Source organism: Catharus ustulatus, chromosome 30, assembly GCF_009819885.2.
Source record: "Catharus ustulatus isolate bCatUst1 chromosome 30, bCatUst1.pri.v2, whole genome shotgun sequence".
In the NCBI taxonomy this organism is placed as follows: Eukaryota; Metazoa; Chordata; class Aves; order Passeriformes; family Turdidae; genus Catharus; species Catharus ustulatus.
In genome coordinates this window covers 3,148,618-3,281,003 of record NC_046250.1, presented here as the reverse complement: position 1 = coordinate 3,281,003, position 132,386 = coordinate 3,148,618, and the positions used below count along the sequence as shown (strand labels likewise).

The following is a 132,386-nucleotide window of genomic DNA, read 5'->3' as shown; positions in this document are numbered from 1 at the left end:
TTTTTCCAAAGTGAAAAATCCCTGGAAATAATTTATTGTTTGGGTCTATTTCAAAATCACATTTTTAGGCCATTTTTATTTGCATTATTTTATTTATATTTTTTAAAATTATTCAATTTGACCAAACTTCGACAAACTCCTAAATTGCAGAAAGAAATGGGGATCCTTCTCCGTGTAAGACTGGAAATAGATTTGAATAAAACCTTACATCAATGACTTAAATGAACTTTAAAGCAGGTGGAAATCTCAAAAAAGAAACCCACAAAAAAACCCAACCAACCAACCAAAAAAAAAACCCAAAACTCAAAAACCCCTAAATTATTTCAAGCAGAAATAACGATGTTTGAAATCTCCAGGTTTATTTTAAGATATTTGAAATCCCCAGGCATGTTCTATAAACTCAATTTTTTTGCAGAGCCAGCCCAAGCAAGGCAAACTCAAAAATTCTCCTCGATGTTTGTTCTCTCTTAGACCGAAAACGCTCAGGGGTTCCCCACCAGGAGAATTACAAAAAATCCCAGAAACCCCCCGAATTCTGAACGCATTTAATGAAAATTCTCCTTCGTTTTGCTGAGATGTTTAATTTAATTTAATTCACCTAATGAAGGTGAATAATGGCCAGGGTTCCTCGGTGACCTTCACCTCCAAACGCTGTTTTGCTGTTTACTCCCATCCCATAATGACAGGCAGCACCTCGGAGGTTCTGGGCCTTTCTCTACATTTGGAATATCCAGGCCTTCATTAAGATTTATTAAATATTTTTGGGCACAGAGAGATTTATTATTTCAGCATGAGTACCATGTTACGATGCCTGGTTCTTATGTAACACCCAAAAAACCTCCAAAAAAAAAAAAAAAAGGGATTTGGGTATCCTGTTTGCTGCCTTTATTAAAGTTTATAATTTATAGTTTGGCAATTGGATCTCCAGGAGGGTTTTTGTTGTTGTTTTTTATTTTTTTTTCCCCTTCTAAAAATACATCCAGGACATTCCACGTCAATGCTCACTGGGCAATTTTCTGGTTGAATCAATAATCAAATCAAAGAGTGGCTCTGTGTTATTCAGAATTAGGAAATTCATAAAATGTAAAGGTTGTGCATCCTTCCCTCGTGTTATTCAGAATTTTTCGGGTTTTATGTCCCTTCCCCTCGTGTTATTCAGAATTTTTCAGGTTTTGAATCTCTTCCCTCTGTGTTATTCAGAATTAGGAAATTCGTAAAATGCAGAGGTTTTATATCCCTTCCCTGTTTATTATTCAGAATTAGGAAATTCATAAAACGCAAAGGTTGTGCATCCTTCCCCCAGTGTTTATCAGAATTTTTCAGGTTTTGCATCCCTTCCCCTCGTGTTATTCAGAATTTTTCATGTTTTGTGTCCCTTCCCCTCGCGTTATTCAGAATTAGGAAATCCATAAAATGTGGAGGGTTTGTGTCGTGTTATTCGGAATTAGGAAATTCATAAAATGCAGAAATTGTGCGTCCCTTCCCCTCCTGTTATTCAGAATTAGGAAATCCATAAAATGCAGAGGTTTTGTCTTGTGTTATTCGGAATTAGGAAATTCATAAAATTAAAATGCAGAGTTTGTGCATCCTTCCTTCTGTGTTATTCAGAATTTTTCAGGTTTTGTGTCCCTTCCCATCGTGTTATTCAGAATTAGGAAATTTATAAATGCAGAGGTTTTGTGTCCCTTCCCCTCGTATTATTCAGAATTTTTCAGGTTTTTTGTCCCTTCCCTGTGTGTTATTCAGAATTAGGATGCAGAGGTTTTGTCTTGTGTTATTCGGAATTAGGAAATTCATAAAATTAAAATGCAGAGTTTGTGCATCCTTCCTTCTGTGTTATTCAGAATTTTTCAGGTTTTGTGTCCCTTCCTCTTGTGTTATTCAGAATTTTTCAGGTTTTGCGTGCCTTTTCCCCCCTGTTATTTAGAATTAGGAAATCCATAAAATGCAGAAATTGTGCGTCCCTTCCGCGGCTGTTCCGGGTGGTAAAAAAAAATTAAAAAAAAATAAAAAATAAAAATCCCAAGCAAGCAGAATCGCAGACCGGCCACCCTTCCGGACCTGCCGCGTTGGGAATTCCGCCCTTTGCTGATCCCGAGGAGTCGCCGCTGTCCCGAAGCGCAAATTCAGCGCGATGATCGTGACTTTAATTGGCCGGAGTGATTCGGGGATGAGAGGGACGCGGCGGGTGGAGCCTCCCCGGTCAGGGACGGGGATCAGGGGGGAAAAAGGGGCCGGGAATTGGGGCTGACCCAAACCCGCGTCCCGTGTGCGGGGCGGGACCCGGAGCTCCATAAAAACCCCGCATCCCTGCCGAGGATCCATCCAATTCTCCTGCTTCTGCTCCTGGCGCACCAGGGTAAGTGGGGGCGGGTTTGGGGAATCCGAGGGATGGATTCGAGGATGCTCACCCTCTTTTTTGATTTTTTTTTCTCATTTTATTTCCTTTTTAAAATTTTTTTTCCCCTCTCAAAAAATTTTTCCCCTTCCCCTTTTTTATCTTTTTCCTTCTTTTCCCCGGTTTTTTTCCCCTTTTCCCCCCGTTTTTTTCCCCCTTTTCCCCCCTTTTATTTATTTTTTTTTTCTTTCTGCTAATCCACAACTGCTGCAGCCAAAGGGGAATTGAGGTTATGACTTTGGAGCTATCCCTGTCCAAAAGAAAAAAAAAAAAGAAAATCCTTCCTCGCTGGATTTTTAATATTTGAGTGTTTGAAACACCCTCAGTCCTGCTCGGGTCACCTCTTCCCTTCAAATTTTTGGCTCAGCGCAACTCTGAGGATTTCCTAGCCCTGCTTGGACTCAGAGGCTCATTTTTGGACTCATTTTTGGACTCATTTTTGGACTAATTGTTCAGCGGGGCTTTGTGGGGAAGCTCAGGGTGGAGGATTAGGAAGAACTGGCCCTAAACTTGGGGTGGAGGATTAAGGGGAAGAACTGGTTCTAAACTCAGAATGAAGGATTAGGGAGAACTAACCCTAAACTCGGGATGGAGGATTAGGGAGAAGAGCTGGCCCTAAACTCGGGATGGAGGATTAGGGGGGAAACTAGCCCTAAATTTAGGATGAAGGATTAGGAGGAAGAACTGTCCCTAAGATCAGAACGGACGATTTAGGAAGAATTGTCCCTAAACTCGGGATGGAGGATTTAGGAAGAAGGACTGTCCCTAAACTCGGGATGGAGGATTAAGGAGAAGAACTGTCCCTAAACTCAGGATGGAGGATTTAGGAAGAAGAACTGTCCCTAAACTCGGGATGGAAGATTAGGGGGAAGAACTGTCCCTAAACTCGAGATGGAGGATTTAGGAAGAAGAGCTGTCCCTAAACTCGGGGTGGAGCTATGGATGAGCGCACTGGGATGAACGCGCTGTCTCTCCCTTCCCCGCGGGGTTTACTCCGGCTTTACTCGATCTTTACTCGCTGTCAGGACGCTCCTCACTGTTTTCCTCCCCCTCCCTCTTTCACAGCCCCTGCACAGCCCCAAGATGACTTTCTGCTACCAGCGGCAGTGTGAGGATTCCTGCTACTCGCCCTGTGGCTACGGGACCGTGTTCAGCTCCCGCAGCTACGACTGCGGCAGACCCTGCGGCTACCAGGGCTACTACGGGAGGTTCGCGGGCTACCGCGACTGCTACCCGGCCTTCAGCTCCCGCTACTGCTCGCCCTGCTCGTCCCGCTATGTGCAGAGATTCTCCTACGGCAGCTGCTCCCCCTGCTACCAGTGCTGAGCCCGGCTTTGCCACCAGGAAAAGCCCAAAAACCGCGCTAGAGTATCCCGGCTGGACTTAGGTCCGGCTCAACTCCCGGCTTTTGGGATCTCTGCTGTCGCTCTGGTTCATTCGCTGTTTTCGCTGCTCGCTCTCGGTGTTTCGGGATGAGGTTGTTGTGTGCTCGGAGGTGTAGCTGCACGGAGGAGCTGCAGCACCAGCTTTACTCCGCAGAGCTCTGCTCTGAGGTGTAGCTACTCCTCGGTGTATGGTGCTGTGAACCTCTGGCTGCTCCCGCGCTACTCCAAGCTGTAACTTCTTCTTACCCTCATTAAAATCCGCGGGGAATTAACGGGAATTAATTCCCGCAGCTCCGAGATGTGGGCTCCTCTAAAATTCCCAAAATCGCTTTATTTTCCTTTTTTTCTCTGCTCTTCTCATCTCTCCCTGGTTTTGGCTATGTAAATGAAACAGGGTTTAATATTTATTAACAATTCGCTCATTTTTAGCTCTTTCCCGGCTCCCTTTAGTGAAACCTGTCCTAGGGGTGAATTTCCGACTTAACTGCCTTTGAAACTCCCTTCAAAAAACCCCAAAACCATCCAAAATCATCCAAACATCTTCGTTTCTTTGGACTGGAAAAAAGTGGAAAAAATCTGAAAATGGAAGATATCCACAACCCGAACTGTACCAGTGGAACCGGGAGATTTTCCACTCCTTTAAATTCGCATAAATTCACATAAAATTAATGTCCTGCCCATTCTTTCTGCTCTCTGTGCTAGTTTAGATTGTGACCGCGAGCTTTACTCTCATTAAAAACATTTCAGCATCACAAAATCGTCCTGGTTTGGTTTTTTTCCTGGTTTTCTGCTTTTTCCGGACCCGGATTTTTGTGAAAATCAATTCCAATTCTGGAATTCCCGAGGAAATATTTGGAAATATTCATTTGAATTTGGATTTCGCACCCCATTGGGTGTGCAGGAACTGGACACAACAGCATCTGCAAATCACCAAGGCACTAATTAATTCAGATTTGGGGGGATAACACCAAAAATTGGGAGAAAACCCCTCTTTCTCCCGTGCTTTTGTGTCGGGGATTTTCCCGATTTGTTAAAGAGCAGAAAAATCTCATTTTCCAGAGCAGAAAATTTCACTTTCCAGAGCAGAATCACGGAATTCCCCGAATTTTGGGTGGGAAGGGACCGCTGGAACCCCCTCAAGGAAACAGAGCTGCGTTGGGCTCAGCCCAAAATATGTGCTCAAAATTCATGGAAAAATTCAATAAAACTGGGGGCTGTATTTCCAGCAAATTCCAGGCTGGAGCTTTCCCAAGGCTGCTGATGAATTTTGATGGATTAATCCGAATTTTGATGGATTAACCCGAATTTTGATTAATTTATCCATTCAAGTTGTATCCTGGTCTTTAATTTAGCTGCAACTAAATAATAATAATTTCAATCTTTTCCCTAACTAACTCTGACCAATAAAATCCAGGGAGTTAGGGACAAATTCCCAAATAAAAACTGGAAAGCTCTGCACAAGTAAAACCACGTGAGAATAAATTAAATTCTTCCCTCAGACTGATTTAACTCCTTTAACAGGGGTCCAACTAAAGAAAGAGTTAAAATTAATGGGATTTTAACAGATATTTTGCTCACCCCAGGAAATCTAAATCTAAAACACGAAATAAATCCAGATTTGGAGGATGACGAGGCAAAGAAATTCTGGTTGTGCCTCTCGTGGCTCATTTGAATGAAAAGTTTGAAAGGTTTAAAATAAATTCTGACTAAAGCAAACCTCGAACTGCCTCAACTCGCACCTTTGAAGCGACTCTTTTTCAATAATGGAGCAGCAGAGAAATTAATTAAGCTTTGAATAGACTAATAACAGCTTATAAATTATTAAAATAGTTACGGGCGTCTCCGAGGTGCTTTGAACTGCTAAAATTATCGACAGTGGGAAAAAAATGGAGACATTGGAACTTTTTGTTGAAGGAACAGAAAGGAATAAATAAATTAATTTATATTTTTGCCTCCAAACCTGTCACTTGGATAGGGATAATGATTAATTTTCATTTTTTGGGCGCTGGAGCTCGAAGGGGTGTGAGCTGCCGGACCTCTCAGCTGCCGTGCTCTGCATCATGAATTATTCATTCATGATAAATGTCGAGGTTTGAGAAGAATTTCACCCTGAGGAGGACTGGAAGGGGCTGCCCAGGGAGGTTTGGAGTGGCCAGCACTGGAATTATCCAAGGAAAAGCAGGACTCAGAGCTCTGGATCGGTCAAAAATGGGATGAGGATTTTGGAGGCGTTCCCAACCTGGATGATTTTGGGATCCTGACAACAAAATCCACTGAAAATCAGAGCAGCAAACCCATAAAAAACCAACCAAAAACCAAGGGATTGCAGCGACGCAGATTCTTTATCGTGGGTGTAAAAGACCAGAGGCAGTGAAAGACAAAAAAACAACAACGCGCTGGAAACACAAAAATCCAGAGGGGTTTAGATGGGATTTTGGGTCCTGGTCCTGATCCTGATCCTGGTCCTGGTCCTGAATCTGATCCTGATCCTGATCCTGATCCTGACCTGATCCTGATCCTGGTCCTGAATCTGATCTTGACCCTAGTCCTGATCCTGGTCCTCATCCTCATCCTGACCCTGATCCTGGTCCTGGATCCCAGCCCAGGGAGGAGCTGGAGCTGCTGCAGAGAGCCCGGAGGAGGCTCCAGGATGGGATCCCAGGGATGCAGGAAAGGCTGGCAGGAAAGGCTGGGATTGTTCAGCCTCCAGAAGCTCTGGGCTGAGCTCGCTGTGGCCTGGCAGGAGCTGAAGGGGCTCCCAGGAACACGGGGAGAGACAATTCCCAAGGGATGGAGGGCCAGGATGAAGGGGAGTGGGCTCAGACTGACAGGTGGGATTTTGGGGATAAATTCCTCCCTGGGAGGGGTCATTCCATGGATTCCCCATCCCTGGCAGTGCCCAAGGCCAGGCTGGACAGGACTTGGAGCACCCTCGGACACTGCCAGTGTCCCTGCCCACGGCTGCGGTGGAACCGGACGAGTTTTAAGGTCCCTTCCCACCCAAACCGTGCTGCGACTCCCCGACCGCACATTTCACACCGCCGCTCACTCAGACACTCATTCTCGGGCAGGAAGAAGAAACCCAGAAGAGAACAAATCCTTGATGCAACGCAGATTCTTTATTGCGGGTGCCAAAGGCCGCGGGCAGCGGCAGCGAGGGACGGAGCAGCGCAGCAACAACGCGCTGGGAACACAAAACCGCGGAGGCAGCAGCGAGCCCCAGGGCAAGGCGGCAGCGCAGAGATCCCCCCGGGCCGGGGCGGGCTGGGGGCTCGCAGCTGGGCACAGCAGGGCACAGCCTCAGCCCGAGGGCAGCACAGAGGGGGCACAGAGGGGAGGCAGCGCTGGGGAGCCCCGAGGCGGCGGGCGAGGCTCGCCAGGGTCACCCCGGCAGGGTCCCAGCGAGCCCGCAGCTCCCGGGGCCGCGGGGCCAGCGCGGAGCAGCGGCTGCAGCTTCATCCTGCCCCGGGCGGCCAAGCACGGCTTTGGGGGCTGCGGGGGGAGCCGCGGGCAGAGGCAGCGCCGAGCTCCAGCGGGTTTTGGGGTTTAGCAGGGCCCGCAGGAGCCCCCGAAGGACCTGGAACCGCCGCAGCTGCCGCCGAAGCCTCCATAACCCCCAAATCCTCCATAGCCCCCGGAGCCCCCAAAGCCCCCATAGCCCCCACGGCGTCCAGAGGAGCCGCCGAAGCCGCCTCCGACGTAGGGAGCTCCTGCCGAGCCCACGGCGCTCTGCTGCGGGAAGGAGCTGAGGATGGGCCCGGGGAAGGTGACCACCGAGGCCGGGGGCTGGATCACCACCGTGGAGTCGGGGCACTGCCGCACGCAGGGCTCGTTGCAGGTGTCAGCCAGAGGGGCCGGGGTGGCCACCCCGCAGCTGGGCACGCACAGGCTGGAGCAGGACATCCTTAGGTTCGGCTGGGGAAGCTGCGGGACAAGGCAGAGCCAACGCTCAGGTCAGGGACTCATCCCAAATCTTCTCTCCCACCTGGAACCTTTGTCCTGCCTGGATCATCTCAGGCGGTGCCAGCACAGCCCCTGGCACAGCTGCAGTGGCTCCTGCGAGCCCTCCTGCCCTCGCCAGCCCCGGCTCTTGCCTGCCCGTGGCCATGAAGAAAATCTCCCACATCCCCATGGCCAGGCTCGCACAGGACTGGAGCCCACGGGGAGAAGCCCAACATCCCAAATCTGCTCTGGGAGAGCTGCTGGGGCCAAGATTCCTGGGTAAATCCAAACCCCAGCATCCCAAATCTGCTCTGGGAGAGCTGCTGGGGCCAAGATTCCTGGGCAAACCCCAACCCCAGCATCCCAAATCTGCTCTGGGAGAGCTGTTGGGGCCAAGATTCCTGGGGAAATCCAGAGATTCCCTGGGAAAGGCTCGGATGGGGAAGGGAGGATGGAGGGAAGACTCGGACTCACCACAACGATCAAGGAGCAGGTTGAAGCACAGGGAGCTGGATGGAGCCCTGTGGAGCTCTCGGCCCTTTTATCCATCCCAGAGTGCCCGGGGCAGTGTCCAGGGGTGGGGACAGGAGCCCCCGCGATTCATAATTTTATGCTGACAAGTGAAATGACACAGGTAATGATGGGGGACAAACATTTGTCATTCCCTTATTGGTGATATTGGTGCAGAAACATGTCCTGGACCATGACAGGCGTGGGAGGGAGAGCCCATCATTAATTACAGACAGACACGGCGCTGTCAGAGCTGAGCTCGCAGCCCCAATAAACCCCGCTCTGGCCCTAATCCCTCACTTTGCTTACAAAGAATCCCGAGCATCCTTTGGGATGTGGCCGTGCCCAGCCCCGCTGAGAGCAGCAGTGCCTGTGAAAACCCAAAACATCCCTCTGGCTTCTCTGGATGGCTCAAAACCCAGGCAGGGGGCTCAGGAGCCTGGGCACAGTGCCCAAAACCCCTGTGCCTTCGACTTCTCTCTCTGGGAAAAACTATCACCCTTACATGAAGAATTACAAGTGACAAAAAATAAGTAGAGTGTAAATTAAATTATTATAAAGTTGAAAAGTAGGTTTTTAAGATTGTTTATAATCAGGATCTGGGGTCAAGATGGGGGAACCTCGGTGTGTTGTGTCCTTCTTTCTCCTTCCTCCTAGCATCCATCTTTTGGGTGATGTTGGCACTTTTGGATTGGTCTACAGCAGAACCAGACTGTACAATAAGTGATAGGTATTGGAAGATAATTGTAAATAATGTTTATGTAGTTTTAAGTATAAAAAGATCATGCCATCCCAGGGGTGGGCTGACCTGCTCGGCCAACCCTGGGATCTGCCCCCTCTGCTCTTTGCAGGGGGAAACCAGAACGTGCAAACCCCAAAGTCCTCCTGAACTTCCAGATGGGACATTCACAGCCGTGTCAGGGACACCAAAACCTTGGGCTGAGCATCTTCTGCTGGCCCTGGGAGCCGGTGGGGTTGGGGAGACACCCCGAGAGTGGCTCCTGCTCCTGCCCCAGCCTCGGCTGCCTCTGTTTACCAGCCCGTAAAAGGGAGCTAATGACAGGGGGGATGGCTGGGGCAGCGCCTCAAAGAGCTGCTGCAAGATGCCAGGAATTGTTCTCTGTAAGCAAAGCGAGGGATTAGGGCCAGAGCGGGGTTTATTGGGGCTGCTCAGCTCTGACAGTGCCGTGTCTGTCATGTCATTAATCATGGCCAGGCCTGGCCCCACAAACGCCTCTCTCCCCCCTTCATTTCCACACTGATGTCCACAATGGGGGGGGGGTGACAGAATTTTCCTGCGTCCCTTCACTTTATGAAGCGTGGATTCCTAATTACCGGGGGTGAGGGGGGCTGCACCCACCCCTGGACACTGCCCCAGGCTCTCCGGGCTGTATAAAAGAGCCGAGCTCCTTGCACAGCTCCATCCACACTCCTCCACTCGACTCCTCTCTTCACCCAGGTGAGTGCAGCTCCCCAAAAACCTCTCGGCGATCTCTCTCTGCCTCCTTCCATGCCATTCCTTTCTCACACCTTTCCTTCTCCTCGGGGATGTTTTCCAGAAGCCTTCACCTGTCTCAAGGATGTCCTGCTCCAGCCTGTGCGTCCCCAGCTGCGGGGTGGCCACCCCGGCCCCTCTGGCTGACACCTGCAACGAGCCCTGCGTGCGGCAGTGCCCCGACTCCACGGTGGTGATCCAGCCCCCGGCCTCGGTGGTCACCTTCCCCGGGCCCATCCTCAGCTCCTTCCCGCAGCAGAGCGCCGTGGGCTCGGCAGGAGCTCCCTACGTCGGAGGCGGCTTCGGCGGCTCCTCTGGACGCCGTGGGGGCTCCGGGGGCTACGGAGGATTTGGGGGTTATGGAGGCTTCGGAGGTTATGGAGGCTTCGGGGGCAGCTGCGGCGGTTCCAGGTCCTTCGGGGGCTCCTGCGGGCCCTGCTAAGCCCCAGCCCGAACGCGACCCCAGCCCCAGCAGAGCTCCAGCAGCGCCCCCGGCACATCCCCGCACGCCCCCGCCTGAAGGAAGCGAATCCCTCGGGCCGGGCCCACCCCAGGAGCCCGCCCGGGGTCACCCCGCTCTGCCCCGCTCCTGCCGCGCTCCGAGCCCCACAGCCGTCGCTGCCCGCTCCCCGCACGGCCCCGCCTCGGCTCCGGCCCCCGCGCCTCGGCCCGGGCTCCGCCGGGCTCTGCCCACGGCCGGGACACGCGGGGAGCGCTCGCCCGGGGCCCCGCTGCTCTGCCGGCCGCCCCCCGGCCCCGCACGGCAATAAAAGCTGGCTTGCATTGCAATGTTCACCTGCTCCCGTCTGCTCCGTGCTGCGCGCCCCGCACCGACAGCGGGGGTTCGGGGGGTTCGGGGGGTTCGGGAGGGTTTGGGACGGTTCTGGGGGGCTTCGGGAGGGTTCGGGGATTCGGGAGGTTCTGGGGATTCTGATGGGCTCCGGGAGGGTTCAGGAGGTTCCAGAGGGGTTCTGGGAGGGTTCTGAATGGGTTCCGGGGGTTCGGGAGGTTCTGGGGGATTCTGAGGGGTTCCAGGAGGGTTCGGGACGTTCCAGAGGGGTTCCGGAGGGGTTCTGGGAGAGTTCTGATGGGGTTCCAGAGGGTTCTGGGGTGTTTCAGGTTCCGGAATGTTCCAGGTGGTTCAGAGGGGTTCTGGGAGGGTTCTTGGAGGGTTCTGGGATGTTCCGAGGGGTTCCGGACAACCCCGCTCGGACAAGGCTCAGCACAAGCCCTGCGAGCTCCAGGACTCCTCCTGCCCGTCCTTGGCCACCGCAGCCCGAGCAGCAGAGTCCCCCCGGCCGGACCCTGCCCAGCTCCTGCCTCGGAGCCTCTCGCTCCGGCCCTGGCCGCCTCCTGCCCACCCTGGGCTCCTGCTCTGCAGCCCCACGAGAGCCCCGGGCCCCAGGGCCAGCTCCCTTCCCACTCGGGCCATTCCCCAGGGCCCGCCTGGAGCGCCCGGCCCGTGGCGATTGGGGGGCGAGGGGAGTCCCCCCAGGGACCTGGCCCAGCTCGGGGGCTCTGGGGAGGCTCTGGTTGGGGAGGGCAGAGGGACAAGAGCCCCCAACAGTGCCCCCACTCCTTGCCCTGAGCCCCTCACACATTCCCGCAGCCTGGCACCCCTTCCTGCCCCGCTTCTCCCGGGCATTGCGCGGCTCCTTGGAGAACTGCTGGCTCTGCGTCAACCCCAGTGTGGGTTCAGGAGCCTTTCCTGGGATTCCACCAAACCCTTCCTGGGATCACCAGTGTCACCCTGCCTTTCCTCGGGTCCTCAATGTCACCCAGTCCTTCCTGGGATCCCTAATGTCACCAAACCCTACCTGGGATCCCCAGTGTCACCCAACCCTACCTGGGATCCCCAGTGTCACCCAACCCTTCCTCGGGTCCCTGCTGTCACCCATCCCTTCCTCGTGTCCCTGGTGTCACGCAGCCCTTCCTGGCTTCCCCAATGTGAGCAAACCCTTCCTGGTGTCCCCGGTGTCACCAAACCCTTCCTGGTGTCACCGGTGTCACTCGGCTCTTCCCAGCAGAGCTTCCCCCAGCCCCGTGCTCAGGCCCAGACCCTGCTGGCCCTTGGATGCCCCTGCTCACTCTGATCCATAAATAAAAAAGGAGAATAAAATGTTATTTCTTATATTCCGAATATTGGATACAGTTGAATTGTTGCTTTAATGTGAATCAAGTATGAAATAATATTGTCTAAAACTGATCTATATGAACTCACAAATAAATATAAAATCCCAAACCCAGGCAGTTTTGGTGTTAATTTGATCTCTGGAAGGAATTTCCAGACACATCCTCAGACCAAGGAAGGGACCTCAGTGGGTGGGAGCTCCCAGCTCCTGCTCCAAGCGCTTTGTGCTCCCTGGGACCGAGCCCTGCGCTCATCCCATGGCGTGCAGAGGACACCGGGCAAGTCCTGCTTGGGGCCATCTCCCCCCTTGGCCTGTAGCCACCACCCCCAGCTGGCCAGACCGGGCAACCTGGGCCATGCAGCGGGGATCGCTGCCATTCCCTGCCCCTTCCACGGCCCCGAGGAGCGCCAGCCCAGCCCAGTAGCTGATGTGGGCTTGGCTGCTGCGGCTGAGGATGGAGAAGAGTTTCTGCAGGAACCTCGTGATCCCTTCCCCGTGGCCAGCGAGGCTCTGGGCATGTCCCGCGGTCCCTGTGCCGGCAGAGCACGGCCAGCCGGGCGGGATGTGGTGCCCAGAGCCCGCGGGATCGCACATCCTCGGCTGGAACACACGGAGCCCAGGGTGCCCGGCCCCAGGGGCACTGCCCGGGGCATTGCAGAGCCCGGTGCGCACCCGGGAGATCGGGGCAGCGGGGAAAAGGGAGGCTGAAGGAAAACCAGGAGTCAACATTGCAATGCAAGACAGCTTTTATTGCAGGGGGAGGGCAGCAGGGGCTCGGCAGGACAGCGGGGCCATGGCAAAGGGCTGGCCCTGGCTGTGCTGGCCCAGCGGGAGCAGCAGCAGCAGTCCCGGGTGAGGGGAGGCTCAGGCAGGGCAGGGACGAGGCAGAGGTGGCTCCCAAGCTGGCACGGGGCTGCCGAGGAGCAGAACCGAGCCATGCTCAAGGGCTTTTCTTTCACACAGCGTCGGGTCGGGATGTGCCGGGGCTTCTCCTGCAGCTCTCTGTGCTCGGAGGCCGCGCTCGGCCTTAGCAGGGCCCGCAGTTGCCATTGAGGTAGCGGTGGCCACTGCTCCAGCCCCCGGTGCCACAGCTGCCATAGCCCCCATAGCCTCCATAGCCTCCATAGCCTCCACAGCCCCATCCACCGTAGCCCCCACGGCCTCCATAGCCCCAACCCCCGTAGCCACCAAATCCTCCGTAGCCACCAAATCCTCCGTAGCCACCAAATCCTCCATAGCCTCCGTAGCCACCGCGGCTTCCGAAGGCGCCACCGGAGCCGGCTCCCACGTAGGGAGCTCCTGCCGAGCCCACGGCGCTCTGCTGCGGGAAGGAGCTGAGGATGGGCCCGGGGAAGGTGACCACCGAGGCCGGGGGCTGGATCACCACCGTGGAGTCGGGGCACTGTCGCACGCAGGGCTCGTTGCAGGTGTCAGCCAGAGGGGCCGGGGTGGCCACCCCGCAGCTGGGCACGCACAGGCTGGAGCAGGACATCCTTGAGACAGGTGAAGGCTTCTGGAAAACATCCCCGAGGAGAAGGAAAGGTGTGAGAAAGGAATGGCATGGAAGGAAGGACAGAGAGATCCCCAACAGGTTTTTGGGGAGCTGCACTCACCTGGGTGTAGAGAGGAGTCGAGTGGAGAAGTGTGGATGGAGCTGTGCAAGGAGCTCGGCTCTTTTATACAGCCCAGAGAGCCTGGGGCTTTAGGAAATGGGGTGTTGTCAAAAACAAAAAATCCTAGTAATTAGGAATTTACGCTGACAAGCCTCATCAGAGAGATAATGTCGCAAGATAATTCCATGGCATCCCCTCATTGGGGACACAGGTGTGAAAACGTGCCCTGGACCAGGAGGAGGTGATGGGAGCGACACCCGTGGCCGATGATTAATGACATGACAGAGGGAGCTGAGCTCGCAGCCCCAATAAACCCCGCTCTGGCCCTAATCCCTCGCTTTGCTTACAGAGAACAATTCCTGGCATCTTGCAGCAGCTCTTTGAGGCGCTGCCCCAGCCATCCCCCCTGTCATTAGCTCCCTTTTACGGGCTGGTAAACAGAGGCAGCCGAGGCTGGGGCAGGAGCAGGAGCCGCTCTCGGGGTGTCTCCCCAACCCCACCGGCTCCCAGGGCCAGCAGAAGATGCTCAGCCCAAGGTTTTGGTGTCCCTGACACGACTGTGAATGTCCCATCTGGAAGTTCAGGAGGACTTTGGGGTTTCCCCCTGCAAAGAGCAGAGGGGGCAGATCCCAGTGGTGGCCGAGCCCCCCAGAGCCAGGCTGGCCCTGTCCGTGAGCCCAGGCCAGGCTCAGCTGGGCACTGTGGCCGGTGGTGTCTCTGTTGAACCTGAGCCGACCACTTGTGTGTGTTTTAGAGTCTCTGCGTTCCAGCCCGAGCACCGGAGAAAGAGTCAGGAGACTCTTCTGTTGTTTCCAGAGGTGTTTATTTTATCTCATCTCAAAGTTCTTTCCCTGCTCAGCCCAGGTCTGTTCAAGCAGGTCAGCCCACCCCTGGGATGGCATTATCTCTTTATACTAAATACTTCATAAAGATTATTTACAATTATCTTCCAACACCTATCACTTATTGTACAGTCTGGTTCTACTCTAGACCAATCCAAAATTGCCAACATCACCCAAAAGATGGATGCAGGAAGAAGGAGAAAGAAGGACAGAACACGCCCAAATCCCCCCATCTTGACCCCAGATCCTGATTATAAACAATCTTAAAAACCTACTTTTCAACTTTATAATAATTTAATTTACACTCTACTTATTTTTTTTTACTTGTAATTCTTCACGCAAGGGTTTTAGTTTTTCCCAGGGAGAGAATTCGAAGGCGCAGGGGTTTTGGGCACTGTGCCCAGGTTCCTGAGCCCCCTGCCTGGGTTTTGAGCCATCCAGCGAAGCCAGAGGGATGTTTTGGGTTTTCACAGGCACTGTTGCTCTCAGCGGGGCTGGGCACAGCCACATCCCAAAGGATGCTCGGGATTCTTTGTAAGCAAAGCGAGGGATTAGGGCCAGAGCTGGGTTTATTGGGGCTGCGAGCTCAGCTCTGACAGCGCCGTGTCTGTCTGTAATTAACGATGGACCAGGACATTTCCACACCAATCTCCCTGATGTCGAGGTGTATAATTGTATTGCAACATTATCTTTTTGATGAAGCTTGTCAGCTGGAATTCCTAATTAGGTGTTATTTTTCTGCCACCGCTCCCTTTTCCTGATGCCCCGGGCCCTTTGGGAGATGTATAAAAGGCCCAAAGTTTTCACAGAGCTCTATCCATCTTCCACTGCTTGACTCGCCTTATCACCTTGGTAAGTCCAAGCCTTCCTTCCTCTGTCCTCCTTTATCTTTGTCAAGGAATCCTTGGGGTTTTCTCAAGGAATCTTTGGGGCTTTGTCAAGGAATCTTTGGGGTTTTTCTCAAGGAATCTTTGGTGTTTTTCTCAAGGACTCTTTGGGGTTTTCTCAAGGAATATTTGGGGCTTTGTCAAGGAATCCTTGGGGTTTTCTCAAGATTCTTTGGGGTTTTCTCAAGAATCTTTGGGGTTTTTCTGAAGGAATCTTTGGGGTTTTTCTGAAAGAATCTTTGGTGTTTTTCTCAAGGAGTCTTTCTCAATGAACTCTTGCCTGTGTGTTCCCCTGGTTCTCCTAGTGCAGAGTTAGAAAGGATTTTGTTAAACTGATGGGCTAAGGGCTTATGGAAGCTTGAATATTTTCGGTCTTTTGGATGTCAAAGTTTCCTTAGTTTCTATGGGCAAGCAAGACTCAGGGATGGCGAGGGGAAAAAGGGATCTGAGCAGGATTTTTCATGGGATGGGGCCATGTTCAGGACGCCTGAGATGATCCAGGCAGGACAAAGGCTGCAGGTGGGAGAAAAGATTTGGGATGAATCCCTGACCTGAGCCAGGCTCTGCCTTGTCCCGCAGCTTCTCTAGCCGAACCTAAGGATGTCCTGCTCCAGCCTGTGCGTCCCCAGCTGCGGGGTGGCCACCCCGGCCCCTCTGGCTGACACCTGCAACGAGCCCTGCGTGCGGCAGTGCCCCGACTCCACGGTGGTGATCCAGCCCCCGGCCTCGGTGGTCACCTTCCCCGGGCCCATCCTCAGCTCCTTCCCGCAGCAGAGCGCCGTGGGCTCGGCAGGAGCTCCCTACGTGGGAGCCGGCTCCGGTGGCGCCTTTGGAAGCCGTGCTGGCTACGGAGGATTTGGTGGCTACGGAGGATTCGGAGGCTACGGGGGTTATGGAAGCCGTTATGGTTACGGGGGTTGGGGCTATGGAGGCCGTGGGGGCTACGGGGGATGGGGCTGTGGAGGCTACGGAGGCTATGGAGGCTATGGGGGCTATGGCAGCTGTGGCACCGGGGGCTGGAGCAGTGGCCACCGCTACCTCAATGGCAACTGCGGGCCCTGCTAAGCCCGAGCGCGGCCTCCGAGCACAGAGAGCTGCAGGAGAAGCCCCGGCACATCCCGACCCGACGCTGTGTGAAAGAAAAGCCCTTGAGCATGGCTCGGTTCTGCTCCTCGGCAGCCCCGTGCCAGCTTGGGAGCCACCTCTGCCTCGTCCCTGCCCCGCCTGAGCCTCCCCTCACCCGGGGTTGCTGCTGCTCCCCCGGGGCCAGCACAGCCAGGGCCAACCCTTGGCCATGGCCCCGCTGTCCTGCCGAGCCCCTGCTGCCCTCCCCCTGCAATAAAAGCTGTCTTGCATTGCAATGTTGACTCCTGGTTTTCCTTCAGCCTCCCTTTTCCCCCTGCCCCGATCTCCCGGGTGCGCTCTGGGCTCTGCAATGCCCCGGGCAGTGCCCCTGGGGTCGGGCACGCTGGGCTCCGTGTGTTCCAGCCGACGATGGGCGAGCCCGCGGGCTCTGGGCACCACATCCCGCCCGGTTTGCCGTGCTCTGCCGGCACAGGGACAGCGGGACATGCCCAGAGCCTCGCTGGCAACGGGGAAGGGATCACGAGGTTCCTGCAAAAACTCTTTTCCATCCTCAGCCGCAGCAGCCAAGCCCACATCAGCTCCTGGGCTGGGCTGGCGCTCCTCGGGGCCGTGGAAGGGACAGGGAATGGCAGCGATCCCGGCTGCATGGCCCGGGTTGCCCGGCCTGGTCAGCTGGGGGTGGTGGCTACAGACCAAGGGAGGAGATGGCCCCAAGCAGGAATTGCCCGGTGTTCTCTGCACGCCGTGGGATGAGCGCAGGGCTCGGTCCCGTGGAGCACAAAGCGCTTGGAGCAGGAGCTGGGAGCTCCCACCCGCTGAGGTCCCTTCCTTGGTCTATGGATGCATCTGGAAATTCCTTCCAGAGATCAAATTAACACCAAAACTGCCTGGGTTTGGGATTTTATATTTATTTGTGAGTTCATAAACATCAGTTTTAGACAAAAATATTTAATACTCTATTCATATTATCGCAACAGTTCCGCTGTATCCAATTTTCGGAATATAAGAAATAACATTTTATTCTTCTTATTTATTTATGGATCAGAGTGAGCAGGGGCAGCCAAGTGTCAGCAGGGTCTGGGCCTGAGCACGGGGCTGGGGGAAGTTCTGCTGGTCAGAGCCGAGTGTTGGTGGGGGTGGGTGACACCGGTGACACCAGCAAGGGTTTGGTGACATTGGGGACACGAGGAAGGGATGGGTGACAGCAGGGACCCGAGGAAGGGTTGGGTGGCACTGGGGATCCCAGGTAGGGTTTGGTGACATCAGGGATCCCATGAAGGGTTGGGTGACATCGAGGAGCCCAGGAAGGGTTTGGTGAGATTGGGTTCCCAGGAAGGGTTTGGTGACATTGGGGACACCGGGGAGGGATGGGTGACACTAGGGATCACAGGAAAGGCTCCTGAACCCGCAGTGGGGATGAAGCAGAACCAACAGCGCTCCCAGGAGCCGCGCAATGCCCGGGAGAAGCAGGGCAGGAGGGGGTGCCAGGCTGCGGGAATGTGTGAGGGGTGCAGGACAAGGAGTGGGGGCACTGTTGGGGGCTCTTGCCCCTCTGCCCTCCCCAGCCAGCGCCTCCCCAGAGCCCCCGAGCTGGGCCAGGTCCCTGGGGGGACTCCCCTCGCCCCCCAATCGCCACGGGCCGGGCGCTCCAGGCGGCCCCTGGGGAATGGCCCGAGTGGGAAGGGAGCTGGCCCTGGGGCCCGGGGCTCTCGTGGGGCTGCAGAGCAGGAGCCCAGGGTGGGCAGGAGCCGGCCAGGGCCGGAGCGAGAGGCTCCGAGGCAGGAGTTGGGCAGGGTCCGGCCGGGGGGACTCTGCTGCTCGAGCTGCGGTGGCCAAGGACGGGCAGGAGGAGTCCTGGAGCTCGCAGGGCTTGGGCTGAGCCTTGTCCGAGCGGGGCTGCCCGGAACCCCTCGGAACATCCCAGAACCCTCCAAGAACCCTCCCAGAACCCCTCCGAACCACCTGGAACATCCTGGAACCCGAAACACCCCAGAATCCTCCAGAACCCCCTCAGAACTCTCCCAGAACCCCTCCGGAACCCCTCTGGAACGTCCTGAACCCTCCCGGAGCCCATCAGAATTCCCCAGAACCTCCAGAACCCCCAGAACCCCTTCAGAACCCTCTCGGAACCCCTCCAGAACCTCCCGAACCCTCCCGAACCCCCCGAACTCCCCCAGAATCCTCCCGAACCCCCCGAACCCCCGCTGTCGGTGCGGGGCGCGCAGCACGGAGCAGACGGGAGCAGGTGAACATTGCAATGCAAGCCAGCTTTTATTGCCGTGCGGGGCCGGGGGGCGGCCGGCAGAGCAGCGGGGCCCCGGGCGAGCGCTCCCCGCGTGTCCCGGCCGTGGGCAGAGCCCGGCGGAGCCCGGGCCGAGGCGCGGGGGCCGGAGCCGAGGCGGGGCCGTGCGGGGAGCGGGCAGCGATGGCTGCGGGGCTCGGAGCGCGGCAGGAGCGGGGCAGAGCGGAGTGACCCCGGGCGGGCTCCTGGGGCGGGCAGGGCCCGAGGGATTCGCTTCCTTCAGGCGGGGGCGTGCGGGGATGTGCCGGGGGCGCTGCTGGAGCTCTGCTGGGGCTGGGGTCGCGCTGGGGCTGGGGCTTAGCAGGGCCCGCAGCCTCTGGAGCCGCCGCAGCTGCCGCCGAAGCCTCCAAATCCTCCGTAACCTCCATAGCCCCCGGAGCCCCCAAAGCCCCCGGAGCCCCCACGGCGTCCAGAGGAGCCGCCGAAGCCGCCTCCGACGTAGGGAGCTCCTGCCGAGCCCACGGCGCTCTGCTGCGGGAAGGAGCTGAGGATGGGCCCGGGGAAGGTGACCACCGAGGCCGGGGGCTGGATCACCACCGTGGAGTCGGGGCACTGCCGCACGCAGGGCTCGTTGCAGGTGTCAGCCAGAGGGGCCGGGGTGGCCACCCCGCAGCTGGGCACGCACAGGCTGGAGCAGGACATCCTTGACAGGTGAAGGCTTCTGGAAAACATCCCCGAGGAGAAGGAAAGGTGTGAGAAAGGAATGGCATGGAAGGAGGTAGAGAGAGATCACCAAGAGGTTTTGGGGAGCTGCACTCACCTGGGTGAAGAGAGGAGTCGAGTGGAGGAGTGTGGATGGAGCTGTGCAAGGAGCTCGGCTCTTTTATACAGCCCGGAGAGCCTGGGGCAGTGTCCAGGGGTGAGGGCAGCCCCCCTCACCCCCGGTAATTAGGAATCCACGCTTCATAAAGTGAAGGGACGCAGGAAAATTCTGTCACCCCCCCCCCCATTGTGGACATCAGTGTGGAAATGAAGGGAGAGAGAGAGGCGTTTGTGGGGCCAGGCCTGGCCTATGATTGATGACACGACAGACAGAGCTGAGCTTGCAGCCCCAATAAACCCAGCTCTGGCCCTAATCCCTCGCTTTGCTTACAGAGAACAATCCAGGGCATCCTTTGGGATGCGGCCGTGCCCAGCCCTGCCACGCTGAACCCAACCTGGTCGTGTCCTGAGCAGCAGTGCCCGGCTGGGTCTGGGGCTGATGACCAAGGCTGATGTCCCTGTCCCTCTCCTGGTATCTCCTGATGTCCCTCTCCTGATGTCCCTGACCCAGGATTTATGACCCAGGGCTGATGTCCCTGTGCTGGTGTCCCAGGGCTCATGTCCCTGTCCCTCTGCTGATGTCCCTGACCTGGGACTGATGTCTCTGACCCTCTCTTGATGTCCCTGTCCCTCTCTTGATGACCTTGATCCTCTCCCGATGACCCAGGGCTGATGTCCCTGACCCTCTGCTGATGTCCCTGTGCTGATGACCCGGGGTTGATGTCCCTGTCCCTCTCCTGATGTCTCTGTCCCTCTCCTGATGTCCCTGACCTGAGGCTGATGTCCTTGTCCCTCTCCTGATGTCTCTGTCCCTCTCCTGATGACCTTGACCCTCTCCTGATGTCCCTGACCGTCTCCTGATGTCCCTGACCCGGGTCTGATGTCCTTGTCCCTCTCCTGATGTCCCTGACCTGGGGCTGATGTCCCTGTCCCTCTCCTGATGTCCCTGACCCGGGTCTGATGTCCTTGTCCCTCTCCTGATGTCCCTGACCTGGGGCTGATGTCCCTGTCCCTCTCCTGATGTCCCTGACCTGGGGCTGATGTCCTTGACCCTCTCCTGATGACCTTGAGCCTCTCCTGATGTCCTTGTCCCTCTCCTGATGTCCCTGACCCGAGTCTGATGTCCCTGTCCCTCTCCTGATGTCCCTGACCTGGGGCTGATGTCCGTGACCCTCTCCAAATGACCTTGACCCTCTCCTAATGTCCCTGACCCTCTCCAAATGACCTTGACCCTCCCCTGATGACCCTGCCCCTCTCCCGATGACCCTCTCCTGATGTCCCCCTGCGGTCCCTTCCATCCCGCCCTCTCTGTGACTCTGCCACGTTTGGTGTTTGGGATGAGCCCGGAGTGGGTGGGATGGCTTCTTCCTCCCGGCGTCCCTATTTAGCAGCCCGTAAAAAAGGGATTAATGGCATGTGCTGGCTGTGCCCGGCGTTCCGAAGCTCCTGAGTGATGCCCAAAACTCTCGTGCATAAGCAAAGAGGGGGATTAGGGACACGTCGGGGTTTGTTGGGGCTCTGAGTACAACAAATCATCGTTCACGCAGCGCTTGGTCACGGGCAGTCCCTGGGGGCTCTCCAGGGCACATTTACTCCCCCCTAGCCCCAATTAGGATGGGTTTAATTGCCCCACGATTGTGTCATGATGTTTGTCCGCTTGGTTCCATGGTCAGCTGGGGCTCCTGTCCCCACCCCTGGACACTGCCCCGGGCACTCTGGGATGGATAAAAGGGCCGAGAGCTCCACAGGGCTCCATCCAGCTCCCTGTGCTTCAATCTGCTCCTTGATCGTTGTGGTGAGTCCGAGTCTTCCCTCCATCCTCCCTTCCCCATCCGAGCCTTTCCCAGGGAATCTCTGGATTTCCCCAGGAATCTTGGCCCCAGCAGCTCTCCCAGAGCAGAGGTGGGATGTTGGGGGTTGGATTTGCCCAGGAATCTTGGCCCCAGCTGCTCTCCCAGAGCAGATTTGGGATGTTGGGGTTTGGATTTGCCCAGGAATCTCGGCCCCAGCAGCTTTCCCAGAGCAGATTTGGAATGTTGGGCTTCTCCCCGTGGGCTCCAGTCCTGTGCGAGCCTGGCCATGGGGATGTGGGAGATTTTCTTCATGGCCACGGGCAGGCAAGAGCCGGGGCTGGCGAGGGCAGGAGGGCTCGCAGGAACCACTGCAGCTGTGCCAGGGGCTGCGCTGGCACCGCCTGAGATGATCCAGGCAGGACAAAGGCTCCAGGTGGGAGAGAAGATCAGGGATGAGTCCCTGACCTGAGCCAGGCTCTGCCTTGTCCCGCAGCTTCCCGAGCCGAACCTAAGGATGTCCTGCTCCAGCCTGTGCGTGCCCAGCTGCGGGGTGGCCACCCCGGCCCCTCTGGCTGACACCTGCAACGAGCCCTGCGTGCGGCAGTGCCCCGACTCCACGGTGGTGATCCAGCCCCCGGCCTCGGTGGTCACCTTCCCCGGGCCCATCCTCAGCTCCTTCCCGCAGCAGAGCATCGTGGGCTCGGCAGGAGCTCCCTACGTCGGAGGCGGCTTCGGCGGCTCCTCTGGACGCCGTGGGGGCTATGGGGGCTTTGGGGGCTCCGGGGGCTATGGGGGCTATGGAGGATTTGGGGGTTATGGAGGCTTCGGGGGCAGCTGCGGCGGTTCCAGGTCCTTCGGGGGCTCCTGCGGGCCCTGCTAAAGCCCAAAACCCGCTGGAGCTCGGCGCTGCCTCTGCCCGCGGCTCCCCCCGCAGCCCCCAAAGCCGTGCTTGGCCGCCCGGGGCAGGATGAAGCTGCAGCCGCTGCTCCGCGCTGGCCCCGCGGCCCCGGGAGCTGCGGGCTCGCTGGGACCCTGCCGGGGTGACCCTGGCGAGCCTCGCCCGCCGCCTCGGGGCTCCCCAGCGCTGCCTCCCCTCTGCGCCCCCTCTGTGCTGCCCCCGGGCTGAGGCTGTGCCCTGCTGTGCCCAGCTGCGAGCCCCCAGCCCGCCCCGGCCCGGGGGGATCTCTGCGCTGCCGCCCTGCCCTGGGGCTCGCTGCTGCCTCCGCGGTTTTGTGTTCCCAGCGCGTTGTTGCTGCGCTGCTCCGTCCCTCGCTGCCGCTGCCCGCGGCCTTTGGCACCCGCAATAAAGAATCTGCGTTGCATCAAGGATTTGTTCTCTTCTGGGTTTCTTCCTCCTGCCCGAGAATGAGTGTCTGAGTGAGCGGTGGTGTGAAATGTGCGGTCGGGGAATCGCAGCACGGTTTGGGTGGGAAGGGAGCTTAAAACTCGTCCGGTTCCACCCCAGCCGTGGGCAGGGACACTGGCAGTGTCCGAGGGTGCTCCAAGTCCTGTCCAACCTGGCCTTGGCACTGCCAGGGATGGAGAATCCATGGAATGACCCCTCCCAGGGAGGAATTTATCCCCAAAATTCCCTCTGAACTCCTCCCTGTCAGTCTGAGCCTCATCCTGGCCCTCCATCCCTTGGGAATTGTCTCTCCCTGTGTTCCTGGGAGCCCTTCAGCTCCTGCCAGGCCACAGCGAGCTCAGCCCAGAGCTTCTGGAGGCTGAACAATCCCAGCCTTTCCTGCCAGCCTTTCCTGCATCCCTGGGATCCCATCCTGGAGCCTCCTCCGGGCTCTCTGCAGCAGCTCCAGCTCCTCCCTGGGCTGGGATCCAGGACCAGGATCAGGGTCAGGATGAGGATGAGGATCAGGGTCAGGACTAGGGTCAGAATCAGATTCAGGACCAGGATCAGGATAAGGATCAGGATCAGGATCAGAGTCAGGATCAGGATCAGAGTCAGGATCAGGATCAGGATCAGATTCAGGACCAGGATCAGGATCGGGATCAGGACCAGGATCAGGATCAGGATCAGGATCAGGATCAGGATCAGGACCAGGATCAGAGTCAGGATCAGGATCTGGATCAGTGTCAGGTCCAGAAACTGGACCAGGACCAGGACCAGGACCAGGATCAGGATCAGGACCAATGTTAAACACAAATTCAATGTAAAAAAAAAAAAAAAAAAAAATAAATCCCTGAGGTTTTGTGGCGTTTGATCCCCAAGAATAAACACAGAATATCTGTAAATGAGGATAAACAATGATGTAGGTTCAATTAAAAATAGAGTAACAGGGAAAGTGTTACCATAGAGTGAAGGAATTTATTGTCATGGAATTAGGAAATATCCTGAGCTGGAAGGGACCTGCAAGAATCATCTAAATCCAACCCCTGGCCCTGCAGAGACTTCCCAAAATCCAAAATATCCTGGAGGGAGAGTTTTGGCAGCCTCTGGGGCAAGAATTTGCCTGATATCCCACCCAAGCCTCCCTCTTTTTTTTTATTTTAAATTTTTTTAATATGATAAAGGACAACAGAAAACGCATTTGGGTACAGAAAATTTATTTGGAAAGAGAAGCTTTCCTACAATCGTGGAACAAAACTGTACAGGATACAAAGAGCATCATTCTTGGAGTTCTGTTAAAAAAGGAAATTTCCCTTTTCCCGTGCAATTCCGAGCATTTCAAGTCACCTTTCTAAGCTCAGTGGCAGTAAAAAAAAAAAAATCAGGGGAAAAGCCAAAGCACGGCAGAAAGCCAGGACTGTACTGGAAAGCTGCGGGAAAATCGTTCTAAACTGCAGGGAAAAAAAATAAAAATAAAAATTAGGAATTGCGACTCGAGCCTGGCTCTGGCGGGGCTGAGTTCCCTGGGGGGAGCCGGGGCAGCAGCCGGAATTTCAGCAGCTGGAATTTTCATTTCAACAGCTGGAAATTTCATTTCAGCAGCTGGAAATTCATCCCAGTAGCTGGAAATTCATTTCAACAGCTGGATTTTCATGTCAGCAGTTGGAAATTCATTCCAGCAAATGGGATTTTCATTCCAGCAACTGGGTTTCATTTCTGCATGTGGGATTTTAATTTCTGCAGCTGGAATTTCATTCCAGCATCTGGGACTTTCATTCCAGATCTGGAAATTAATTTCAGTAGCTGAAATTTTCATTTGAGCAAATGGGATTTTCATTCCAGCAGCTGGAAATTCATTTAATCAGTAGGAATTTCATTCCAGTATCTGGAAATTCATTCCAGCAGCTGGGATTTCATTTCAGCATCTGAGATTTTCATTTCAGCAGCTGGAATTTCCTTTCAGCAGTTGGGATTTCATTTCAGCAGCTGGGATTTTCATTTCAGCAGCTGGAATTTCCTTTCAGCAGTTGGGATTTCATTTCAGCAGCTGGGATTTTCATTCCAGCAGCTGGAATTTCATTTCAACAGCTGGATTTTAATTTCAGCAGCTGGATTTCCATTCCAGCAGCTGGAATTTCCTTTCAGCAGTTGGGATTTCATTTCAGCAGCTGGGATTTTCATTCCAGCAGCTGGAATTTCATTTCAACAGCTGAATTCTAATTTCAGCAGCTGGATTTTCATTCCAGCATCTGGGACTTTCATTTCAGCAGCTGGAAATTCGTTTCAGCAGCTGGGATTTTCACTTCAGCAGCTGGAAATACATTTCAGGATCTGGAATTTAATTTCAGCATCTGGAATTTTCATTCCAGCAGTCGGGATTTCCCCGCTCAGCAGTTCCAGCGCTTCCCGGCGCGGGAGGCGTTGCAGGGATGAGTCCATTGCGAGGAGTAGCTGTAGGAATATTTGGGGGCGCAGCGAGGCTCGGCTCGGGCCAGCACCGGCGCGGCCACTTTGTCCTCCAGCCTGGTCGCCACCTCCGCGGGCAGCGGCGCCGGGGGCTCGCCCGGGGCCACCTCCGAGGGCTCCGAGGCTCCCACCACGGTCTGTTGCGGGTACGTGGTGAGGATGGGCCCCGGGAAGGTGACCACCACGGGAGGGGGGTAGATGATGACCCGAGAGTCGCCGCAGGTCACCACGCAGGGCTCGTTGGTGCTGCTGGCCAGCGGCTGCGGACACTTGGGCTCGCAGGGCGGCGCGCAGGCAAGCTGGGTGGAAGCCATCGCCTGGGATGAAAAAACACGAATAAATGTTTAAACCCGGAGAAAAAGTGCTCCCAGCTCTTGGTTATTAATATTTGGCTCTAAGGGATTGTTAGAGAGACTGCAAAGCATTCGAGGGGTTAAAAAATATAAATAAATATTCAAACCGGGAGGAAAACTCCTCCTAGATCTTGGTTATTGAGATTTGGATCTAAGGTAGTGATAATTGGGGTAGAGACAGAAATTGAGCTCTTGGTTACTGATATTTGGATCTAAGGGATTGTTAGAGAGACTGCAAGGCATTCGAGGGGTTAAAAAATACAAATAAAAATCCAAACCCGCAGAAAAAACTGATCCCAGCTCTTGGCTATTGAGATTTGGGTCTAAGTGTTTGTTGGAGAGCCTGCAAGGCGTTCGAGGGGTTAAAAAATACAAATAAATATTTAAACCCGGAGAAAAACCGCTCCCAGTTTTTGGTTATTAATATTTGAATCTAAGGTAGTGATAATTGGGGTTGAGACAGAATTTGAGCTCTTGGTTATGGATATTTGTCTTTAAGTTAGAGATAATTGATAAAAAGAGATATAATCGATATAGAGAAATATAATTGATATAAAGATATGTAATTGATATAAAGAAATGTAATAGATATAAAGATACATAATAGATATAAATATACCTATTTTATATAAAGAAATATAACTGATATAAAGAAATATAATTGACATAAAGGTGTATATTTGATATAAAGAAATATAATTGATATAAAAAGATATAATTGATACAAAGAAATATAATAGATATAAAGACATATAATTGATATAAAGATATGTAACTGATATTTCCTTTTAGGATCTTGTCAGGGATAATTTTGATAAAGACAAAAATAGATTTTTTGGATTTTTGACCTTTCCTTTTAGGATCTTGTCGGAAATAATTTAAATAAAGACAAAAATTGATTTTTTGGATTTTTGACCTTTCCTTTTAGGATCTTGTCGGCAATAATTTAAATAAACACAAAATTTGATCTTTTAAAAATTTTTGACCTTTCCTTTTAGGATCTTGTCAGGGATAATTTAAACAAAGACAAGAATTGATCTTTTTGATTATTGAAATTTGGCTTTGGGGGACCCTCAGAGAGAATTTGGATGCGGTTTTGTCTCGCACCTTTCACTTCCCCGCCCCGATTTGTTCTGAATTCCTGCCGGGAATTCAAATTTCTCCTTTTTCTCCTCCTCTTTCCTTCCCAGCCCCGAGCGCTCCCGGCGCTTTGGAGGAATTCCCGAGGACGCGCTGGGACTCGTTCCCGCCGCGCCTCTGTTCCTCCCACGCGGGGAAAATCAAAACAAAACAAAACAAAATTCCAGATTTTCCACCTGTTTCAGAATTTAGCACCCTGCCTGATTTTTGTGTTATTTTCCTTGCAGATTCCCGTTTTCAGGAAAATATTCTGTTAAAACATAGGGGAAAAAAACCCAAAAAGCTGAGAATAAATGGGAGTGTTAAGTGCTGGTTTAATAAATGAAACGTATAATTAAAATATTTCTATTGTATAATGTACGTTAAAATATTTCTGCAGTGATATACACAAGCCAAATGAGAAAATTACATTTTCACCTGGGGGAAATTTATTCAATGATGTTTATTTCTTCAGGTTAAATCCTCACATAAAAGCCTGGTGTAGCATCAGAGTGGTTTTTAAAGCTTGCAAATCAAATTTATCCTTCTGATAATTAAAAAATAAAATAAAATAAAGTAAAATAAAATAAAATAAAATAAAATAAAATAAAATAAAATAAAATAAAATAAAATAAAATAAAATAAAATAAAATAAAAAGTGCAGGGTATTTTCTTCCAGATTCCCTCAGGTTAGAACGCAGCACTGACCTGCAGGAATGCCGAATTTGATCTCTGAAAAGCGATTTAGGATTTTGGATCGGTTGGAACGGTTAGAAATGAAAGTTATTACGAGAATAGTTTAGTTAATAATCAGTAATCATCGCTCGATGTGGCTCCAATTAAATCAAGAACGATGCGAACGCGTCTGGAGCTGCCCCGAACTCTCTTCCAAGCAGAATTCCCAAATTTTTCCATGAATTCTCCCCACCCCAAACCTTCCCCCGATCACGTCAAACATAAATTTAAAAATTTAAATCCCAAAACTTCCCCCAATATAAACACACACACACACACACACACACACATATATATATATATATATATATTTTTTTTTTTTTTTTTTTCAGAATTAAGAGGCGGATTCCCTCCTTGTCCCCCGAATTCCAAAGCCCTGGAAAAGTCCCCGCTTTGATTTTTGCACCTTTTCCCCAGCACGGAAACCGCTCCTAAATCCCTCAGAACCGGAATATTTCTGCAGAATAACTCAGCCCCGATTTTGAGGAGAAATCCACGCAAAAAATTAAATTTTTTTCGAGCAGGGGGAATCAAAACTTACTCGGAGAAGCGGAGAGAAGGAACCGGGAGAGGCAGCGAGAAAATCGCGGTGAGGACGGGGAGGTTTTTATATCCTGCCCTGGATGCCCGGGGGCGGCTGAGCCACCCAAAAAAAAAATAATTTTAATGACTCGGGAGCCGAGCCCGGTGCAGGGATCGCTCCTGGAGCCGCAGGAATTGTTTTGCTGGCTGTTTGTGATTATCTAAATCCGCGTTGGGCAACAACCTCCCAACCAAAAAAAAAAAAAAAAGAAAAAAAAAATTAAAACAAGAAAAAAATTGCAGAACCCGCCAGCTCTTTTCATGCCGGAATTTCCTGCTTTTCCCCTCCTGGTTTCATTAAGAGGTGAAAAGGCAGAGTGAATTAATGAGGTTTTTAAAGCTTATCTTGGCTAAAAAAAAAAAAAAAATGAAGTGTGCAGGGAGGCTTGGAGCGCCGAGATGATTTTCCTGATTTTCCTTATGGAAGCAAAAACCCAGCGCTGGGAATTGTGTCCGTGCCTCGTTTAAAAGCTGGAAAAATCAGGAATTCTTTCCCAAAATATCGCTGGGATTTACGGATGTGCTTCCAAATCCAGGGAGGATCTGGCGCAAATCTAAAGAGCAAAGCTCGGGGTTATCTTTGGAATAAAAACGAAGCCGACCATGAATTATGGAGTTTAAAACGAGGGGTATGATGGAACACTTTCCATAATTTATTCTTTGTGAGGTCAGATCCTCTAGGATGTCATTACCGTGATTACCATGGAATGATTTCCCTGCATGACGAGGTTTTGAGATCCTCTTTGAAAATGAAAATCTCATTTTTCTGATGTCTCCCGAATATTCCCGATAAGCGCCAAAGCCCTGCGGGGTCTCTGGAGGTGCCTCATAAAATCCGAATAATTCCTGGGGTGTCTAAAACCCCGGGATGGTTTTACCTCGTCTCAGTGCGGGAATTTCCATGCGCCAAAATTTCCTTCCCTAGGGAAGGGGGAGTGGAAAGGGAAAAAAGGGGAAAAAAGGAAAAAAAATGGGTGCAGAGCGCCAGGATCGCCCAAAATCCCAAACTCTTTGGGAAGATTTGGGGCCATGTGGGTCCTGTTGGGATCCCTTTTGGGATCTCGTCCACGGCAGAGGAATATTTTATTTTATTTTATTTTTTAATTTTTATTTTTTTCCCCCGCAGGATTTAATCCTAACGAGGTTGGATGTTCGTTGTCTACGAGGAGGAGCCCAAAATTCTGCCCCCAAATCCTCCGTTTTCTTCTCCTCCTGAATTTTTCCATGTCTCTGTTATTCACCCTTTGGAATTTCTCGCTCCAGCACCTCTCCCCCTTCCAAAGATGCCTCTCAAAATTTCTGTTCCAAACCAGGAACGTGGAGAAAGTGGTGAAATTCATCCCAAATGTTAAATTCACCCCTCCGGAATTATTTTGTGCGTGTGTGCAGTGCCCGCAGTTGGTCCCTCAGGAATTCTGGGGCCGGGGGTGGATTCAGCCCGAGCTTTGGGTGGGAATTTGGGAAGGAATTTTTTTCCCTGGGAGGGTGTGGACAGCTTTCCCAGGGGGATTTTTGGGAAAATCAATTCTCAAAACTCTCCGGAATAGTTTTTCTTCCAGAATTAAGAGACCGAAATCCTCCCATCTCCCATAAACTCAAAAACTCTGGCAAAGCCCCCCTTTAATTTTCGCACCCTTTACCCCGCACACAAAGCAGGACCGCGCTCCTAAATCCCTCAGAGTCGGAATATTTAGGCCGAGCTCAGCCCCGATTTTGAGGAAAAATCCAGCAAAACGAGGAAAGCGTCCGAGGCCGGGCTGGAAGGAGCCGGGAGCGCGGCAGGGGCGGAACCGGGCGAGTTTTTAGTCCCGTTCCAGCCCAAACCATCCCGTGAGTAACAAAGGGAATAAAGGGCGAGCTCAGACTGCAAACCCCACAACACAGCGCTTTAATATGGTCAGGGCCCCATTCATCATAAATTGCTCCCAAAATTACACCCTGCACAGGGCAGGGGCCGCTTTAATGACGCTTAATTGGGTTTTGGTGCCCGAACCGGTTCGGCAGAGCCGCGGGCGTAGCTGAGTCAGGATTATTCCCCACGAAGGAATAATCAAAGGGGAGGATTTTGGGGTGGGAGCCTCTCAGCCCTCGCTTCAAAGGATTTTGTGCGCGCTGACATCAGCGGCACAAAGCTGGCATCAGCAGCAGCTCCCGGAGGAGCTGGCACAGCGCAATTAGCGGCAATTAACGCGTCACTGCCGATTCTGCGCTGTCGGGAACTCGGGTTTGGCATCAGTGAAAGGTGGAGGATCCTGGAAGATGGAGGATCCTGAAATCTGGAGGATCCTGAAATCTGGAGGATCCTAAAATCTAGGGAATCCTGAAATCTGGAGGATCCTGAAAGATGGAGAATCCCAAAAGGTGCAGAATCCTGAAAGATGGAGAATCCTAAAATCTGGAGAACCCTGAAATCTGGAGGATCCTGAAATCTGGAGGATCCTAAAATCTAGAGAATCCTGAAATCTAGAAAATGCTAAAATCTAGAGAATCTGGAAATTTGGATGATCCTGAAATCTGGAGAATCCTAAAATCTAGGGAATCATTAAATCTGGAGGATCCTGAAATCGGGAGAGTCCTGAAATCTGGAGAATCCCGAAATCTAGAAAATGCTAAAATCTAGAGAATCCTAAAATCCAGAGAATCCGGAAATTTGGAGAATCCAGAAAGATGGAGAATCCTAAAATCTGGAGAACCCTGAAATCTGGACGATCCTGAAATCAGAAGGATCCTGAAATCTGGAGGATCCTAAAATCTAGAGAATCCAGAAATCTAGAAAATGTTAAAATCTAGAGAATCCGGAAATTTGGAGGATCCTGAAATCTAGAGGAATCCTGAAATCCGGAGGATCCTGAAAGATGGAGAATCCTAAAGTCTGGAGAGTCCTAAATTCTAGAGAATCCCGAAAGCTGGAGAATCCAAAAAAGCTGGAGGATCCAGAAAGATGGAGAATCCCAAAAGCTTCAGAATCTTGAAATCTGCAGAACCCCCAAAATCCACAGAATCCCCAAACTCGATTTCAGTTCCATTTTGCTCGCTTTTAGCTGGGGGCTGAAAGCGTTACAAAACTCAAATAAATAACTAAATAAATAAAAATTCAAACAAATAAAATAACAAGAATAGAATAGAATAGAATAGAATAGAATAGAATAGAATAGAATAATAAACTATTAAGCAAAACTATTAAATAAGATTTAATAAACGACCAAGTCCCAGTGAGAAATTCGCCTCCTTCTCATTTTTAATCCCAGCTCCGAGGGAAGGCAGAAGAAAATGAAGAAGAACCATTAATTAGGGGTGCAATTAAAGCAGCACAGGCGGGGACAAATCCCCAAATTCCTGCAGGATCGGGAGGAGCCACATTTCATGGAACCTCTTCTCCAAAAAATGTGCCGGGTCAGGAGAGCTAAAAAAGGGAATTATTCCTCCTGGGTTTTAGAATTATTCCCGAAGTGATTTGGAATTATTTCCAAAGTTCTTTGGAATTATTCGCAAAGTTCTTTGGAATTATTCCCCCATAGTTTTGGAATTATTCCCCCTGGATTTTCATTCCCACATAGTTTTGGAATTATTCCCCCTGGGCTTTGGAATTATTCCCAAAGTTATATGGAATTATTCCCAGAGTTACTTGGACTTATTCCCACTTGTAGTTGGAATTATTCCCAAAGTTATTTAGAATTATTCCCACTCACCTCTGGACGTTTTCCCACTCGGTTCTGGACTTTTCCCACCCAGTTCTGGAATTTTTCCCACTCGAATTTGGAATTTTTCCCACTCGATTCTGGACTTTTTCCCACCTTTTTTCCCTTTCCTCCGGGGGCGATCCCACGTTTTCCGGAGGGTTCGGGGCAGGGAAATCCGGAATGGTTTAATGGGAACAACCACAGGAATGCAAACACCCCACGGGGAGCAGGAGCTGAGGATTTTTAGGAACCTCTGGGTGTGGCTCGGAGTCACCCTGGTCCTCCCGGGGTGGCCCCAGGGTGACAAATTCCGGCCACCAACCTGAATTTGATGGGAATCCAAACCCCCGGGGACTGGAGTATCAGTGAAGCGACATTAATGAAGTTTTTGTGCTTAATTAAGGGATTTTATCGCCTGAAATTTGAATATTTGGAGTCTGATAAGGCGCGGTTTGAGATGAGAATTTGGAATTTTTGTTTCTTCCAAATCCCGGTGAACATTCCTGCCAGGAGAGGGCAAAGCAAAAACTTGTGAAGAGAATAAAAGAAGCTGCAGGTTTAGGAAGTGAGGGAAGAATCAGAATGTGATTAATTGGACTCTGTGATTAATTGGATTCTGTGATTAATTGGATTCTGTGATTAATTGGATTCTGTGATTAATTGGAGTGGCTGCTGCTCTCTGGGAGTGGAGAGGGAAGGGCAGGGATGTCAGGGGAGGATTTGGGATGGAGATTTTGGCTCCTGGGAGTTTCCTTTGCACATCCCAGGGCTGGATCAGCTCCATCCCATCCCAAAATCCCATCCCATTGATCCCATTGATCCCGTTGATCCCACTGATCCCCTCCCAAAATCCCATCCCATTGGATCCCATTGATCCCATTGATCCCATTGATCCCATCCCATTGGATCCCATTGATCCCATCCCATCCCATCCCATCCCATCCCATCCCATCCCATCCCATCCCATCCCATCCCATCCCATCCCATCCCATCCCATCCCATCCCATCCCATCCCATCGATCCCATTCCAAAATCCCATCCCAAAATCCCATCCCATCCCAACAAAAACCAAAACCACAAAAACACAAAACTAAACAACCAAACCCCCCCCCAAAAACCCCAAAACAAACCCAAAAAAACGCCCCTAAAAGAGTTACTGCCCTCATCCACCCCCGCGTTCCCACGTGCAGCTGTTGCCCAACATCTGGATGTGCCAATCGTGCACAGCGCTAATTAACGCGATAATTAATGCTCACGGAGCGCATCAGGGGAAGGATGACAGAGGATTTTTGGAAAAGCAGATTTGTGCAGGGTGGCAGGAATTAATTCCTCGTTAATTCTCGGGTTAATCGCTCATTAATTGCAGCTGTTGCCAGATGTTGGCCAATGCAAATATTAGATAATATTGCATTTATTTCTTTCATGTTTTAGGCTGCACGTCCCCATGGTGCAGGTTTTCCTTGCCTAGAATATATAAAATATAAAATGTAAAAAATGTATAAAGTGGATAAAATGTGTAAAGTGTATAAAATGTGATTTATATTTATATTTATATTTATATTTATATTTATATTCATTTCTTTCAGGTTGAAAACTGTCCTTGCCTATAAAATATAAAAGACAAAAAATATAATATACAATATAAAATAGATACTATTTCTATTTCTATTTCTATTTCTATTTCTATTTCTATTTCTATTTCTATTTCTATTTCTATTTCTATTTCTTTCACACGTTGCAGATTCTCCTTGCCCATAATTTGTAATATTTGTATTTATTTATTTCCTGTGTCACAGATTGTCCTCGCCAATAATTTATAATATTCATATTTACTTATTTCACACTTTGCAGATTATCCTTGCCTATAATTTACAATATTTATATTCATTTCTTTCACAACTTGTCCCAGCCCCAGGGATGGTGACCGTGCCCAGCTCCTGCCTGAACACGCCTGACCCAGGATTTTTGTCCTGGTTTTGGGGACCAGCCTCGTGAGTCAGATGGAAAATTCAATGCAGGGCTTCAATTAATTCACCAAAAATTAAAAATCTGCATTTTTCTGCTGCAGGTTTCACCCTGAAATCCAGGCTGGGAGAAGGCAAAAATCTCAGTTTGGAGATTTTGGTCAATTCTGTTGTGGAAAATGTCCCAAAGTCACTTCTGGGACCCCCAAAAGTTTGAAATAAAATGGAGAGGAGCAAGTTTTCCATTTCAGACCAAAATTTGGGTTGGGTTTGGACAGGAATTGCTCCCTGGGAGGATTCCAGGTGATTCCATGGATTCCCCACCCCGGGGCGTGGCACTGGATGATTTTTGGGGTCCCTTCCACCCCAAACCATCCTAAAAAAGCGAAACCCAAAAGTTTCTGCACGACAGCATTTAATGGGAACGAGAAGCTCGATTTACAAAACTCGCTGGAAAAGGAAAAAAATTTAAAAATTCAATCAAAGAATTCCAGGAGGGTCCACAACAAATCCCCACTCCCACGATTTTCAGAGATTTTAGCAGAAGGATTTTGCAAAGAGATTTGCTCTTACAATTGCTGTAAATATTTTGATTTTCGGGTTTTTCCCCCGTGATTTGCATTAAATGAGATAAAGACAGGAAAAGAAGCTGGGAGAGCGTTTACAAGCAGGAATAAAGCACAACAAGGAGCTACAAATTCCTAATTTTCAGAAATGCCAAGTAGAGGAGATTTTATTTGTTTGTTTTCAAACACTGGTTCAGCAGAATTTATAAATATAAAGAGGAATTTGGGTAAAATTTCATTTTGGAACCCAAGATTTTTCAGTCATATTGTTTAGGTGGATTTTATTTATTTTTAAAAAAAATTTTATTTGGAGAGAAATTGATAATAAAACGTCCTTGTTGGCATAAAAAACGAATTTATTGACACACAGCTTTTAGCAAACCAAAAAAAAAAAAAAAAAAAAAAAGAGAGAGAGATATTTTTTAAAATCCAGTTTCTTGGAAAATTCTGGGCTTTGGTTCATCCCAATTTGGAATGAGGTCAATAGAGAAATTTTGGTTTTCTTGTAGTTTGGAAATTCTATTCCTCAGGCAAGAATCCTTGGATTTATGGGCTCCATGGAAACAGGAATTCCTGGATTTTTGGGCTCCATGGGAACAGAAATTCTTGGATTTATGGACTCCAAGGAAATAGGAATCCATGGATTTCTGGATTTATGGACTCCAAGGAAACAGGAATCCATGGATTTCTGGATTTATGGACTCCATGGGAACAGAAATCCAGGGATTTCTGAATTTATGGACTCCATGGGAACACAAATTCTTGGACTTTTTGACTCCATGGGAACAGGAATCTCTGATTTTTGGACTCCATGGGAACAGAAATTCTTAGATTTATGGACTCCAAGGGAACAAGAATCCATGGATTTCTGGATTTATGGACTCCATAGGAAGAGAAATTCTTGGATTTATGGGCTCCAAGGAAACAGGAATCCCTGGATTTCTGGATTTTTGGACTCTGATTTTTGGTCTCCATGGGAACCTCGGTAGCTCGGCACTTCTACAATCCATTATCCATAACCTTTTAGTCGGGGCTCAGCTCTGCTTCCCAGTCTATCCACAGATATCCAGGCAAGGTTTAGGTTGGCCTGCAAGTTCCACAACAAAACACCGGCCATAAGTCAGCGCCAAGACGACTCCAACTCCCCGCGCCCCAAAACTCCCCCAGAGCGAACCTACCCCCAAACCCATGGAATCCCCGCGGGCCCAGCAGGTTCCTGATGTCCAGCAGGGCCGTGGAGCCCACCAGGGTCTGCTGGGGGAAGGTGGTGAGGGTGGGTCCAGGGTAGATGACGGAGTAGGGCGGCAGGTCGGGCTCCACGATGTCCACCACGGTGTCGGGGTATTTAATGACGCACGTCTCGTTTCGGGTCACGGCGAAGGGCTCGGGGCACGCCAGGCCCGTGGGCAGGCAGCACTCGTGGAAGGGAGACATGGGGAAGGGAAGAGCTGGAAATGGGAAAAAAAAAACCAACAAAAAAACCACATCCTCAGTGAGGCGGGAAATGTGCGTTAAATATCGGCAGGTTTTGGTAAAGCGATTTTGGGGATTTTCGGCAAATTGGGCATTGCAAAGAGCTCAGGTGGGAGTTGGATTTGCCCAGTTTAGTTTTCCAACCAGAAACTCTTTTCCTTCTTGGTTCTTTCTCTTCCTGACCTTCAATATAAAACTTCATTTTTAATATAAAACTTCATTTTCAATATAAAACTTCATTTTCAATCTAACGCTATTTTTCAAACCATCACCGTTTTAACCCCAAAAACTTTTATCCTATCTCTTCTCCTCCAGGATTTCCGTGGTGTTCACCCCACTCCTGTCGCCAGTGGCAAACCCCAACTCCCAACTCAACCCCAGATTTAAAACTCGGGTTTTAATCCTCTTTCAAATCCCAAATGTGGAGGCTGGAGCTCCTCCCAGCCTGGAGATCCACCCATCTTTTATGGGTCTCATTAGGGACCAGCTGCATGTTTGAAATCCCAGGGCACTTTAAACCCGGCCTAGAATCGAGGCCAGGACTTTCTTGGGCATTGTTTAATTACAGATTGAAGGCCGTGGGTTGTGCCCACACGGATTGGGCAAGGAAAACACGAGGGGACAAAAGATCATTCCCCTCATTTTAATTCTGTGAGGCTACTGGGGGAGAAATTAAGGGAGGAAAAAAAGGGGGATTGAAGTGATTTCCTAAATAAATCCCCACTTCACCCCAGGAATCTGGGGTGAAAATCCAGGGAGGATTTCTCACGTCTCCATCCCATTTTAACCTTCCCAGTCCTCAGAGAATTCTGGTTTTTTTTCCACTTAATTCAAGTCCAATCTCCTCGGACTTGAAGGTGAGAAAAAGGCAAGCAGGGAGAATTTTTCCAGCTGAAAAGCTGGATCTGGAATTGCTGATTTTTGGGAAAACAAGGTTGGTCTGAGGGTTGGGATCTTGGGGTGATTCCACACAATTTGTAAAATTTCTCATCCCAGAACTCCTGAAAGGAGGTGGAAAAGCAGCACTTGGATGTTCCCTCTACATTTGGAATTCAGAACTATGAATGTATTTTAACCCAAGCCAGCAATAAAGTGGATTTTGAGTAAGGAAAATCTGTGTTCTGCAGGATTGGGCAAACATTTAGGGCGAGCTCTCCAACTTAAAAGACATCGGAGCCTCCTGGAAGACAGCTGAGGGTGAGAACATCATAGAAATTAAAATTTAAATTATAATTTCTTTAATGACACCGAGTCTATCGAATATGAAGGGGGTGGTGTGGAATTTTTGAGACTCTTCAGGACTCTGGGGGAGTTTTCTGTGCCCTCCCTAGTTTCCACGAGCTGAAGTGTAAAACTCCAATTAATTCCAAACTAAAGGACAATAGAAAGGTTCTTAAAAAAAAAAAACCAACCCAAAACACCCCCTTGTCCTTTCACGAGCTCACCCTGTCATTTGATATTCAGATAGCAATAATAATAACAACAACAATAACAATAATTGATTTAAAATTCAATAATTGATTCAGAATTGACTTACCCGGATCATCCAAGGAGGAGAGTAAAAGAAAAGTGATTAGGGAAGCTTCTACGTAGCAAATGCTTTTATACACGTCCCCAGAGTGCCTGGAGGATGTGACACCCTCTTTGCATGAAGTCTTAATTAGTTGCAAAACAAACTTTGCTGCCTGCATAACTTCTGCGAGTAATGAAACTGTTTTGCTCCCTGTTTGTGTTTGTTCCTTCCCAGAGCGTGCTAATCCCTCCGGGCAGGATTCACTTTGCCCTTTCAAGGGCCAAAAAAAGGGCTCGATCTGCTGCTAATTAAACCACATTTCAGTTATTTCGGGGCCTGATCAAGGGTTCTTTTATTAGCATTGGGTTTTCCCTCTCAGGTTCTGGGAAAGGGAGCTGCAGTGGCATCATTTCCTAGCAGGGTCAGAATTATTTTTGTAATTTCCCAGATTTTTTAATTCCAAAAACACTCCCAGGGGCATTAATTGTACCCCTACAGAGCCGGGCATCCACGGACAAGGAGCAAAAATGAATTCACGATTCCAGAACTCTCAACAAACCCCGTGAATTCTGAATAAATCTTTCATTTCCATGAACACCTCAGAACTGACCCCATGGAGAAAGCTCGGCCTTACAAATCCTGGGATGGGGTTCAAGTGGAGCAGCTAAAGGCAAATCCCAAATCCCACCCACAAGTCCTGGCTCCTGATTCAGGGTGAAGTCACTGAGCCTCACACAGCCTTGGTTTTGTTTGTTGGGGCTTTTCCCCCCATTTCCCACCCCCCCCCAGTTTTTGGGTTGGAAAAGATAAAATTATGGGAAAGGGAAGCTTGGAAGCATCCAGGTTTTCCTGGGGCAGAATAAGAAGGGACAAAGTAGAGAAGAAATTGCTCTGTCCTGATGAAAACTTAATTTAACACAAATTAGGTTTAAATAAATTAATACAAAGCCATTAAAATATTGGGGGAAATGGGGGTGGGTAGTTTATCAACATTTTTGAGCGAACCAGACAAGGATTTGAAATGTTTTTATTCTATTGTATTATTTGATCATATTATTCTTTTTATTTTATTTTAAAAAGGAAATGAATGACAGAAAAATCACAACAAAAAGACAAATCAGGATTGCCACAGAAAGAGATTTTGGAGAAACGTTTTGAGATAACAGTCCCCAGCCAATTTTATTTCTTTACTACATAAAAGGTGTCCTTAATTTAAATCCTATTGGAATACCGGAATGGGGCTCACTTAAATATTTGGAAACACCCTTAAAAGCACAATTCCACCTCCAAGGTGCGTCCCTGATGCCCAAATCTGCATAAATCGCTTGGGATCTGCCCCAACCCTTTTGTTCCCAGCTGCCCACAAACGCTTTTGCCTTAGGACCCCTCTCAGATAATTTATGCTGGGAGGGAAAACGGAGAGTAAATAATAATTAGGAACAAAGGGAGGAAGCTCAACTTCCTGGCAGCTCGCTTGGAATATGAATCCTGGGAAAGAGGAATGAGAGTTGTGAATATCCCATCCCTGGAAGTGTCCAAGGCAGGTGGGAATTAGATTTAAATCTAATTAAGCTGCCTAAGGTTATATGAAAGCAGTTCCACAGGATTCATCCAGCTGAAATGTCATTTATGAAGATATAAAGGGACATTAATGCATATTTTTATATGTTCATATAAATTATAATATATAATAAATTATATAAACATAAATATAAATTATAATTTTTTATTTTAATTTTTATTTATATGTTCCTATATTTCTATATATTTCTATTTTTATATACATGTATATATGTATATATGTATATATGTATATCTGTATATATGTATATATGTGTATTTATATTTTTATATGTTTGTATATTTATATAGTATATAGTTATATATTTATATATTTTTTATTTCTACATTTCTATATTTTGTGGTGTGTTTTTGTATTTTTATATTTTTATCTTTAAATTTTTTTCAGAATCCACATATGCAGATTTGCTTCTTCCCGTTTAACCACTTCACACTCTTTTTAAATGAAAATAATCAATTGTATCTGTATAAAATTTGCACAATGTGCTGCCAAGTGAAGATAAACCTGAAGTTTTATCCATCAGTGCTCCGTGCCTGTTCCATCCCCTTTTCCAGCCCCTTGTGTTGCAAAACTTTTTGGGATTTGTGAGGATTTCTGTTCCGTGCTCGTTCCATTCCCTTTTCCCAGCCCCTTTAAACTTTTTGCCACTCCCGTTGATTTCTGCTCTCTCTGCATTTTTGGGCCCTCTATAAAAAAAACTCCTCGGCCCTTCCCTCATAACCGGATTTTCCGTCGCCTTTGGCAGATTTTAATTCCAGTTATTATCTGGGTTTAGCAGGGAGAGCACAGGAGGCAAATGAATTGTCAGAGGTCACCCCGGGAGCACCCGCTCCCATTTCTTTATCCCAGTCCCGGAGATTTGAATTCCAGCAGCTCCTTGAGGCCTTGGTCTGACGTGTCCTGAAATGGCTTCTCCAGCTTGGGCCTGGAAATCTCTGCCAGCAAACACAGTCTTGGCTTTATTTTAATAAATTATTCCACTCTAAAAATTCCCCAGTGTGTTGTGGAGTGGTTTGGGTGGGAAAAAACTAAAAAAAAATTTAATTCCAACCCCTAGGACAACTCTCGGGAGCCCAGGCCTGGCCAAGCAGACCTCGGTCACTTCCATGGACGGGGAATACACAATTCCCTGGAAACTCTCCCACAGAACAATTTTTTTCCTGATTTCTCCCTCCAAATGAAGGAGAAGCCCCCACAGGCAGGGATGAGCTGGGAAATGAAGCAATGGGAGCTCCAAGATGTGGCAGGGATGAAGGGAGGGGCTGTCAGCGCCTTTGGACGTGACCTGAAATGGCTTCTCCAACTCGGGCCTGGAAACCTCCGCCAGCAAACAGAGCCCTGTGCTTTATTTTAATAAATTATTGCACTTTAAAATTCCCCAGTTGCTGTTTTATGGAGTTGTGGAGTGATTTGGTTGGGAAAAAACTAAAAAAAAAAATTAATTCCAACCCCTGGGACACCCAGGCCCGGCCAAGCAGGTCTTGGTCACTTCCAGGGATGGGCAATCCACGATTCCCTGGAAACTCTTCCACAGGAATATTTTTTCCTAATTTCTCCCTCTGAATATACAGCAAACTTTGATTTCTTTCAATTTTCCCCTCACCATCAAGCAAGGAAAAAAAAAAATCATCCACAGAGCGTTTTCCAAAGCTGCTTCAGGCCTTCAAGGCCCAATCCCTAATTAAAACCCAGGGCTTGGTTTATGTCTTTCGAAACCTAAAGCTGCCACTTAAGAAATCTGCAATTACTGGGGCCTGCAAATTGCTCACGATGGGGTAATGATCCCCAGTCAGAAAATAATTCCTTTTTAATGAAAATCCTGCCTCAAAAATCATCCCTTAGGAAACGCTCGGCTCCCAAGGAATACTCATGTCAGCGCGGATTTATCTGCTTTTTAGCAGTTCAAGAGGGGGAAAACCAAGCAAACAAAAAATAAAAATAATATTAAAAACAGGAGGGGGAAGCTGCAGGAATTTTCTTCAATTAATTGAAATATTAACAAAGACTTTTGTGTGTGAGTGAGGTTCTTATTAATTCCAGGTTAATTTTTCAGGGCTGAGTTCCTCATTCTCTCCTTGTGGGTCACGCTGGCCCCGTTTGTATTTTCTGACCTCCCCACCTTACTCATGCTCCTTCCTCAGGGATGTTTTCTATCCCAGAATTCCAAAATAATTCTTTTTTTTGTACTGTGAGGCTCAGAATTAGATTGAAAAATCAAATTTTTTCCCTGAAATCCTTCCCCAACAAGCCCAAATTTTTTATTTGTTATTCCTTTATCAATACGAAAAATTCAGCTCTTCCCCTAAATCCAAACTTAACCATGATTGATCTCTGCATTTGATTTAATAATTATTCCCTGCTTGTGTAATTCCTGAGAAATCGGTGTTGTCCAATGTCCAGATTTTCTCTCCAACAAATTCTAGCACTTGCCTGTTCTGGGAAATATGGCAGAAGTAAAAAACCAGTTTTCAAATCAAAATAAAATGAGAAAAATATTTATAATTATTAATATTATAGTTATAATAACACTTCTTATTGTTATTATTTAATGTTATTATTTATAAATTATATTATAAATAGAATTTATATAGATTTTATTGTATTTAGATCATTATATTAATATTTATAATTATAAATATGCAATAGATTTTAAGTTCATGTGTATTAATATATTTATATATTTATATTGATATATTTTAGGTATTTAGAAAAAATATATTTATTTAATATACATATATTAATATATTATATATTAATAGATTTGTGCATTTATATTTGTGTATTTTTATATTTATAATTTTATTTCTGCATTTATACATTTATATATTTATTTATATGTATATTTTTAATACACATATTTAAAATACCTATTTATGACCAGAGAATGTCCATTACCAACCTTGCCACGTCCTTCAGGGTGACTTTGTGACTCTCTTTGCAATCCTGCTGCACCCCTAAAAGCTGCTAATGAATGTTTTGCATGAATAAATCATGAATAAATCAGGCTTTGCAATCCTTTAATGCGAAACTTCCTGGGGCTGCTCCCGGGGACTGGGAACTTTGCAGAGTCACCCAATTTTTTGCAGCCAGAATTCCAGAGGGGAGCCCCAGAAATGGGATGAATTGTTAAGAAAGCGGAAATAGGAATAAAAATGGGAAATTAAATGATGTTCAGAGGAAGGGGGTGGAGCAGGAGTCCTTTTCCTACTGAAATATCCCAATGAGTATTGAATATTCCACTGAATATTCAATATTCCACAGAATATTCAAATTATTTCAGGGCGCCCCAGCAGTGGGGAGGTGCTGGGGGAAGAAGGGAGGGAATTTTCCCTTTTCCAAAACTTTTCCAAGCAGGAACGATGAGGTTCTGCTGTGAAACTGCCCCTCCTGAACAGATTTTCTGGGGACAAAGGTGCAAAAAAAAAGAAAATAAATTTAGGAGCAGAGAACCCCCAATTTCTTGAGGGTATTTCTGGGAGGAACCTGGAGTTGAGGGGATGGGATCAATGGGATTTTGGGATGGGATCAATGGGATCAATGGGATCAACGGGATTTTGGGATGGGATTTTGGGATGGGATGGGATTTTGGGATGGGATTTTGGGATTTTGGGATGGGATTTTGGGATGAGATTTTGGGATGGGATTTTGGGATGGGATGGGATTTTGGAATGGGATTTTGGGATGGGATGCTCAGAAATTGGGATTTTGGTTCTTACTCTTTCCAAAAAAGGACATTTCTTTCCCACCCTCTGAAATTCTGCTTTGAGTATTAAAGGCTCTGCCCCCAGACTGACAAAAACCGCTCATTTTGGGGCATTTTGACCAAAACCTGCAGATTTCAGCCCACGGGATGAAGCAGAGAAAGTGCCCGGTGTGTCCCCCGAGCTCTGCCCTTCCCTACAGCCAAATCTCCTGCCCGCGGTTGTTTACCTGCTGCTTGTTTGCTCCCTTAATAGAGCAGCAATTTTAATTTTTCTCCTCTTTAAATCCCTCCAAATGACGAGGTGTGACGGGGAGAGCCCCGAGGCAGCGGCTCGGATCACGTCCTGCCTGCACCAAATGTCCCAGGTGCTCATTAATTAGTGGTTTGCACATCCCTTGTGTCATTATCCCCAGCGTGGAATTGGCTTCAGACACCCATGGGTTGAGCAATAAAAGCCCTCAAAGATAAACAGATCAAAACTCAGCTGTCATTCCAGTAATCAGCTCCTAATCAGGTCAGGATTCTTGGCCTCGTAAGGCTTTTTAAAATTTCATTATTTCCTATGCTGCATCCTTATTAAATCCCAATAAGGGAATAAATTAAATCCCAGGGGTGGAATAAATTAAATCCCAATGGTTGAATAAATTAAATCCCAGGGGTGGAATAAATTAAATCCCAATAATGGAATAAATTAAATCCCAGTGGTGGAATAAGTTAAATCCAATAAGTTAAATCCCAATAATGGAATAAATTTAATGGAATAAATTTAAAGGAATAAATTTAATGGAATAAATTCCATTATAATTAAGGGAATAACCTGGATCCAGGGAGAGGCAAAACCCTCTCCCCACATTTCACAAATCCATTCGCCGGGTTTGTGTTATTGCAGTGATTTTTTTTTAAATGGAAAAAAAATAAAATTAATAACCCTGGGTTCTGACGCTGTCAAATGCTGTCTGGTCAGGCTGTAACCAAATTTGGGGTGACGTTACTGCCCAAGTGACAAAACCATCCCAACTTTGCATTGTGGCTGCAATATTTCCATGGCTGATGCACTTTGTGTGTCTCAAGGATTTAATGAATATTTGGGATTGGCTTTGAAGTCGCTCTCTTTCAAGAAACTGGAGCTTCAATTGTTGTGCAGACAGACACCTGGGAGGCTTAGGGATGAAGCTAAATGAGAGATGGAGCTTCTGATACTTCTAGGGAAATGTCCTTTTTTTTTTTTAATTAAAAAAATACTTCCTAAAAAATTCCTACTGTTTCTGATATCACGGAATGGAAGGGACCTGAAAGATCAGCTCGTGCCAACCCCTTCCATGGGCAGGGCCACCTCCCACTGCATCAGGTTGCCCAATATCCCATCCAACCTGGCCTGGAATTGATAATTTCTTCAGCCTCAATCATCACAACTTGCGTTCCCAATTAATTCGGTTCTTTGCTGAACTGGAATCTTGAAATAATTCAAAAATTTAAAAAAATAAAACCCCCAGTCTGGGGATTGAATTATTGCTTGAATCCTTTTATCTCTTCATGGTCAGTTTAATTCTTGTTTTGCTGCAGTCACGATGTGCTGAGCTTGGCTTTAATGAAGGAAATTAAACATTTGTCTGCTCAGAAACGTTTTGGGGCGGAAAAATCAAAGCTGGAGACTTCCTCCCCTTGGTTAGCCAAAATTACCCGCTCAAATTATCTGAGTTGAGCAGAAATGATTGCTGGTTGCACCACCTGAGCGAAGCATTTGGGGTTCTGGCTTTGGCTTTTTTATTTATGCCCACAAATAAACTGAAATTAGGTGTCCCAGCAATTGCAGGGATGCCACCAACCCCCGTGGTCATCCTGGCCTCCAAACTGTGCTGCCAGGACACAAAACCTGAGCACATTCCAGCCCTAATTAGGCCAGGGAAGCAACTTGCCCAGTAGCCCAAATCCAATGCCAGCTGCTAAATGTTTTATTTTAACTGAGAAACAGAGTTCAGTTCAGAAAAAGGGACGGAAAACCGACTCCTGGAGAATTTACAAAGTTGTTGTGAGGGTCAAGGGGGAATTATTCCCAAAAAAGAGCTTCAAGTTTTGAAGCTGACTTGGCAAAAACCCCCTGTATTTAAAAAAAAATTCAGATTTTTGTTACTAAATGCGCTTGGAGATTCTACAAAAGTTGAAGGTGGTGAGACAATAAAGTATGAACCATGAAGTGGTTTTTGGAATAAAATACTGGATGTTGTCTGAAAAACTAAAAGAATCGGTGCCACGCAGGATTTGTGACCTAATTAGGATCTCACCTAAACGAGCATTTCATTCTCAATGAGAGATTCAAACCAGACATGTGGCACAATCTGAAAACACAGGGGAAAATAGCTGCAATTACATTTAGGCAAAAACATGCAAATGCTGGGTGAATGTGGAGCGATCTGGGATGAGTCTGGCATCGTTTTAATTTGGAAATGGCCACGAGACAGACGAGGCAGTGACTAAAGTGCCAGACAGAGGAGGAAAAACACAGATGGCCATAAATTAAATTACCTGAATCAACAAAGCCGGCCATGAGCAGCGTTTGATCTCTAATTAAGTCGCCTAAAACGAGGTTTTAGACTGGAATGGGGAATGCCACCAGCAAGGAAACGGGGAAGGAGCGTTGCAGCACCAAATCAAAGGTTGAGATTTGGAAGGGAGTGATTTCCATGCAGGATGAGCTTGGGAAACATATCCTGAGAGAGAAGGGTGGCCCCGGGGGTGGCCAGCAAGGTATAAAACCGACAGTGAGTGCAGGATCCTACATCCAGCTCTTCTGTCCTCTCCTCGGTGACACAGGTGAGCTCCAACCACCTCCACCTTCCTCGTGTCCTTCTCCTTCCTCTCTCTGTCTTTGCCTTCATCTCTGCCCTCCTCAGCTCTTGCTCAGCACTTCTCTTCCAGACCCAACTCCCAGTCTCTGCTCACTGGGACCAGCTGGGAGAAGCTCTTGGGCTCTTTGGGGATGGGGCTCCCCATTCTTTCTTCCTCCCCATTCCTGGTCCCCTCTCTGGGCTCTGCTCTTTCCCCAGCCGAGGCCGTGCCTCCCATCCTGCCCGTGCCTCCTGCAGGTGCCCCAACAGCCACAGCCATGTCCTGCTACGACCTGTGCCGGCCCTGCGGCCCCACCCCGCTGGCCAACAGCTGCAACGAGCCCTGCGTGCGCCAGTGCCAGGACTCACGGGTCATCATCGAGCCCTCGCCTGTGGTGGTCACCCTACCAGGACCCATCCTCAGCTCCTTCCCCCAGAACACCGCCGTGGGATCCTCCACCTCCGCCGCCGTGGGCAGCATCCTCAGCGAGTCCGGGGTCCCCATCAACTCGGGGGGCTTTGGGCTCTCGGGGCTCTCCGGCCTTGGTGGCCGCTACTGCGGCCGCAGGTGCCTGCCCTGCTAGAGCCGGGCCGCACGTCCAGCGAGTGCCTCCCCCGGCCAGCCCCAGGCCAGGGGCCCCACTGAGGCTGGAGCTGCTGGCCAGCGTTTCCACAGGCCTTGGGCCCCCTTGAGGGAGGCAGCCGTGGCCAGCTGAGGCTTCTGCCTGTCCTGCTTTCTCCTGCGCCTCCCCAGGCCCTGCTGGCCCAGGGGGTCAGCCCCGAGCCGGCCGCAGGCAGACCATGGTGTGGCCACTGCTGGCCAGGGCAGCCTGGCCTGGGGCCCTGCCCACCCCCTGCTTTGTTTCTGTCTGCACACTCAATAAAGTTCACTCTGCATTCAACTGGAGCCTCCTGCACTTCCTTCCACTTTGGGATCTCCCACTAAAGCTGCTTCATGGGACTGTGGTGCCCTGGGGGGTTTGGGTGGTCCAAGGCCACTGATGGACCTTGCTCACAGCTGGGCAAGGTGACTACCTGCAAGGGCCACTGAAATTCCATGGGGCAGGGGAGGGAGTGTGGCCCTGAGTCTGACAGGGTGACCAGAACATGCACCAGGGTGTCCAGGAAGTGTCCCAGAGTGACCAGGAGGTACCCAGGGTGACCAGGAGGTGCCTCAGGGTGACCAGTGTGACCAGGAGGTGCCCAGGTGACCAGGAGGTGCCTCTGAGTGACCAGGAGGTGCCCAGAGGGCATCCGAACCAGGACACAGATCAGGGATGTGCTGAGGGTGGGTGTAACCCGGATTTGGGACAGGGATGGACTCACAGGGACCATGATCCCCCCTCTGAGAGCGAGCAGCGGTGACAGTGACGTGACCAGGGATGTTCCCAGCCCCAGAAGGAGCAGGGTGTTGGATTTTGCCCTTTTCTGTTGCTGTTGGCGCAGACCTGACATATGAAAGGATGCACTACACTTCAGAATTTTTATATTTTTTATTACAACAGCATGCTGTTTCCTATCCTCTCTACAAACTTTACACTTTATTCATTGGTTACAGTAAATTAACATTTTCATTGATGTGAAACCATCTCGACCTCTGTTCTTCACAAAACTTTTCTAAAAATACTTTTCCCAGCTGCAGGTTTTTTCTCATTTATATGTTTTTTTTTCTACTCTTTTCAGTCTCCTCACCCTTATCCATTAACCCTCTCTGGCTCACAGGGCAGCTGTAATTCCCTTCCATACTTTTCTGACCCAGAGATGGGACCACTGAGAGGCATTGTCTATTCCATGGTATTTCTAATTCTAAATCTAATTAGAATTCTAATAAGAAACCTATCTCCAGGTTTGCACACAGATGTGTCATACCCTGAGAACTCTCTACAAACCCATTTCCCACAGCAGTGGAAACATTTTGCCCCACATCAAAACTGCCCTGTGGTCAGAAACACAAATTGCTGAGGAGTCATTGTGTGTGTCACCATGTCCTGAAGGAGTCTGGAGTGGATCTGCAGAAATCTGCTGTGCCACTTCATCTTGGAGCTTTTTTCCAACCTGGAGTTTTCTGGGATTCCTCCAGAAGAGTGACCCATCCTCAGTCCATTCCAATGCCTGGCACAGGACTCACATTTCCCTCTGCACACCTGCCCTGGGTGCCACATGTCACCTCAGCACTGGGACATGTCCCTGTGCTCCAGGGTTTGGATGTTGTGCTTGGATGCAGGAAAGAAAAACAATCCCTTGCAGCTGGAAATGCACAATGAAGGATTTAGGATGGTTCCTGTGAATCTGCACAGAAATCTCATCTGGAACGTCGAGCTTTGGCCTCATCAGCTGGAACCCAATGTCCACGCTCCCTCCTGGCTCAGGGATCCCCTGGGGCACCTCCTGGTCACTCACACCAAGCCACACTCCCTCCAACCCCACCCAAACCCCCCAGGGCACCACAGCCCCATGGAGCAGCCTTGGCTGGGGGTCCCAAAGTGGAAGGAAGTGCAGGAGGCTCCAGTTGAATGCAGAGTGAACTTTATTGAGTGTGCAGACAGAAACAAAGCAGGGGGTGGGCAGGGTCCCGGGCCAGACTGCCCTGGCCAGCAGTGGCCACACCGTGGTCTGCCTGCGGCCGGCTCGGGGCTGAGCCCCTGGGCCAGCAGGGCCTGGGGAGGCACAGGAGAAAGCAGGACAGGCAGAAGCCTCAGCTGGCCACGGCTGCCTCCCTCAAGGGGGCCCAAGGCCTGTGGAAACGCTGGCCAGCAGCTCCAGCCTCAGTGGGGCCCCTGGCCTGGGGCTGGCCGGGGGAGGCACTCGCTGGACGTGCAGCCCGGCTCTAGCAGGGCAGGCACCTGCGGCCGCAGTAGCGGCCACCAAGGCCGGAGAGCCCCGAGAGCCCAAAGCCCCCCGAGTTGATGGGCACTCCCTCCTCGCTGAGGATGCTGCCCACGGCGGCGGAGGTGGAGGATCCCACGGCGGTGTTCTGGGGGAAGGAGCTGAGGATGGGTCCTGGCAGGGTGACCACCACGGGCGAGGGCTGGATGACCACGCGGGAGTCCTGGCACTGGCGCACGCAGGGCTCGTTGCAGCTGTTGGCCAGCGGGGTGGGGCCGCAGGGCCGGCACAGGTCGTAGCAGGACATGGCTGTGGCTGCAGGAAAACCTGGGGAGAGGGCAGGGAAAGCAGCCACACAGTGAGAGGCACAGCTGGAGACGCTGATCCAGGAGAAAGAGCAGAGCCCACACATAAGGGACAGCCTGGAGAGGGAGGGAGGGGAGATCCAACAGCCCTGAGCCCAAAGTGTTCCCTGCAAAGAAATCCCAACATCTCCCCCCTCTGCCCAGTAACAAACAACCACAAAACCCCGGTGGGATCAGGATGGAGGAGAAAGCTCTGGGGAGAAGCAGAGATTGCACTGAGGCGCGAGGAGAAGGAGAAGAGGAAGAGAAGAGCGAGGCCCTTGGAGCTCACCTGTGTCACCGAACAGGAGAAGGCAGGAGAGGTGGATGAGGGATGCTGTGCTTGTTCTGCCTTTTATACTGCCCCACACAGCCCCGGGCCCAGACGCGCCTTTGCACAGCGAACGTGTTTACCAACAAGCTCATATTTTATGCAAAGCATCCCCAATTAAGTAAACTCGAGGTTGTTTATGTTCCCTGCAACTCTGCCTTTTCATTTCCCTGTGCAGGACGTGCCCATTCAGCCAATCTGGCTCCTTTCAAGTGCCAGCATCAGAGGCCAAAATGTTTTTAGGGTATTTTTCATCCAGAACCAGGCTGATGTTTCAACCGGCTGGGTGGAGTGGTGCCGTATTTCCAGGTGATGTCAGCACCTTCCCCTCCTGAGGCAGCTCTCAGCCTTTGGAGTAATAAATGCAGTTTTTCTATTATAAACCCAGATTAAAGGCTGGCTTTGGCTGGGACTGGCCATCAACGTTGCTCTCTGTGACTCCAAGGCCTTTCAAGCCTCCTTAGACATAATTTATTCAGCAGAGAGACTTCATGGGCTGGGTTTGAACTTTTTTTGGGATCTCACATTGACTTTAGAAGAAATTATCTCGTTTCTTCTGCCTTTCACCTCTTCCAGCATCGCCTGGAGTTCTCCAATCAGCAGAACAGAAGGAAGGACGCTGCTCTCCCAACTACAAATCTTAGTCAGGGTCATTATCTTGCAGAAATCACTCCCTAATGAGAACATCTCACTTCAAAACTCTTCCTTCTTCCATTCCTCACGGCCATCCCTCCACTTCTGCCTCCCCCCGCCTCTGACCAGACCCTCCCCATGGTCCCAAACACTCAGGAATATTTCCAAGGGAGCACCTGAGGGCTGGCAGTGCCCAGCAAACACAACCTGGGGAGCAGCAGGGACCAGGATGTCCCCAGAGATGCCTGGCAAGGGAAGGATTCCACGCTCTGAGTTGCTTTTCCTGGGGCAAGACATAAGCTGGTGTCCCCAGGAGAGGTGGCAGCCCTGCTGGGGCACCACCTGACAGCCCTGATGGCAAAAGGGGCAAAACTCCTGTCCCAGCAAGGCTGGGGCTCCATCAGAAAAATTTTAAATCCCACAGGTCCAAGCCAGGAGGATGAAAGGAGCTCTCAGCTTGGCAGAAAAAGTTTCTCCAAACAAATAAATCCAGTAGGAAGCCCCAGGTGTGACAGGGCAGATCCAGCAGAGGGATTTCCCTCAAAACACACACCACATTTCCATCCATGGAATTTCCACTGAAATCCCTTCCAGGCTCTCTTTTACACCCTCTACAAAGTTTACACTTTATTCATTGGTTGCAATAAATCAACATTACGTTCGTTGGTGTAAAACCATCTCCACCTCTGTTTTTCACAAATGTTTTATAAAAATAATTTTTCCACCTGCAGGTTTTCTTGCCTGCTCATCTCCTTCTCCTTCTTCTCTTCTTGGTCTCCATGCCAACAGTAAGAAATAAACCTTATTCATTAACTCTCTCTGGCCCAACTGTGAGTCCTACCACAGGAGACAGAAGAACTTGGTAGAATCGCTTTATTTCAGACATTGACACCCAAAATAGGGCAGAGGAGCAGCCAGGATCACTGCAGGGCCAGGCACACCCCGTTCCCCAAGACAAACACTCCACAGAAAGCAGGAAAAGAAAATTGGGCATCACATTGACTTTGGCAGTGGCATTGAATGTCCTTTCAACTCGTTTGGGGCTCTCTCAGCATTCAGGGGCTGGGAGAAGTGCTTGGAGGAAGGGAGGAAGGGAAAGGTGCAATTGTAGAGGTAAAAAACAACCATGGCCTTGGGCAGGAGGATGAAACTGGAACAGAAACCATTGGGGCTGGGGCTTGACTCATCAGCTGGAAGTTGCTCAAGCGCTGTCCTGGCTCAGGTGTCCCCTGGGCACCTCCTGGTCATCCTGGGGCATGTCCTGGTCACCCTGTCACACTCACACAGGGCCACACTCCCTCCACTGCCCCATGGCATTTCAGTGGCCCTTACAGGTTGTCAATTTGCCCAGATGTGAACAAGGTCCATCGGTGGCCCTGGACCACCCAAACCCCCCCCAGGGCACCACAGCCCCATGGAGTAGCCTTGGCTGGGGATCCCAAAGTGGAAGGAAGTGCAGGAGGCTCCAGTTGAATGCAGAGTGAACTTTATTGAGTGTGCAGACAGAAACAAAGCAGGGGGTGGGCAGGGCCCCGGGCCAGGCCGCCCTGGCCAGCAGTGGCCACACCGTGGTCTGCCTGAGGTCGGCTCGGGGCTGAGCCCCTGGGCCAGCAGGGCCTGGGGAGGCACAGGAGAAAGCAGGACAGGCAGAAGCCTCAGCTGGCCACGGCTGCCTCCCTCAAGGGGGCCCAAGGCCTGTGGAAACGCTGGCCAGCAGCTCCAGCCTCAGTGGGGCCCCTGGCCTGGGGCTGGCCGGGGGAGGCACTCGCTGGACGTGCGGCCCGACTCTAGCAGGGCAGGCACCTGCGGCCGCAGTAGCGACCACCAAGGCCGGAGAGCCCCGAGAGCCCAAAGCCCCCCGAGTTGATGGGGACCCCGGACTCGCTGAGGATGCTGCCCACGGCGGCGGAGGTGGAGGATCCCACGGCGGTGTTCTGGGGGAAGGAGCTGAGGATGGGTCCTGGCAGGGTGACCACCACGGGCGAGGGCTCGATGATGACCCGCGAGTCCTGGCACTGGCGCACGCAGGGTTCGTTGCAGCTGTTGGCCAGCGGGGTGGGGCCACAGGGCCGGCACAGGTCGTAGCAGGACATGGCTGTGGCTGCTGGGGCACCTGCAGGAGGCACGGGCAGGATGGGAGGCACGGCCTCGGCTGGGGAAAGAGCAGAGCCCAGAGAGGGGACGGGGAATGGGGAGGAAGAAAGGATGGGGAGCTCCATCCCCAAAGAGCCCAAGAGCTTCTCCCAGCTGGTCCCAGGGAGCAGAGACTGGGAGCTGGTTCTGGGAGAGAAGTGCTGAGCTGGAGCTGAGGAGGGTGGAGATTAAGGCAAAGACAGAGAGAGGAAGGAGAAGGACACGAGGAAGGTGGAGGTGGTTGGAGCTCACCTGTGTCACCGAGGAGAAGACAGGAGAGCTGGATGAGGGATGCTGTGCTTGCCGTGCCTTTTATATTGCCCCACACACCCCCAGCACATGGAACATGTTTACCGAGCTCCTCTCGCATGCAAAACATCCCCATTAGAGAAATGGGGACACTGCAACGCTGCTTTTTCATCTCCCTGTGCTCGACGTGCCCTGTCAGCCTCCCAGGCTCCTTTCAAGTGCCAGGATTAGAGGCCAAAATGTGCCCAGGGGCAATGCCACATCAGCAGGGCTGGGTGATGCAGCCAGGGCTGGGCAGTGTCCTGTTCCACCAGGGGACACCAGGCCCTTTGCCCTCCAGGGCCTCACTTTAGCATTCTCAGAATGGTCAGAGCATTTTTCCTGTAGCTGTGAAATAACAAGCCAGGCTTGAAAATGTGTTCTCTGTGACAGGAGTCACCTCATCCTCTCCATAACCAAATTCTCGACTCCATCAGAGTCGGGTGGAAACTTCCCTGTCACCTTGGGCACTCTGAAGAGTCAGGAATTCCAGATCCAGACAGATCCATGTGCTCTCTGCCCTTCCATGCCTTTGTGGTGAGCCCCCAGCACCCTGGAGTCAACAGAGACCACCCTGGAATTGTCTCTGACCCCTCCATTCCATCCTGGAATTGTTTCTGACCCTTCCATTCCACCCTGGAATGATCTCTGATCCCTCCATTCCATCCTGAAACTCTCTGACCCCTCCATTCCATCCTGGAATTGTCTCTGACCCCTCCATTCCATCCTGGAATTGTTTCTGACCCTTCCATTCCACCCTGGAATGGTCTCTGACCCCTCCATTCCATCCTGGAATTGTCTCTGACCCCTCCATTCCATCCTGGAATTGTTTCTGACCCTTCCATTCCACCCTGGAATTATCTCTGACCCCTCCATTCCATCCTGAAACTCTCTGACCCCTCCATTCCATCCTGGAATTGTCTCTGACCCCTCCATTCCACCCTGGAACAGTCTCTGACCCCTCCATTCCATCCTGGAATGGTCTCTGACCCCTCCATTTCATCCTGGAATTGTCTCTGACGCCTCCATTCCATCCTGGAATTGTCTCTGACCCCTCCATTCCATCCTGGAATGGTCTCTGACCCCTCCATTCCATCCTGGAACTCTCTTACCCCTCTATTCCATACTGGAATGGTCTCTGACCCCTCCATTCCACCCTGGCATGGTCTCCTGTAAGAGCCAAAACGAGCCATGCAGGACTCCAGGTGGATCTTTAAAATGCTGTTTATTGTGTCCAGATGATACAGCAATTCATTTATTATTTAAAAATACTCTTTATTGTGTCCAGTGGTGATGTGGAGAAATCCGATTTTCCTCTGGAGTCCATCGGAGAAAAGGGCTCCCTTAGTGTCCCAAAACCTCTGTTTTTATCTTGGTAAGCAATGTTGGGCTCTTCCCCCTGGTTGGAGCAACTCCCAATGGGATGAAGTGATTTTATCAATCACACAGTGGGACTCAATGGTCATTAGCAGAAGATAACTGCCTGGAGCAAGGATGAGTTGTGAAAAGATAAAGAACAATGCCCTGCCTGGTTTAACAGCTGGCCCATTAACCGAGTGTCTCCAGCAGAGATAAGGATCACTGCGCCCACCCTGAACAGATGGTGATAGAATAGATACCTTTTATCACACTGTATTGTAACCCCAGACACTTGTTCACATTCTACATTCAAAGATCTTTCTGTTTTACATCCGTATCTGTGAGACTTTCTTGTCAAACTTTTATCCATCCTTGGAATTGTCTCTGAGCCCTCCATTCCCTCCTGGAATGCTCTCTGACCCCTCTGTCCACTCCAGGTAGAGTGAGGGTCACTTCTTGTGCTTGGACAAAACTCTCAGGTACAGAGTGGGATTTTTTGAGCTGTCTGTGCAGGGTCAGGAGTGGGATTTGATGATTTGTGGGTCCCTTCAAACCTGGCACCCACAGGAGGGACAGGAGGGCACAAGGGATGCTGTGGAGGCAGAAGTGAATGGTGACAACTCCTTGGGATTATGTCCTGTGCAGGACACGAGCCGTGGAAGCTGCTCCAGAAAACATTTTCCTACAGAGTGATGAAAATCAAGGACCAGGAAGGTTGTGGGGTGTCCATCCTTGGACACATCGAGAAGTTGCTAGCATCTAAAGCAGCTCCCTCAAGGATGTCCCACCTGAGCAGAGGGTTGGGCCCCACAATCTCTGGAAGTGCATTCCAACCCCAAAAATGGTGATTTTGTGACCTCCCCCATGGAAGAGCTTTAGTGGGGGATCCCAAAGTGGAAGGAAGTGCAGGAGGCTCCAGTTGAATGCAGAGTGAACTTTATTGAGTGTGCAGACAGAAACAAAGCAGGGGGTGGGCAGGGCCCTGGGCCAGGCTGCCCTGGCCAGCAGTGGCCACACCGTGGTCTGCCTGCGGCCGGCTTGGGGCTGAGCCCCTGGGCCAGCAGGGCCTGGGGAGGCGCAGAAGAAAGCAGGACAGGCAGAAGCCTCAGCTGGCCATGGCTGCCTCCCTCAAGGGGGCCCAAGGCCTGTGGAAACGCTGGCCAGCAGCTCCAGCCTCAGTGGGGCCCCTGGCCTGGGACTGACCGGGGGAGGCACTCGCTGGACGTGCGGCCCGGCTCTAGCAGGGCAGGCACCTGCGGCCGCAGTAGCGGCCACCAAGGCCGGAGAGCCCCGAGAGCCCAAAGCCCCCCGAGTTGATGGGGACCCCAGACTCGCTGAGGATGCTGCCCACGGCGGCGGAGGTGGAGGATCCCACGGCGGTGTTCTGGGGGAAGGAGCTGAGGATGGGTCCTGGCAGGGTGACCACCACGGGCGAGGGCTGGATGACCACACGGGAGTCCTGGCACTGGCGCACGCAGGGCTCGTTGCAGCTGTTGGCCAGCGGGGTGGGGCCGCAGGGCCGGCACAGGTCGTAGCAGGACATGGCTGTGGCTGCAGGAAAACCTGGGGAGAGGGCAGGGAAAGCAGCCACGCAGTGAGAGGCACAGCTGGAGATGCTGATCCGGGAGAAAGAGCAGAGCCCAGGCAGAAGAGAGAGCCTGGAGAGGGAGATGGAAAGGAAAAGGAATTGCAGTCCCCAAGAAGGCCCTAAAAACATGGACAAGACCTTCCCCACCTCCTTCCAGTGTGGAACAGAGAGTGGAGACAATCACCAGCTGTCCCAGCAAAACATAACTGAGGCAAAGCCAGAAAAGACAGAGGAAAAGAAATAGAAGCAGAGGAAGGCACTCACCTGTTTCACCGAGCAGGAGAAGGCAGGACAGGTGGATGAGGGACCTACACTTGTGCTCTGCCTTTTATACTGTCCCACACAGCCCCGGGCCCAGGGACAGTCGTTGCACACAGAATGTGTTTACCAAGCTCATCTTGCATGCAAAACATCCCAATTACAAAAATTAGTGTTTTTATTTTTGCCCTGCAACGCTGCCTTTTCATTTCCCTGTGCAGGACGTGCCCAGTCAGCCTCCCAGGCTCCTTTCAAGTGCCAGGATTAGAGGACAAAACATTTCCAGGGGAAAATGATTTGTCAGCAGGGCTGGGTGATGCAGCCAGGGCTGGGGACTGTCCCACTGACCATCTGGGGCCAGTCCTTGCCCCTCCAGGGCAGGACTTCCATGTGCAGGGTCAGACCTGTGTCCTTTGCTGGACACAGGGACTGGATTGGGGCCTGTACCTCCTCTGCAGTGATCCCTGAGATTGGAAAAGCTCTCCCAGAACATCGAGCCTGTGACCAATCCCCACTGAGTGCCACGTCCAGTTTGCCCTTGTACACATCCAGTGATGACCACTCCAAACCCGCCAAGGTCATGGCCAACCCGGACAGGGTGAGGGACAGAGCTGACCCTAGCAGGGGAATGGCCAGGCTGGAACCTCAGGGCCCAGGGGAGCCTGGCCCCATCATCAGCAAACACTTTAAAGTCCTGCCCTGGAGCGCCAGGGCTGGAATTCTTTGGGATGTCGAACACTGCCCAGCCCTGGCTGCGCCACCCTACCCTGCTGACGTGGCATCGCCCCTGGACACGTTTTGGTCTCTAATCCTGGCACTTGAAAGGAGCCTGGGAGGCTGACTGGGCACGTCGAGCACAGGGAGATGAAAAAGCAGCGTTGCAGTGTCCCCATTTCTCTAATGGGGATGTTTTGCATGCGGGAGGAGCTCGGTAAACACGTTCCATGTGCTGGGGGTGCCTGTGGGCCTGGGGCTGTGTGGGGCAGTATAAAAGGCAGAGCAAGCACAGCATCCCTCACCCAGCTCTCCTGCCTTCTCCTGTTCGGTGACACAGGTGAGCTCCAAGGGCCTTACTCTTCTCTTCCTCTTCTCTTTCTCCTCGCGCCTCAGTGCAATCTCTGCTTCTCCCCAGTGCTTTCTCCTCCATCCTGCTCCCACCGGGGTTTTGTGATTGTTTGTAACTGGGCAGAGGTGGGAGATGTTGGGATTTCTTTGCAGGGAACACTTTGGGCTCAGGGCTGTTGGATCTCCCCTCCCTCCCTCCCTCTCCGGGCTGTGCCATCTGCACGGGCTCTGCTCTTTCTCCCGGATCAGCGTCTCCAACTGTGCCTCTCACTGCGTGGCTGCTTTCCCTGCCCTCTCCCCAGGTTTTCCTGCAACCACAGCCATGTCCTGCTATGACCTGTGCCGGCCCTGCGGCCCCACCCCGCTGGCCAACAGCTGCAACGAGCCCTGTGTGCGCCAGTGCCAGGACTCCCGCGTGGTCATCCAGCCCTCGCCCGTGGTGGTCACCCTGCCAGGACCCATCCTCAGCTCCTTCCCCCAGAACACCGCCGTGGGATCCTCCACCTCCGCCGCCGTGGGCAGCATCCTGAGCGAGGAGGGAGTGCCCATCAACTCGGGGGGCTTTGGGCTCTCGGGGCTCTCCGGCCTTGGTGGCCGCTACTGCGGCCGCAGGTGCCTGCCCTGCTAGAGCCGGGCCGCACGTCCAGCGAGTGCCTCCCCCGGCCAGTCCCAGGCCAGGGGCCCTGCTGAGGCTGGAGCTGCTGGCCAGCGTTTCCACAGGCCTTGGGCCCCCTTGAGGGAGGCAGCCGTGGTCAACTGAGGCTTCTGCCTGTCCTGCTTTCTCCTGTGCCTCCCCAGGCCCTGCTGGCCCAGGGGCTCAGCCCCGAGCCGGCCGCAGGCAGACCACGGTGTGGTCACTGCTGGCCAGGGCAGCCTGGCCCGGGGCCCTGCCCACCCCCTGCTTTGTTTCTGTCTGCACACTCAATAAAGTTCACTCTGCATTCAGCTGGAGCCTCCTGCACTTCCTTCCACTTTGGGATCCTCCACCAAAGCTGCTCCATGGGGCTGTGGTGCCCTGGGGGGTTTGGGTGGGGTTGGAGGGAGTGTGGTTTGATGTGAGTGACCAGGAGGTGCCCCAGGGGACAGCTGAGCCAGGAGGGAGCTTGGACATTGGGTTGCAGCTGATGAGGCTAAACCTTGAGGTTCCAGATGAGATTTCTGTGCAGATTCACAGGAACCATCCTAAATCCTTCACTGTGCATTTCCTCACGAGGAGGGAGGGAGGTGCTGTCTGGACGCGTGTCCAAGCTGTTTCATCCTTAAACCTCCTGCTTTGGAAGAATTTCCTTGTCTCTGAGTTTGCATTTCACGCCGACATGGTTTAATTGCTGTCAGTCTGTGGGGGGTTTTGCTCAGGAATTAAGGAAAGGTGGAGTCTTGCTTGCTGTGTCTCAGCTGAAATGGTTTCAGTGGCTTCTTTTCCCTTCATTAATATATATTTTCCCTTTGTTTTTGCTGAATGCTACTTGACTTTTTATCATTAAACTGATGTTGCCTCTGATTTTGAGTTTCCTTGTGGTTTTTCTCTCCTTTTTACCTCCCCTTGAGGCAGAATTATGTGAAAATCTATCCAAGGATTTCATAGAGGAAAATGTGCATCCAAAAGTCACCACAACCCACTCGATAAAAATAATTTTGTTGGTTTTTACTCTCTTGAGAATCACTGAACAGGGTCACAAATACACTTCTGTTTCTGGGGTGTTTTCCCCCATTTTTTTAATCCCACCTCTGTATTTAAAAGCACAATTGTGGTCTTTAAGCTTGAGAGATTTTAAATCTTCCCCCCTATTTGGCATCTTTGAGAATCTGAATGAATATGAATGTGGCAGAAGCAACAATTGCCATTGCGGCAACTAAAGGAGATCCAAGAAAAATAAAGCCATGAAAAAGAAATTTATTTGTAAATTAAATCATCCTGGAGGTGAGATATAAATATTTGAGAAGCCTGAGGGAAAGCTCCTGGGATTCAGCCATGGAGCCAGTCCAAATGTCCACAGAACAAGCAAAAGAGACGCGGTTCTCTTTTAAAACCTTTTATGCTTCTGTTTAAAGTTTATTAAAATTATTTTCTTGCAAATTTACGAATTTGTGGGGAGAAAAGTTTAGCAAAAAAGATGAGATAGAATCTTGGAATGTCCTCTTTGGGAAGGATTGTCAAAGGTCATCTGAGCCAGCTCCTGGTCCTGCACAGGAAAGGAAAAATCCCAAATCCCAAATCCCAAAGTGTCCCCGGGAGCGTTGTCCAAACTCCTGGAGCTGTGGCAGCACTGGGGCCGTGCCCATTCCCTGGGGAGCCTGAGCAGTGCCCAGCACCCTCTGGAGGAAGAATTTTCCACCAACATCCAGCCCAAAGCTCCCAGGCACGGCTCCAGCCCTTTCCTGGTCACAGCCGGCAGAAATCGCGGTTGTCCCTTGTCAAGTCCCCATTCCGTTGGGGCAGAAAATGCCAAAAAAATTGAAAATGGCAAATGAAAAAATCCCAAACTGAGAGGATTGGAAATTCCAGCCCAGACTGAGCTTGGAAAGATGTTTCCATGAGAGAATTTTCCAAACAAATCACAGAAGGATTGGTGGGATGAGTTGTTCCCCAGGATCTGCGCGGCAGAACTGCTGTGGTTACATTTGTGATTAGATTTGGTTTTTTTTTTTTTGTTCTTTATAAATAAAAACAAACACAGTCAGCTGAAGTGACACCCCAGGTACAGCACTCGCTGATAAAAATGTTGCACAGAAGGTTTCTGTGCCATAACAATTATATTGTGGTGTTAAATTAAAAAGTATGGGGCTTAAAAAAAACCAGTTTAAATTTATTTTTATTAAAACATATGTATGGGGTTTGAAAACATGTATTCTGTATCTACTACCAACAGACCATTTAATCTTTTATATATTTAATATATTTAATCTATTTTATCTGTTTAATCTATTTAATCTATTTAATTTATTTAATTAATTTAATTGATTTATCCATTTTATCTATTTTATCTATTTATTTTATCCAAATGGACACAGAGCATGAGGGATGGAGGAGGGGAATTTGGGAGGGTGAAGAGTCTGGGCAAGGGGAAATAAATCCCAAAATTTACCCTTGCTGATCTAAAGGGGGGAAAAAAAGGGGAAAAACCATTTTCTGGAACATTCAAGCAGAATTTTGTACCTTTAAGGGCCTGAAAATCACCAGAGAGACAATTTCTGAAAAATGTGAACATGATTTGGAATCCATATCCCCTCTGGATGTTCCGCTGGAAAAATGGGTGGGATAACTCTGTAAATATTTTTTGACTTTATGGGCTTATTGAAGCACCTTTCTTTTTTGCATTAATTAGTTCCCAGACCTATTTTTGCAAGAGGAACCTTTCCTTGATAAAGGAATTGTCCTGCTTTTGTTTCCCAGTCTAGGTTTAGGCTGGCGTTGCGTGAGAAGCATCATCCACCCATTAAAAATCCTTTCATCTTCCCAATTTATGAGTACTTTTAATTTCTGGTACTTTTAGATCGACTCTAATAATGTCAACGTGAAATTACTTCAAGCACAGTCTAATAAAGACAAATTTTTTTTTCCAGCTCCTCAGCAATTTGTTCACTTGTGGCTGCCTTGGGATCCGAGATCAAATCCAAGAGGAGCCAAAACTCCTTGGGTGCCATTCCCAGCCTGACCCAGTTACAAACAATTGCCAATTAAAATGTTCACATGTCCAAAAAAAAAATTAAAAATCACTGAGGACCTTCCCAAGCTTGGAGAAGCTTTGGGGTGACCTAATTGTGTCCTTCCAGGACCTGAAGGAGCCAAGGAGAGAATTTCCAAAGGCCTGGAGTGACGGGAAAAGGGGAAAAGGGGTTAGACTGGAAGAGGGGAGATTCAGGTGGGATTTGGGGAGGAATTCTTCCCTGTGGGGGTGGTGAGCCCCTGGCACAGGTGATTCCATGGATTCCCCGCTCCTGGAAATGTCCCAGACCAGGCTGGACAGGGCTTGGAGGGATGGTGGGAGGTGTCCCTGCCCCTGGATTGGCACAGGATGAGTTTTAAAAGTCCCTTCCCACCCAAACCATTCCATGATTCCATGATTCCGACTGGCATTTGTGAGCTGGGGCGGTTCAGAAGGGATTTAGAGGTTTCCTTTGTAAAAAAACCTCACAAATCAGGTTTAAATGTCCCCTTGTTCTTCCAAACTGCATCACCCAAATGTAAAACCATCCAACCACCTGAATTTGGTGTGATAAAGGCGTCATTTGTCTCTGAATTCCACAGTTCTGGCACACCTGGTCTCTCTGGGATTTCAGGGATCTTTAGGCAGGGCTTTCCCTAAACCCAGCACTGAGATTGTTCCTGCACCTGTCTGGAGGCAGAACATCGGTGGAGACAGGAATTTATTAAGGATTTACACTCATACCCTTAATAAAAGAACGCCTTGGAAGGATGAATTATACATTATAGACATTCTTAGTATTTTTCTTTATGACTAAAGTCAAACATACGCTGGAGTCTGGATTTTGTTGTGACTGAAAGGTGGCCCTGGAATAAATTTGGTCCCTAATTCCCGAGATGAGAGAAACCCGCGGGACAGAATCTGTCTGTCAGAAGATAAGGAAATAAAAACAAAGTAAATAAGCAGTGAGGAAAAGACATTTAATCAGGTGGAACATTTGACATTCAGGACATACTCGTTGGGAATTAATTCCAGGTACAAAGGCTGTCTGTGGTCCCCAGGCCATCAGGGCTGAGGTATAAAAACCAACTCAACCCAACTCCTTCCTACCACTTCTCTTCCCTCTTTCCTCTTTTGTGAGCAAGGTCAGTTCAAATCCACTTCTCTTTCTCTGTTTGCTGAGTTCTTGCCTTTTAATAATTTGCTTTTTTCCCCCACAGTGGTCTGCTGGTTGCTGGATTCTTTGGGGGTGGAGAGGGGGAGATGTTTTCTGTTTAAAAAATTGGGATTTTGCTGTTGGAATTGTGAAATTTCTGGAGTCCTGGCTTGGTTATGGAGATCCTTGAACTGGTGATAGAAACTTATTTAAACACTGGATTTCAGACATGTTAAATTACATAGAAAATACTAGAACAAATAAAGTTTAAGGAATTGAATGGATGGAATAACTGTGCAAGGGTTTGGAACTCTGGGATCTTTAAAGGTCCTTTTAAACTCCAACTACTGAAACAGAAAATCCAGGAGCTCAGTTTATTTCAGCAACATTTTCTGTCTTGGAGGGTCTTTTCCATCCTGGAATGTCAGCTGGGTCGCCAAATGTGGAAATTTTGTCCTGGAATGTTGGGAAGCGGGATCAGGGATTGTGGGGGTGAAGGGAAAGAAGGGGAAAACTGGAGCAGATTTCCCTAGAAACCAGAGAATTTTGGTTTTATTGCTGTGGTGCACGGAATTCCTGCCTTTCCTCCCATCCAGGGATGAGTTGGCTGGGAAGGATTTTGGGAAGGATTTCAAAGATCTCCTCTCCAAGGCTCCTTAATGACAAATTGAAATTTGCACCTCTTTGTAGGCAAAACTGGAGCCTCCAAACGAACCCTCCCTTTCATTTTTCCAGCTCTCCCTCTCCACAGGCACATTTGTGGTCGGGTTTCCCTTCTCACTGCTCTCTCCAGACGTGCAATCAAAATCCTACAATTAAATTAATGATACGGGTTTGTTCCTTTTGTTCTGCTGCCAGTTCTTCCCCGGATGATCGAGAGCCCAGAGGACGTTTCAACCTCTGTCTCTCTTTATTTAAAGTTCAGTTTCCTCCTCAGCTCCTCGGGAAGTTGCCGTCCCCATAACTGAGTGAACGCAGGTGTGAAAAAACACGACTCCCACCTGGCACTCAGGTGTGCTCCTGTATTCCAGGCCTCATCCCAAGCCATGTCCTGCTACGAGCGATGTCCCCCCACGTCCTGCGGCCCAACCCCGCTGGCCAACAGCTGCAACGAACCCTGCGTGCGCCAGTGCCAGGACTCCACCGTGGTCATCCAGCCCTCGCCCGTGGTGGTCACCCTGCCAGGACCCATCCTCAGCTCCTTCCCCCAGAATACTACCGTGGGATCCTCGGCGTCCGCGGCTGTGGGGAGCGCTCTGAGTGCTGAGGGGGTCCCCATCAACTCCGGGAGTTCCTCCTTGGGGTTTGGGGGTTTTGGCTACCCCGGGTTGGGCAGTGGCTACAGCCGGCCCTACCGGCGCTACAACCCGTCCCGCAGCGGCTTCTACGGGCCCTGCTGAGGCGGGAGGAGGATCTGGGAGGAGGAACCAGGAATGCTGAATCCCGACCCGTCCCTGGAGCAGGACTGAGCTCACGGTTCCCAAAGCGATGCCAGATCCCCACAGCTCCGCCTGGACGGGGTGGATCAGCCCCTGGCACGAGGCCACCGCTCCCGTTTTGCTCCTGTGTGTTCCTCATCCAGTTTGTAGCTCTGCTGCTCAGTGTATTTGGTACTACCCGGTGTAAAAGTTTAAATTTAGGAAGTGGGAGAAGAGCTCTGCCTGTGGGACACCTCACCCTGAGCTGAGCCTTTCCCCCCACACCGACCCCTGGTGCTTTGCAGGGATTTAATCCTCTTGTTGGGATTAATAAAATCATGCTTTTATCATAATCTCCTGAGTCTCCTGCTGGTTTTTTTCTCTCCCCTCCTGTTCTGATTTGAAACTTTATCATTGAGTAGATCACCAATAGTCTGGGGGAGTTGGGAATGTTGGGAATGTCCAGCCTGGAGTGTGGCAAACTCAAAGAATCTCCAGGATCTGATTTAGATTTTCAAAGCTACTGAAGGCACTAAACCAGTCAATTTTGGGGGGAAAAATGGAAGAAATTCTGTGGTTGGGAAGGTTTGGGACATTCCAATAACTCAGTTATACAAACAATGTCTGCAGCAGGTTGAGTTGGGAGTTAAATTGCTCTTGGTTTATGCACCAGCCTGGCGTGAGATGAAAAACCTCCCTGAAAGCTTCTTTCATCTCCAGGACCTGGGTTTAATTCCAACCCTTTGTTCCATCACACCCAGGGCTCCGGAGCCAGCACGACGCGAACAAATTTCAATTCAAATTCCAATTTGTCGACTCGCTGTCCCGGGAGCTCCGCATTGCAGCATGAAGGCGTTAATTGAGTGGGGAAAATTAACTCCAGGAACGGGACTCGCCGTGTCCCGGCTCCTCATCCAAAGGCTTCCAACCTCTTGGATGAACTCCGGGTGTTAATTGGGGAACTGGAAACGCTGCCAGACTGCCAATGAGGCTTTTCCCAGATGGGATCTCCCCTCCAAGAGCAGCAGTTTCCGTGCCTGGAGGGGAGGATGAGGAGGAGGAGGAGGAAGCGTTCCTGGGTTATCTCAGTTTTAGGGATGAAAGGGAAGAGTGATTCCTACTAGAAGGAATTTATTTTGGGACATACCTGCAAAAATTACGGGCTGTTGGGTTGTAGAGATTCTGAGCAGAGGGAGGAGAAAGACTCTCCTTTTATAGAAAAACCTTTTTGTAGAAAAAAACCTTTTGTAGAAAAAACCTTCTTGGAGAAAAAACCTTTTTGTAGAAAAAACCTTTTTGTAGAAAAGACTCCAAAAAGGAGAGAATTTTCTTGTGCAGAAAACAGGAGGAGTTAAAGGATTTTAAGGAGATGAAAACTTGGCTTCATTACATATATATTTTTTTGAAGATAAATTATAGAAAGGTTTAATAAAATAATTGAATTTCTGAAGGTGTTTGCCTTGAATTAGGTGAAGTCCTTTGCGTGTTCCTGACTCACCGACTTTGATTGAAGTCCTTACCCAGGGGATTCAGGCACTGAGATCTCCCCACAACCCCGGGGAGCCAAAACTTTGCATATTCGAGCCATTAGCGAGATGTGTTGGGAACTTTGAAGTCCTTTGAGCCCAGACTTTGTACAAATTCTTTTCATTCGGAGTTCGTTCCTATCTTTTGCTAAGTGCTCCCCATCCCGTTTTTTTTTGCATCCTTTCCATGCAGGAATTTCCAGCAGGGACAAATCCAGCCCTGATAAATGGGATGAAGAGCCAAGCTCAATTTATGACGCAGTCATCAAGCTCAGACACTGCACAGCCTCTAAACCCCAAAATTTGAATTAATCTCCAACATCCAGCTTCGTGTTTAATTTGTCGTGAAAATTGCTGCACATCCTGGCGACTTCCTGGGATTTTGGGGGTGACTCGGGCATGGAAATGATATTAAAATTCATGTTTGGATAAAGAAATGCATGTTTGTGGCTGCTTGGGTTGGCTGTGGCTCGGCCAAAGCAATTTCAGAACGTGTTTTGTTGCTCAGCAATTCTGGGTTTAATTTTCTTCCAGCTTTGCAATCCTCTCAGCTGTGGGAAGTGGGAAATTTGGGAATATCTGCTCCACATCTTGTGGCAGCGCTTGGAATGCAACGCTGAGGCTCCACGTCATAAAATAAATAAATTTTTAAAAAGAGATTATTCACCTAAAGGAGTGAAGTCTTGAACGAGGACTAAACATCACAACACGCCCCTGGAGCACTGTCTTAATGGTTAAAACCAAGCCTAAAACATCCACTGGCCTGGGGAGGCGACTTAATTAAGCCGAGTCGCCACAGCAATTAATCGGGAGCGCAGGAGTCAAGATGAAAGCTCTGGAATGGGAATGGGAGCAATCCCAAGGGGAGATTTCGAAACATGGGACCAGCAGGAGTTCGGGGGGTTTTGCATGCGAAAGGAGGGATGATGATGATGATGATGAGGATGGAATTCCAAGCATAGGAGAGGGCTCTGAGGGCGCTATAAAAGCCTAGGGACAGAAACCTTTTCCATCCACTTCTCCTGCCTCGTTCTCCACAGGAACAGGTGAGTCTGGACCTGGTTTTAAATGCTAAAATCTACTTTGATGGCTGTTTTTATTCTGTTTTTTTGTTGGGTGTTCTTAGTCCTTAATCAATATTTCTAAGTGGGTTTTTGTTTGCTGTTTTTTTTGTTTTGTTTTGTTTAGTTTTCTTTTTTTTGTTTTACCTTAAAGAGAAATTAGAAAAGTTTCTTTCTACCCAAAGGAAGATTTTATTTACTTATGAAGCAGAAGGTGACAGGGCTTGGAGAATACTGGGAACGTCTCTCCACAAAAAGCAGCTTTATCCTGCAGCAACATCTGCTCCAGGAACTCAAACCCGCCTGGATTTCCTGGTGATGGATTTAAAAGCCCGATTTTATGGCAATCAGGAGTTGCCCAGAATAGAATTCCTAAATAAATTCTCCAAGGATCCTTTCCCAGCCTCCATAAATCCACATTCACCCCCAAAAAAGGCTTTTTGTGGCCGGCAGGGGTGGGAGGATTGGATCTGATGAGTGGTGACCACTCCCCAACTTCTGTGGGTGCTTGGGCATCTCTCACCCCCCTGGATGAATTTTAGAAAATGGATGCAGCTTTGAAATTGGGGTTTTGTTGCATACAGATAAACATTTAGTAAAATAAGGACATTGTTACCCTCCTAAAATCACAGCTCAGGTGTACCAGAGGGAAAAGGGATGTGGGAAAGTGACTCAGCTGGATTAGAGGAAGAAAAATAAGTTATTTTACCATCCTGTGCTCACATCGCCGTTTGGTTGAGTTCCGTTTGTAGGGCTTACACAGAATGTAACTGATAACAGCCCAATTCCTTCAAAAGGCTTCAAATACCTTCAAAATTCCTTCAGAATGAATAAAAACACCTGGTTTTTGTAATAAAGAGCTGTCTCTTGCACCCGCATGGCGACTCTGCCTCGCTCTGCTCCGTGGCAGGGCTTGATTTCCTCCCTGTGCTCCAGAGCTCCTTCCATCCCAAAAAATTCTCTTTCCTAGGATTTGTCACCCTGCACCCTGCAGGAGGAGGGAGGTGGGAAAGGAGAGCTCAGGAGGTGGTGTGGGGAGTTCTGGGCTTCACTCAAATCTCCTTTCAAGCCCAGACCAACCCTTCATCACCACAACAGCTTCATTACAATGTTGGGAAGAATAAAGATTTGGCAGGAAGGTCTCACTGATATTTGTGTGCAACAGAAAGATCTTTGAATGCAGAATCTGAAGAAGGAATAGAAATGAAAGAAAGTTTTGATACAGACGAAAAGAATCGCTGAGTCAATCTTACTGGGTAACTAAGAAGGCATCAGCTTTATTACGCGACTAATTACAGTAATTTCACGACTATAAGGCGCACCCTTTGACTAAAATTCTGATTGAAACCTGGAAGTGCACCTTGTAGTCTGGTGCGCCTTATATACGGACAAAGTTCAGAAATTTACTGACACCCAGGAGTGCGCCTTACAATCCGGTGCGCCTTATAGTCGTAAGATTACTGTACATCTCATTTCTTGTTTTCCAGATTTCTCTGCGTTCCAGACTCGCTCCCCACAGCCATGTCCTGCTACGACCTCTGTGCCCCCACATCCTGCGGCCCAACCCCGCTGGCCAACAGCTGCAACGAGCCCTGCGTGCGCCAGTGCCAGGACTCCACCTACGTGATCCAGCCCTCGCCCGTGGTGGTCACCCTGCCAGGACCCATCCTCAGCTCCTTCCCCCAGAACACCGCCGTGGGATCCTCCACCTCTGCCGCCGTGGGCAGCATCCTCAGTGAGGAGGGGACTCCCATCAGCTCGGGGGGCTCCTCCTCGGGATTTGGGAGTTTTGGAGGATTTGGGGGATTTGGGGGATTTGAGGGATTTGGGTACAGCCGGCCTTCCCGCCACTACAGCTCCCGCCCCGGGGAGCCGTGCTAAGGGGAATGTGGGATAAAACCCCCAGGAATGCTGGAACACCACCTGATCCTGTTCCAGATGTGGTGGTGGGAGACACCCACAACCCCACCCAAGGTTCATGGAGCTGTAGGAGCTCCTCGAGCCAGGCCTTTGCTTGTCTTATTCTTTGATATTTCTGGTGAAATATTTTCATTTCCTGTCCCTTTGTCGTCTCAGTCCACGGCAGCGCCGAGAGAAGAATCCCAGGATGGAAATCCATAACAGTTCTTGTTGAATCTTAGAAATATTTCCTTACACTTTGTACTTTTATTATTCTGTTGTTTTACTCTCATTAAAGTCATGCTGCATCACATTCCAAGTCTCCTGTTGTTTTTTAGAAAAACTTGGGAAACTTTGAGCAAAAAGCTCATTTTTTTTGCAAGATTTTTTTGTTGTTCCTCTGCTTTTTACAGTGAAAGGGCGTGGCAGAGGTTACAGGAATTTGCCTGGAGAGGAGAAGCTTTGGAGTGGTCTAATTGGAACCTTCCAGGACCTGAGGGAACCAACAAAAAGATGTGGAGAGACTTTGGGCAAGGGCAGGGAGTGACAGGACAAGGGGAAAGGGCTCAGATTGGGAGGAGGTTTAGATGGGATTTTGGGAAGGAATTCCTCCCTGTGAAGGTGGGGAAGCCCTGGCAGGAATTATTTAATGGATTCCCCATTCCTGGAAGTGTCCAAGGCCAGGCTTGGAGCAACCTGAGGTGGTGGGAGGTGTCCCTGCCCATGATCCGGATGATCTTGAACGTCCCTTCCAAGCCAAACAATTCCATGATCTCCAGAGTTGAAGGATAGGTTGAATTCTCGCCTGAGTTTACTTTGAGCATGAAATCCTTCCTCATTTATCCCAGGATTGAAAATTTTCCAGGAATGTGTTTAATCCTGGTTCTCCAGTTCCAAACAAACCCGCCAGGATCTTTTCCTTCCCGAGTGAGAGAAAGAAATAAACGGGAAATCAGGGATGTGGAATGTGACGGCAGCAAAACTGAGGAGAGGGGTTCCTCACTGCGTTCATCCTGGTTATTCCAAGCAAATCCTGGCTCCCAGGGGATGGATCAGAATCCCACACTCACCAGCCTTGGTGGCACCAAATGCCGTTCTCTGAGGAAGGTGGAGCTGGAACCCAGGGCAGCGCTAATTGCGCTCGTCCAATTTGAAACCTAATTAAAACCTGCATTTCGAAGCTGGCGAAAAACAGGTCTGAAAACCAAACAAAACCCTCCCTTTTCTGGGTGTGTTGTTTTTGCAGAGCTTCTGGTGAGTAAACAATTTCACCCCTCGAGTGTGAATTAATTTTTGGCGCTGTTTTCTGCTGTTCCCAGCAGAATTCCAGCTGGGAATTCCATGCTACCCCAGTTCCTTGCAGGAATTCTCCACAGATGTAAGTGGCATTAATTTTTGGACAACACCAGAAATAAGAACAGAAACGGTTTATTAGCCCAGAGTAAGATGCCAAAGCAAACCTCAAACATGAGGGATTTTAAAGTTGTTCGTGACAGAATCTGAATAAAATTAACAACAGAATGAGTTCCAGTCAGGTGTGAAAATGGAGGATTTCACATCTCCCTGTGCCAAAAAACCATCTCAGATCACAGATCCACAGCTTTGTGTGGCTGGGATGGGCAGCAAATTCCAGCCAGGAACGAGGGGTGGCTGCCAAATCCCGAAATTCCAGGCAGACACGGCCAGAGGGGCTGAATTAAACTGAATTAAACTGTGTCCAGCTCTGGAATAGTGTCCCGTTCTGGAATTGCGTCCCATTCTGGATTTTTCCTCTGTTCTGGAATAGTGTCCAGTTTTGGAATTGTGTCCAGCTCTGGAAGTGTGTCCTGTTCTGAAATTTTTTCCAGTTTTGGAATTGTGTCCAATTCTGGAATTTTTTTCCAGTTCTAGAATCATGTCCAGCTCTGGAATAGTGTCCTGTTCTGGAATTGTGTCCTGTTCTAGAATCTTGTCCAGCTCTGGATTTTTTTCTAGTTCCGGAACCGCATCCAGCTCTGGAATCGTGTCCAGTTCTGGAATCGTGTAAACTTCTGGAATTTTTTCCAGTTCTATAATTGCGTCCAACTCTGGAATTGTGTCCAGTTCTGGAACTGGATTATCGTGGGAACCTCAAATGTTTCCATGAAGTCCCCACGAGCTCAGCCCAGAATTACTGAGAGAAAAGCAAAACTCAGCAGAGGAGGGAACTCAGGAGCTGCAAGAATTTTACAGAGGCTCCAAGCCTTTGAGGAACTAATTCTTCATAACGAGCTAATTAATTAAAATCCCAAACGAATTGCAGATGCCGCTCTTGCCAGGGAAATTCCCTCTGCTTCTCCATGGATTTTGGGGTCACTTCTGTGCCTGGAGATTTTACCCAGGGATGACTGTGAGTAACCTCCCAGCTCCGTTTTGATTAAAAATCGCTTTTTTCAGATGTTCAGTCACTCACAGGTGTCTCAGGAGGACGTTCTCACATTATGCAAGAAGTCTTAATTATAATCTGAATATTTAGGTCTGGCCTTGATGACAAAAATCTGTGAACTCTTAATTTGCTCGCTTTAATTTGTCTCAAAATCAGGCCATTAAGTCATTCTGGGCGTACAGTAAAATAAAGGCTGGAGTTGGAACAATATTTATTGTAATTATTTACAAGGAAGGCTCCAAACAGCTCTGAAAATGTTGCCAGATCTGTTTTTAAATTCACAACTGGATTTGGAATGCGTTTTGTATTTTCCAAGCAAAGCTCGGATGAAGGAGGAATAAAAAGAATGATGAAATTTTTTAGGAAGGATGAAAAGAAATTGTGGATGGTGTTATGCGAATTCATTCCTCAACTGACTCCTAGAGAGAAGAAATTTTCTTTTTAAATAGCTGCTAAATCCTTAAAATGTGGAGAAATAGTGAGGGAATCACAGCTAAAAACAGTCAAGGATTTTTTTTTGGAGAATCCTTCTGAAATATGAGATTGCTCAAACCAAACCTTGAACTTTTTGATTTAAAATTAAGCAGTTCTAATTCCTGCAGACAGAAACAATGGCATCAATTCCACGCCCCAATTACTGCCCTGCACCCCCAAATCTTCCAAATGTATTATTAAATAAAACACAGGAATTCAGATCTAGGTCAGGGATCTGAAATGTGCCCAGGATGGGACATTTGCATGGTGGCCCTCGAATAAAGCTGCTGATAAACTTTGAAGTCCTCAGGAGGCTCTGCCCAAGCCAAACGAGTTTCTGTTCCTGGGGGATCCCCACAGAGACAGCCCTAATTTAAATCTGATTTCCATGTCTCGGGAGAGAGAGAACCTCGGGGTTAATCCTCTACCCGGGAGTACTCCGGAGTGGATTTGGGGTTGGAAAAGAACTCCAGGATCATCAATCCCCAACATGAGTTTGATCAGCCTCAATGTTCCTGGGATGGGGACTCCAAACCCACCTGGGCAACCCTTTCCATGGAAAAATTCCTTTTTCCTTTCCCAGATAGCCTCTCCAGGCCTGGAGGAAGGGATGGTGACAAGGTTGGGATTGGGAACAGCTTGGACTCGATGATCCTGGAGGTCTTTCCCAACCTCAGGGATCCTGGGATTCTGCGAAAAAAGCAGCTCCAAACAGCTTGACTTCCAAAATTCCAAACTCAGGATTTACCTTGCAGAGGAGGGCACCCAATTATGCAAATGAGGCCTAATCTCCTTTAATGACACCAAACATTTCCCAAAGGGGTTTGAAGGCTGAATAAATCCTGCTGAATTAATCACTGCAGTGTTCCCAGGAACGAACCCAGCCCGGAATATTTTAAGATGAAAGCACCTTGTGGTCAGATAGACAAACCACAAGATAAGGAAGTGAAGCAGTAAAAAACACAAATACTGAGGCCAAAAAAAAAAAGCCTCTAATCAGTCGTGGCCCATAAATCACTTCTTGCACTTCTTGAGTGGCCCGGGTCGTTGGGCAACTCAAAACTCAGTATAAAAACCTGAGCAACTCCAGCTCTCCCAGCCACTTCTCTTGCCTCCTGCGCCATCGTGAATTAGGTGAGTTTGAACCTCTTTATTCTCTTTACACAACCAACTTCTACCTTGATTTTGTAGTTTTTCCCTCACTCCTGTTGTGGGTTTTTCTCTGAGGGAGGAAGGGGTTTTATACCGGAGAGGGAGTTTTGTGTTGGTGGCGAGTTATGAAAATCATTAATTGTCCATGTTAGCTAAATGGCTATGGATTATTTATTGAATGGGTTCTTTATTGAAGGGGTTCTTTATTAAATGGGTTATTTATTGAATGAGTTATTTATTGAATGGGTTATTTATTGAATGGGTTATTTATTGAATGGGTTATTTATTGAAGGGGTTCTTTATTGAATGGGTTCTTCATTAAATGGGTTATTTATTGAATGGTTTCTTTATTAAATGGGTTATTTATTGAATGGGTTCTTTATTAAATCGGTTCTTTATTAGTTTGGGGATCCAGGGAAGTTTTAAGGTTGTGCATTAAATATCAGTGGTGAATTCTTGGGCGTGTTCAAAGTCGCGCGCCCGTGTCCCAAGTGGAGAATTCACCTAAGGCCAGAACACAAAGAGCAAAAAAATCTGATTACCTCCAGTTCCCAATCCCGAATGGACCCCTGCAAAGCTGCTGTTGTGTGATAAATGTGGGTGTAACAGCTCCTGTATTCCAGAATTCCCTCCTGTCACGGCCATTTCCTGCTCCAACCTCTGTGCCCCCACATCCTGCGACTCCAGAGAGGGAGAATCCTGGGCAGGAGGCTCTGAAAGTCTCCAGAGGGAAATTCCCCAAACAACAACCACCCTCAGGGTGAAATTTCTTCTCCTCATTTTCACTTGCAGAGGAATTTTTTATTTTTTCCCCTTGTTTTGGGACGCGGTTTTTCCTCGCTTTTCAGACTGCCTGGTCCCTCACTTCCCCGCTTTTTTCAGGGCTGCAGGAGGAGAAAGGAGCGCTCAGGAGGAACCCTTGGTGGTGTGGAGAGCTCTGGGCTTGAAAGGAGATTTGAGTGAAGCCCAGACCAACCCTTCATCACCGCAACACCTTCATTACGCGACTAATTACAACTCGTTCCTTGTTTTCCAGATTTCTCCGCCACCCACAGCCATGTCCTGCTACGACCTCTGTGCCCCCACATCCTGTGGCCCCACCCCGCTGGCCAACAGCTGCAACGAGCCCTGTGTGCGCCAGTGCCAGGACTCCACCGTGGTCATCCAACCCTCGCCCGTGGTGGTCACTCTGCCAGGACCCATCCTCAGCTCCTTCCCCCAGAACACCACCGTGGGATCCTCGGCATCCGCGGCCGTGGGCAGCGCTCTGAGTGCTGGGGGTGTCCCCATCAACTCGGGGAGTTCCTCCTTGGGGTTTGGGGGTTTTGGCTACCCCGGGTTGGGCAGTGGCTACAGCCGGCCCTACCGGCGCTACAACGCATCCCGCAGCGGGTTCTACGGGCCCTGCTGAGGCGGGAGGAGGATCTGGGAGGAGGAACCAGGAATGCTGAATCCCGACCCGTCCCCGGAGCAGGACTGAGCTCACGGCCGCGGTTTTTGGATGCCTCGTGAGACACCCCCAGCCTGGAGTTCAAGGAGCTGTGGGAATTCGGCCTCTCCCCAAACCAGGCCTTTGCTTGTCTTTTGTTGTGCTTTACTTCGTGTTTCTGACCAACCCTGCTTTTTTTTTGTTTTGTTTTTTTTTTTTGTATTTGATAATAGGCAAACTATTAATTGTTGGCGATTGTTCTGCATGGCTGGATTAGCACAGGTCAAGAAGGGAGGTTTCCACTTGCTGAGTGTGGCGCTGTGAGAGGGATGAGCGGGTTCTGTCCTTACTGGACCATGGAAATGTATTCCTGACTTTTTCATTGCTTCCTTCCCTTCCTCAACCCATTAAACTCGTGCTGCATCACCCCCCGAGTCTGCCTGGCCTTCTTTGCTCTCCCAACCCCTTTTCCTGATCCTTTGGAGGTCCCCACTTCAAAAAAAAACCCCACACAAATAATTTCAACGGAGAACAACTCAGATTTCAGTGGTAGAAAACTTTTAAAACCAAACCTGAGACCCCCTTAGCAGAGGCAGAAAGGGACCTTGCAGTGGGTGCCTCCTGCTGCCACACAAACAGGGAATTTTTAAAGATGTGATAATTGGGAAAAGCATTTTAGGGGAAGGGAGCTGAGCTGAGGTTCAGGGAGATGTGGAGGGAGCCTGGGAGGGGAGGCACAGAAGGATGGGGAGTGTTTCTCCCGTTGGAATTTGCCGGCTTGGGGAAGAAAGTCTGGGACAAAGAGATTAAAGGAGAAAAGTTTAAATAATTTTTAGTTCTAACCCTTTCTTGGGGTGTTTGAAGCAGTCGTGTCTGGCAGAGCTGAGCTTTATGGCAGAGCTGAGTTTTGTCAGGTGCTGCTTTGTTCCTCCTGGACTGGGATGAAGGTGATGTTTGGACACTGGAGCTTTGCTCCCTGAAGGAAGAAGGTTTGGAAAACTTCCCCTGAAGGCTCTGGGTGGCTCAGACTCCTGCCAGCCCCTAAAACTCCCAATATCTCTGAAAAGTCTCGCTTGGAGTCTTTGTCTGCCTGTCCAGGACGAGGCTGAACTGTAATTAAAGATGCTGATGAGGTTGTGCCGACTGCAGTCATTAGTGGAGTGAAATTAAAGGAGGCAAATGAAAGAATTAATGATTTTAAGGAGGAGGTTTTCTTAATAAACACCAGAAGACAGTGGAAAGCTGGCAGTTTGATGTTCTATTACAGGAGGAGCTTGGTCTGGATTAAATGTTTAATTTAATTTTTTTTTGGCCATCTCAACTGTAGCTATTCCCTGATCAAAGGTGATGAATTCCAAAAAGTCGGATGGCTCCAAAGGGCTGTGACTGAGAGGTGCCTTGGACAGGTTCAGGTGGATATTCCTCATAACAAAATTAATTTCCTTACCCTTGCAAATCCCTTCTCATTAATTAACCAAACCCTTCCCAGCTTGCACAAAAACTCCCCTCAAATTTGGGATGTTTCCTCCAAGCATTCAGAAATCCAGGTCAAATTTTCCAAAATAAAATAACAGACGACCCTCAAGCATCACTTCCCCCTTTCATTCCTGTCCCAAATGACCTTGTTGGGCAAAAACTTGGTGAGGCAACAAGTAAAGCACAATTCTGAGGGGAAAAAGGGAAATCTGGGTGGGTTTGCATTGAGTTAAAAAGAGATTTATTGGCTGCTGCTGCAGAAAATGAGAAAGAATGTTTTTCACATTTCTTCTGAAGACCTGCAACAACTTGGTCCCCTAGAAATAAAAAATGCCACAATTTTTTTTCAGAAATAGTTGATATCAGTGAAAATCCCTTTCAGAACCAAATTCTGCAAAAGAAGCTGCAGCATCTCCCGGATTTACAGGAGAAGGGAAGAGGCAGGAAGGCTCTGGGGAGATTTTGTGGGTTTTTGGGGTTGCCTGGAGGATCCCAGACATTCCTGCGCCTTTTATTATTTTATTTCATTATTCCCTGCAGGAATTGTTGGGTTTGCCCTGCGTTTGGCCGGGTTGCCAGCAGGGAAATGGGTTTGTTGACAGTTTGTGTTCGTTGTGGGTTTATCCTGGCCGCTTTCATCTCCTGGGTTTGCATCCATTAAATATTAAATATTCCCGACTCCCACAGCGGGCATGAGTCAAAATCCCATTTGTTTAGAACTTCTGGCATTTTGGGCACACAGCTGGGAGCAGCCAGAGTTTTAATTGGAGTCCTGAGTGTGCAATTCCAGCCTTGATAAGAGAGGAGATTTCAGATTTCCCTGTAATATTCCCGTGAACAGCATCCCAAAACTTTCGGCTCCTGGGAGGAGAAGATGGAACCAGCCAGACAGGCTGGACTCAGGACCAGCTTTAAAAGTGGGATTTGGGGTTTTTATCTTTTCTGCAGTTTTCCATGAGCTGGCTTTCAGACCACAAGCTGCTCTTAGAGTCAGATAATTCTGGTTATTCAGGGAATCTTGGAATAGTTTGGGTGGGAAGTGACCTAAAAAATAATCTAAACCACAGGCAGGGACACTTTCCACTATCCCAGGTTGCTCCAAATCCTGTCCAACCCTTGGACACTTCCACAGGTTCTCTAACAATCAATTTTTTATATTTTAATTTTTTTTAATTAAAATTTTTCATTTTTTTTTCTGTGTGTGCAAGAACTTTGGGAAAATCTGGTCAATCTTGAGGGACGGGAAATTTTCCAACCATCCTGGTGGGGGTCATCCCAATCTGCGGCTCACGGCTGGAATTGTGCAAATTCTGATTCGCGTTTCGAGACCAAGGTGGAAGGATCGGAGCTGGTGGGGAAGTTTCTGGAACCCAGCAGGAATCTCGGCCATCCCTTTGAACCCCTGGTCATGTTCAAAGAGTCCTTTTTCGCTGATCATCCCCCATTTGCATGTCTGAGTGGTCCAGGGAAACGTTTTGGGAACTTTGAAGATTTCTGCTCTTCAGACGTCTCCAACCAGAATTTATTTCCCAGGAGATGTTGGGGAAGATACTCGGAGCTCGGGGCTGATTTGCCTGTCTCTGCCTCGGAGATGAAACACGAGGAGAGGTTGGAACGCTCAGCCCTGCCCTCCAGTCTGCAATTACTTTTTAATCTGGAAATTGCCTTTGAAAAGGAACTGGAATTGCTGCACGCCGAGGTGCAAAGCGAAAGCCGGAATTGGCTTTCAAAGAGGAAAAAAAAAAAATAAAAAAAGGAACAGGAACATTATAAACGACTCTAATTAACTGCTGTTAATTTGGGGAACAACTTTGCATAATGGTGCGAGGCCCGGCAGAGGAAAGTAATAATTTAGTGGCAGATGTAAAATTTTGGCGTCTTTGATGACCCCAAAGATGAGATTTGAGCAACCCCAAATTCCCAGGCATCTCCCAGCTGACCTCAGTCGCTGTCCTGGAGTTTGATGTGGGGACAAAGCCGAGCCTGGAGACTCCTGAGGTGAAGAACTTGGGCACTCAGTTCCCAAATTGCATCTCAGATTCCATCAGGGGAGCGTGGTGGTTTAATAAAAAAAGAATAGATCGGATGCTGATCCTCTTTGATGCTCTCTGCTGAGTCAAGGAAATAAAATCTGTTCCCTCAAAGCATCCACTCCCCAGTGCATTTGAGAGTGGCGGAGTTCAATCAGCTTTAAATGCTTTATAACAATTTTATTTCCTTTATTTTCGCGTGTCTCCCCTTTTTGGAGAGGAATTCGGTGAAATTCTGAGGCAAAAATAGGAAAATTTCGTGCCAAAAACCTGGGATCCCACAGGGAAGCTCGCTGCGCTTTTCCCCATGGTTTCATTAATCTGTGATCCTTGGGATGCAAAAGAATTCCCAGAGCAACCCCGATGAATCAGCCTCGGACCAGGAATTAACCGGGCTCGTAAGATTTGAGGATAAAAGAAAACCTCAGCGGAGGAATGCATACATTACGGGCAGGAAATGAAATCCAGGCAAGAGACACAGAGAGGAAAAGCAAATCCAGAGATATTTTGCATATGAGGAATCCTCAGCAATTGGCTGCTAATGAGCTACAAGCACAATTTGTGTCCCAGGTCCTCGGGCTCTCTGGGCCAGGGTATAAAACCAGCAGGGTCAGAGGAGCTAAAACCACTCCTGCTTTATTCTCCTGGGAGAAAAGGGTAAGTCTTGATCTGCTTCCCATTCTCTTGGATTGTTGCTGTCTTTGTGTTCTATTTTTCTGCCCTTTGTCTGTAGATTTGTGCTCTCCAAAATCGCCGGGCAGACCTCGAAGCAGTTTTTTCTCCAGGGAGGGACATTCTGTGAAGGGTGGAAATTCTTCCTGTGCTGATTCAGTTTTTTTTTTTTTTTGCATTTCTGCCACCCAAATCTTTCCCTTCCGAGAAGTTCCAAGCTCTGCCTGAGCGTTGCTCAGCAGCCGGGAGAGGATGCGGGGAATCTCTGCAGAGTTTTTGGCTCTCGGTGTGGAATCACAAAATATTCGGGGTCGGAAGGGACCTCTGGAGATGTCCCGGGGTCACCTGGAGCAGGTGACACAAGAAAGGCTCCAAGTGGGTCTGGAACGACTCCGGAGAGGGAGAATCCAGGGCAGGAGGCTCTGAAATTCTCCAGGGTGAAATTTCTTCTCCTTATTTTTATTTGCTGAGCAATTTTTAATTTTTTTTCTCTGTTTTGGGGCGCGGTTTTCCCTCGCTTTTCTGACTGCCTGGTCCCTCAATTCCCCGCTTTTTTCAGGGCTGCAGGAGGAGAAAGGAGTGCTCAGGAGGAGCCCTTGGTGGTGTGGGGAGCTCTGGGCTTCACTCAAATCTCCTTTCAAGCCCAGACCAACCCTTCATCACCACAACAGCTTCATGACGATGTTGGGAAGAATAAATATTTGGCAGGAAGGTCTCACTGATATTTGTGTGTAACAGAAAGATCTTTGAATGTAGAGCAGAAGAAGGAATAGAAATGAAAGTTTTGATATAGAGGAAAAAAACTACTGAGCCAATCTTACTGGGTAACTAAGAAGGCAACAGTTTCATTACACGACTAATGACAGCAATTTCACGAGTATAAGGCGCACCCTTTGACTAAAATTCTGATTGAAACCTGGAAGTGCATCTTGTAGTCTGATGCACCTTATATAGGGACAAAGCTCAGAAATTTGCCGACATCTGGAAGTGCGCCTTACAATCTGGTGCGCCTTATAGTCGTAAGATTACTGTACATCCAATTTCTTGTTTTCCAGATTTCTCCGTGTTCCAGACTCGCTCCCCACAGCCATGTCCTGCTACGACCTCTGTGCCCCCACATCCTGCGGCCCCACCCCGCTGGCCAACAGCTGCAACGAGCCCTGCGTGCGCCAGTGCCAGGACTCCACCTACGTGATCCAACCCTCGCCCGTGGTGGTCACCCTGCCAGGACCTATCCTCAGCTCCTTCCCCCAGAACACCGCCGTGGGATCCTCGGCGTCCGCGGCCGTCGGGGATGTTCTGAGCGCCGGGGGTGTCCCCATCTCCTCGGGCAACTCCTCAGGGCTCAGTGCTTTGGGGTCCTCTGCTTTGGGGGGGCTTTATGGCCGGTCCTACCGGCGCTCCAACCGCTGCGGGCCCTGAGGAGGCGCCGGGGAAGGAAGGAGCAGGAGATGGAGAAGCGCGATTCGGATTCAGGACTGAGCCCGTGCCCTCTCGCTTGCTGACCCTCTGCCCCGATCTCACTGGGCTTGGCCTTGTCATTCGATGCCTTTCTGTGCTGGCAGGGAGGTGAAAAACGCCCCTCGATTGTCGCTGGGTGTCCAGCTGTAAAGCGCTGCCTTGAAAAATGGGTGATCGCTTTTAATCCGTGTTCAGCCCTTCTGCTTTTGTACGCTGTGTTGTTTTTTTTTTTTTTAATTCCACTTCTTGCTCATTAAATCGTTGGTGCATCACAATTTGTGGTTTGCAGTGTTCCTTCCCTCTCTTCCTCTTTGGAGCCTCCTCTGGGAGAAATTTGCCTGTGCATAAATCGTGAACTGCATTTAAGTTACACCACGCTAATTACTGAGGAGTTAATAATAGAAAAATATACACAATGAGTAATATCTGTATTTTTTTTAAGGGAATATTTTCCTTCTGTCTCATTTCTGGAAGAACAATATGAAATAATCACTTCTGCCTAACAACAAATGCGGGGAAAGAGGTGGGAAAGCTAAAGCTGCTTTAGAGACAAAACTTTATTTAATTTATTCCTAATATCCCATCTAAACCATAAATTCGAACTCCTCTGAAATAATTTGCCTTTGGAAATAAATTCTCCACGTATTTTGTCGGCTCCCTCAGGCACTGGAAGGTGAAATGAGGTCACCCGAAGCTTCTCCAGGCTGAACAAACCCAGGCAGAACATTTAAAACCCAACAAACAAAATGAAAACTTGGGTCACTATCTTCCTTTGTCCTGCTAGCTTAGAAATGCTGCAATTATGTCTTAATTACTTGCTAAATGATGTGGTGATTGAGGGACCTTTGTCACCAGGAATCCTCAGAGCAAGAGCGATTACTCAGAACCTCGGGGAAGATAATGAACCGCGGGCAAATTGCTAAACAAACATTCCTCAACACCGCCTAAGCACCCCAATTAAACTCCCATTCCAAGTTTTAGAGACGTGGAGCAGCGCAGATCCTGTGAGATAAAGAACCCTGAGCACGCAGGGGAGTTAGCTCCCGGAGGGGAAAAAAAAAATAAAGGACGAATAAAAACCAGAGAGGATTTTGTGCAGCACAAACAGGGTTTTAATGTCAGAAGATCAACAGCAGGGAATCCAGGCGATCCCAGGGGCAGCAGAGGATGCAGGAATCGTGCTCAGGGAGCAGGGAATGGGTCGGGACCAGGATACAGCCAGGGGATGGAGGGCTCAGGGCATTCCCGAGAGGATGGAGGGCTCAGGGCATTCCCAAGGGGATGGAGGGCTCAGGGCACAGAGGGGATGGAGGGCTCAGGGCATTCCCAAGGGGATGGAGGGCTCAGGGCATTCCCAAGGGGATGGAGGGCTCAGGGCATTCCCGACTGGATGGAGGGCTCAGCGCACACCCGGCCCTGCTGGGCACACTCAGTTGCGGCTGCCAGCGGCTCCTGCCCGGTGTCCCCACGGCCCGGGCTGGGCTCCAGCGCTGGCACTGCCAGGGGGGCTTTAGCAAACCCCACAGCTCCCACGGCGGGACCTGCCCCATCTCTGGAAGCCGGGCAGGAAATAGCCCAGGCCCCGCGAGGAGAGCGCAGAGCTGTAGGAGCGCCCGCAATTGCCAAAGGAGCCCCCATAGCCCCCAAAGGAGCCCCCATAGCCCCCAGAGGAGCCCCCATAGCCACCAAGGGAGCCCCCATAGCCAAGGGAACCCCCATAGCCCCCAAGGGAACCCCCATAGCTCCCAGAGGAGCTCCCATAGCCAAGGGAACCCCCATAGCCCCCGAGGGAACCCCCATAGCCCCCGAAGGAGCTCCCATAGCCAGTGTCACCTCCATAACCCAGGGAGCGGCCGTAGCCTAGGGAGTCCCCATAGCCAAGGGAGCCCCCATAGCCCCCGAGGGAGCCCCCATAGCCCCCAAGGGAGCCCCCATAGCCCCCAAAGTTTCCCAGCCCAAAGGAGCCCCCATAGCCCCGGGAGCCCCCATAGCCTGAGAAACCCCCATAGCCCTGGGAGCCCCCATAATTTCCCAGCCCAAAGTAGCCCCTATAACCACGGGAGCCCCCCAACCCAAAGTTGCCCCCATAGCTCTGGGAGCCTCCATAAGGTCCCCACCCAAAGGAGCCCAGATTTCTCCAGGAGCCCCCATAACCTCCCAACCCAAAGTTGCCCCCATAGCCAGAGGAACCCCCATAACCTCCAGACCCGAAGTTGCCCCCATAACCAGAGGAGCCCCCCAAGGCCAGCGAGCCCCCAGAACCCCCCAGCCCAAAGTTGCCCCCGGAGCTGCGGGAACTGAAGGAACGCTCCAGCCAGGCCGGGCCCGACGATCCCACGACGCTCTCCTGGGGGCAGGTGCTGAGCACGGGCCCCGGGATGGTCACCACCACGGGCGGGGGCACGATCAGGGCTCTCGACTCGGGGCACTGCTGCACACACGGCTCGTTGGAGCTCAGCGCCACGGGCTGCGGGCAGCTCACGCCGCACGGCTCGCTGGAGTAGGACATCCTGCACTGCTGGGAGCCTGCAACGCACGGCACCACAAAGGCTTCGCATCCACAACTTCACACCTGGCTCTGCCTCTGCCTTCCCATTTTGAAGTGGCAGAGCCCAGGGCTCATGGCTCTCCCATCCTGACCCTCAGCCCAGCACAGAAATCGCATCCCACACTCTGATCTCCAGATCCCCCAGATGTCACATCTGCTGTCACCTGTGCTGGATCCCACACTACCACTAAGCTGGGTTTATCTCCTCATCCATTTATTAAGAGCTGCTGAAATCTGGCAATGCATCCATAGGAAGTTCAGAAGTGACAGATACAGAGCAGCAATTTTTGTCCTTTCTTATCCTTTCCCAAGTAGCCCTCAGCTTCCAAATCAGAAAATTTCCCCTTATTTCCCCAAGCTGGGAATGATCTCTCAGCCATTTTTAAATTTCACAGTCATACATTAGACCTAAAATGCCTGGGAAATGGTAATTCCAAGTGGCAGGGTGAAAATTCACATTTTATTCTCTAACAGCTTTCTGAGACCCACAGTTTTTTAATCTGCCAATCCATAACATCAGCGAGGCACAGCAGAAAGGACGTTTGAGAAGAATCAAAATTAAACTTTGAAATATCTGAAATACCAGAGGGAAATAGATAAATTTAAAGGTGATATCAAAGAAATCTCATAGTTGTATCAAATCCATCTTTGACCTCCCTCTCACCACGATCATCCTAGGGAGAGAAATTCTCTGCTGGCTAAATTAAACATATCTGTGGCAAAGATTCACTCAGAGGTGTCAGAGCAGCGAGAAACAAGCCAAGAGGAAGAGGAAGAAATTCATGCAGTAATTCAGATTTTATGAGGCCAAATGGCACCACTTACCTCGTTCGAGGAAGGATGGGAACAAGAGAAGCGGATGAAGGGCCCTGGCTGAGCTGAGCTTTTATATCCTGCTCAGAGCCACCCTTGGTGCCTCCCGTCCTCATTTATTACAAAACCCGGGCGACAGTGGGTGCCTCGATTCTGTCACCTCAGCACTGTCCCTCCCAAACTCGCGGGGCTGTGACACAACCGCTGATGGCAATCTGCTCCCTCCGAGGGCGGCGCGAGGGCTTTGGGGTGGTCATGGAATCATTGATTAAACCCAGTTTAGGCCAATTTCGATGTTGTCCCACTCTATAGGAGCATTAATTTTAATTTAAGCATAACACTTCCATGTTGGAGCTCTGAAACTCAGGAGTTTTGAACTTTTTGTGTTTTTTGGCAAAAGAACATTTTGACTTCAGGCCTTGGAGAATTTGAGTGATGGGGTTGGAATCACTGGTGTGCAGTTTGAATAGAAGCGTGTGACACCACATGTTGAAGGGTTTGAAAAATTGAAAATTTTGAAAAAAAATTGAAAAATTTGGGGGTTTAGAATATTGTAATAGGTAGAGGTTTTGGACATTGACTTCTTTTTTTTCTTGTCTTCTTTTTTTTTAGTTTTGGTTGGATGGAAAGTACTACACTGCGAGTTACAGGTCATTGGGTTAAAAGCATAAATAATATAAATGCTACCTTTCAATTGGGTAGTTAGGCTTCAAAAGACCTTGTTATGAGTGAGATACAGCTTGATTTTTTCATTTTTAATTTGTTAATTAAAACTATTTCAGAACTCACTGTACTCTAGATAAGAATTAACAAACAAGTGGGTCTAAACACAAAAATTTTGTCTTTCATGTTTTAATTTTGACTTTGAATGAAGGCAGAGAAAAAAAAAAATTGGCCACTAATACGTCCATGGAGTGGAGCCCTTTTTAGGGGCACCTTGTCCAGGTGAAGGTCGCCCAGCCAGAGCCAAAACTGTGGCTCTGAGAGGCCACAAATTCTCCTTGAAGCTGAGTAGGGATCTGTAAAAGTTGCCCCCAAGGAGGCAGAAATTGGTACAGCCAGAAGAAGCCTCAGTCTAAAACTAATTCCAAACATTCCATGATTTCATTTAAAATCTTTACTTTCTGAAGTTCACTTAGAAATCCATCAAAAATCTTAATTTTCCTTCCTCCCACCCCCCAAAAGTACTGGCCACTGCAGAAAAAAAAAGATAATTTAATAAAGCAGTAATAAAATAAAAATACATTTCATTAGGATGAGTCTGGGACATCCTGCAGTAATTTCTTTTCTTTCCTTTTGCAATTGTTTTTTAATTTTACGATCTTGCAAAAGAGAGGCAATAAATTACCTCCAAATTGTAAAATAGCTCTGCTTGTGAAGTGTCATCAGGATTTGCTGATAATAATGAGAGGTACCTGGAGGATAATGACTTTAAATACTCATTAATAGTCAGTCAGTGCTTGCAATTTCTGTTATTATCCTATTAAATGAAGGCCGGGAGTTATAAGGATTTATTCTGGGTTAGGAGCTCCCTTGTTGTGAAACAGCATCATTTAAAAATATCAATCAATGTCACTCATCTTGAATCCCTAATCAGCCTCAGATTAATAATTTCATGGGATCAAATTCTTTGTTTTATTAACTATTAATGTGTTTGGGGTGATTATGACAAGTACATTGTTTGGCATATAGAGTGCAGCTTCTTAATTTATGGGACAAAATTTTGCTGAAATATCTTAAATTTTAGGGGAGAAATGAAAGCCTGATTGCAAATTATCTGAATTTTAAGGATTGGCTATCAACATTCTGCAAAGAAGAGATTTCAAACTGATGTTCTAAAATCTCCCAGGCTCTCACCCGTAAATATTTTGTAAATATTTTATCCATGAAATTGTGCCTTGTGACGCAGAGCCCTCAGCTCACACATCTCTGGACTGGCTTGGGGTTCTGATATTTTTGTGTTTGTGTTTAACGCACCAAATATGAATTTCCAGTGGGTGTTCAAGGTCCTGGAAAGATCTGGAACGTCCCTGAAGTGTCACTAACTCTGTCCACGACATTCCAAAGCCAGCAGGGAATGGAGCAATGGAACCCACCTTGGGATTTTTGAGTGATTAATGGCGTTTGAGCACCAAGCATTTCTAAAACTTTTGGGGATAATCGGTATTCCCTTCATTTTTGACACCCTTCTCCCTCATTTTTTGCTGCTTCTGTGGATTTGCCCAGGATCCAGTAAACCCCACCAACTCTAAAAGACAGAGGTAATTAACCTGAACTCATCGAACCCAAATTAAGCTCTCATGATTTTATTACCTCATCAATCAGCAGCTGGATGCCCTCAAGTCTGTCCCGACATCGCCTCACGCCCGTTTCTGCGCGTGGGGAGTGGCAGTGCAAAGCCAGCAAAATTAAATCCCTCCATGCCAGGGTTGTTTCGTGTGGGACCGGAGGGAGTTTTGTCCCTGTAAGCACTTTGGGAAATGTATAAAAGTTGCCACCACTCCGAGCCTCTCCATCCACATCTCCTGAGTTATTCCTGGTGAACAAGGTAAGTCTGATTGAGCTCCTCGATCTTTCTTTTTTTCCCATTCAGTTTGTTGATTTGTTATGGATTGGTAGATTTTAAAACTGTGGGTCTCAGAAAGTTGCTAGAGAATAAAATGTGAATTTTCACCCTGCCACTTAGAATTACCATTTCCCAGGCATTTTAGTTCTAATGTATGACTGTAAAGTTTAAAAATATCTGAGAGATCATTCCCAGCTTGGGGAAATATTGGTAAATTTTCTGGTTTGGAAGTTGAGGGCTACTTGGGAAAAGGATTAGAAACCACAAAAAACTGGTGCACTGTGTCTGTCACTTATAAACTTCCTATGGATGCATTGCCAGATTTCAGCAGCTCTTAATAAATGGATGAGGAGATAAACCCAGCTTAGTGGCAGTGTGGGATCCAGCACAGGTGACAGCAGATGTGTTGATCTGCGTGTGGCATCTGGGGGATCTGGAGATCAGAGTGTGGGATGCGATTTCTGTGCTGGGCTGAGGGTCAGGATGGGAGAGCCATGAGCTCTGGGCTCTGCCACTTCAAAATGGGAAGGCAGAGGCAGAGGCAGGTGTGAAGTTGTGGATGTGAAGCCTTTGTGGTGCCGTGCGTTGCAGGCTCCCAGCAGTGCAGGATGTCCTACTCCAGTGAGCCGTGCGGCGTGAGCTGCCCGCAGCCCGTGGTGCTGAGCTCCAACGAGCCGTGTGTGCAGCAGTGCCCCGAGTCGAGAGCCCTGATCGTGCCCCCGCCCGTGGTGGTGACCATCCCGGGGCCCGTGCTCAGCACCTGCCCCCAGGAGAGCGTCGTGGGATCGTCGGGCCCAGCCTGGCTGGAGCGTTCCTTCAGTTCCCGCAGCTCCGGGGGCAACTTTGGGCTGGGGGGTTCTGGGGGTTCGCTGGCCTTGGGGGGCTCCTCTGGTTATGGGGGCAACTTTGGGTCTGGAGGTTATGGGGGCTCCCCGAGCTATGGGGGCTTCTTTGGGTCTGGAGGTTATGGGGGCTCCCCGAGCTATGGGGGCTTCTTTGGGTCTGGAGGTTATGGGGGCTCCCAGAGCTATGGAGGTTTCTCAGGCTATGGGGGCTCCCAGGGGTTTGAGGGCTCCCAGGGCTATGGGGGCTCCCTCGGATATGGGGGCTCCCGGGGCTATGGGAGCTCCTTTGGGCTGGGAAACTTTGGGGGCTATGGGGGCTCCCTTGGGGGCTATGGGAGCTCCCTTGGGGGCTATGGGGGTTCCCTTGGGGGCTATGGGGGTTCCCTTGGGGGCTATGGGGGCTCCTTTGGGGGCTATGGGGGCTCCTTTGGCAATTGCGGGCGCTCCTACAGCTCTGCGCTCTCCTCGCGGGGCCTGGGCTATTTCCTGCCCGGCTCCCAGAGATGGGGCAGGTCCCGCCGTGGGAGTTTTGGGGTTTACTAAAGCCCCCCTGGCAGTGCCAGCGCTGGAGCCCAGCCCGGGCCGTGGGGACACTGGGCAGGAGCCGCTGGCAGCGGCAGCTGAGTGTGCCCAGCAGAGCCGGGTGTGCCCTGAGCCCTCCATCCCCTTGGGAATGCCCTGAACTCTCCATCCCCTCGGGAATGCCCTGAGCCCTCCATCCCCTGGCTGTATCCTGGTCCCAACCCATGCCCTGCTCCCAGAGAATGATTCCTGCATCCTCTGCTGCCCCAGGGATCGCCTGGCTTCCCTGCTGTTGATTTTCTGACATTAAAACCCTGTTTGTGTTGCACTGATTTTCGTTGGTCCTTTATCTCTGGGGGGAATATTCACTCATGTGCAGGGAGGAGGGGCCTGGAGGCCAAGGCCTTTGGGTGTTCATGATTTGGGAAAAGAAGGCAAAGACACAGAAATTGGATGCAGGAAAAATTTATTGAGAGAAGGGCAGGAAAGGCTGGGACAGGGATGGTGAACAGGCCCCAGGAAGGCCAGGTGTCACGGACAGCAGGAGGAAAGGGCAGCTTGAGCCGAGGTCAACTTCTCCATGCTGGGCTGAGGCAGCCACGGGGCTTTGGGCTGGGCTGTGCTGACTCTAGCAGGGCCCGCAGGTGTCCCAGACCCTCTTGCTGTAGCGGGGAAAGGCGCAAGGGCTGCAGGAAGGAGCAGCCCAGGCTCTGCCAAAGGTGCAGAGGCCTCCCGAGGCCTGGGTGGCGCCGGCGCCGTAGAGGCCGCCCAGCCCAAGGGAGCCGCCAAAGGCTGGAACTCCGGAGGAGCCCACCACGGCTTGCTGGGGGAAGGAGCTGAGGATGGGCCCGGGGAAGGTGACCACCACTGGTGGTGGCTGGATCAAGGCCGACGAGTCGGGGCACTGGCGGGCGCACAGCTCGTTGCAGCTCTCAGCGATGGGCTGGGGCACGGCCACGCCGTTCCTGGGTGGGCACAGATCGTAGCAGGACATCTTGGCGAGGGTGGAGGTTGGTTTGTGACTGATGGAGATGTAAAATCTGTAGAAAGCAAGGAGTTGGTGAGAGGAGTTTTCAAAACTGATGAAATTGCTGAGCAATGTGATCGCCCACTGAGCGCCTTGGTCCAAAATTTCTTTGTCTGTGTGAAACCATCCCCAGAATGACCAGACCCCACAGACTGATCTTTGTTCTGGCCCCACATGTTTGTGTTTTTCAGATTTTGGAAATAGCCCTGAAGAACTATATAAAAACCTCAGTCCCAGCTCTCATAAACTTACCCAAAGTGCAGACAGAGCCCTGAATTACATGGGGCTTTCTTGGAAATTGGAAGTTTTATTACAACTCTTACAATGCCACTGAACCCAGTTGAAAAGAGTCTCAATTCTTGTCCTGAACTTTATAAAGTACTAAAATAATAACCTGAAATAAATGTTTTAATCTGTGCCTTTTTGAAGCCACTAATTGTCTCAGAACACTCCAATTTCTCAGAGTTTCAGTGCTCACACCCAACCACGCAAATCCCACATTTCCCACAGGTTTCATTAAGAGCAATTCCAGACAGACATTTTAAAGCTGTTTTAAATCTCAGCATTCCTAAAGGAATCTTTCCCAACTGCTCTGGTACAGGATTAAATAAAGAGAAAGAAATTAAAAATTCATACTCACAAAGCTCCCAAGGCGAGTGAGCTGCTGGAAGTGTCTGGCTGGACCCAGGCACTGGAGCTTATATAGAGAATCCCAACATTCCTGAGGCCTTGGAATCTTGCTTGGGGTGGGGGTTCTGCCTAAAAGAAATTGTTTACCAGCTTTGAGTCACGAAAGTTCGGAGTTTGTGGCAGTTCTGATTCCATTCACATTCTCCTATCGTGCGATGTCGGAGTTTCACCATCTTGATTTCTTTAATCTTGGGTCTTAATTGGTGCTGGCAACTCCTGGCATCATTAGAGTGACCTCACTTGAATTACCATGTTCATTAAGCTGACTCCACATGTTACTTCTTCCTTTACAACCTTGTCATGAGCTTGTCTGCTCCGAGATTTTGTAAGACTCATCTCTGGCTGACATGGACATTTTTCCTTAACAGCCCTTTAAAATTATCTGATAAATTAATTAGAAGCAGAAACCAGCTTATTCCAGGACTACCGAGGAATAAACTTCTTTCCCAGCCCTAATTAAAGAGATCTTGTTGGTCTGAGATGGATTTCAGGGGTCATGAATATCTGCTGAGATCATCCAGGACACTCAGCAATTCCCCAATAGTTTTCCACTGAGAGGAAGGTTTGGAATCAAACCCACATAAAAATCACTTTATTTAACTAAAGGAGTTTTAGTGGGAAATGAAACTCAGTTTTAAAAGCGTCCGTGGTGCTGAATGTTCCCATATCAAATCCTGTGATCTCAATTTGGAGGAAAAATCAAAGAGACCGATCAAGGTTTTTTCTTTATTGTCATGGGTGTAATCTTATCAACAGCGTTCTAGCCCTTCTTGAGAAAAATACTTTGTAATGATTTCACAAACATTCATTATCTGCTGCTCAGCCCAGCTAATGTTCGGTGTTGTATGACATGAGTGATTTAGACATTTCACTCTTACACAACCCCAGCTGCTTTAATGTGCAGGAAACAAGGTGGTGCCTGCCATTACTTTAATTAAATCGTTGTTTGTGCCATTGGAAGTCAAGGGTTAATAATTAATGCAGTTCTTCTTTCTTAAAAAAAAAAAAATCCTTTCCATATCTGTGGTTGAATCCTCTGTGAGTTTAAGATCCCACCTTTGCTGTATTTGTCTTATTTAAAACTATATTTTCCATTAAAAAATAAATACTTGTGATTATTTATCATTTTTCTGTGATTTTTCAGAGCACAACTTTTAGGTTTTCACCTATACCCAGCTCTTTTTACAAACCCTTCTTGTCATTCCTGAGAAATACCCCCAGAGATCAAATGTCTGTTCCCAATTCCCAAATATTGCTTGCTGTGGTCTAGGTTCACACCAATATTTAAATTTTCTCTGCGGGTGATAAAGGATTTGGGTTTAGCTCTGTGTTTTGTTTGCTGCCTCAAAAAATTTCCCTGTATTTGCTGCAGGGGAAGGAAAAAACCAAAATATTATCCAGGCACAGAAAGAGATTGAGTGATTCCCACATCTCCCAGCCCAGGGGAGAATTTCCTTGCCTTGTTTTATATTTTACACAAATCTGAGAGTGAGAGCAATTTGTGCCTCATCCTGGGCTCAAACTCCCTTCAAATCCAACCCCTCCACTTCTCCTGGGCTGCACCAAGAGCCAGGGAGGGGGGATCCTGCCCTGCTCAGGTGAGACCCCACCTGCAGAGCTGCCCCAGCCTGGACCTGATTCTGATCCTGATCCTGGACCTGATTCTGATCCTGATCCTGATCCTGATCCTGATCCTGATCCTGGTCCTGGTCCTGGTCCTGGTCCTGGTCATCCTCATCCTCATCCTCATCCTCATCCTCATCCTCATCCTCATACTCATCCTGGATCCCAGCCCAGGGAGGAGCTGGAGCTGCTGCAGAGAGCCCGGAGGAGGCTCCAGGATGGGATCCCAGGGATGCAGGAAAGGCTGGCAGGAAAGGCTGGGATTGTTCAGCCTCCAGAAGCTCTGGGCTGAGCTCGCTGTGGCCTGGCAGGAGCTGAAGGGGCTCCCAGGAACACGGGGAGAGACAATTCCCAAGGGATGGAGGACCAGGATGAGGGGGAGTGGGTTCAGACTGACAGGGAGGGGTTCAGATGGGATTTTGGGGATAAATTCCTCCCTGGGAGGTGTCATTCCATGGATTCCCCATCCCTGGCAGTGTCCAGGACAGGAATTTGAGTAACCTGGGTTTGTAGGAATGTCCCTGCCCATGGCAGGGTGTGGAACGAGATGATTTTAAGGTCCCTTCCCACCTAAACCATTCCACGACTCTGTGATTGTCTCTCTTTACTTGGTGTTAAAAACACCGAGATTTCAGCACACTCTGAATTACAAAATTTATTTGAGGGGGTTCCTGTGAGAAAAAAAAAAACCCTCTAAGTGCAGATTTTCTCGAGCCTCTGAGGAAGAAGGGCTGTGAGAGCTCTGAGCAATGATCTCTGCTCCCTGTTTTGTTGTTTTAATGGGTCTTGCATGTCCCAGGGTGAGTAACAGGAGCTGCCAGGAGCCTCAGCCCTGATCAGATCCTTCGTGGCCCTGCCCTGCTCTTACTTTCCCTTTTGTGTCATCCAGGATAGGCTGCTCCTCCCAGAGTGGCTCCAGCACTCCCAAGCCCTTTCCAGTTGCTCTCCAGAGATTTAAGCAATCAGATATGGTCAAGTTGAGCAGCTCTGGTACGAGCAGGTAAGATCTCAAGTGAGTACTCAGCATAATTTGAAATAAAAAGGGATGTAAACAACACAAAAGTTCGATGCATAAAAGATTTATTGAAGGGACACTTTAAATCACACACAGAGTACAAAGGACAGCATGGGAAAATGAGAGGGACAAAGAGAATAAAAAAAAATAAAGCGAAAATTTTTAACTCCCGCAGTTGTCAACAAGCAGAGATAAATAAATGCAAATATGACATGAGGTTGATATAAATGACAAAAACAGCAACAATCAAAGATAAAGAAAGAAAAATTAATTTGCAATGCATAATAAGTTTACAAAAGAGAATATTAAAGGCTTGATAACCAAACTGGAGAAAAAGTAAGCATAGGGAAAAAAAGATTTAAAGAAAACAGTAAATGCGGCAAAACCTGGGATGAAAAATTTCTAGATTTTTCCATTGTCGACAGATAAGACAGACTCTGGTGGCTCTAGCAGGGCCCGCAGGTGTCCCAGAACTTCTTGCTGTAGCGGGGAAAGGCGCAAGGGCTGCAGGAAGGAGCAGCCCAGGCTCTGCCAAAGGTGCAGAGGCCTCCCGAGGCCTGGGTGGCGCCGGCGCCGTAGAGGCCGCCCAGCCCCAGGGAGCCGCCAAAGGCTGGAACTCCAGAGGAGCCCACCACGGCTTGCTGGGGGAAGGAGCTGAGGATGGGCCCGGGGAAGGTAACCACCACGGGCGGCGGCTGGATCAAGGCCGACGAGTCGGGGCACTGGCGGGCGCACAGCTCGTTGCAGCTCTCAGCAATGGGCTGGGGCACGGCCACGCCGCTCCTGGGTGGGCACAGCTCGGAGCTCCGGGGTGGGCACAGATCATAGCAGGACATCTTGGTGTGGCAGAGATGAGGCTGGAAGAGAATTCAGAAAAACAGGGGTTAGCAGAGCCATGGGGATCTCCCCGTCCAGCAGTGCCCTGCTCCAAGCCCTGCCACACTCCCGGACTGGCCAAAGCCACACAGCCTTGCCCACACTGCCCAGCACTGACCCTGTGTCCTGCACCCCTCAGAGCCTCGATCCCCACACCCCCAGACCTCACAAACTCTGTCCGAGTCCCTGTGCCCAGCCTGGCTCCCTCTGTCCCATCCGAGGGGCTCCTTCCTTGCTCTCCCGAGGAGCCTGAGCCAGATCTGCCTTTGCCAGGCTGGTGCCAGCACGGTCGCTACCCCGGCAGCTCTGGTGGCCGAGGGAGGGCCCTGGGCAGCCCCTGGGCCAGCAGGCAGAGCCCTGCACGACCCACCTGCCCTTGGGCTGAGCAGAGCGAGACTGCAGCAGTGGATGCAGCCCTGGGCCAGCACAGAGCTTTTATGGGTGGCCGCAGAGGCGGGGCTGGGCTGTCCGTGCTGTGGCCACGTGTGCGGAGACAAGGCCTGGCCTCAGCCCTGCTGCCACGGGGCTCTTCTGCTGACTCCTGCCTTTCCTGGCTGGCCCCAAGCTGCACCATCAACCCCAGCAATTATCCCACTGGGACGCTGCCAGTGCCACCTCCTGGGCCACAGCAGCCCCAGGCGGCTCCTGCCCTGTGCCACCGGCTGTCCCTGATGGGCACAGGGCAGAGCTGCCCCAAGGCCCAACAAAGGCAGCTCCTGGGGGGCTCTGCCTGCTCAGAACCGTGCAGCACTGACCAGTCCAGCAGAGCTGGGCTCCATCTGCCCCCAGGCACTGCCAGGGAGCTCTGTGACACAGGGGACAAAGAGCCCTCGTGTCAGGCCTGACATACACAGCATAAGGATCAGAAACACCCCCAGAAAGCACATCACAGCTCGGGGCTCTTTCAGTCCTGTCCAGAGACCCTCCAAACCTTCCATTTGACCCTGGAGACAAATTCCTTGGTACCATAGTGGCTATCAAGTATCTGACGTGGCAGGAAGGAGCAGATGGTTTGGGCAGCGGGAGGTGCTGGGGTGGCACCTGGGGATGCTGACTCAGGGAGGGGCAGGGGCCGCACAGTCCCAGTGTCAGCAGCAGCAGCAGCAGCAGCAGCAGCAGGGAGTGTCCCCTGTGCAGATTGGCCCAGCTGGAGCTGAGCAATGCTGGGGCTGCTATAAAAGCCCTGCTTGGGCCAGACCGGGCCAAGCACTGGCCTGGCCACCTTCTCCTCCTCCTCCTCAAGCACAAGGGTAAGTGTGCGAGTGCTTCTGTCATATCCCCTGTGGCTCCAGCCCCGGCCTCTGTGCCTCGGGTGCTGCCTCTGCTGCTCTCCTGCCATGGCTGCCCTCTCTTGCAGAGCACCCTCGGATCCCTCACCAAGATGTCCTGCTATGATCTGTGCCCACCCCGGAGCTCCGAGCTGTGCCCCTCCAGGAGCGGCGTGGCCGTGCCCCAGCCCATCGCTGAGAGCTGCAACGAGCTGTGCGCCCGCCAGTGCCCTGATTCGTCGGCCTTGATCCAGCCACCACCAGTGGTGGTCACCTTCCCTGGGCCCATCCTCAGCTCCTTCCCCCAGCAAGCCGTGGTGGGCTCCTCCGGAGTTCCAGCCTTTGGCGGCTCCCTGGGGCTGGGCGGCCTCTACGGCACCGGCGCCACCCAGGCCTCTGGAGGCCTCTGCACCTTTGGCAGAGCCTGGGCTGCTCCTTCCTGCAACCCTTGTGCCTTGCCCCGCTACAGCAAGAGGGTCTGGGACACCTGTGGGCCCTGCTAGAGCCAGCACAGCCCAGCATGGAGAATTTGAGCTCGGCTCAAGCTGCCCTGGCCTCCTGCAGCCCATGACACCCGGCCTGCCTGTGGCCTCCCCACTGTCCCTCTCCTTCCCTTCTTGATACAATAAAATTTTCCTGCATCCAATTTCTGTCTCTTTGCCTGCTTTTCACAAGTCATTAGGGCTCCAGGGATGGGGGAATTGGAAGAATGGGAGGGGAAATGGTGGGTCGGGGAGAACTGAAAATGGGACTGGAAGGGAACGACATACTTGAAGAGGAAAAAAGTGGAGGTTTAAGTGCAGAAGAAAATGTAATCAAAGGGGAGGTGGGAGTATATGGAGGAGAGCAAAGGGTATGGGTCAGGGCAGGAAAAGGGGAAGAAGAGAAGGAGAAGGAGAAGGAGAAGGAGAAGGAGAAGGAGAAGGAGAAGGAGAAGGAGAAGGAGAAGGAGAAGGAGAAGGAGAAGGAGAAGGAGAAGGAGAAGGAGAAGGAGAAGGAGAAGGAGAAGGAGAAGAAGAAGGAGAAGGAGAAGGAGAAGGAGAAGGAGCTCCAGTACTTGGCCTGAGGACAGACAGATCACCTGCTATCAGACCATGAGACCAAGAGCTTTTACAGCCATGTTGACAATGAGTGGGGATGGCCCTGGAGCTGGGAACCATTCCAGGGAAAAGGCTACCAGAACTCCAGACCCTCTGGGCCACCATGGCTGTGCTAAAGGACCAGGGACAGAAATCAGAGAGAGACTTCACAGTCACTACACCCTGTACATTAAATTTCATTGTCATCAATTCCTTCTTTTTCCTTTTCTGTGTCTTAATCTTTCTTCTTTATCCTTCTCATTTCTGTTTTTTTCTCTTTCCACTCCTCTTTCTTCTCTTTCATCTTGCCCTTCTCGTTCTCCTTCCTCTTCTTATCCTCATTCTCCTCCTTTGTCTTCTCCTCTTTCTCTACAACCTATTTCTCCTTCTCTCTCTCTTTCTTCTCCTCACCCAACCCTTTCCCACCATTCTCTATCTTTTGATTCAGTTTCCATTTTGATTTAATTTACTTCTCCACATAAGCCTCCACTCTCCTATACACCTCTTCTGTTTTCTTTTCCCTTTCCCCTTCAATTTTCCATTCCCCTTGGCCATCCCTGCATCACCGTTTCCCCTCCCACTCTTGCAAAACCCACATACCCCTGGACTCTGAGATATGGGAAAAGATAGCGAAGAGACAGAAATTGGATGCAGAAAACCTTTATTGTACCAAGAAGGGCAGGAAAGGTTGGGAGAGGGATGGTGAGCAGGCCGCAGGCAGGCCGGGTGTCATGGGCTTCAGGAGGCCAGGGCAGCTTGAGCCGAGCTGAACTTCTCCATGCTGGACTGTGCTGGCTCTAGCAAGGCCCGCAGGTGTCCCAGAACTTCTTGCTGTAGCGGGGAAAGGTGCAAGGGCTGCAGGAAGGAGCAGCCCAGGCTCTGCCAAAGGTGCAGAGGCCTCCCGAGGCCTGGGTGGCGCCGGCGCCGTAGAGGCCGCCCAGCCCCAGGGAGCCGCCAAAGGCTGGAACTCCGGAGGAGCCCACCACGGCTTGCTGGGGGAAGGAGCTGAGGATGGGCCCGGGGAAGGTGACCACCACGGGCGGCGGCTGGATCAAGGCCGATGAGTCGGGGCACTGGCGGGCGCACAGCTCGTTGCAGCTCTCAGCGATGGGCTGGGGCACGGCCACACCGCTCCTGGGGGGGCACAGCTCAGAGCTGGTCCTGGGTGGGCACAGATCGTAGCAGGACATCTTAGTGTGGCAGAGATGAGGCTGGAAGAGAATTCAGAAAAACAGGGGTTAGCAGAGCCATGGGGATCTCCCTGTTCAGCAGTGCTCTGCTCCCAGCCCTGCCACACTCCCTGACTGGCCAAAGCCACACGGCCTTGCCCACACTGCCCAGCACTGGCCCTGTGTCCTGCACCCCTCAGAGCCTCGACCCCCACACCCCCAGACCTCACAAGCCCTGCCCGAGTTCCTGTGCCCAGTCTGGCTCCCTCTGCCCCAGCCAAGGGGCTCCTTCCTTGCTCTCCCGAGGAGCCTGAGCCAGATCTGCCTTTGCCAGGCTGGTGCCAGCACGGCCACTGCCCCAGCAGCTCTGGTGGCCGAGGGAGGGCCCTGGGCAGCCCCTGGGCCAGCAGGCAGAGCCCTGCACGACCCACCTGGCCTTGGGCTGAGCAGAGCAAGACTGCAGCAGTGGATGCAGCCCTGGGCCAGCACAGAGCTTTTATGGGTGGCCACAGAGGCGGGGCTGGGGCTGCCCATGCTGGGGCCACGTGTGCGGGGACAAGGCCTGGCCTCAGCCCTGCTGCCACGGGGCTCTTCTGCTGACTCCTGCCTTTCCTGGCTGGCCCCAAGCTGCACCATCAGCCCCTGCAATTATCCCGCTGGGACGCTGCCAGTGCCACCTCCTGGGCCACAGCAGCCACAGGCGGCTCCTGCCCTGTGCCACTGGTTGTCCCTGATGGGCACAGAGCAGAGCTGGCCCAAGGCCCAGCAAAGGCAGCTCCTGGGGGGCTCTGCCTGCTCAGAACCGTGCAGCACTGACCAGCCCAGCAGAGCTGGGCTCCATCTGCCCCCAGGCACTGCTGGGGAGCTCTGTGACACAGGGGACAAAGAGCCCTTGTGCCAGGCCTGACATACACGGCACAAGGATCAGAAACACACCCAGAAATCACAACAGAGCTCGGGGTTCTTTCAGCCCTGCCCAGAGACCCTCCAAGTCCTCACATGTGACCCTGGAGCCAAATTCCTGGGTGCCATCGTGGCTATCAAGTATCTGACGAGGCAGGAAGGAGCAGATGGCTTGGGCAGCAGGAGGTGCTGGGGTGGCACCTGGGGATGCTGACTCAGGGAGGGGCAGGGGCCGCACAGCCCCAGTGTCAGCATCAGCAGCAGCAGCAGCAGCAGGGAGTGTCCCCTGTGCAGATTGGCCCAGCTGGAGCTGAGCAATGCTGGAGCTGCTATAAAAGCCCTGCTTGGGCCAGACTGGGCCAAGCACTGGCCTGGCCACCTTCTCCTCCTCCTCAGGGACAAGGGTAAGTGTGCGAGTGCTTCTGTCACAGCCCCTGTGGCTCCAGCCCCGGCCTCTATGCCTCGGGTGCTGCCTCTGCTGCTCTCATGCCATGGCTGCCCTCTCTTGCAGAGCAACCTCGGATCCCTCACCAAGATGTCCTGCTACGATCTGTGCCCACCCCGGAGCTCTGAGCTGTGCCCTCCCAGGAGCAGCGTGGCCGTGCCCCAGCCCATTGCTGAGAGCTGCAACGAGCTGTGCGCCCGCCAGTGCCCCGACTCATCGGCCTTGATCCAGCCGCCACCAGTGGTGGTCACCTTCCCCGGGCCCATCCTCAGCTCCTTCCCCCAGCAAGCTGTGGTGGGCTCCTCCGGAGTTCCAGCCTTTGGCGGCTCCCTGGGGCTGGGCGGCCTCTACGGCGCCGGCGCCACCCAGGCCTCGGGAGGCCTCTGCACCTTTGGCAGAGCCTGGGCTGCTCCTTCCTGCAGCCCTTGCGCCTTTCCCCGCTACAGCAAGAGGGTCTGGGACACCTGCGGGCCCTGCTAGAGCCAACACAATCCAGCATGGAGAAGTTGAGCTCGGCTCAAACTGCCCTGGCCTCCTGCAGCTCGTGACACCCGGCCTGGCTGGGACCTCCCCACTGTCCCTCTCCTGCCCTTCTTGATACAATAAATTTTTCCTGCATCCAATTTCTGTCTCTTTGCCTGCTTTTCACAAGTCATGAGTGCTCCAGGGATGGGGGAATTGGAAGAATGGGAGCGGAAATGGTGGCTCTGGGCGAACTGAAAATGGAAGTGGAAGGGAACGGTGAACTTGAAGAGGGAAGGGGAAAGTGGAGTTTAGAGTGCAGTAGAAAATGTAATCAAAGGGGAAGTGTGAGTATATGGAGGAGAGCAAAGGGAATGGGACAGGGCAGGAGAGAAGGAGGAGAAGGAGAAGGAGAAGGAGAAGGAGAAGGAGAAGGAGAAGGAGAAGGAGAAGGAGAAGGAGAAGGAGAAGGAGAAGGAGAAGGAGAAGGAGAAGGAGAAGGAGAAGGAGAAGGAGAAGGAGCTCCAGTACTTGGCCTGAGGACAGACAGATCACTTGCTATCAGACCATGAGACCAAGAGCTTTTACAGCCATGTTGACAATGAGTGGGGATGGCCCTGGAGCTGGGAACCATTCCAGGGAAAAGGCTACCAGAACTCCAGACCCTCTGGGCCACCATGGCTGTGCTAAAGGACCAGGGACAGAAATCAGAGAGAGACTTCACAGTCACTACACCCTGTACATTAAATTTCATTGTCATCAATTCCTTCTCTTTCCTTTTCTGTGTCTTAATCTTTCTTCTTTATCCTTCTCATTTCTGTTTTTTTTTCTCTTTCCACTCCTCTTTCTTCTCTTTCATCTTGCCCTTCTCGTACTGCTTCCTCTTCTTATCCTCATTCTCCTCCTTTGTCTTCTCCTCTTTCTCTACAACCTATTTCTCCTTCTCTGACTTCTTCTTCTCCTCATCCAACCCCTTCCCAACATTCTCTATCTTTTGATTCAGTTATCCATTTTGATTTAATTTACTTCTCCACATAAGCCTCCACTCTCCCATACACCTCTTCTGTTTTCTTTTCCCTTTCCCCTTCAATTTTCCATTCCACTTGACCATCCCTTCATCACCATTTCCCCACCCACTCATGCAACACCCACATACCCCCGGACTTTGAGATACGGGAAAAGATGGCGAAGAGACAGAAATTGGGTACAGGAAAACTTTATTGTACCAAGAAGGGCAGGAAAGGTTGGGAGAGGGATGGTGAGCAGGCCCCAGGCAGGCCAGGTGTCACGGGCTGCAGGAGGCCAGGGCAGCTTGAGCCGAGCTCAACTTCTCCATGCTGGGCTGTGCTGGCTCTAGCAGGGCCCGCAGGTGTCCCAGACCCTCTTGCTGTAGCGGGGAAAGGCGCAAGGGCTGCAGGAAGGAGCAGCCCAGGCTCTGCCAAAGGTGCAGAGGCCTCCCGAGGCCTGGGTGGCGCCGGCGCCGTAGAGGCCGCCCAGCCCCAGGGAGCCGCCAAAGGCTGGAACTCCGGAGGAGCCCACCACGGCTTGCTGGGGGAAGGAGCTGAGGATGGGCCCGGGGAAGGTGACCACCACGGGCGGCGGTTGGATCAAGGCCGATGAGTCGGGGCACTGGCGGGCGCACAGCTCGTTGCAGCTCTCAGCGATGGGCTGGGGCACGGCCACGCCGTTTCTGGGTGGGCACAGATCAGAGTTCCGGGGTGGGCACAGATCGTAGCAGGACATCTTGGTGAGGGATCCGAGGGTGCTCTGCAAGAGAGGGCAGCCATGGCAGGAGAGCAGCAGGGGCAGTGCCCGAGGTGCAGGGGCCAGGGCTGGAGCCACAGGGGCCGTGACAGAAGCACTCGCACACTTACCCTTGTCCCTGAGGAGGAGGAGAAGGTGGCCAGGCCAGTGCTTGGCCTACTCTGGCCCAGACAGGGCTTTTATAGCAGCCCCAGCATTGCTCAGCTCCAGCTGGGCCAATCTGCACAGGGGACACTCCCTACTGCTGCTGCTGCTGACACCGGGGCTGTGCGGCCCCTGCCCCTCCCTGAGTCAGCATCCCCAGGTGCCACCCCAGCACCTCCCGCTGCCCAAGCCATCTGCTCCTTCCTGCCTCATCAGATACTTAATAGCCCCGATGGCACCCAGGAATTTGGCTCCAGGGTAACATGTGAAGGCTTGGAGGGTCTCAGGGCAGGGTTGAAAGAACCCCGAGCTGTGTTGTGCTTTCTGGGGGTGTTTCTGATCCTTGTGCCGTGTATGGTCAGGCATGGCACGAGGGCTCTTTGTCCCCTGTGTCACAGAGCTCCCTGGCAGTGCCTGGGGGCAGATGGAGCCCAGCTCTGCTGGGCTGGTCAGTGCTGCACGGTTCTGAGCAGGCAGAGCCCCCCAGGAGCTGCCTTTGTTGGGCCTTGGGGCAGCTCTGCCCTGTGCCCATCAGGGACAACCAGTGGCACAGGGCAGGAGCCGCCTGTGGTTGCTGTGGCCGAGGAGGTGGCACTGGCAGCGTCCCAGCAGGATAATTGCAGGGGCTGATGGTGCAGCTTGGGGCCAGCCAGGAAAGGCAGGAGTCAGCAGAAGAGCCCCGTGGCAGCACGGCTGAGGCGGGGCCTTGTCCCCACACACGTGGCCCCAGCACGGACAGCCCCAGTCCTGCCTCTGTGGCCACCCATAAAAGCTCTGTCCTGGTCCAGGGCTGCATCCACTGCTGTAGTCTCGCTCTGCTCAGCCCAAGGGCAGGTGGGTCGTGCAGGGCTCTGCCTGCTGGCCCAGGGGCTGCCCAGGGCCCTCCCTTGGCCACCAGAGCTACTGGGGCATTGACCGTGCTGGCACCAGCCTGGCACAGGCAGCCCTGGCTCAGGCTCCTTGGGAGAGCAAGGATGGAGCCCCTTGGCTGGGACAGAGGGAGCCAGGCTGGGCACAGGGACTCAGACAGAGTTTGTGAGGTCTGGGGGTGTGGGGATCGAGGCTCTGAGGGGTGCAGGACACAGGGCCAGTGCTGGGCAGTGTGGGCAAAGCCGAGTGGCTTTGGCCAGTCAGGGAGTGTGGCAGGGCTGGGAGCAGAGCACTGCTGAACAGGGAGATCCCCATGGCTCTGCTAACCCCTGTTTCTCTGAATTCTCTTCTAGCCTCATCTCTGCCACACCAAGATGTCCTGCTACGATCTGTGCCCACCCCGGAGCTCCGAGCTGTGCCCACCCAGGAGCAGCGTGGCCGTGCCCCAGCCCATCGCTGAGAGCTGCAACGAGCTGTGCGCCCGCCAGTGCCCCGACTCATCGGCCTTGATCCAACCGCCACCAGTGGTGGTCACCTTCCCCGGGCCCATCCTCAGCTCCTTCCCCCAGCAAGCCGTGGTGGGCTCCTCCGGAGTTCCAGCCTTTGGCGGCTCCCTGGGGCTGGGCGGCCTCTACGGCGCTGGCGCCACCCAGGCCTCGGGAGGCCTCTGCACCTTTGGCAGAGCCTGGGCTGCTCCTTCCTGCAGCCCTTGCACCTTGCCCCGCTACAGCAAGAAGTTCTGGGACACCTGCGGGCCCTGCTAGAGCCAGCACAGCCCAGCATGGAGAAGTTGATCATGGCTCAAGCTGCCCTTTCCTCCTGCAGCCCGTGACACCCTGCCTGCCTGGGGTCTCCCCACTGTCGCTCTCCTGCCCTTCTTGATACAATAAAATTTTCCTGCATCCAATTTCTGTCTCTTTGCCTGCTTTTCACAAGTAATGAGGGCCCCAGGGATGGGGGAATTGGAAGAGTGGGAGGGGAAATGGTGGTTCTGGGACAACTGAAAATGGGACTGGAAGGGAACGGTATGCTTGAAGAGGGAAGAGGAAAGTGGAGTTTAAAGTGCAGAAGAAAATGTAATCAAAGGGGATTTGGAAGTACATGGACGAGAGCAAAGGGTATGGGTCGGAGAAGGAGAAGGAGAAGGAGAAGGAGAAGGAGAAGGAGAAGGAGAAGGAGAAGGAGAAGGAGAAGGAGAAGGAGAAGGAGAAGGAGAAGGAGAAGGAGAAGAAGGAGCTCCAGTGTTTGGCCTGAAGACAGACAGATCACCTGCTGTCAGGCCATGAGACCAAGAGCTTTTACAGACCTGAAGCCATGTTGACAATGAGTGGGGATGACCCGGGAGCTGGGAACCATTCCAGGGAAACGGCTACCAGATCTCCAGACCCTCTGGGCCACCATGGCTGTGCTAAAGGACCAGGGACAGAAATCTGAGAGACTTCACAGTCACTACATCCTGTACATTAAATTTCATTCTCATCAATTCCTTCTCTTTCCTTTTCTATGTCTTAATCTTCTTTATCCTTCTCATTTCTGTTTTTTGTCTCTTTCCACTCCTCTTTCTTCTCTTTCATCTTGCCCTTCTCGTTCTGATTCCTCTTCTTATCCTCATTCTCCTCCTTTGTCTTCTCCTCCTTCTCTACAACCTATTTCTCCTTCTCTGTCTCTTTCTTCTCCTCACCCAACCCTTTCCCAACATTCTCTATCTTTTGATTCAGTTTCCATTTTGATTTAATTTACTTCTCCACATAAGCCTCCACTCTCCCACACATCTCTTCTGTTTTCTTTTCCCTTTCCCCTCCAATTTTCCATTCCCCTTGGCCATCCCTGCATCACTGTTTCCCCTCCCACTCTTGCAAAACCCACATACCCCTGGACGTTGAGATATCGGAAAAGATGGCGAAGAGACAGAAATTGGATGCAGGAAAACTTTATTGTACCAAGAAGGGCAGGAAAGGTTGGGAGAGGGATGGTGAGCAGGCCGCAGGCAGGCCGGGTGTCATGGGCTTCAGGAGGCCAGGGCAGCTTGAGCTGAGCTCAACTTCTCCATGCTGGGCTGTGCTGGCTCTAGCAGGGCCCGCAGGTGTCCCAGACCCTCTTGCTGTAGCGGGGCAAGGCACAAGGGCTGCAGGAAGGAGCAGCCCAGGCTCTGCCAAAGGTGCAGAGGCCTCCCGAGGCCTGGGTGGTGCCGGTGCCGTAGAGGCCGCCCAGCCCCAGGGAGCCGCCAAAGGCTGGAACTCCGGAGGAGCCCACCACGGCTTGCTGGGGGAAGGAGCTGAGGATGGGCCCGGGGAAGGTGACCACCACTGGTGGCGGCTGGATCAAGGCCGACGAGTCGGGGCACTGGCGGGCGCACAGCTCGTTGCAGCTCTCAGCGATGGGCTGGGGCACGGCCACGCTGCTCCTGGGGGGGCACAGGTCGGAGCTCCGGGGTGGGCACAGATCGTAGCAGGACATCTTGGTGAGGGATCCGAGGGTGCTCTGCAAGAGAGGGCAGCCATGGCAGGAGAGCAGCAGGGGCAGTGCCCGAGGCGCAGGGGCCAGGGCTGGAGCCACAGGGGATGTGACAGAAGCGCTCGCACACTTACCCTTGTCCCTGAGGAGGAGGAGAAGGTGGCCAGGCCAGTGCTTGGCCCAGTCTGGCCCAGGCAGGGCTTTTATAGCAGCCCCAGCATTGCTCAGCTCCAGCTGGGCCAATCTGCACAGGGGACACTCCCTGCTGCTGCTACTGCTGCTGCTGCTGCTGCTGCTGACACCGGGGCTGTGCGGCCCCTGCCCCTCCCTGAGTCAGCATCCCCAGGTGCCACCCCAGCACCTCCCGCTGCCCAAGCCATCTGCTCCTTCCTGCCTCGTCAGATACTTGATAGCCATGATGGCACCCAGGAATTTGGCTCCAGGATCATATGTGAGGGCTTGGAGGGGCTCTGGGCAGGGCTGAAAGAACCCCGAGCTGTGTTGTGATTTTTGGGGATGTTTCTGATTCTTGTGCCATGTATGTCAGGCCTGGCGTGATGGCTCTTTGTCCCCTGTGTCACAGAGCTCCCCGGCAGTGCCTGGGGGCAGATGGAGCCCAGCTCTGCTGGACTGGCCAGTGCTGCACAGTGCTGAGCAGGCAGGGCCCCCCAGGAGCTGCCTTTGTTGGGCCTTGGGGCAGCTCTGCCCTGTGCCCATCAGGGACAGTCGGTGGCACAGGGCAGGAGCCGCCTGTGGCTGCTGCGGCCCAGGAGGTGGCACTGGCAGCGTCCCAGTGGGATAATTGCAGGGGCTGATGGTGCAGCTTGGTGCCAGCCAGGAATGGCAGGAGTCAGCAGAAGAGCCCCGTGGCAGCACGGCTGAGGCCAGGCCTTGTCCCCGCACACGTGGTTCCAGCATGGGCAGCCCCAGCCCCGCCTCTGCGGCCACCCATAAAAGCTCTGTGCTGGCCCAGGGCTGCATCCACTGCTGCAGTCTCGCTCTGCTCAGTCCAAGGGCAGGTGGGTCGTGCAGGGCTCTGCCTGCTGGCCCAGGGGCTGCCCAGGGCCCTCCCTTGGCCACCAGAGCTGTAGGGGCAGTGGCTGTGCTGGCACCAGCCTGGCACAGCCAAGCCTGGCTCAGGCTCCTCAGGAGAGCAAGGATGGAGTGCCTTGGCTGGGACAGAGGGAACCAGGCTGGGCACAGGGACTCGGGCAGGGCTTGTGATGTCTGGGGGTGTGGGGATTGGGGGTGGGAGGGGTGCAGGACACAGGGCCAGTGTTGGGCAGTGTGGGCAAAGCCGAGTGGCTTTGGCCAGTCCGGGAGTGTGGCAGGGCTGGGAGCAGAGCACTGCTGAACAGGGAGATCCCCATGGGTCTGCTAACCCCTGTTTCTCTGAATTCTCTTCCAGCTTCATCTCTGCCACACCAAGATGTCCTGCTACGATCTGTGCCCACCCCGGAGCTCCGAGCTGTGCCCACCCAGGAGCAGCGTGGCCGTGCCCCAGCCCATCGCTGAGAGCTGCAACGAGCTGTGTGCCCGCCAGTGCCCCGACTCGTCGGCCTTGATCCAGCCGCCACCAGTGGTGGTCACCTTCCCTGGGCCCATCCTCAGCTCCTTCCCCCAGCAAGCCGTGGTGGGCTCCTCCGGAGTTCCAGCCTTTGGCGGCTCCCTGGGGCTGGGTGGCCTCTACGGCGCCGGCGCCACCCAGGCCTCGGGAGGCCTCTGCACCTTTGGTAGAGCCTGGGCTGCTCCTTCCTGCAGCCCTTGCGCCTTTCCCCGCTATAGCAAGAAGTTCTGGGATACCTGCGGGCCCTGCTAGAGCCAGCACAGCCCAGCATGGAGAAGTTGATCATGGCTCAAGCTGCCCTTTCCTCCTGCAGCCCGTGACACCCTGCCTGCCTGGGGTCTCCCCACTGTCGCTCTCCTTCCCTTCTTGATACAATAAAATTTTCCTGCATCCAATTTCTGTCTCTTTGCCTGCTTTTCACAAGTAATGAGGGCCCCAGGGATGGGGGAATTGGAAGAGTGGGAGGGGAAATGGTGGTTCTGGGACAACTGAAAATGGGACTGGAAGGGAACGGTGTGCTTGAGGAGGGAAGAGGGAAGTGGAGTTTAAAGTGCAGAAGAAAATGCAATCTATGGGGATTTGGAAGTATATGGAGGAGAGCAAAGGGTATGGGTCGGAGAAGGAGAAGGAGGAGAAGGAGAAGGAGAAGGAGAAGGAGAAGGAGAAGGAGAAGGAGAAGGAGAAGGAGAAGGAGAAGGAGAAGGAGAAGGAGAAGGAGAAGGAGAAGGAGAAGGAGAAGGAGAAGGAGGAGCTCCAGTGTTTGGCCTGAAAACTGACAGATCACCTGCTGTCAGGCCATGAGACCAAGAGCTTTTACAGACCTGAAGCCATGTTGACAATGAGTGGGGATGGCCCTGGAGCTGGGAACCATTCCAGGGAAAAGGTTACCAGAACTCCAGGCCCTCTGGGCCACCATGGTTGTGCTAAAGGACCAGGGACAGAAATCTGAGAGACTTCACAGTCACTACATCCTGTACATTAAATTTCATTGTCATCAATTCCTTCTCTTTCCTTTTCTGTGTCTTAATCTTCTTTATCCTTCTCATTTCTGGTTTTTTTTCTCTTTCCACTCCTCTTTCTTCTCTTTCGTCTTGCCCTTCTCGTTCTGCTTCCTCTTCTTATTCTCATTCTCCTCCTTTGTCTTCTCCTCTTTCTCTACAACCTATTTCTCCTTCTCTCTCTCTTTCTTCTCACCCAACCCTTTCCCAACATTCTCTATCTTTTGATTCAGTTTCCATTTTGATTTAATTTACTTCTCCACATAAGCCTCCACTCTCCTATACACCTTTTCTGTTTTCTTTTCCCTTTCCCCTTCAATTTTCCATTCCCCTTGACCATCCCTGCATCACTGTTTCCCCTCCCACTCTTGCAAAACCCACATACCCCTGGATTTTGAGATATGGGAAAAGATGGCGAAGAGACAGAAATTGGATGCAGAAAAACTTTATTGTACCAAGAAGGGCAGGAAAGGTTGGGAGAGGGATGGTGAGCAGGCCGCAGGCAGGCCAGGTGTCATGGGCTTCAGGAGGCCAGGGCAGCTTGAGCCGAGCTCAACTTCTCCATGCTGGACTGTGCTGGCTCTAGCAGGGCCCACAGGTGTCCCAGACCCTCTTGCTGTAGCGGGGAAAGGTGCAAGGGCTGCAGGAAGGAGCAGCCCAGGCTCTACCAAAGGTGCAGAGGCCTCCCGAGGCCTGGGTGGCACTGGCGCCGTAGAGGCCGCCCAGCCCCAGGGAGCCGCCAAAGGCTGGAACTCCGGAGGAGCCCACCACGGCTTGCTGGGGGAAGGAGCTGAGGATGGGCCCGGGGAAGGTGACCACCACGGGCGGCGGCTGGATCAAGGCCGATGAGTCAGGGCACTGGCGGGCGCACAGCTCGTTGCAGCTCTCAGCGATGGGCTGGGGCACGGCCACGCTGCTCCTGGGGGGGCACAGCTCTGAGCTGGTCCTGGGTGGGCACAGATCGTAGCAGGACATCTTGGTGAGGGATCCGAGGGTGCTCTGCAAGAGAGGGCAGCCATGGCAGGAGGGCAGCAGGGGCAGCACCCGAGGCGCAGAGGCCAGGGCTGGAGCCACAGGGGATGTGACAGAAGCACTCGCACACTTACCCTTGTCCCTGAGGAGGAGGAGAAGGTGGACAGGCCAGTGCTTGGCCCAGTCTGGCCCACACAGGGCTTTTATAGCAGCCCCAGCATTGCTCAGCTCCAGTTGGACCAATCTGCACAGGGGACACTCCCTGCTGCTGCTGCTGCTGCTGACACTGGGGCTGTGCGGCCCCTGCCCCTCCCTGAGTCAGCATCCCCAGGTGCCACCCCAGCACCTCCTGCTGCCCAAGCCATCTGCTCCTTCCTGCTACGTCAGATACTTGATAGCCACAATGGCACCCAGGAATTTGGCTCCAGGGTAACATGTGGGGTCTTGGAGGGGCTTAGAGCAGGGCTGAAAGAACCCCGAGATGTGTTGTGATTTTTGGGCTATTCCTGATCCTTGTGCTGTGTATGTCAGGCCTGGCACGAGGGCTCTTTTCCCCTGTGTTACAGAGCACCCCGGCAGTGCCTGGGGGCAGATGGAGCCCAGCTCTGCTGGGCTAGTCAGTGCTGCACGGTTCTGAGCAGGCAGAGCTCCCCAGGAGCTGCCTTTGCCTGGGCCTTGTGGCAGCTCTGCCCTGTGCCCATCAGGGACAGCCGGTGGCACAGGGCAGGAGCCGCCTGTGGTTGCTGTGGCCCAGGAGGTGGCACTGGCAGCGTCCCAGCGGGATAATTGCAGGGGCTGATGGTGCAGCTTGGTGCCAGCCAGGAATGGCAGGAGTCAGCAGAAGAGCCTCGTGGCAGCAGGGCTGAGGCCCGGCCTTGTCCCCGCACACGTGGCTCCAGCATGGGCAGCCCTAGCCCCGCCTCTGTGACCACCCATAAAAGCTCTGTGCTGGCCCAGGGCTGCATCCACTGCTGCAGTCTCAGTCTGCTCAGCCTAAGGCCAGGTGGGTCGTGCAGAGCTCTGCCTGCTGGCCCAGGGGTTACCCAGGGTCCTCCCTTGGCCACCAGAGCTACTGGGGCAGCGGCCGTGCTGGCACCAGCCTGGCAAAGGCAGGCTTGGCTCAGGCTCCTCAGGAGAGCAAGGAAGGAGCCCCTTGGCTGGGAAAGAGGGAGTCAGGCTGGACACAGGGACTTGGACATGGCTTGTGATGTCTGAGGCTGTGGGGATCGAGGCTCTGAGGGGTGCAGGACACAGGGCCAGTGCTGGGCAGTGTGGGCAAGGCCACATGGCTTTGGCCAGTCCAGGAGTGTGGCAGGGCTGGGAGCAGGGCACTGCTGAACGGGGAGATCCCCATGGCTCTGCTAACCCCTGTTTTTCTGAATTCTCTTCCAGCCTCATCTCTGCCACACCAAGATGTCCTGCTACGATCTGTGCCCACCCCGGAGCTCCGAGCTGTGCCCCCCCAGGAACGGCGTGGCCGTGCCCCAGCCCATCGCTGAGAGCTGCAACGAGCTGTGCGCCCGCCAGTGCCCCGACTCATCGGCCTTGATCCAACCGCCACCCGTGGTGGTCACCTTCCCCGGGCCCATCCTCAGCTCCTTCCCCCAGCAAGCCGTGGTGGGCTCCTCCGGAGTTCCAGCCTTTGGCGGCTCCCTGGGGCTGGGCGGCCTCTACGGCGCCGGTGCCACCCAGGCCTCGGGAGGCCTCTGCACCTTTGGCAGAGCCTGGGCTGCTCCTTCCTGCAGCCCTTGCGCCTTTCCCCGCTACAGCAAGAAGTTCTGGGACACCTGTGGGCCCTGCTAGAGCCAGCACAGCCCAGCCCAATGCCTCGTGGTTACCTCAGCCCAACATGGAGAAATTGAGCTCGGCTCAAGCTGCCCCTTCGTCCTGTCCGTGACACCCGGCCTGCCTGGGGCTACCCACCATCCCTTTCCTGCCCTTCTTGATACAATAAAATTTTCCTGCATCCAATTCCTGTCTCTCCGTGTATTTTTCTGGAGCTCTGCTCCCTCCACAGCTGGAGGGTAGATTCTGCTCTCTGCTTTTTTCACCAGGGCTTGTCATACCCTTTTTCCTTAATTGAGAGCTCAGATGATTTCTGCTTTGTTTGTATCACTTCATGTTCTACATTTTGGTTTGCTCGGGATTAATTCCAGTCATTTTTCCTGGATTCACCCTGTCTGTGAGACACGCAGGGACTTGTTTGCGGTGAAAGGGAAATTGGGCGTGCTCTTTCCTGTGGTTTTACAGATTCTGCTCTCTGATATTTTATGTTTTCAGTTTATTCACTCCAGAGCATGTAAAGGGCACTGAGACCTCTGGCCCAGCCAGGTGACCCGACCCTCATTGTCACCGCAGTCCCCAGGGTTTGAGGATATAAAATCCCAATATTCCATTTGTTTGTCCCTCCTTGGAAGCACCATCTCCAGCTGTTATTCTATTTTTGCACCAAGATTAAATTATTTTAAGGATCCCAGGGTCTGAGACTCTGCTTGGAAAAGCTGGGCTTGAGTCAGAGAGGAATCCTGGTGTGACTGAGTGTGAGAGCTGTGGGGACTCAAGCAGAAATCACTGGAACCAGAGGTCTTGGCTCAAATGGTTCAACTGGACGTGACCCTCAGCACTCTGGGCTGATTGACAAGGTGGGGACTGGTCCTGAGTTTGACTCCATGATGTTTGAGGTGTTTTCCTCCTTCCTGGGATTCTGAGGTGGCTCCTGGAAGGTGGGACAGGAAATTTTCACTGTCATTGTGCCACCTCCTTTCCCCACAGTCAGCAGGCACCGTCCCATGGCTGTCACTCCTGCTGCTCCCAGCACTTCCCCACCTCGTTTTTCCAGCCAGAAACTCTCATTCCCTCCTGCTCAGCGCCACTCAGCTTTCTGTTATCAGGGCTCCCAAAAGATGTGCCCATGCCAGGAACGTAAATGAATAATTAGAGGTTTTTTGGGAGCAAACTCCCTCCACCCCATAACTCCTGTAGACAGAGACAAAGGTCATCCCTTGGTTGGGTTTTGCAATCAGACATGAGCTCACTCCGAGCAGGCATCCAGCCCAAATTAAAGCTGTGTAATCGTTGTTCCCTGGGTGTTAATGGCTCTCTCCAGGGGTGTTATCTCGGGCTGAGCACTTGTCTGACACAACACCTAATTAGGCTGGTACCTGCCTGGCACTGCCTCGCTGAGAGCTGTGAAATTTGGCAGTGGCAGCTCGGGTATTTCAACTGGGCTCATGATTTCCACCCAGCAGCTCTTGGAGGCTGAGGGTGGGAGCAAAGATCAGAAGAGAAAAGAGGGAAAAAGCATCAGCGCTTTGTAAAGTTGTTCCCAAACTGGATGAGAGAAAAGAGGGGACAGGGAGGATGGAGCAGGGAAGAGTGAGAACCTGTCCGGGGAGAGTTTTTGGGGATGCAGCAGGGGATGTGCAGGTTGGACACAGGAATTTCCTCCTGGCCTCATGAAGGGGCTCAGGAAGGATTGGAATTCCCATTCCTTGAGATGCCCCGGGAATTCCTGGATGTTGGGCTGGGTGATCAGGCACAATCTGGATCATCTCAAAGGTGTTTTCCAACCTAGACAGTTCTGTGGGGTTTTTTTGGTCAAAATATTCTCAAATAAGTGTTTGTTTACCCATAAAAATGAAGTATTGTTTTCTGAAAATAAAGCAGCATTCACGGGTACCATGGACTAATTTCCATTTCAATTTATTATCTGACAGATCCAGTCCCACACGAGGAAGAATATTGAAATTACTTGTCAAAAATAAGATTTGCTGTTCTTTGAAAGAGTCCCGGGTGAAGGAAGAGGTAAATCCTCCCTAATGCATCAGTTCATGTTCTTTTTACCTCACCTGCTGACGGGTTCAGCCAAACCTTCCCCGAGGCAACTTTATCATGGTAGTGATTAACGAAAAAAGAGAAGGTAGTGCCTCATCTTTGCTCATCAGATACCAATCTCAAAAATTGTTTCCCTTTGTTCAGCTTCCTCCTATCATTCCTTCTCAGAACACTTCGCCAGAACTTCAGGCAATATTTTTTAGCTTTGTCTTTGAAGGCAGTTGGATGATTTCTAATACATCGCCTGGAAGATGGAAAATTAAAAGGAACTCCAGCACTAAATAAACCACTTAAAAAAATAGAACTATGGAATATCCCGGGTCTGAAGGGTCTCTCAGGAATTGAACCCAAACCCTGGTCCTGCACAGGCACCTCAAAAATCCCACCCTGTGTTTGAGAGCGTTGTCCTTGAGCTCTGGCAGCCTTGGGGATGTGATTACTCCCTATTCCAGTGCCAAACTGGATGGAAATGATTGGAATAACTTCTGGAACTCTGACAACTGGAATAATTTGCAATAATTATTGAGAGAGGACTCCCAGCTGCGAAAGCATCTCGGTTTGGTTCTGATGGAGAGGAGACGGAGCCCCAAATCCCACCCTAGGGCTTAGCAAGAAAAAACAAAGGCAAGTGTTGGATGCAGGATTTTTTTATTGCAAGGACAGGGAAGACCGCACTGCACGAGGGCACAGGAGGCAAAGACAGGCAGGTTGAACCTCAGGAGAGCTGCTCCCTCAGCCCTGGGGCAGGGAGAAGCCAGGGGATGGTGGAGCCGCACATTCCCCCACATTGGGGAAGAGGAGACCGAACAAAGGGAGGAGGAAAAAAAAAGGAGAATTTCTAGCGGGGGGTTCAGGCTCCATGGTCAGAGGTGAATTCTGATGCTCTGCCCCTTCCTCAGGAGCTCAGGTGAGGATCCCACGGTGCCAAGTTGAGGGATTTTCCCCTCGGGTTTAGCAGGAGCCGCAGCTGCCGCGGCGGTAGCGGCCGTAGCGGCCGGACCAAGGGCCGCAGTAGCCAAAGGATCGGCCAGAGCCGTACAGACCACGGAACCCCCCACAGGAGCCCAGACCCCCAAAGGAGCCCAGGGAGGAGCCCCCATATCCATAGAGACCCCCATAGCCCCCATATCCGTAACCCCCATAGCCACCATATCCAAATCCCCCATAGCCCAGGGAACCGTAACCCCCATAGCCCCCAGAGGCTGCAAGGACGGGCGCTCCAGCCGATCCCACCACGGAATCCTGCGGGAAGGAGCTCAGGATGGGCCCGGGGAAGGTGACCACCACGGCGGGAGGCTGGATGACGGTGGTGGAGTCGGGGCACTGGCGCACGCAGGGCTCGTTCCCGCTGTCAGCCAGGGGCTGGGGCCGCAACACGCCGGAGCCGGCACTGGAGCACAGGTCGTAGCAGGACATGGTGCAGGAATGGGAGGTTAACCTGTAAAAGGTGTTAATTTACATTCATTTTAAAGGAATAGAAACTTTAGGTTGTGCTGAAACAGTTCGAAGTTTATCAGCGATAAATCTGGGATGTTAATCTATTTCTTATTCCTATTTTTCCTATCTATGTGATCTCTTCAGCCCAGCACAGTCTGTTCTCTTCAGCTGTGTCTTTGAATTTCCGGCTCAGATAATTTCTTCAGTATTAAATTCCTCTTAGCTGATGGTTTCTACTCAGATTCTATCTTTCCTGTTACAAACTGAGTTAAACTCTACCAAATATAACAATGTATACAGGTTATTCTTTACCTCCTATAATACATTATTTCTACTCAGATTTTATCTTTCCTGTTACAAACTGAGTAAAACTCTACCAAATATAACAATGTATACAGGTTATTCTTTACCTCCTAAAATACATTATTTCTACTCAGATTTTATATGTCCTGTTACAAACTGAGTAAAACTCTACCAAATATAACAATGTATACAGGTTATTCTTTACCTCCTAAAATACATTATTTCTACTCAGATTTTATCTTTCCTGTTACAAACTGAGTAAAACTCTACCAAACACCTATACAGGACATCTTGTAGGGATTGGAGGTCGATCTACCAGAGTTGATTTGAGCAAGTACAAGATGTTTTTCACCTCCAGAAAAGGGCTCTGGAACTGGCTGCCTTTCCCCAGACCCGAGTGCTTTGAAGCACCGGAATTTCCCCACATCTTTTAAAAATAATAACTGAATGAGAACAGCCCAAATGATTTGCTGGGGCACTTTGGTGAGTCAGGGGATCAACGAGGAGTGGGGCTCCACTCCAAGAGTCGAGTGCGTTGTTATTCAGGATTTCACGACTCTGGCTCTTCATTCCCACTGATCTCCTTTGTGCTGATCCTTGTCAAAACAGGGATTACAGCTCATTGTCTGTTCAGATGGAGCTCCTTGGATGAGACCATTACAAGGGAATTGCAAGGATGATTGTCCCAAACTTCCAAACATTGAATCAGGGCTTTGAGATCCCTACAATGAGCTTAACACCCCAGCATTTTGGTTTTGGGCTCCGAACTCTTTTGAAAAATTTTCACACCAAACCACTTGCCCATGTTAGCTCAGGGAAACCCAGCACTTCAAATTTCAGCTCCTAAAATTCCCTCCAGGATCCCTTAAATCTTAAAAAAATCTCTTACAGAGAGTTTTAAACAGTTCTTAATTCTTCTCCATGTCCTACTCCAAGCCTGGGGGTGCTCATGCCCATTTATCTTGAATTAAAAGCATTTTGTGTGATTTGCAATAGAAAAAACTGGATCTAAAGGCAGGTTTGGCTCTAAACTCAACATTTCCCTATGAACAGTAAGATTTAAACTTTCCAAACAATTTCCAGTCACCTATTTAACCAAGCAGAGGGTGGGAATAAACACTGCACCTGCCCCATCATGGATACAACCCAATATCCAACAGAATTTTCTGACAGGAAACTTTCGGTTTGGTTTGGAGCAAAACACCAACCTCGAAAGCAGAGAGCAGCCTTCCTTGAGGTTTTTGCAAGGTTTATGCCTCCACCTGAAATTTTGCCTATGAGTTCCCAATGGAAGAGGGTACCCCAGATGAATCGCACAGCAAAGAGAGATTCCAAAGGTAGCAAAGAAAAGGGTCCAAAAGAACCAAAAATGGTTCCAAAAGCAGCAAAAAAAGGTTTAAAAAGCAGCAAAAAAAGGTTCTAAAAGCAGAAAAAGCAGCTCCAGACTTACCAAGTCGTTGAGAAGAGCGAGTGAAGGGAAGATGTTTGGGAGAACCCCAAGTGGAGACAGCTTTTATACAGTTCAGACTTGCCTGAGGGCTCAGAGGAGCTCATTAGTTGACACAGAACATTTTTTTTGTATTGATTGCTTCTCAAAGTGATGAAATTGTCGCTCTTTCTGTTTGTGTTTATTCTTGATTCCAATTATCGCATTACGTCACGCAGGCTGCTTTGATCTGAAACGTTGATGGGTGAAATTAGTGCATCTTTCATCCTAAAACATGATTCAGGATCAGTTTTCTGGAGTGACACCATGTACTGAGCTGTTCATACACAAATATCCTTGTGGTGTCTTATAATTATGCTCAGACATTCACAGAAATTATAAAAATCTTACACAAATATCCTTGTCCTGTCTTATAAGAAAATTATGCTCAGACATTTACAGAAATTATAAAAATCTAAGAATGCTTTGGGGACACAAAATATCCAGAAAAATCTTGTTTTTTCTGACCCTTAAGCCACAGCTTAAACCTGAGTTTAGTTCTGAGGGGAGAGATATTTAGGATTTTAAGGATTAGAATGGAAAGCTCAAAATAATCAGAGTGTACGTTGAATTAATAATTGAATTTCTGTTTTATTGAGCTGGCTTCATCTCTGGAAGTGTTCAAGGCCAGTTTGGAACAACCTGGGATAGTGAAGGTGTCCCTGTCCATGGCAAGATGGTCTTTGAACCATTTTAAACTATTCCATTATTCTATATTAAAGAAATCCCAAATTTAGCTGTAGTGGAAATAAAACCCCTTTGTTTTTAGAGAGGATCTTGCAGCTAATCCCAACCTTGACGGCATCTTTCAGCACAGAGCAATAACGAGTTGGGAATCTGCTGGGAAAAGCAAATGTTGGATTTGCTGAGGTTTCTCTCTCTGTTTACACCACAATCGTCCTACTCTGTCATTATCGTCGTTATCCTAATCACCCACGTGGTTATCTTCACACCATGCATTATTTATGAATTATGAGCTTTTCCCAAACCTGGAGATACGTATGAGGATTCCCAAGCCATTGTCCTGGGGAGAAAAAAAAAAAAATTAATGTCAAATTTTACAAGAACATTCCAAAGGATTTTCTGAACACCCATTACTGACTCGTTCCTACTGTGTCAGAGTTAAATAAAACCTGTGCCTAGGTGTAAACACCCCACAATTACAAGAGATTATCATGTTAAAATGGGTGAATTGAGGCCACTTAGGGTTTTTCCCATAATCAGCTCTTGGTTTGTGGCTTTGACCTTCCTGTCTTTGACCTTAAGAATCAAGTCTATTTCTCACTTTAATTTAAAATGCAGGATGTTGAGTTTGTAGCATGTAAAAATAGGAGGGGAAAGCACGAGAAAGAAAAAGAAAGATCGATGAAACAAATCAGAAAACTTAATTTCCACAGAACTGTGGTGTAATATTTCTCTGAAAGAGAACCAGGAGGGAGTTTAAAAAGGAACATGGAGACGTCTAAGGGATGGATTGTCAGGAGAAGAGATTTAGATGGGGTACTGGGAAGGAATTGTTCCCTGTGATCACCTGGCACAGGTGATTCCATGGATTCCCCATCCCTGGAAGTGTCCAAACCAGGATGGACGAGGTGTCACGGGGTGCTCATGTCAGGGGGTGCCACTGGATGATCTTCAAGGGCTTTTTCAACCCAAACCACTCCACAAGAACATTTTAGGATAAAAAGTCAATTCCGAGATACTCCTGCTGATTGTGGTTGCCTTGCCTTGAGTAGGTGGAAGGAGAATTGCTGAGCCTGCAGGACCTTTGTTATTTGTCCCCAGTCCTCATCTGAGATCCAAAAAGAAATTCCATTGGCTCCACATCTCCTGCTGATCACACTTTACCTGGTCAAAACCATGAGTGTCCTCCAATCATCCCAATTATGAAGTACTCATAAATAAACCAAGTCAGCTTCATTTCCTCCCCTAACGCTAAGGAAAGAAGTGGGATCATAAAAATTAATCCCCCACATAAAGCCTGGAGACAATAGAGGTTTGGGGCGGAATGTGTGTGTGGGTTTGAAGCGCCCCAGCAATAAGCAAAGACAATTTCAGCACTTTGAGGAATTATGTGTCCTGCAATTTGGGGTTGGGACCTAATTACGAACTGGAGCATCAGGTGCCCTCTGGGCAAGCAGGGAGCTCTATAAAAGGAGCCTGCTTCAGGTCCTTCCATCCACTTCTCTCACCTGCTCTTCCTCCGTGAACCAGGTAAGTCACTTATCTCTCAAACTTCTTGAAATTGAGCTTCCAGAAATCTGAGGCACCTCAGGTGGGGTGCTGCTCTCTGCAGGGCATTTGGTGTTTAATTCCCCTTTCATCTCTTGTAGGAGAAAGGTTCATTGAGTGGTGTTGAACCCCAAACTTGTATTATTTTAGCACTCCAAAGGGTTCCTCACCTGTATTTTAGGAGATAAAGAATAACCTGTATGTGTGGTTATATTTGGTAGAGTTTCACTCAGTTTGTAACAGGAAAGATAAAATCTGAGTAGAAATCATGTATTTTAGGAGGTAAAGAATAACCTGTATACATTGTTATATTTGGTAGAGTTTTGCTGAGTTTGTAACAGGAAATATAAAATCTGAGTAGAATCTCATCAGCTAAGAGGAATTTAATACTGAAGAAATTATCTGAGCTGGAAATTCAAAGACACAGCTGAAGAGAACAGACTGTGCTGGACTGAAGAGTAGCCTGGAGATCACATGGATAGGAGAAACAGGAATAGGAAATAGATTAACTTCCCAGATTTATCACTGACAAACTTTGAACTGTTTCAGCACAGCCTAAAGTTTCTATTCCTTTAAAATGAATGTAAATGACCACCTTGTACAGGTTAACCTCCCATCCCTGCACCATGTCCTGCTACGACCTGTGCTCCAGCGCCGGCTCCGGCGTGCTGCGGCCCCAGCCCCTGGCTGACAGCGGGAACGAGCCCTGCGTGCGCCAGTGCCCCGACTCCACCACCGTCATCCAGCCTCCCGCCGTGGTGGTCACCTTCCCCGGGCCCATCCTCAGCTCCTTCCCGCAGGATTCCGTGGTGGGATCGGCTGGAGCACCCGTCCTTGCAGCCTCTGGGGGCTACGGGGGTTATGGCTCCCTGGGCTATGGGGGATTTGGATCTGCTGGATATGGGGGTTATGGATATGGGGGCTATGGGGGATTTGGATCCCTGGGCTATGGGGGTTATGGATATGGGGGCTATGGGGGTCTCTGTGGATATGGGGGCTCCTCCCTGGGCTCCTTTGGGGGTCTGGGCTCCTGTGGGGGGTTCCGTGGCCTGTACGGCTCTGGCCGATCCTCTGGCTACTGCGGCCCTTGGTCCGGCCGCTACAGCCGCTACGGCCGCGGCAGCTGTGGCTCCTGCTAAACCCGAGGGGGAAAAATCCCAAGTGAGGTCGTGGCCAACAGATGGAATGTGATGGTTTCGCAGCCAAGGAGCTTGGAACCAGCGCTGCTCCATCCCAAAACCACGACTCTGTTGCTGTTCAGCCCCTTTTGAATCGCTCCTCGTTCAGCTTCTGCCTTAAAGCTTCTCCGGCCCCATTTTTGTGTTTCCTGGGCTCGAAATGGACCCGGTTTGTTCACATCAACAGCTGGGATTTGGAAGAAAACCCAAATCGATCACACATGAATATTCCCCCGGCTGGAGAAGAGTTTCCTGCTTCTGGGAGACTCTGCAAATGCATTGCTTTGCTTGCTGTTCAATAAAAGTTTGTTGCATCAAATTTCCCATGTTCTGGTGTTCTTTTCTCCTGTTTTGAACTCTTTGGAGAAGGCTCACCTGTGCAGGTGTCAGCAACAGCCTAAAATATCCTGGAATCATGAAATGGTTTGGGTTGGGAGGGATCTTAAAGCTCATCTCATTCCATGCTATGGGCAGGGACAGCTGTCACTGGCCCAGGTTGTTCAGAGCTTCATCCAACCTGTCCCTAAACTATGGAGATTAATGTCCTGCCCAAAAATCCAGGGAAGATTAGATTTCAGTAAGAATTTCTTCCAGGTAAAGCTTTCATCTCTTTGGGTTTCATGTTCTGACTCAAACATTTCCTCAGTCAAATGTTTAAACTCTGTCCACAGGAATAACCTTGGCAGGAAGTTAAATCAAATTCCCATCAAATCTTTAAATAAAGAACGCTGAAATCTGAAATCATTCTGTATAATCATAAAATTTAAAGTGTTGGGTGGTTTTTGACAGAATAAACAACTCCTTAAAGGATTCATTCACACCAGCAAGAAAAACTGGAGCAGACAGAACCTGGGAAAATGGTACCTGGAAAAACGAAGAGGTAGAAAATATATTAACCTGTGAGCAAATCTCCCTTTCTTCTCTGCTCTGGTGAGATTCCACCTTCCAGGACCTACAGGGAAGCTGGACAGAGATTTTTCCTTGGGAATTGGAGTGTCATGAAAAGGGAGAATGGATTCAAAATGACAGAAGCCAAATTTAGGTTGGATATTGGGAAAAAATCTTTCCCTGTGAGGGTGGATAACCTGGCACGGATTTTCCAGGGAATTTCTGGTTGCCCCATCCCTGCCCCAGTGCCAGGTCTCGTGGGAGGTGTCCCTGCACATGGTGGGGGGTGGAAGGAGAAGATCTTCAGGGTTGTTTCAATCCAACCCATTCCATGAGTCCATGACACTGTAATGTTTGTATTGTGGCCCAGGACAGCTGGGGAGGAAGGATTCCTGCTCCCAAATTCTGGATCAAGGAACAGTGGCTGGCTTCACTCCCAGCTGGGACATTCCAGGTGGTTTGGAAGTCTGAACCTCAGCCTGTTGTAAGAATACAAATTTCCCCCCACCCCATACAGAATGAAGTGTTGCAAACCAGAGAAATTAAAACTAAAACATTTTTTTTTTTTGCTGAACAGAATCACTTTAATGAGAAAAAAGCATTCACAGAAAAGCAGAGCAGAACGTGAAGAATATCAGGTCGCAGGCAACTCCTTCTCCAGCTGGACAGTGAAGTTGCATTTCGGGAGAATATAAATTATTGCTTTGTCCCAGATATTATGCATATACAGAGATGGAAAAAAAAATTTAAAAAGCCCAGAAGATGCCAAGCAGAAGGTGAATGAATCAAGGAGGAGCTGTGGGATGGCCGTGGTCACATCTCCCCTGGGGCCAGGACTGGATCTCTCCATTGCCGGTTATTCCTCGCTCCGGGATATTTCCGTAGGGCTCAGCAGGACCCCCAGAAGCCGCGGCCATAGCGGCCGGACCACCAGGAGTAGGGGCTGCAGTAACCAGAGCCAAAACCTCGGCCAGAGCCATACAGGCCACGGTAGCCCCCACAGGAGCCCAGACCCCCGTAGCCCCCATATCCATAGAGACCCCCGTAGCCCAGGGAGGAACATCCGTAGCCCCCATATCCATAGAGACCCCCGTAGCCCCCATATCCATAACCCCCATAGCCCAGGGATCCATAACCCCTATAGCCCAGGGAGCCAAATCCCCCATAGCCCCCATATCCGTAGCCCCCGTAGCCCAGGGAGGCCCCAGAGGCTGCAAGGACGGGCGCTCCAGCCGATCCCACCACGGAATCCTGCGGGAAGGAGCTGAGGATGGGCCCGGGGAAGGTGACCACCACGGCGGGAGGCTGGATGACGGTGGTGGAGTCGGGGCACTGGCGCACGCAGGGCTCGTTCCCGCTGTCAGCCAGGGGCTGGGGCCGCAGCACGCCGCAGGCAGAGGAGGGGTACAGGTCGTAGCAGGACATCTTGAAGGGGTTGGAGGTTGGAAGAGGCTGAAAAAGAAGAGAAGGGCTTCAAAATTCAGCAGTTTGCATTTAAATAACAAGTAGCGCGTTCTGAGTATTCCCCACTGTATAACCTCAGCGCTCTCTTTTTCCAAAAAGTGGGTTTTAAAAAAATTCTCCATAGGGTGTCCACTCACAAGAGCAAGTGGGAAATGTTCTGGAAATCTTGTCCCTCATAACATCCTGCAAAGCGCTAAGACTTATTTCTCAACATTAAAATAAAAACCGGGAAACAAAAGGAGTTAGAGCAAAGTGACTTTGTCCAAGGTTATTGGATGAGTCATTAGGAAAACTCGGATTTGGGTTCAGCAGGTTTGCATGAGATGGAGCTTATGGAGAACTTAATTACAGTAGCTTCATCTTCCCACTCATCCCAATTTTGCTGAGAGTCAAGAGAACAACAGATTATAGGATTGTGAGCGCCTGGCTTTCCCAGAAAGACATCTGACAAGACAATAAAGAACAAATCTCTAATGATGTTCTGTAAATCCTTAACAGAGTTTTGAGGAGGAACTTGAAAGTGAGAAGGAAAGCCAAAGGATTTTCGGTAGCAGGAAACACAAAAAGCTTTGTCACATGTGGACGGCTGCAGGGGTGACACCCTTGTCAAATCTTGAACTTTTCATGCAAACCTCAAGGTGGGTTAAAAGTGAGGATCAGAGAATCACAGGCTTCCTCAAGCCTGGCTCAAGTCCAACCCCCTGCTCTTTGCAGGATTGTTTAGAACTAAATCAGAGGATCTCGGAATTTCCTGTCTTGGAAGAGATCTTAAATCTCTGAAACCTCCCACTATCCCTGGCTGCTCCAAGCCCCTCCCAACAGACTTTGGACACTCCCAAGGATGGAGAATCCATGGAATATCCAGTGCCAGGGCATCTCCACCTTCACAGGGAAGCATTTCTTCCCAATATCCAACCTAAATTCCCTCTCTGTCGCCCTGACCCTATTCCCTGTGTCCTGTCCCTGCAGTTCCTGAGGAAAAATCCCTGATGATGCTGAGAGTGGCTCTGAGGGCTCAACATTCCCAACATTCCCAGCCTGGATCCACAGGGAATGGGCTCCAGTCACCTCAGCAGACTCAGAGCACCCTCCAAGGTCTGATGTTCCTGACACCAACAACTCCTCAGGGCTCCACACACCAAAATTTTAATCTGCCACCCCAGAGACAGAAAAGTCCTTGATATTTCCCAAGTCCACGCAGATTCACCCAACAGAGAAGATGTTGGACATCAACTCAAGACGAAGTCAAGAATAAAAAACACACCGAGAGCAGCGGAGATGATTTGGACTTACCCAAGTCTCGGAGAGGTCAAGGGAAGCGTTTGGAGGAGCGAGGAGACAGAGGAGCTTTTATATCAGCTGGAGGTACCAGATCAGCATCTCTTGCCCGCCCCCATTTCAAACTCATGCAACCACCAGGGTGATGAAATTGTTGGGTTCATTGTTGGCGTTTATGAGGCCGTTCAAATTTGTTTGTAGTAATGATCTAAACATCGCCTGAGATTATGGAGAATTCTTTCATCTTGTGGTGGTTTGGGGGGAAATTAATAGCCGGCGTTATTCCTGTCACTTCCTTGGAATTACATCAGGAATTGCCAAGCCAGCTCCTCTTGGTATTAACTGAACACCTGGAGAGTGGCTCATGGGTTTATCTGAATCACAAATTGCACTGGAATTTAAAACTGAGCAGGAAAGACCGTGAAATCCTGAATTTTGGCCGTGGAGGAGACAGAGAGGAGCCTTTGTCTTCCTGAAGCTTCTTTGGGTTCAGGAGATAAACAAAGAACGAATTCATAAAGTTATCTGAGGCCACAAAAGGATTGGAGGTCCTGAAGAGACTTTTCCTAGGTGTTGATGGTCCTAAGATAGTCCTAGAGAACATTGAACAGGCCTGAGGAAACTTGGGAATTTTTTTAGGAAAAATGGATCCTCTGGTGCAAAAGTCAAAATGTGGCGGAAGTGAATTATTGCCTCGGGTTCTTAGGAATCCATGAGCTCCTGTGATACACAAGTCATAAACCCCAAAAAGGGCTGAGCTGGAAGTTTCTGGGATGAGGGAACAATCAGGAATTTGGAATGTGTGACGCAAAGGCTCCTTCTCGCCTCGTTTATGGATGGACCATTTTAATATTGCAGACTCCACGCCACACGTGATCCCTAAATGCTGAGGTGGGGTTCTCAGCCTTTGGGGGGCAGGGGGGGTTTGGATAATCATCTTTTCAAGCTTCCAGGGAGCAAGTCCATGCAAATCCTGTAGATGATCCAGTAGATTAAAGGCACGGAGATGGATTTAAGCGCCTCACAATTATGGAATGACGTCACGTTCCAACACCTCAGTCAAGATATTTGTGTCCTTGGTGTCATCAGTTCAAGGGCAATTACTGGGGGTTTGTGCCCCTTCAGGATTTTTCACAATGAGAAAGAATTTTTAAAAGAATTCCGAAAAAAGCCCGGAATTTTGTGAGCTGTACTTTATCAAAAAACAATTCCAGGGATGGAGCAACCGCAGGCTCTGGTCCCGGGGAAGAAGGGGCAGGAAAACAGGGAATGGCCTCAGGTGGGGCTCGGTCCCAGCTTGGACTCGATGGTCTTGGAGGGCTTTTCCAACCCAAATAATTCCAAGATTCTGTAACAAAAGCCATTTCAGCACCACGGGATGCTCTCCATGCCTTCCTTTGGTTTCCATATTGCTCTCACATTAAGAGTTGGGACTGATAACGATAAAAACGACCACCCCAAATTTGGTCTTGATAATTTCATCTCCAGTTTGGTTTGTTTTAAATGGAAAAAAAGACTCTGCACAGCAGGTGACCCCAAGTGAGTAGATGGGTTCTGCCATTAATGACGGAGGATAATTCCTGCTGGAATAATTCCTGTGGCTGTGAATGGAATGATAACAGGAATGAATTTGACTTGTCACCATTCCAGATGAAAGAGGGCTCTGTGACGAAACGCCCCAATCACGTTTCACGAGACTTGGGACCAGCAAACAAACAAAGAGTCAGCACAACTTTGAGGACCTACGTGTCGCGTTCGTTTGGGGTTTGCCCCAATTATGCACATCCCCAAATTGCACCTTAGATGATCCCCGGGATCTTGGGAATGGTATAAAAGCTCTCCCAACCCTGGGTTCTTCACTTCGCCTTCCTCTCTTCATTCACCTCCGAGAGAAAGGTAAGCACCATCCTAAAGGGATCTCTTCCCTCGGAATTTTCCCTTAGAAAATTCCAGGCTCTCTTTTCTGCTGGTTTTCATCAAGGTTGGGATAGTCCGTAAGGATTCTAAGATTCTTAACAATCAGATTGTTTTGTGATGGTTTTATTTTTGTTTGGTGTTGGAAATTCACAAGTTTGAAATGGTAAAACCATTGCTTCTTGTTAGTAGAAATTGGAAAAATTACCAAAGTAGCTTCCAAAACCTTACAGAAGGTTTGTTCAGCCAACAAGAATTTTTAAGGAGTTATATCATGAAAGTTCTTGGTATTTGCCAGTGTGGCAGAAGCTTAAGGGTCAGTCAGTCCTAAGAGGAGAAGCTGAGGGAGCTGGAGGGGCTCAGCCTGGACAAAAGGAGGCTCAAGGGGAATTTTGGGCTCCCCACAACTCCCTGATAGGAGGCTCAGGTTGGACACTGCAGGAATTTCTCCCTGGGAAGGGTTGATGTTGTAGAAGAGGCCACAAAACATGGTGGAAGAAATTCACGGAGGTTGGATGAGACCTTTGTGTGCTTTTGGCAGAACAAAGAACTGCTTTTAGATGGGAATCAAGTACAAGAAATTAGGAATGAGACCCAGAGCTCAGAGCGCGAGTGGTTCGCATAAAGACCGATGAGAAGGAAGGAACAAAAGAGAAATAAGTCTCAGTTCTTTGCAGGATGTTATGAGGGACAAGGTTTTCAGAACATTTCCCACTTGCTCTTGTGTGTGGACACCCTATGGAGAATTATTTTAAAAACCCACTTTTTGGAAAAAGAGAGCGTTGAGGTTACACAGTGGGGAATACTCAGAATGCCCCACTTGTTATTTAAATGCAAACTGCTGAATTTTGAAGCCCTTCCCTTCTTTTTCAGCCTCTATTGACCTCCAACCCCTTCAAGATGTCCTGCTACGACCTGTACCCCTCCTCTGCCTGCGGCGTGCTGCGGCCCCAGCCCCTGGCTGACAGCGGGAACGAGCCCTGCGTGCGCCAGTGCCCCGACTCCACCACCGTCATCCAGCCTCCCGCCGTGGTGGTCACCTTCCCCGGGCCCATCCTCAGCTCCTTCCCGCAGGATTCCGTGGTGGGATCGGCTGGAGCGCCCGTCCTTGCAGCCTCTGGGGCCTCCCTGGGCTATGGGGGCTATGGATATGGGGGCTATGGGGGATTTGGCTCCCTGGGCTATGGGGGTTATGGATATGGGGGCTATGGGTCCCTGGGCTATGGGGGCTACGGATATGGGGGCTACGGATGTTCCTCCCTGGGCTACGGGGGTCTCTATGGATATGGGGGCTATGGGGGTCTGGGCTCCTGTGGGGGCTACCGTGGCCTGTATGGCTCTGGCCGAGGTTTTGGCTCTGGTTACTGCAGCCCCTACTCCTGGTGGTCCGGCCGCTACGGCCGCGGCTTCTGGGGGTCCTGCTGAGCCCTACGGAAACCCTTCCGGCTGATGTAGATGAGCAAAGCAAAACGCAGATTTTTCCTCCTTTTAAATTCTTTCCCGATGCCTCCACGCATTCGATTCCTCGTTATCTCCTTCCCTACCAGCCCTGTGGCTGATTGCAGCGACAGACTGAAGTTCAGACTCTGCCATCCCTCATTTACAACCCTGCTGTTGCCACCTTGTTTGTGTTCTTTTCGCTCTCATTAAAACTCTGTTGCATCACTGAAAATCCTCGCGTTGGGCTTTTGTGTCCTCACCCACCCGGAGTTTGCCAACCTCCCTACTCTGCAGGAGGCGGCAAAAAACATTGAGCAAACCCTGCCCAGAGGGGGAAACTCTCCATGGAGAGCCTCTGTTTTACCATGGATTCACAATTTCAGTCAATTTACTGAAATTCAGTGTGGTCAAAGACGAGCAGAAGTTTCCTCTCCGTGTTGAGCTCTGTCTGAAATTCCCCTCAGAGGGAATTTCCTCAAATCCACAGCACGGGCATCATGAGTGGCCATGGAATCCTAGAACTGGGGTGGAAAATCCTTGAAGATCATCAAGACCATGGGCAGGGACAACTTCTATCGGGATTTGGGAAATTCCAGGGATGGGGCAGCCACGGAATCACCTGTGCCAGGGTCTCACCGCCCTCACAGGGAAGAATTCCTCCCTAAAATCCAATCTAAACCTCCCTTCTGGCAGTTTGAATCCATTCCCCTTTGTCCTGTCACTCCAGACCCTCTAAAAAAATCTCTGTGTTTCCTGTGGCCCCTTTTAGGTTCTGGAAAGCCACATTTGGGGAACCCCAGAACCTTTTCCAAACTGAAAAACCCCGGTTCCCTCAGACCTACACTTTGTAATTCCAGAATTTGGGACTCTTTTGGTTCTGTTAAATTCATTTTTATATTAACTAGAAATAGAATTTGCGTCCGTGTTTTATAAGTAGCCTAAAACCCAACAAAAGCGCTGCACCATAAATGTCATTATCTCCTTATGTCATCAGCAAAGCACAAAGCCACCTCCTGAGTCAGGCAGATCCTTATCTCCCAAGGAGTTTTCCTTATCTGCTTCAGCTGCCAAAAGATCTCGGGGTACGCATTTTCCTGCAGCAAAAAAAGATTTCTGGAACGTCACCGAGTTTAGAGAACTTTGACCAAAAAACTGAAGGGAAAATTAAAATCTAAAAATTAAAAAAATAAAAAAAATTAAAAACTAAAAAACTAAAAAATTTAAAAACTAAAAAATTAAAAAATGCAAAATCTGCTGCAGTGTCCAACTCCCCTCTCTGTAATGTGACAGCAAATTTCTCAGTGTTGATTACCTAAAAAAGCAGTGAAAAACCTGGGTTTTGTTTCATTGTGTCTCAAAAACTGAATGATTTCCAGTAGGACCCAGAGCTTCCCCAGTGGTACCCAAATGGCAGGCAGAGGGGATGTTCTACATCCTGCCAGGACCTGAAAATCAGCCAGAAAAATTGTCTATGTCCTGCCAGTACCTAAAAATCAGCCAGAAAATCTGTCTATGTCCTGCCAGGACCTGAAAAAAATCAGGTCCCTGTCAGGACCTGAAAAATCAGCCAGAAAAACCTGTGAGGGTTCAGCCTGGAGAAAAGGGGGATCCAGGGGGAATTTTGGGATCTGCCGGGACTGGATTTGGGATCTGATCCCAGGGAATGGGGTCAGGACAAGAGGGAATGGTTGGGTTGGGAAATTTGGGAAAAATTCCTCCTGGAAAGGGCGACCAAGCATTGCAAAGGGGTTTGGAGACATTTGGACGTGTCCAAGGAATTCCTGGAATTTTGAGCGTCCAACTGGGAGTTGACCCCACGTTGGACTCGGTGACCTCAGAGCTCTTTCCCGACTTTAATAATCCTGGGATTCTGTGAAACTCCAATGGGAAATTTGGGAAAATTCCTCCTGGAAAGGGCGACCAGGTCTTGGAATTAACTTGGGGAGATTTGGATCCCCATCTCTGGAGGTGTCAAAAAAATTCCTGAAATTTTGAGTGTCCGGCTGGGGGTTGACCCCACGTAGGACTCGGTGACCTCGGAGCTCTTTCCCAATTTAACTAATCCCGGGATTCTGTGAAACTCCAGGCGGTTTCGAGGAGGGACTTTTGGTACATCCAGAGCTTTTATCACACCCGGGTCGCCCCGCGCTGACGAAAGGGTTTTGCTCAATATTTCTGTTTATGAGTTGATTCAAATTCTGACGCTGTACGAAATTACAACCCGAAGATTTCTTTCATCTCAGCACTTTAATTGGCCGAGGTTCACGCCTGGTAACGTTCCGTGAAATCCATCGGGAATGACAGCGCCGGATTCTGCTGCTTCATTTATTCACCTCTCATTAGTTGACATAATGCTGCTGGCTCAGGTGTTAATCATCATTTTTATCTGCTTGAAGGTGCAAGATTTTTTTCCTTTCTTCTTCACTGTGGAAGATAAAAAATTGATTAAAACTTCGGTGTCTTCTTTGTGAAATCAGCAGCTTTTATGCATGGTTGGAATTCGGATTTGGATAAAACCATTCAGCGCTTTTCAGAGGAAATTGCAGATATTTTTTAAAACCATCCAGATCTGAGTTTTGTCTCCCAGATGTTCAGGCTACAGAGAAAATGTGAATTAAAACATCAGCACAGAAGGAGAAACTCACCCAAATAAAACTTAAATTAGATGAGGAAATTCACTGGAATCCTGAGGTGAGAAACCATGAGCTGGTGAAGAGTTCACTTGGACAATTTTTAAAAAATGATTTATTTTAAATAATAATTTTAAGACAAATTTTAATTAGGTTTCAAAATGCTGGGCTGTCAGAACACAACCACATATTTATATTGCAATAATTGCACCCCATTCTGTGCATAAACTATTAAGGAGGGTTTGGGAAGTGATTAAAAACACACCCAAAAAAATACTTGGACACGTTTGGGGTGGAATTATTTCTGTAATCCCTGGGGACCTCCCGAAGTTTGGGGGAAAGAATCTCCCAATTTCAGTGTGACTTGGGTAGAAATGTGTTTATTTAATAACCCATCCACAGCAAATCAGGGGTTTTGAGGTGGGACCTGGCAAAGTTTATCTGTGAAAAACGCTGCTATCCCTCCAGAAAAAAAAAAAAAATTTATTTAAGGGCTTTTTTAGGTGTTAAAATATTATATTTTGTGCACTGAGGGAAATGTGGCATATCCACAGTTCCACAGCGACCTGAGGTTTGTGGTTGCAGGTGCAAAAAAAAAAAAAAATAAAATTCTGGAGGCTTCTTACACCTGTCCAAGCATTCCATTGCAAAATCAGGGAGCAGAAATGATGAGAGTTGAGATCCAGAGCCCTCAAACCCAAACCTGCGCACGGCAGCAGGTTCTGGCTCCGATTAAAATCATTAATGAAGCTAATGAAGGGGAAGCTAATGAAGGAAGAGCTCAGCAAATGGGATTTAATTCCCGCTGGGTGGGATGGGGCTGCTCCATCAGGATCCGAGATGAAAGGGAGCCAGGAGCTGGAATGTGCCGATGCTGCTGGGCAGAGGTTCAGGGAGGTTTCGCAAATTGCAAGCGAGCAGAGTTTCGTCACTTTTGGGGAGTGATTTGGGCTCGTCGGAGGTGGTGACTCCCGGGTTCGGCGTGGTTCAGCCCCGGGGCATCGCGGGGTTTGTATAAAAGCAGCAGCTCTGCGGAGCTGATCCATCATTCTCCTGCTTTTCTCCTCTCTGTCAGGTAAGTCTGATGCCTTGTCATTCCTCTCCCAGCTCCAGAATGCCTTCACTTTTTGGATTTTGCAGCGATTGCATTGATTTCCAGGACTTTATTTTTCCTTTATTCTTTTTATTCTTTGTCCTATCCCATCTTCATCCCACCTCGTCTCCATCCCATTTCATCCCATCCGGTTTCATCTCCATCCTATCCCATCTCCATCTCGTTTCATTTCCATCCCATCTCCATCCCATTCCCTCTCCATCCCATTTCATCTCCATCCCATTCCTCCTCTATCCCACCTCATCTCCATCCTATCCCATCTCCATCCTGTTTCAGCTCCATCTCACCTCATCTCCATCCTGTTTCATCTCATCCTATCCCTTTTTCATCCTATCCCATTTCCATCCCACCACATTTCCATCTTACCCTGTCCCATCCCATTATCCCATCCCATTATCCCATCCCATTATCCCATCCCATCCCATCCCATCCCATCCCATCCCATCCCATCCCATCCCATCCCATCCCATCCCATCCCATCCCATCCCATCCCATCCCATCCCATCCCATCCCATCCCATCCCATCCCACATCTCCCAATCCTAAACCTTCTCCTATCCCACCCCAACTTTTTCCCCCAGGAATGTTTCCCCATTCCAACTCCCCCAAACCTCCACCTACCCCGTTTTCCGACCCTCACTTTTCATCAGCTCCTTCCCTGTGTTCCAGGAACCTCCTCCAGCCCCTCCAGGAAATGTCCTGCTACGACCTCTGCGCCCCCAGCAGCAGCATCGCCTGCCCGCAGCCCGTGGCCAACAGCTGCAACGAGCCGTGTGTCCGGCAGTGTCCGGACTCCACCGCCCTCATCCAGCCGCCCCCGGTGGTGGTCACCTTCCCTGGGCCCATCCTCAGCTCCTTCCCGCAGCAAGCCGTGGTGGGATCCACGGGAGCTCCAGCTTTTGGCGGCTCCCTGGGTTATGGGGGCGTCTACGGCGCTGGGGTTTTCCCGGGATACGGAGCCCGCTCTGGCTACGGGATCTCAGCGGTGGCCAGCGGCTCCTGTGGCCCCTCCACGTCTCGCCGCTTCAGCCGCCTCCTCCGTGGTTCCTGTGGGCCCTGCTGAGGGCATCGGAGCCTCCTGGGAAATCTGGGAATGCCCAAATCCATGGCCACGAGGATGAGGGGTCAACATTTCCATGGCCGCCTCGGTATTCCTGATCCTTCTCCTGATTTTTGCTCGGCGCCTCCTCATTGTCTGCTCTCGCTGTGCCCGTTCCAGCATTCCCAATTTATTGCTCCAACATGGGACAGCCCATTCCAGTTCCAGTATTCCCAATTTATTGCTCCAACATTCCCAATTCCTGCATTCCCAATTTATTGCTCCAACATGGGACAGCCTATTCCAGTTCCAGCATTCCCAATTTATTGCTCCAACATGGGACAGCCCATTCCATTTTCAGAATTCCTAATTTATTGCTCCAACATGGGACAACCCATTCCCTATGGATTTCATCCACAATGACCAATATCCTCGAACATCAACCAGGAGAAGCCGACTGAAGACATCTCAGAGTGGGATTTTGGTTGGACTTCCCCCAAAATTGGATTTTGCCTGAAATTGTTCAGGAATGGATTTTCCCTAGGAATGGATTTTTCGTGAAATTGGGATTTTCCCCAGGAATGGTTTTACGGGAATGGATATTTCCCAGGAATGGATTTTCCCTGAAATTGGGATTTTCCCTGGGAATGGATTTCCCCAGGAATGGATTTTCTGCCTTCTGTGATCTCCCCTTTGCAAAGGGGGATTTCTCGCTCATTAAAACTTCATTGCATCCCACAGCAGCCTCCTGGTTTCCCTTTTTCCCCCTTTTCCCCACCATTTTCCCTTTTCCCTGATCTACCCACAGGGTGGGAGCACAGCCTGAGTTTCCTTGATTTTCCAAAAGTTTCTGTAATAAAACTCCACAGCAGCAGCAGCTTTCCATTATTCCAAGGTTTAAAAAAAATTAATTAAAGTAGCAGAATTCCAGAGTCATTAAGGTTGGAAAAAACCATGGGCAAAATTGACTTAGGGAATTTATCAGCTAGAAATATTTTATTATTTTCTGTTTAACAGAGCACCTAAAAACCATTAAATAAAAATTTTGACAGCCCAGAACACCCAAAACCCAATGAAATAAAAATTTTACCAGCCCAGAGCTCTTAAAAACCATTAAATAAAAACGTTGCCAGCCCAGAGCACCTAAAAAAAATTAAGTAAAGATTTTTCTAGCCCAGAGCACCTAAAAACCATTAAATAAAAATTTTGCCATCACAGAGCACTTAAAAAAATTAATCAAAAATTTTGCCAGCCATGAGCACCTAAAAACCACTAAATAAAGATTTTACTCATTAAATAAACTATGAAAATCCAGCACCAGAGGTTTAATTGCCATCGGGATCTGGGATTCTGCTCAAGGCTGTGTTTGCAACGCCTTTAATGAGTCAGCTGCTGATTACATCTCAATTAACAGCGACTGAACACAGGGTAAAACAAGGGTGCAGTGACCTCTGGGGTTCAGCAGGAGAGTTTTTCTCACCCTGGGAGTTTTCTTTCAGGAATTCCCTGATTTCATGGATCAGGAACCTGAGTTGCTGCCATCAGAACTTTTCTGTCCCGTTCTTCCTGAAATTCTGCCTGAGAACTTCAGGAAATGTCACAGCCAGACACATGTCGGTGTTGCAGTGATGAAAATTGTGATTTTTTTAAATCAAATTTGCTCCATGATCAGGGGTTGAAGGAGCAGAGGCTGCTCCAGAGCAGAGGCTGGAAAAAGGAGAAGAAAATTCCCTAAACTTTGGAATTTTCCACTTTTCCCCCTGTGTTTCTTTTTTTTCCTTCCAAGAATTAGGGAATTAAAGGTGAAGGAATTGTCCTTTGGGAAATGGTTTGGGTTGGAAGGGTGCTGGTGTTGCAGTGATGAAAATTATGATTTTTTAAATCAAATTTGCTCCATAATCAGGGGTGGAAGGAGCAGAGGATCCTCCGGAGCCGAGGTGGAAAAAGGAGAAAATTTCTAAACTTTGGAATTTTCCACTTTTTCCCCTGTGTTTCTTTCTTTTCCTTCCAAGCCCAGCGAGAATTAGGGAATTAAAGGACAAGGATTAATTGGATTTATTTATGGGAAAGTTCAAGGAACGCCCAGAATTCCAGCGAAAATTTGCCTTCTGGTTAAAAATTCCTGTGAGAATTTCCAAGGGAAGTTTTCCAAGATTTTTCCCCCTCCACAGGCTATTTTTAAACAACGGAAAAAACCCATAAAATAACCGCGTGGGGCTGGAATTAAATCGCAGCCCGGGGCAGGCGTTGAGACACAAATTATCCGAGTCAACCGCGTTTGACTTTCCTTGGGAACAGGGAACAACCACGCCCGCCCCGAGGGAAGATCCCAATGGGATTGGAAGGGCTCCAAAAATTTTTCATCCCTCATGGAATGACTTTGTGCCACCTTCCCGGTGTGGAAAGGCACCAAAAGCTGCCGGAATGGAGGGAAAAAAACCCCAAAATTATAAATTAAAACCACAGGGAAACTCTGGATTTTGATGCACAACGGTTTAATGAGCAATTAGGAAGGGGAATGCCGCGGTTGGGATGGAAAACAGGAAACAAATGGAAGGAAAGAATGGCTCCAGGGCTGGCCATTCCACTGGGGTGACTCCTGGATTTTCAGGTGCCACACCCTCATCCCAAATTCAGCCAGCCAGGAACGATGGACAGCACCATTCCCAACTCGCTTTTTGCAGGAAAAAAAGGAAAATTAGAGTCAGAAAAGCAAATTTGAGTAAAATCGGGGCTGAGGATGCTCTGGCTATCACTGGAAGCTCTGTGGTGGCTTTTTTCTCCTTGCTTGCCCATTCCTGGGATTTTTAGCAGGGTCTGCAGCTCCCAGAGGATCCGTAGGATGAGTAGGACCTCCTGTAATTGTAGGAGCCGTAGGAAGCCCCGGATCCCAGGAAATTCCCGGATCCAAGGAAGTTTGAGGGTGCCGAGGATCCCACGACGCTCTCCTGGGGGCAGGAGCTGAGGATGGGGCCCGGGAAGGTCATGACCACGGGCGGGGGGTAGATGACAGCCGTGGAGTCACCACAGGAGGTGACACAGGGCTCGTTCCAGGTGTTTGCCACGGGCTGAGGGCAGGAGACGGCGCAGGGAACCAGGCAGGAGTTCCTTCTGTAGGAAAACATCTTCTGGGAATGCACCAAGCCGAGGAGGCGGGAAGGTAAGAGAACGGTTTGGGCTGGGAAGAGAAAGAATGGGACAAAAAGAGGCTCAAAAATTTGGCTTTTGGTGTCTTCGTGTGTGCTTGTCTCCTGTTTATCCCGAGTTGGAATTGTGGAGTCAATTTGACACAAAAAAAACCCACGAAAATGAAGGGTAATCCCAAAATTAATAGTAAACTCCGAAATTAACAGTAACTCCAAAATGAACAGTAAATCCCAAAAGGAACAGTAACCCCAAAAGGAACAGTAACCCAAAAATTAACAGTAACCCCAAAATGAACAGTAACCCCAAAGGAATAGCAAATCCCAAAAGAAACAGTAACCCAAAAAATGAAGAGCAACCCCAAATTAACAGTAAAAACCTAAAATGAACAGTGAACCCCAACATTAACAGTAAAACCCAAAAGGAAAAGTAACCCCAAAATTAAGAGTAACCCCAAAATGAACAGTAAATCCCAACCCCCAAAATTACCAATCACAAAATTAACAGTAAACCCTAAAATGAACAGCACCCCCAAAATTTACAATAACTCCAAAATGAAGAGCAACCCCAAAAGGAACAGTAACCCCAAATTTAGCAGTAAACTCCAAAATTAACAGTAAACCCCAAAATGAAGAGTAACACCAAAAGTAACAGTAAATCCCAAAATGAACAGTAACCCCAAAATGAACAATAACCCCAAAATTTACAATAAACCCAAAATTTACAATAACCCCAAAATGAACAGTAACCCCAAAATTTACAATAACCCCAAAATGGAGAGTAACCCCAAAATTTACAATAACCCCAAAAGGAACAGTAACCCCAAAATTTCCAGTAACCCCAAAATGAAGAGTAACCCCCATCCCTGCCAGCCCCACAGCTGTGGCTACGAGCAAAGCTCGGTTCAGCTCCAGGAGCGATTTTAGACTCAGCCTTACCCCTGTGGATCTCAGAGCGAGTCGGGAGGATGGAGTGCAGCAACCCGGAGCCGAGAGGGTTTTTATCCCTTTTCTTGGGCAATCAGAAACATCCCTGGCTGATGAATGATCCCAAAAAAATTCCCTCCACCTCACTGGCCCAGATCAAGTGATTATTTCGCTCAGCAATTATTGCTGTTGTTGTTATTACTCAGGCACAGTAATGATTTTTTTTTGTTATTATTATTGCTGCATTTTTTTTCCTGCTTCTGGGATTGCCTCACGGATTGCTCAGAGCTTGATCTGTCAGCACAAGGTGCTGACAGAGCTGGGATCCCACCCTGATTTTTCCGAGGAAAAGGGAATTGTGCAATTTCTCCCATAATTGACCCACAGGCGCCTTCCTGCGGAATTTGGGAATGGGAAGAGCTCCTGGCCAAGGAAACACTCCCAGCTTCATCCAGGTGGAGCCATCTGGGAGTTTTCCACGAGAAATCCACGTCCACTTTTTAGGGAATCCATGGGATCAGCGCTGCTGAGTGAGGAGGATTCGGGGTTTGGGGTGAGCCAGGTCAGGGAGGGGAACAGGAACCCCAAAACGAACAGGAACCCCAAAACGAACAGTAAACCCAAAATGAAGAGTAACCCCAAATTAACAGTAAACCCCAAAATTAACAGTAAATCTCAAAATGAAGAGTAAATCCCAAAAGGAAAAGTAACTTCAAAATGAACAGTAACCCTAAAATGAACAGTAAACTCAAAACGAACAGTAACCCCAAAATTAACAGTAAACCCCAAAATTAATAGTAACCCCAAATTAACAGCAAACCCCAAAATTAACAGTAAACCCCAAAATGAAAAATAACTTCAAAACCAACAGTAACCCTAAAATTAACAATAAACCCCCAAAATTTACAATGACCCCAAAATAAAGAGTGACCCCAAATGGTTGCTCCTAGGTGGAGCCATCTGGGAGTTTTCCATGAGAAATCCACGTCCAATTTTTAGGGAATCCATGGGATCAGCGCTGCTGAGTGAGGAGAATTCGGGGTTTGGGGTGAGCCAGGTCAGGGAGGGGATCCGTGCATCATTCCCAGAAAATCTGGGAATGTCCAGGTGATGCAGAGCTCTGGCTGCAACTTCAGCAGATTTGTTGTTCAGATTCCTCCCTCTCCAGCCAGGATTGAATTTCCTGGTGTGTCTCCACATTTTCCATACCCAGCACTATTCCCAAATTTCCTCAAGAAATTAGTTTTTCCCCTCCAAAAATCCTTCCCCTTTTTTGAGTTCTGAATTGGACAGTGGGGTTTGAGGAATTCTGTCCCAAAAATGTCTATTTTATTCCATTTTTTTTCCATTGCATGAAGTCTGAGGGAGCATTTTCTGGGGTTTTCCTGAGTTTCCCCAACCCCTGGAATTTTCGGTCAAGAGGATTCACCCAAACCAAAACCAGGATTAGGAAAAATCGGGGAAGGAGAAATTGTGGGGCCACAACCCCAAAACCCTGCCCTGACCACACCTGGTTTCACTCATGAATGGTGACAGAGGTGTCACATCCCAACAGTGAATCCCAAAATCTTTGGAAATCATCCCTGTGACAACCCTTGCACTCTCCTAAAAGGGTAAAAGGAAAAACTCAGTGGGATCAACCCAAAAAAATCCCTAAAATTTCTTCTTTTTGGGTGCTGGTGTTTGATTCTCTGCTCTGGTGAGATCCCACCGGGAATTCTGTGCCTGGTTCTGGTGTTCCCAATCCCTCCCCTGTGAATCCAGGTTGGGAATTTTG

At 50.1% G+C, this 132,386-nt stretch overlaps 34 protein-coding genes across 39 annotated transcripts; 18 read left to right on the top strand and 16 right to left on the bottom strand.

Annotated features, from left to right (window-relative positions):
• Nucleotides 1–7,329: 7,329 nt before the first annotated feature.
• Nucleotides 7,330–7,686, bottom strand: LOC117008826 (claw keratin-like). Its single transcript, XM_033082907.1, has one exon. It carries the CDS (start codon nt 7,684–7,686, stop codon nt 7,330–7,332), a length of 357 nt encoding a protein of 118 aa, XP_032938798.1.
• A 2,129-nt stretch (nt 7,687–9,815) lies between these two features.
• On the top strand, nt 9,816–12,570 carry LOC117008661 (PE-PGRS family protein PE_PGRS5-like). Its single transcript, XM_033082632.1, has 3 exons — nt 9,816–10,155; nt 10,570–10,648; nt 12,180–12,570. Exons 1-3 carry the CDS (start codon nt 9,816–9,818, stop codon nt 12,568–12,570), a joined length of 810 nt encoding a protein of 269 aa, XP_032938523.1.
• Nucleotides 12,571–12,889: 319 nt separating this feature from the next.
• LOC117008816 (claw keratin-like) lies at nt 12,890–13,354 on the bottom strand. Of its 3 annotated transcripts, none has more exons than XM_033082893.1 (2): nt 13,039–13,354; nt 12,890–12,990 (listed from the first exon to the last, which is right to left on the bottom strand). In XM_033082893.1, the coding sequence occupies exons 1-2, from the start codon at nt 13,352–13,354 to the stop codon at nt 12,890–12,892; spliced, it is 417 nt and encodes a 138-aa protein (XP_032938784.1). The 3 variants fall into 3 exon arrangements, with proteins under 3 accessions (XP_032938784.1, XP_032938785.1, XP_032938783.1); XM_033082894.1 differs by having other exon boundaries at nt 12,890–12,981; XM_033082892.1 differs by having other exon boundaries at nt 12,890–13,354.
• Nucleotides 13,355–15,804: 2,450 nt separating this feature from the next.
• On the top strand, nt 15,805–16,269 carry LOC117008820 (claw keratin-like). 4 transcript variants are annotated; one of them, XM_033082899.1, is made up of 2 exons: nt 15,805–16,093; nt 16,136–16,269. In XM_033082899.1, the coding sequence occupies exons 1-2, from the start codon at nt 15,805–15,807 to the stop codon at nt 16,267–16,269; spliced, it is 423 nt and encodes a 140-aa protein (XP_032938790.1). The 4 variants fall into 4 exon arrangements, with proteins under 4 accessions (XP_032938790.1, XP_032938792.1, XP_032938791.1 ...); XM_033082901.1 differs by having other exon boundaries at nt 15,805–16,111; nt 16,169–16,269; XM_033082900.1 differs by having other exon boundaries at nt 15,805–16,120; nt 16,169–16,269.
• A 2,620-nt stretch (nt 16,270–18,889) lies between these two features.
• Nucleotides 18,890–19,234, bottom strand: LOC117008660 (claw keratin-like). The gene has a single exon (XM_033082631.1). It carries the CDS (start codon nt 19,232–19,234, stop codon nt 18,890–18,892), a length of 345 nt encoding a protein of 114 aa, XP_032938522.1.
• Nucleotides 19,235–21,661: 2,427 nt separating this feature from the next.
• On the top strand, nt 21,662–22,027 carry LOC117008825 (claw keratin-like). The gene has a single exon (XM_033082906.1). It carries the CDS (start codon nt 21,662–21,664, stop codon nt 22,025–22,027), a length of 366 nt encoding a protein of 121 aa, XP_032938797.1.
• Nucleotides 22,028–24,879: 2,852 nt separating this feature from the next.
• On the bottom strand, nt 24,880–27,769 carry LOC117008659 (feather keratin 4-like). Its single transcript, XM_033082630.1, has 2 exons — nt 27,707–27,769; nt 24,880–25,275 (listed from the first exon to the last, which is right to left on the bottom strand). The coding sequence occupies exon 2, from the start codon at nt 25,270–25,272 to the stop codon at nt 24,880–24,882; it is 393 nt and encodes a 130-aa protein (XP_032938521.1). The 5' UTR covers nt 25,273–25,275; nt 27,707–27,769.
• Nucleotides 27,770–45,331: 17,562 nt separating this feature from the next.
• LOC117008863 (feather beta keratin-like) lies at nt 45,332–45,637 on the top strand. Its single transcript, XM_033082963.1, has one exon. The coding sequence runs from the start codon at nt 45,332–45,334 to the stop codon at nt 45,635–45,637; it is 306 nt and encodes a 101-aa protein (XP_032938854.1).
• A 2,243-nt stretch (nt 45,638–47,880) lies between these two features.
• On the bottom strand, nt 47,881–48,186 carry LOC117008865 (feather keratin 1). Its single transcript, XM_033082964.1, has one exon. It carries the CDS (start codon nt 48,184–48,186, stop codon nt 47,881–47,883), a length of 306 nt encoding a protein of 101 aa, XP_032938855.1.
• A 2,788-nt stretch (nt 48,187–50,974) lies between these two features.
• Nucleotides 50,975–51,280, bottom strand: LOC117008862 (feather beta keratin-like). The gene has a single exon (XM_033082962.1). The coding sequence runs from the start codon at nt 51,278–51,280 to the stop codon at nt 50,975–50,977; it is 306 nt and encodes a 101-aa protein (XP_032938853.1).
• Nucleotides 51,281–54,204: 2,924 nt separating this feature from the next.
• Nucleotides 54,205–54,510, bottom strand: LOC117008866 (feather keratin 1-like). Its single transcript, XM_033082965.1, has one exon. It carries the CDS (start codon nt 54,508–54,510, stop codon nt 54,205–54,207), a length of 306 nt encoding a protein of 101 aa, XP_032938856.1.
• Nucleotides 54,511–56,200: 1,690 nt separating this feature from the next.
• On the top strand, nt 56,201–56,506 carry LOC117008867 (feather keratin 1). The gene has a single exon (XM_033082966.1). It carries the CDS (start codon nt 56,201–56,203, stop codon nt 56,504–56,506), a length of 306 nt encoding a protein of 101 aa, XP_032938857.1.
• Nucleotides 56,507–61,727: 5,221 nt separating this feature from the next.
• Nucleotides 61,728–62,081, top strand: LOC117008797 (feather keratin 4-like). The gene has a single exon (XM_033082862.1). The coding sequence runs from the start codon at nt 61,728–61,730 to the stop codon at nt 62,079–62,081; it is 354 nt and encodes a 117-aa protein (XP_032938753.1).
• A 4,123-nt stretch (nt 62,082–66,204) lies between these two features.
• On the top strand, nt 66,205–66,567 carry LOC117008789 (feather keratin 4-like). The gene has a single exon (XM_033082856.1). The coding sequence runs from the start codon at nt 66,208–66,210 to the stop codon at nt 66,565–66,567; it is 360 nt and encodes a 119-aa protein (XP_032938747.1). The 5' UTR covers nt 66,205–66,207.
• A 5,105-nt stretch (nt 66,568–71,672) lies between these two features.
• Nucleotides 71,673–72,026, top strand: LOC117008796 (feather keratin 4-like). Its single transcript, XM_033082861.1, has one exon. The coding sequence runs from the start codon at nt 71,673–71,675 to the stop codon at nt 72,024–72,026; it is 354 nt and encodes a 117-aa protein (XP_032938752.1).
• A 5,285-nt stretch (nt 72,027–77,311) lies between these two features.
• On the top strand, nt 77,312–77,920 carry LOC117008774 (feather keratin B-4-like). The gene has a single exon (XM_033082840.2). It carries the CDS (start codon nt 77,312–77,314, stop codon nt 77,642–77,644), a length of 333 nt encoding a protein of 110 aa, XP_032938731.1. The 3' UTR covers nt 77,645–77,920.
• Nucleotides 77,921–79,193: 1,273 nt separating this feature from the next.
• On the bottom strand, nt 79,194–80,192 carry LOC117008657 (scale keratin-like). Its single transcript, XM_042780059.1, has 3 exons — nt 80,014–80,192; nt 79,826–79,971; nt 79,194–79,411 (listed from the first exon to the last, which is right to left on the bottom strand). Exons 1-3 carry the CDS (start codon nt 80,190–80,192, stop codon nt 79,194–79,196), a joined length of 543 nt encoding a protein of 180 aa, XP_042635993.1.
• Nucleotides 80,193–84,218: 4,026 nt separating this feature from the next.
• LOC117008656 (claw keratin-like) lies at nt 84,219–84,998 on the top strand. Its single transcript, XM_042780058.1, has 2 exons — nt 84,219–84,397; nt 84,440–84,998. Exons 1-2 carry the CDS (start codon nt 84,219–84,221, stop codon nt 84,996–84,998), a joined length of 738 nt encoding a protein of 245 aa, XP_042635992.1.
• Nucleotides 84,999–85,605: 607 nt separating this feature from the next.
• Nucleotides 85,606–85,971, bottom strand: LOC117008831 (scale keratin-like). Its single transcript, XM_033082918.1, has one exon. The coding sequence runs from the start codon at nt 85,969–85,971 to the stop codon at nt 85,606–85,608; it is 366 nt and encodes a 121-aa protein (XP_032938809.1).
• Nucleotides 85,972–89,778: 3,807 nt separating this feature from the next.
• LOC117008883 (scale keratin-like) lies at nt 89,779–90,168 on the bottom strand. Its single transcript, XM_033082988.2, has one exon. The coding sequence runs from the start codon at nt 90,166–90,168 to the stop codon at nt 89,779–89,781; it is 390 nt and encodes a 129-aa protein (XP_032938879.1).
• Nucleotides 90,169–91,589: 1,421 nt separating this feature from the next.
• Nucleotides 91,590–91,979, top strand: LOC117008593 (scale keratin-like). The gene has a single exon (XM_033082569.1). It carries the CDS (start codon nt 91,590–91,592, stop codon nt 91,977–91,979), a length of 390 nt encoding a protein of 129 aa, XP_032938460.1.
• A 1,373-nt stretch (nt 91,980–93,352) lies between these two features.
• LOC117008876 (scale keratin-like) lies at nt 93,353–93,745 on the bottom strand. Its single transcript, XM_033082978.2, has one exon. It carries the CDS (start codon nt 93,743–93,745, stop codon nt 93,353–93,355), a length of 393 nt encoding a protein of 130 aa, XP_032938869.1.
• Nucleotides 93,746–95,162: 1,417 nt separating this feature from the next.
• Nucleotides 95,163–95,552, top strand: LOC117008655 (scale keratin-like). Its single transcript, XM_033082627.1, has one exon. The coding sequence runs from the start codon at nt 95,163–95,165 to the stop codon at nt 95,550–95,552; it is 390 nt and encodes a 129-aa protein (XP_032938518.1).
• A 1,335-nt stretch (nt 95,553–96,887) lies between these two features.
• LOC117008925 (scale keratin-like) lies at nt 96,888–97,277 on the bottom strand. Its single transcript, XM_033083062.1, has one exon. It carries the CDS (start codon nt 97,275–97,277, stop codon nt 96,888–96,890), a length of 390 nt encoding a protein of 129 aa, XP_032938953.1.
• Nucleotides 97,278–98,686: 1,409 nt separating this feature from the next.
• Nucleotides 98,687–99,076, top strand: LOC117008654 (scale keratin-like). Its single transcript, XM_033082626.1, has one exon. It carries the CDS (start codon nt 98,687–98,689, stop codon nt 99,074–99,076), a length of 390 nt encoding a protein of 129 aa, XP_032938517.1.
• A 1,303-nt stretch (nt 99,077–100,379) lies between these two features.
• Nucleotides 100,380–100,769, bottom strand: LOC117008653 (scale keratin-like). The gene has a single exon (XM_033082625.1). It carries the CDS (start codon nt 100,767–100,769, stop codon nt 100,380–100,382), a length of 390 nt encoding a protein of 129 aa, XP_032938516.1.
• Nucleotides 100,770–102,195: 1,426 nt separating this feature from the next.
• Nucleotides 102,196–102,585, top strand: LOC117008652 (scale keratin-like). The gene has a single exon (XM_033082624.1). It carries the CDS (start codon nt 102,196–102,198, stop codon nt 102,583–102,585), a length of 390 nt encoding a protein of 129 aa, XP_032938515.1.
• A 1,328-nt stretch (nt 102,586–103,913) lies between these two features.
• On the bottom strand, nt 103,914–104,306 carry LOC117008651 (scale keratin-like). The gene has a single exon (XM_033082623.2). The coding sequence runs from the start codon at nt 104,304–104,306 to the stop codon at nt 103,914–103,916; it is 393 nt and encodes a 130-aa protein (XP_032938514.2).
• A 1,410-nt stretch (nt 104,307–105,716) lies between these two features.
• LOC117008881 (scale keratin-like) lies at nt 105,717–106,106 on the top strand. The gene has a single exon (XM_033082983.2). It carries the CDS (start codon nt 105,717–105,719, stop codon nt 106,104–106,106), a length of 390 nt encoding a protein of 129 aa, XP_032938874.1.
• Nucleotides 106,107–109,088: 2,982 nt separating this feature from the next.
• LOC117008821 (scale keratin-like) lies at nt 109,089–109,553 on the bottom strand. The gene has a single exon (XM_033082902.1). The coding sequence runs from the start codon at nt 109,551–109,553 to the stop codon at nt 109,089–109,091; it is 465 nt and encodes a 154-aa protein (XP_032938793.1).
• A 4,668-nt stretch (nt 109,554–114,221) lies between these two features.
• LOC117008823 (scale keratin-like) lies at nt 114,222–114,734 on the top strand. Its single transcript, XM_033082904.1, has one exon. It carries the CDS (start codon nt 114,222–114,224, stop codon nt 114,732–114,734), a length of 513 nt encoding a protein of 170 aa, XP_032938795.1.
• Nucleotides 114,735–116,549: 1,815 nt separating this feature from the next.
• Nucleotides 116,550–117,086, bottom strand: LOC117008649 (scale keratin-like). The gene has a single exon (XM_033082621.1). It carries the CDS (start codon nt 117,084–117,086, stop codon nt 116,550–116,552), a length of 537 nt encoding a protein of 178 aa, XP_032938512.1.
• Nucleotides 117,087–121,217: 4,131 nt separating this feature from the next.
• Nucleotides 121,218–121,742, top strand: LOC117008648 (scale keratin-like). The gene has a single exon (XM_033082620.1). The coding sequence runs from the start codon at nt 121,218–121,220 to the stop codon at nt 121,740–121,742; it is 525 nt and encodes a 174-aa protein (XP_032938511.1).
• Nucleotides 121,743–126,194: 4,452 nt separating this feature from the next.
• On the top strand, nt 126,195–126,563 carry LOC117008847 (scale keratin-like). Its single transcript, XM_033082946.1, has one exon. It carries the CDS (start codon nt 126,195–126,197, stop codon nt 126,561–126,563), a length of 369 nt encoding a protein of 122 aa, XP_032938837.1.
• The last annotated feature ends 5,823 nt before the right edge of the window (nt 126,564–132,386 follow it).

Excerpts from the sequence above, each read along its gene's own strand:
- LOC117008826 (XM_033082907.1), bottom strand. The coding sequence starts at position 7,686 with ATGTCCTGCTCCAGCCTGTGCGTGCCCAGCTGCGGGGTGGCCACCCCG.
- LOC117008661 (XM_033082632.1), top strand. The coding sequence starts at position 9,816 with ATGTCCTGCTCCAGCCTGTGCGTCCCCAGCTGCGGGGTGGCCACCCCG. Across the intron at positions 10,156-10,569 it reads TTCCAGGTCCTTCGGGGGCT|GGGGTTCGGGGGGTTCGGGG; the intron begins CCTGCGGGCCCT and ends GCACCGACAGCG. Across the intron at positions 10,649-12,179 it reads AGGGTTCGGGGATTCGGGAG|CCACCACCCCCAGCTGGCCA; the intron begins GTTCTGGGGATT and ends CTTGGCCTGTAG.
- LOC117008816 (XM_033082892.1), bottom strand. The coding sequence starts at position 13,354 with ATGTCCTGCTCCAGCCTGTGCGTGCCCAGCTGCGGGGTGGCCACCCCG.
- LOC117008820 (XM_033082898.1), top strand. The coding sequence starts at position 15,805 with ATGTCCTGCTCCAGCCTGTGCGTCCCCAGCTGCGGGGTGGCCACCCCG.
- LOC117008660 (XM_033082631.1), bottom strand. The coding sequence starts at position 19,234 with ATGTCCTGCTCCAGCCTGTGCGTGCCCAGCTGCGGGGTGGCCACCCCG.
- LOC117008825 (XM_033082906.1), top strand. The coding sequence starts at position 21,662 with ATGTCCTGCTCCAGCCTGTGCGTGCCCAGCTGCGGGGTGGCCACCCCG.
- LOC117008659 (XM_033082630.1), bottom strand. The coding sequence starts at position 25,272 with ATGGCTTCCACCCAGCTTGCCTGCGCGCCGCCCTGCGAGCCCAAGTGT.
- LOC117008863 (XM_033082963.1), top strand. The coding sequence starts at position 45,332 with ATGTCCTGCTACGACCTGTGCCGGCCCTGCGGCCCCACCCCGCTGGCC.
- LOC117008865 (XM_033082964.1), bottom strand. The coding sequence starts at position 48,186 with ATGTCCTGCTACGACCTGTGCCGGCCCTGCGGCCCCACCCCGCTGGCC.
- LOC117008862 (XM_033082962.1), bottom strand. The coding sequence starts at position 51,280 with ATGTCCTGCTACGACCTGTGCCGGCCCTGTGGCCCCACCCCGCTGGCC.
- LOC117008866 (XM_033082965.1), bottom strand. The coding sequence starts at position 54,510 with ATGTCCTGCTACGACCTGTGCCGGCCCTGCGGCCCCACCCCGCTGGCC.
- LOC117008867 (XM_033082966.1), top strand. The coding sequence starts at position 56,201 with ATGTCCTGCTATGACCTGTGCCGGCCCTGCGGCCCCACCCCGCTGGCC.
- LOC117008797 (XM_033082862.1), top strand. The coding sequence starts at position 61,728 with ATGTCCTGCTACGAGCGATGTCCCCCCACGTCCTGCGGCCCAACCCCG.
- LOC117008789 (XM_033082856.1), top strand. The coding sequence starts at position 66,208 with ATGTCCTGCTACGACCTCTGTGCCCCCACATCCTGCGGCCCAACCCCG.
- LOC117008796 (XM_033082861.1), top strand. The coding sequence starts at position 71,673 with ATGTCCTGCTACGACCTCTGTGCCCCCACATCCTGTGGCCCCACCCCG.
- LOC117008774 (XM_033082840.2), top strand. The coding sequence starts at position 77,312 with ATGTCCTGCTACGACCTCTGTGCCCCCACATCCTGCGGCCCCACCCCG.
- LOC117008657 (XM_042780059.1), bottom strand. The coding sequence starts at position 80,192 with ATGTCCTACTCCAGCGAGCCGTGCGGCGTGAGCTGCCCGCAGCCCGTG. Across the intron at positions 79,972-80,013 it reads CAGGAGAGCGTCGTGGGATC|CTCCGGGGGCAACTTTGGGC; the intron begins GTCGGGCCCGGC and ends CAGTTCCCGCAG. Across the intron at positions 79,412-79,825 it reads GTTGGGAGGTTATGGGGGCT|TTGGGGGCTATGGGGGTTCC; the intron begins CCTGGAGAAATC and ends ATGGGGGTTCCC.
- LOC117008656 (XM_042780058.1), top strand. The coding sequence starts at position 84,219 with ATGTCCTACTCCAGTGAGCCGTGCGGCGTGAGCTGCCCGCAGCCCGTG. Across the intron at positions 84,398-84,439 it reads CAGGAGAGCGTCGTGGGATC|CTCCGGGGGCAACTTTGGGC; the intron begins GTCGGGCCCAGC and ends CAGTTCCCGCAG.
- LOC117008831 (XM_033082918.1), bottom strand. The coding sequence starts at position 85,971 with ATGTCCTGCTACGATCTGTGCCCACCCAGGAACGGCGTGGCCGTGCCC.
- LOC117008883 (XM_033082988.2), bottom strand. The coding sequence starts at position 90,168 with ATGTCCTGCTATGATCTGTGCCCACCCCGGAGCTCCGAGCTGTGCCCA.
- LOC117008593 (XM_033082569.1), top strand. The coding sequence starts at position 91,590 with ATGTCCTGCTATGATCTGTGCCCACCCCGGAGCTCCGAGCTGTGCCCC.
- LOC117008876 (XM_033082978.2), bottom strand. The coding sequence starts at position 93,745 with ATGTCCTGCTACGATCTGTGCCCACCCAGGACCAGCTCTGAGCTGTGC.
- LOC117008655 (XM_033082627.1), top strand. The coding sequence starts at position 95,163 with ATGTCCTGCTACGATCTGTGCCCACCCCGGAGCTCTGAGCTGTGCCCT.
- LOC117008925 (XM_033083062.1), bottom strand. The coding sequence starts at position 97,277 with ATGTCCTGCTACGATCTGTGCCCACCCCGGAACTCTGATCTGTGCCCA.
- LOC117008654 (XM_033082626.1), top strand. The coding sequence starts at position 98,687 with ATGTCCTGCTACGATCTGTGCCCACCCCGGAGCTCCGAGCTGTGCCCA.
- LOC117008653 (XM_033082625.1), bottom strand. The coding sequence starts at position 100,769 with ATGTCCTGCTACGATCTGTGCCCACCCCGGAGCTCCGACCTGTGCCCC.
- LOC117008652 (XM_033082624.1), top strand. The coding sequence starts at position 102,196 with ATGTCCTGCTACGATCTGTGCCCACCCCGGAGCTCCGAGCTGTGCCCA.
- LOC117008651 (XM_033082623.2), bottom strand. The coding sequence starts at position 104,306 with ATGTCCTGCTACGATCTGTGCCCACCCAGGACCAGCTCAGAGCTGTGC.
- LOC117008881 (XM_033082983.2), top strand. The coding sequence starts at position 105,717 with ATGTCCTGCTACGATCTGTGCCCACCCCGGAGCTCCGAGCTGTGCCCC.
- LOC117008821 (XM_033082902.1), bottom strand. The coding sequence starts at position 109,553 with ATGTCCTGCTACGACCTGTGCTCCAGTGCCGGCTCCGGCGTGTTGCGG.
- LOC117008823 (XM_033082904.1), top strand. The coding sequence starts at position 114,222 with ATGTCCTGCTACGACCTGTGCTCCAGCGCCGGCTCCGGCGTGCTGCGG.
- LOC117008649 (XM_033082621.1), bottom strand. The coding sequence starts at position 117,086 with ATGTCCTGCTACGACCTGTACCCCTCCTCTGCCTGCGGCGTGCTGCGG.
- LOC117008648 (XM_033082620.1), top strand. The coding sequence starts at position 121,218 with ATGTCCTGCTACGACCTGTACCCCTCCTCTGCCTGCGGCGTGCTGCGG.
- LOC117008847 (XM_033082946.1), top strand. The coding sequence starts at position 126,195 with ATGTCCTGCTACGACCTCTGCGCCCCCAGCAGCAGCATCGCCTGCCCG.